This window comes from Pongo abelii, chromosome 16 (genome assembly GCF_028885655.2).
Source record: "Pongo abelii isolate AG06213 chromosome 16, NHGRI_mPonAbe1-v2.0_pri, whole genome shotgun sequence".
NCBI classification, from domain to species: Eukaryota; Metazoa; Chordata; class Mammalia; order Primates; family Hominidae; genus Pongo; species Pongo abelii.
Window position 1 is genome coordinate 82,096,426 of NC_072001.2, and position 106,704 is coordinate 82,203,129.

General features: G+C 53.0%; 3 protein-coding genes across 12 annotated transcripts; 2 read left to right on the forward strand and 1 right to left on the reverse strand.

Moving 5' to 3' along the window:
• Positions 1–956: 956 nt before the first annotated feature.
• On the forward strand, positions 957–17,783 carry LOC100445589 (golgin subfamily A member 6C-like). 6 transcript variants are annotated; one of them, XM_054531694.2, is made up of 18 exons: positions 957–1,166; positions 2,940–3,093; positions 4,777–4,893; positions 6,812–6,892; positions 7,748–7,786; positions 8,067–8,117; positions 8,218–8,299; positions 8,396–8,502; positions 9,516–9,602; positions 9,711–9,818; positions 10,011–10,098; positions 10,488–10,975; positions 12,638–12,713; positions 13,146–13,237; positions 13,795–13,897; positions 13,980–14,083; positions 14,168–14,309; positions 14,396–17,783. In XM_054531694.2, the coding sequence occupies exons 1-18, from the start codon at positions 1,123–1,125 to the stop codon at positions 14,590–14,592; spliced, it is 2,160 nt and encodes a 719-aa protein (XP_054387669.1). In that variant the 5' UTR covers positions 957–1,122; the 3' UTR covers positions 14,593–17,783. The 6 variants fall into 6 exon arrangements, with proteins under 6 accessions (XP_054387669.1, XP_054387670.1, XP_054387671.1 ...); XM_054531695.2 differs by having other exon boundaries at positions 14,174–14,309; XM_054531696.2 differs by having other exon boundaries at positions 14,240–14,309.
• Positions 17,784–23,468: 5,685 nt separating this feature from the next.
• LOC100462605 (TBC1 domain family member 2B-like) lies at positions 23,469–25,212 on the forward strand. Its single transcript, XM_002833913.5, has 2 exons — positions 23,469–23,667; positions 24,546–25,212. Exons 1-2 carry the CDS (start codon positions 23,606–23,608, stop codon positions 24,739–24,741), a joined length of 258 nt encoding a protein of 85 aa, XP_002833959.2. The 5' UTR covers positions 23,469–23,605; the 3' UTR covers positions 24,742–25,212.
• A 5,431-nt stretch (positions 25,213–30,643) lies between these two features.
• On the reverse strand, positions 30,644–83,579 carry ADAMTS7 (ADAM metallopeptidase with thrombospondin type 1 motif 7). 5 transcript variants are annotated; one of them, XM_024232756.3, is made up of 24 exons: positions 83,183–83,579; positions 72,239–72,594; positions 69,974–70,139; positions 68,618–68,814; positions 62,646–62,729; positions 62,185–62,309; positions 61,198–61,347; positions 59,749–59,892; positions 48,710–48,854; positions 48,016–48,108; positions 47,456–47,601; positions 45,896–46,065; positions 45,505–45,638; positions 44,470–44,590; positions 42,938–43,182; positions 42,515–42,656; positions 39,530–39,656; positions 38,798–39,011; positions 37,064–38,470; positions 35,974–36,126; positions 35,345–35,518; positions 35,118–35,264; positions 33,822–33,984; positions 30,644–31,016 (listed from the first exon to the last, which is right to left on the reverse strand). In XM_024232756.3, the coding sequence occupies exons 1-24, from the start codon at positions 83,280–83,282 to the stop codon at positions 30,859–30,861; spliced, it is 5,061 nt and encodes a 1,686-aa protein (XP_024088524.2). In that variant the 5' UTR covers positions 83,283–83,579; the 3' UTR covers positions 30,644–30,858. The 5 variants fall into 5 exon arrangements, 4 of the variants coding, with proteins under 4 accessions (XP_024088524.2, XP_024088523.2, XP_054387676.1 ...); XM_024232755.3 differs by having other exon boundaries at positions 72,239–72,597; XM_054531701.2 differs by having other exon boundaries at positions 42,419–42,656; positions 83,183–83,546.
• Positions 83,580–106,704: the final 23,125 nt, after the last annotated feature.

The window sequence follows — 106,704 nt, forward strand, 5'->3', positions numbered from 1 at the left end:
AAAGGTGACTGAGGTTATACTCCCGCCAATAAGGACAGAGCTCCAGGTTCCCCTTTCCATTTGTCATCTTTGCTGCCTTTATACAGAAAATCTCATTGTTTTCATCACATTTCTTTGATTTCTAGTGCTTTTAAATTTTTTTATATGCCTATTGGTCATTTTTATTCTTGTGAGAAGTGCCTGCTTCTCCATTGCCCATTTTCTGTTGAAAATCATTTGTTTTTTTTCTCAGTAATTTTAAAGATTTCTTTAAAGACTAAGGATACAAACCTTTTATCTGTCACTGAGGTTACAAAAACTTTCTCCCAGTAAGTAGTTTGTCATTTCACTTGATTTCCTTTCTTCCTTTCTTTTTTCTTTCTTTTCTTTTCTTCCTTTCCTTTTCTTTCCTTTCCTTTCCTTTCCTTTCGCTAGCCAAGCTGCAAATTCACATTTCACTTAATTTTCATCCTGCCAAATTTGAAAACATTTTAACTTAGTGATTTTAGTGTAAACAGGAGCAGGAGAGAGTGTATTTAAGTCTCGTTCTGTCACCCAGGCTGGAGTGCAGTGCCATAATCATAGCTACTACAGGCTTAAACTCCTGGGCTCAAGCAATTTTCCCACCTCAGCATGCCAGGTAGCTAGGACTACAAGTGTGTGCCACCACGCCCAGCTAATTTTTAATTTTTTTTTTGTGGAGATGTGAATTCGCTATGCTGCCCAGCCTGGTCTTGAACTCTTGACTTCAAATAATCCTCCCACCTTGGCTTGCCAAAGTTTTGGGATTACAGGCGTGAACTACTGCTCCCGGCCGAGAGTTTAGTTTTGTTTTCTAGTGGCGATCTTGGTATCTTCTCATACTTGAGGCTTTGGTGCTAGTGCTGAAGTATTACACTCACCATCCGAGGTTTGCAGGACTTTTGTTTTAATATTGAATAGATGGAACTGTTTACTTCTGCATCTTTGCAGGTATACAAAATGTGCCTAGCAGGACTCTGCTTTATATCCATTGAAAGCAAGAAGTAATACAGTAAAACTTTGCCTGGCTAGAGGCTTTGGAAGAATGGAGTATTCTGATTTAATGCTATTAACTTGGAAGTGTGAAGGTGGAAAGAATTCAAAACTTATATTTCCTGTTGAATGCAATTTGAAAATACAGCCAGTGATTCCACTTTTCTTCTCTAGTAAGTTTGGACATTCCGATCTACTTGGTGTTTTATTGTAGAACTGCTAGTGTGCCTGAGACTTACATTGTGAAGACACTTTTTAAAAAACTTGAGAGGTAAGAGGGTGTAAATGGTATTGTATGAGATCAGGCTGGATGAGAACTGACACTTGTAAATATACCTTTTAGGCTGAATCTCTGATTGCCATTTGTTTTCTTATTTAACTCATGAAAATAAAACACATTGGATGGAGGGTGGCAGCAGGAAGGAGATTTATGTCTTTTAATTGCATGTCATTTTTTCATATCAAGACAGAACATATGGTATCCCTGGCTTTGACCTACAGAAGGAAACACATTTTTCTACCTGCTGTATGCCAGAGGTTCTTAAACACCTGGAGGGATGACTGCAGCACAGATTGCTGAGCCCTACTCCAGAGTTTCTGATTCACCATGTCCAGGGTGGGGCCTGAGAATTTGCACTTATAAAAAGTTCTCAGGTTCTGCTGGTGCTGCTAGTCCAGAGACTACATTTTTGAGAACCACTCTTGTCTACTAACTGTAAATTGTAGACCTCTAGAACAAAGCTTAGTTTGGTGTAGGAAAAGAAGCTCACAGGTTATGGAGCAAATCATGAAAGATTCAACCCTTGATCCCAGCCTAGTGTGGAATTCGGGTAACAAGCAATACACAGTGACATAACACAATTCTTGGTTTTCACGATTGCAAGTCATAGCCAAGTATCAAATGAGAAATTCAGTTTCATTTGCAAGGCCTAAAGAGGCCAGGTGATTCTAGAAAAATAGGCCTTGTATATGCTTTAAACCAGTAAAGAGCTTTGAGTGCTTATTAAATGGAAAGCTTTGTGTTTTTATTCATTTTTGACTATTTTTTTTTTGAGATGGAGTCTCAGTCTGTCACCCAGGCTGGAGTGCAGTGGCGTGACCTTGCCTCACTGCAACTTCCGCCTCGTGGGTGCAAGTGATTCTCCTGCCTCAGCCTCCCGAGTAGCTGGGATTGCAGGTACCCACCACCACATCTGGCCAGTTTTTGTATTTCGAGTAGAGATGGGGTTTCACCATGTTGGCCAGGCTGGTCTTGAACTCCTGACCTAAAGTGATCCACCCACCTAGGCCTCCCAAAGTGCTGGGATTACAGGTGTGAGCCACCACACCCAGCCCAAAAGCTTTGTGTTTTTAAAGATATTAGACATGTTTCTTGTTTTTTAAAAAATCTTAATAATGTAGGAGAATAAGAGAAATGTTTTTTCCAAAACAGAGAAATCATTGTGATTATTTTACCTTATTGGAATGTTGAATAACATAGTCCACTTCATTCATTAATCATCAAACATGCTATGGATTTTCCATTTTTATAGGATTTGTGTCTTAACTGGGATAATACTGGTACTTCTTATACTCCATCTGAAGATGAAAAATATAGGCCAAAGTCACAGACCATGCATAGCAGCTGGATAATGAAGACAGCTCTGGAGGAACATGTAGACACACACACACTGACACACATATATATAAAGTATAAACACATGTATTTTTTAAAGTTTATTTTTAACATTTTAAAGCAAAAACCGGCCCTCCCCTCTCCCAGAGTAGGCAGGCCCCGCCCCTCTCCCCAAGTGGGCGGGGACAGCAGTGGCATGCGCAGCTTTCCTTGTGATGTCACAGGTTCCTCTGGACACACTGCTGTCTGGCCACGCCTCCTCTCCCTTGCATCTTTCTCATTGACCAATGGGATTGGAGCATTAAGGCCACACCCCTATTCTGCATTCCAGTGTGGTCCTGGTTACGGCTCCTCTGGCTCAGTCACACAGCAGCCTGGTAGGTGCCTGGAGGTGTTCGCTGATGTGGCCCCAACCCTACGTCCCTCCCCACCCCATGATGTTAGAAGAAACTCGACAGAACAAATTGGCAGCAGCCAAGAAAAAGGTAAAAAGCCAAGAAAAAGGTCATGGCCCCCCAACCTAGCCAGAGATCCTCTCCGATGACAAGACCACTCCCAGAGTCCATACCACTCCTGAGGCACACCGGGCTGGGCCCCCCTACCCCAGCGCCTCTGGGCTCCCCCCACCAAAGTCTTGTCAGTCAGCCCCGCCCCTTCAGCCAGCAGCCCAGCCTCTGCCCTCGCCAATCACCCTGGGGTGACTTTGGGCGGGTGACTGCTGGGGCTCCCTGCTCCATATTCAGCCCTCACGTCCTGCCGCCCCAAGCCCAACCTCCCTGGGTTCTTTGGGCTCACCTCTCCAAGGACCTGGGTCCCCCAGCCCCAACCCCCCAGCATCACCAGTCATCCCTGGGTGACTTTGGACTGGTGACTCCTGGGGTTCCCTGAGCAGACTCTGCTCTCCCCTCCTGTTGACCCAAGCCCGACCTCCCTGGGCTCTCTGGAATGGACGAATCTCCAAGGACCCGGGTGCCAGCCCTACACCTCCCTCCCCCATCGTGGAGCGGCAACTCAGCCATTGCACTGATGTGGTTCCCCCACCCCCAGGAGGAGTGGAATGTAGTGATGTCACAGTCCCCCTAGGAACCGTCATTACTGCTGCAAGACCGGACTTTGATCTAACAACCCAGTCCCCTAAGCATTCTCACCCCACTTCTGGTACCTCTGGTCACAGCACAAATTTGCAGCTAGATGGGAAATGGGGACTATGGGACCTAGGAGCAAGAGGTTTCAGGCTGCCTTACTCCCTTCACATAGACATCGACAGTGTGAAAAGCCTACACTTCCCCTGTGAGCTCAAAACGTTGACAGTATCTCTCGGTGGTAATGGGAGAATGGGTTTGGTTTTCTCCCAGGCTTCTACTCTCCAGAGAGACTTGAACATTTTTTTCTGAGTTCTCCACCTCATATTCTAATTCTCCATGGTTCTGGGACCAGACTGCCCTTCAGTCAGTGGTCTCTGAAGTGAGATTTGCTCGCCTTCTATGGAATAGATCTTCGGAAACTGAACTTGACAGCTTGACTCTTCCTCATATCATCTCAACTTGGAGTACATTGAGTGCCACAGGATGAATGTGGGAGATCTTTCTGAAGCATCAGTTTCCCTTGATTCTCTTGAGAGAGAAAAAACATTAATGTACTTAGGGATGACCCTCACTTAGGTTTCTAAGAGTATACCAGACTTCTCTCTGAAATGAGACTTGGGTTGTCCTCTTTCTGATAAATTCCCAGATTTAACAAAAAAGCTGCCTTCTGCCATGAGCACACATTGATATAAAAGTGTGAGAGATATTGGTGCACTTCCTCACACTAACAGACATGTGAGGATGTATGACTCTAAACCACACAGCGTGTAGTTCCTGCCTATGTAATGTTGACTTTTCTACATCTGCCTCTGGATTTGGTCCCTGGCAGCTGCTGATTCATGGCAAAACCCCAGAGCTTGGAGTGTGAAGACTGAGTTTAAGTTCCATTATTGCCCCCCCACTTTTTTTTTTTTAGCCATAATATCCATCCCTGTCAATCACTAAGTGATTGTGACAACACCTTGTATAGTTGTTGGTGGCATTAAATCAGATGGTGTATAAGTATTTTGCAAAAACTGCAAGGAGGGTGTGGCTGTAGGGGCTGGTAGTTCTCATGTGTATTACTACTCTTCTTTCCCACAGCTAAAAGAATATCAGCAGAGGAGCAGCCCTGGTGTTGCAAGAGGAGCGAAGATAAAGAAAAAAACTGGCAGTAGCCCTGAGACAACCACTTCTGGTGGTTGCCATTCACCTGGGGATGTGAGTCTTGCCTGGCCAGGCTCCTGGGGACAAGGGGCACAAGGGGCAGTAGAGGGTAATTGTTGAGATTGCTGGGTACTGGTTAAGAATTCTGGGTTTGAATCCTGCTTCTCCATTTGCTAGGGATCTGATTTATGGCAGTTTGCTTGAGCTCTTTGGGCCTCTCTTTTCACATCTGTAAAATAGGGGTAGTATTTGACTTCCATTTGTGAAGTTTAAATGAGATTCCTTATTATTGTTGTTTTCATGTTAACCCCTAGTACGTGGCCTGCTGTAAACACCCAGGATACCCAGGAAATGGTCATTGCTGTTTGATTTTCCTGATTCCCACTCTCAAGGGGAAGCTGGGCTAATGAGTACAGCCACTTGCCATCAGGCTGTCCCTTTAGGAGTCACTGAAGGGGGCCCAGGGTGTGGTGAGGAGAGCCCCAGGCCCTAGGAGGAAGAGAAGCTCTAACTTGCCACCAGCTTGCTGGGTGACCACAGAAAAATCACTTCTTCTGCTGGGCCTCAGTTTTCTCCTCTGTAAGATGATACTGGATAAGATCAGTGTCTTTCAAACTTGTTTTTTAGCTGGAGTCCCCTTAGTTCAGGTGAACTCTTACTCAGGAGTCTGTTTTTTTTTAATGGAGGTGGAGGTCTGGAGCTCCACCAGATTCATCACCCATGTCCTGGGCCTGAGGAGAGGGGTCCAGTGAGCATATTAAGAGCTGTGTTGGTCAGCTGACTCCACTCTGTGACTGCATCACTCAGGGGACTTTTCCATCTATTTGTTCCTGCCCCTGGCAAGGCAGCAGGTGGCCATTTGGAAGAATGGCACAGGCCATGGTTTTAATCTCCTCTGCTCTTCTTCAGCGTTTCCTTTTCCTGAACCCACATCTTCCTCCTACCCTGACTTTCTTACTTCTCTCTAAGCCACTTCTGTCTTTCTCCCCCTGCCCTTGTTTTTCCCTTGTCACCTCCTGTAGATTCAGGACATTCTGAAGGTGCCGGTGTCCAACCTTAACCACTCCAATGGGGTAGCACTCTCCCATTGGACAAGTGGAAGGTGAGGCAGTGCCAAGACCCCCCTCTGGCTTGCTGTCTCCAGCTGTGCATGGCCCTGAGGCTTCTCTGGCTTGGGGGATACTTGGCCTCTGCCTTGTTTTATGTTGCTGCCATTAACCTTCAGCCTGTTTCTGTCTGCTTCTTCACCTGCTTGATTGATGGGGTTTTTCCTTCTCCACATCTTTTATCATCTTGGAAATGGTGACACCTAAAAGTTTAAAAGTAATTTGGGAATAACGTACAGAGCAGGCATTTGGGATTTGGGCCTTTTTTTTTTTTTTTTTTTTTTTTGAGAGAGAGTCTTGCTCTGTCACCCAGACTGGAGTGGAGTGGTGTGATCTCAGCTCACTACAACCTCTGCCTCCCAGGTTCAAGCGATTCTCTTGCCTTAGCCTCCTGAGTATCTGGGATTACAGGCACCTGCCACCATGCCTGGCTAATCTTTGTATTTTTAGTAGAGATGCGGCTTCACCATGTCGGCCAGGCTGGTCTTGAACTCCTGACCTCAAGTGATCCACTCGCCTCAGCCTCCCGAACTGCTGGGATTACATGTGTGAGCCACTGTGCCTGGCTTCTTGCTGTTTTTATACTTTCTCTATATACATAACTATTTCCCATGTAAGTTCTTTTTTTTAAATTTCTCATTTTTATTACTCCTGCATCATCTGTTACCCTGAAGGATCTGGAAGTAAGAGGCCCTGGGCCGAGGTGCAGTGACTTTGCAGGCCAGCCCTCCAACCTCCTCTCACAGTGGGGTCTGGGTGACCCTCTGTCAGCTGAGACAGGCCACATACACCCCAGCCCTAATGATTGTTCTCTCTACCTCTCCCCACAATCCTCTTCCAACTCCTCCTCTCTGCATGTGCCTCAGAGCCAGTACCAAGGACTAACAGTGGCCCTGGAGTCAAGCTCCATGACTATCCATCAACTCAATGAAAACATAGAATCATTGGTAAGAGTCCAGTGGGGTCCCCTGATTCCATGCTGCCAATGCTGGGCTTTAGTTTCCCCTTGGGGCCCTGAAGAAAGGGGCTGGGGGACCCTGTTGCCAATGGCAAATGGGGAGCTGGAGCACACAGGCCTCACCGGGAGGGACCCCAGAGCAAGGAGCATGCAGCATGGCTCTTTTGTCGCTGCCCTCTTTGCCGACTCTCTCTTCTCCAGACACCCCTGCTCCAGTCCTTGCCACACATGCCCTGGGGTTGTCACCTCTCAGGGAAGCGCTAGCCTGACTGGTTGTCAGGGGCCCTGTATTTCTGCCCTGACTCAGTCCCTAATTTGCTTTGAGTCTGGACAAGCCACCTGTCCTCCTTGGGCTCGTGTTTCCGGAGGAGGTAGAGCATCAAAGGTCCCTGTTAGCTCTGAGAGTCTGAGATTTAAAGGCCCTTAGAATGGAAACCTGAGGGCCAAGGGCTCCTGTCTGTCCTTTTCCATCCTATATCTGCTGTGAAGAACTGTAGCTGGCCCATATGTGCTCAGTAAGTTTGTTGAATGAAGGCACCTTTCTAAATCACAAGCTGGCAGAAGGGTGGGCCTTCCTGAGACTCCCTCTCTAGAGGTTTATGTTACTGTCCTTTCAAGAGAATCCAGATTCAGACTTTGAGTTCTGTGGCTATGGGCAAAAACCAACAAAGACCCAAATCCTCTGTCCTTGGGAGCCTGAGGAGTGTTGGCCAGTTTGTATTGCCACTGGGTCTGAGAATGTTGCCTTTAAAATCCATTCCTGGTCCCTGCCTACCGCTTCCTGGTCTGGGGAATAGAGTTGAGGGGGCCACTCTCAGTCACCTGAATTTGACTCTCCCCACAGAAAGAGCAGAAGAAAGAAGTGGAACATCAGCTGGAAGAAGTAACGTGATTTCTTTGCTCACATGACTGCTGGGTTTGGGGGGCACTCAGATGTAGAGGCGCCAATCTCGACTTGCCCACTCCCAGCCTGGGGAAGAAGGCTCACCCCTCAGATTCCACCCCATCCCCACAGGGTCCCTGATAACCTGGTCCCATGGGTGGGCCTGTCCTGGGACATTGGTGGCCCTGTCCTGGGGCATTGGTGGCATTCTGGGGCCATGTCTCTTGCTGTGCCATCTCTGCCTCCCCGTTGTAAGAGCTCTGTCTTCCTCTTCCTATAGGCAAAGAAAGCAAACAATGAAATACACAAAGCACAAACGGAGCAGTTGGAGGTGAGTGGGGGGTGGGGAGCTTTCTCCCATCCTCTGGAGAATGTGTCTTTCCTTCTCTTTCAGCATTTGCTTGGCTTTTCTCCCAAATGTTCAATTCCAGACAATCAACATCCTCACATTGGAAAAGGCAGACTTGAAGACCACCCTATACCATACTAAACGTGCTGCCCAACACTTCGAAGGTGGGAAACTGGGCACACCGTCATCCTTCAACCTGGCACTTTGACAGGTCTTTAGGGGGAGTCCTTTGGGCCCCATCTCAACCTCTCTCATTACAGAAGAGTCCAAGGATCTGGCTGGCCGCCTGCAATACTCCTTACAGCGTATTCAAGAATTGGAGCGGGCTCTCTGTGCTGTGTCTACACAGCAGCAGGAAGAGGACAGGGTGAGTCCAACCAGCTGCCCCATCACCTGGCAGCCTGGCTTCCCAGATGGAGGAGTGAGCCTAAAGGTCCCTTCTGCAGGATGGAGTGTCCTGCCCATAAGGCAGCATGCTCATTTCTCACTGCTTTTGTGTGTGGTTGTTAGAGGCAGCCTGGGGCTGAGTCAGCTGCTGTGGGTGAGTTGGGGGGCACTGTGGGGAGTGAGCACTGGATGCAGAGCTCAGAGGCCAAGTGCCTGCCCTGCCCTTTCCTGGCTGTGGCCTTGGCCAAGTCCTAGGTGGGGTATTGGGTAGTTGTTCTGTGAAGGTACAGAAGAGTACCTTTAGTGTGTTACCATTTCTGTAGAGACAGAAACGGGGTGTGTGGTGTGTGTGTGTGTGTGTGTGTGTATGTACTATGATAATATACAAAAACATGTCTGCAAGCATTCATAAAAAACTCAGGAGAGAGTAAAGGGTGCCTGGGAGACACCTCCCTTCTATACCTTCTGAGTTTTGGACTATATGAATGTATCATCCTTTCAAAAAGTGAACAAAAGATTAATTACCCCCTTCCTATCTGTGCCCCCATCCCCAGCAAGAAAAATGGGCTTAGAGAATAGGATAGACCTGGGTGTTCAAATCCCAGCTCTGTCTAAGTGATCTTAAGCAAGCACTTAACCTGGAACACTCGATGTTTTTCATCTACACAATAGAGGTAATCCTAGTAACTGTCTCACGTGGTGTTTGTGAGGATGAAATGGGATTGTAGCATGGAACCTGGTGAAGCACTCCATGACGGCTCAAACAGTGGTAGTAATATTATCTGAACTCTCTGGGCCTCTGTTAGCCAGCTGTAAATTCGATCTCTCTCCCTGTCCCTTCCAACTTTACTGAGTTCTTTTAATAACCAGGCCATGGGCTTGGAAATGCCTTGATCTTTACTAACCAAGTTGTATATTGAGCCTAGCCCTAGCCCTTTTAAGCGGCACTGCCTGGGCTCCCCAGATCAAAACTTCTCACTCTTCACCATCCAGTCCTCGAGCTGCAGTGAAGCGGTCCTCAAGCGGCGGTTACAGCAGACCATAAAGGAGCGGGCGCTGCTGAACGCACATGTGACACAGGTGAGGCTTTGCAGAGGGAGGGATGTGGAAGGAAGATGACCCCAGGTGGCCAGGAGCAGGTGAGGACCAGTGACAGCCCTTCCTAACTTCTGTGCCCATTTCTTGCAGGTGACAGAGTCATTAAAACAAGTCCAGCTACAGAAAGACGAATACGCTGAACACATAAAAGGAGAGAGGGCCCGGTGGCAAGAGAGGATGCGGAAAATGTCGGTGGAGGTGAGACCTGACCCCTCAGCCCCCACCTTAGATAGGTCACTGGATCTTTCTGAGCATCTGTAAAATGGGAATAGTACAGCCAGAGGTGGTCTTGGGTCTGGGCTTTGTGCAGATGGGGGCAGAGAGGGAGATGGTAGCCTGTCCAGCCACCAGCCCCTCTCTCCAGGGCCCTTTCCCCTGTGCTTTGGGCAGGCTCGCACATTGAAGGAAGAGAAGAAGAGTGACATACGTCGGATACAGGAGCTGGAGAGGAGCTTGTCCAAACTCCAAAACCAGATGGGTAAGATGCGGCTGGTGTGACCTGGGAGCAGGACTGTCATCAGAGGTCTGTGGGGGTGGCTTAGAATGCCCCAGGGAGGTGGGTGGATGGAAGGGCTTTGAGGCAGAGGGAAAGAGGTCTGTGCCAGGAGACAGCAAGTTTTGTCATCTCCATAGCCTCAGGGTCCCCATCAGCAAAGAGGGAGGAGTGCCCATTGTCAGCCACCCACAGTCCTCTCTATGGGAAAGTGGCTTGGAAATTGGCTACCATTGGGTGCGAGGAATCATTAGCAGTGAGGACAAGTTTGGGAAGCCTGAGATGAGCTGCGCATCAAGAAGAGGGTTTTTTTTGGGGGGAGTGGGGTGTGGGGGGGAAATCCAGAGGCCCTTATTGTCTGCTTCATTTCTCAGCTGAGCTCCAGTCCCCGGCACCCCCAGCAGGGACCTCTGAGTTGGAGCAGCTACAAGATGAGGCCAAACAGCTGAGGAAGGAAGTGGAGAGACTGGAGGGAAAGCTCCAATCCCAGGTGGGAAACAACCAGGTCTTGAGTCTCCTGAGCAAGGAACAAAATGAGAGGCTCCGAGAGCAGGAGGAGAGGAGGCTGCGGGAACAGGAGAGACTGTGTGAGCAAAATGAGAGGCTTCAGGAGCAGCAGAAGAGGCTGGGGGAGCAGGGTGAGAGGCTGCGAAAGCAGGAGCAGAGGCTACGAAAGCAGGAGGAGAGGCTGCAAAAGGAGGAGGAGAGGCTGCGAAAGCAGGAGCAGAGACTGTGGGACCAGGAGAAGAGGCTGTGGGAGAAGGAGGAGAGGCTACGAAAGCAGGAGGAGAGGCTCACGCTCTCCCAGAACCACAAGCTCGACAAGCAGCTGGCTGAGCCACAGTGCGGCTTCAAGGATCTGGTGGGTTGCCCCACCTGGGGAGCCTGCCCTCATCCCTATCCATCCAGGCCTTTGTTTCCCCACCTGTAAAATGGGGCAGTATAGCCCTCACATGAAATGGTACTTCTAAAGGCACCTGTGAGCCAGAGCTCATCAGGCCCTCCTCTGATGGCTGTAGGGGAGAGGGGATGATTTTTCTAACCTGCCTCCACCCTTCCCGGTGACATGGGAGGCAGACACCAAGTTCAGGGGTCTCCAGCTGCAGTGGATGGCCACTGATTGCTTCTCTCTGTACAACGAGAACAAGAGTGCACTGCAATTGGAGCAGCAAGTAAAGGAGCTGCAGGAGAAGCCAGGCGAAGTGAAGAAGATTGTAACCTCTGCCCCTTCCAAGAAGGGCTGGGAGGCGAGCACCAGCCTCTGGGGAAGGGAGATGCCAGGCCAAAGGCAGCTCTGGCTGGGGGGCAGGTGACCACAGCACCCTCGGGGGCAGCCCTATGAATGTTTCTTGCTTCCTGCCCTCTGACTTTTAGACGTGGGTAGCCCTGGGCTCCTCCCAGGTCTGGATATCATCATCCCAGCTAGAGGCATGGATTCCCCCAATCATAGGGGAAGAGACAGTGTTATAAGAGGCTCCTTTTCCAGGCATGGTGGCTCACACCTGTAATCCCAACACTTTGGGAGGCTGAGGCAGGAGAATCACTTGAGGTCAAGAGTTTGAGATCAGCCTGGCCAACATGGTGAAACCTCATTTCTACTAAAATTAAAAGCAAAAAATTAGCCAGGTATGGTAGTGCATGCCTGTAATCCCAGCTACTCAGGAGGCTGAGGCACGAGAATCGCTTGAGCCCGGGAGGTGGAGGTTGCAGTGAGCTGAGATTGCACCACTGCACTCCAGCCTGGGCCACAGAGTGACACTGTCTAAAACAAAGCAAAACAAAACAAAAAAGCCTCCTTAGATTCAAACTGGATTCCAGCCTCGGTTCCAATGGTCACCGTTCAACTACTGTTCATCTGTTAGTCTCTGTTTCTGTAACTTCAAAAGGACGTTAGCATTTTCCTTGCAGAGGTGCTGAGGATTGAATGAGAGAATACATGGAAAGCGTTAGGCATGTAGCACACTTAGCAGATGGTGGTTGGCTCCCTCTGCTTTTCCACCAGTCTGTGGCCTATAGTTTAAATGGTGGGAAGAAGGACATGAGATTTGAGGCTGGGGAAGGAGGCATGGGGTTCTAGGCAAGGGAGGAAGTCTCTTAGGCCTGGAGTAAGGGGCCAGGGGCCTGGGCAGGTAACACAGCCCCACAGTGCCCTGGCTACCCTATTAATGGGCCCAGAATCTGGAAGCCAGCCACCACATAACCTCATGCCCAGGGCCTTCCTGCAGGTGAGGCTGAAGAGCCAAGAGTCTACAGCAGGAGCAAGACTAGTACCTGGGTCACCTGCAGCAGTAGGTGGCCACCTATCAGCAGCTGACCTGAGAAGGAGGCACTGCACAGGCAGTTACTGCTGCACGCCCAGCTCGTGGACCAGCTGCAGAAGCAGGAAGCTTGGGGCAATGCGGTGGCTGAGATGGCCCGCCAAAAGTTGCAGGAGACCCACGGGAGGGAGTTGCTGAGGATGGGCCCCTGAGGCGGATGACCTGGCAAGCGCCATGCCGTCTCACTCTGTTTCCTGTCCCCGTAGGAGCACCTAGAAGCTGCCAGCCAGTGGAACCAACAGCTAGAGACCCAGTTGAGCCTCATGGCTCTCCCTGGAGAAGGTACAGGAGACCACTCAGAGGAAGAGGAGAGAGCCCCAGGAGGAAGGCGGGACTGTTAGCAGCATAGGATTGAGGAGTTGGAAGAGACCTTTAGAACAGCTGGCCGTTATGCCAACCAGGTGTCTGCACTAAGTTCGGCATCAATATGGTGATCTCCTGGGAGCAGGGGGCCACCAGGTTGCCTAAGGATGAGTGAACTGGCCCAGATCAGAAAGGGAGAAGGTCAGAACTTCTGCACTGACCAGTAGTGGGACTGTGCCTGGGCAATATAGCAAGATCTTGGTTCTGAAAAGGAAAAATCAAGAACAGCAGCTCATTCCCCTTTGCAGAGGGGCTGGCTCAGGGTTACACAGTAAGGGTGGGGACAGAGGTGGGCTCACAGTACCACCCTTGTTGGGTTGCCTGAGGACCCCTATGGGCACCTCCCCACAGGAGATGGAGCACGACATCTGGACAGTGAGGAGGAGGAGGCGCCTCAGCCCATGCCAAACATCCCAGAAGACCTGGAGAGCCGGGAGGCCACGGTGAGCCTGACTTTCCCTGCTCCTACTTTGCCACCTTCCTCTGTGGTCCCTCCCAGACCCCCTCATGCTCTTGGTTTCCCGCCTTCTGATTGCTCTGGACCCTCACCCCTTCTGGGAGCCAGTGGTCAGACATCATTTCACCTGTGACCAACAGGTGCACTCTCTGAGGCCCCAAGGGAAGGGGCTGTGCTCCACCTCCCTGCCTCATTTGTTCTGTGTATGCCCCTACAAGAATACTCACCTCTTGCCTTCAAGTGGCATTTTTCAACTCCGCTGGAGCCAGTTCCCAGGAGAGGCAGGCACGGCTATGTGGGCAGCAGAAGGTGCGAAGGCTGTGCTGCCCACACCTGGCTCATCTGGTGGCCTCGGCCTGGAAGGAGCCAGAGGCAGAGGCTCCAGTCCCAGGGACTGGGGGTGAGTTTGTGTGTGGGGAGAGGTACTGGGCCCTGAAGGAGGCCATGGAGAAGGTGAAGGTAAGTCCTGGCATGGGCCAAGAAAAGTGGGGGCAGGGCAAGACAGGTCTCTCCTGAGATGTGACCCCATTATTTTGGCTCCAGAGTGGCTTTATGGACCTCCGGAAGGAGAAGGCAGACAGGAAGGAGCAGGTGGAAAAACTAGAGATTGGATTCATCCAGCTCTCTGGAGCGACAGATGGCATGAGTGAGCGGGAGGCCAGGGCATGGCAGGGGGAGCTGCAGGGCCATCGGAGGGGCCCCAGTGTCTGAGCCGTGTCCTCTCACAGGAGAGTACATCACCGTATATGAGAGCCAGGGGGCAGTGCCAAACACGCGGCACCAGGAGATGGAGGATGTCATCAGTCTGGCCCAGAACGAGGAGGAAACAAAGGTAGGATGTGCAACATCTTTGTGAGGGTGGGGGTTGGCATGGGCGCTGGTGCTGGCTCTGGAGTGGCAGCTGAATCTACTGGAGATGCAGGAGCTGATGTTGCCACTTGGGGATGACTACAACGAGGGGCATGACAAATTCCTCACCACTGCCCAGAACCCTGCTGATGAGCCTGCTCCAGGGGCCCCAGCTCCCCAGGAACTTGGGGCTGCTGGTGAGCATGATGGTGAGTACAGCCCTCAGGCGGGGTGGGCAGGCAGGAGCAGGGGAGACTAGCACTGTGCTCAGACCCCTGCCTCCCTCTCTCCAAAGATTTTTATGAGGTGAACCTGGATGACAGCGTGGAGCCTGCACCAGCAGCGACCAGGGAGGGTTCTGCACAGCAGATCGTGCAGCTGCCTCCTGTAAGGCAGGACACCCAGGAGCACCCAGGCTTGCCCAGCAAACCCTGCATGCCATTCTTTTACCGGGCAGCCGAGAACAGGGAGATAAACATCATCATCATCTAAGAGCTGGTCAAGAAATTTAAAACAACAACAAAAAGTTATGGGGTTAATCTCCTACACAATTCATATACTCCATTTGAATGTTAGAGCCACTCACATTGATTTGTGTTTCTAATTTACAGTTTAAATTTATTTGTAAAAAGTTAAGGGAGAGTGAATCTTTCCCTGATGTTCACTCTGGCATCCTTTAGCATTTTTGTTTTTTTAATTTGATAATTACAGGTCATTAGCATGCATATCAAGTTTGCCCTTAGGTGATGGGAGTTCAAACACACAAAGACCCACTATCTGCACGAAACTATTCTTGCCAGTTTGGAATAGGCTGCCATGCTTTTTTAATGTTATTGCAGCATGTATATTCATTACAGAATTCAGATAAAATGTGCTTATGTTCTGCTATTATGTTTGATCGAATCCTAATCACAGTGAGCTCTTCATTGGCTCAATATGTGGTTTGCCCTCAAGTGCGCACTGTTTATTACTTTGTAACGTGCCACTGTGAGTACTGACATTTAGAGTTGTTTAAAGGCCGAGAACTGGGAACAGCCTTTCCCCTATTTTCGTGTATTGGGAATGGGAGTAATAACATTTTGGGGAGCTTTTTAAATCTCACAGAAGAGGAAAGTGGCCTGCTCTGGCAGGTGTGTGCAGGATAGAGTGTGTTTCATTTGTTCTGGTGCCAAGAATGAGCGCTGTACTATGGTGGTTCCCTTAGGATTTGTATGTGCTCTGGGCTCATGAAGATATTGCATCATGAGCTGCAGCAGTTGTACCCTTTCTCGATGACCTAAAAAGGGATTATTTCTGAGGAATGAAAGGCTCCCATCATTGACTGTGGATGTGGAAAACATTTTCTAGCTTAGAGCATTTATATCTATAATACATTTTAAAGTCAGAGTTCATGTTACCTGTTTTAATCACATGAGTATATGTCCCAGAACACAAAAGGGCACTGGTTGGCATTCTTCTTAATGTATTTAGTAAAGATCATAAGAAATCCTTTAAGAGTTTAAATGTCCCTGGAAGAGGCATACAGGCTCTAGTCAAGAATGAATTCGAGTGAAGGAAAGCTGTGTGACACTTGGCCTTCCTCTATGTTCATGGAGCTTCTTTGAGGCTAGAAGATGGATTTTTACCATCTAGACCTCTCTGGCTAATACCTATTCTTCAACCACATTGGTTACTCTGACATAGGAATTTACTTCTTTTCTTTGAATGGAAAACACTTTAAAAATAATAACAACCATTATTATAAACCAATATATGTGACAGTACTCAGTTGAAACAAAAAGGAGTTTTAGTAGACAGTATTATACTACATATGAAAATCAAGGCAAAGTTTTTGCAACTTAAAATATTTACAAGCTGCTGTGCAATCTACTGTTTGTGAAAGTCAAAGTATTATGAGGAAAAGTGTCTATACAATCAGAGTTATATTTCCTCACAAAGTTCTTTACAAAGAGTGAAATATGTTTTTATACCTCTCAGTTTCAGTTTAGAGGCATATTTTGTGCCATATTTATGTTAATGTGCCTATACATGATGAATGAGTTATTTCAGTCATACATTGCCTAAATCATAACTTTATGATGCTTGGGAAAGAATCGACAGTTAAAACTTCATGAAGTTCTAATGTCTGTGTTCCAAAATACGTCACATTATTAGGATGTAGGGAGAGATGTATGTGTACTCCCTGGGGTGGGCATTTCTAGTTACTAGACCATCTCCATTTTTAGCATTTGGCATCCTCATGATACTTTTATAAATATGACATTAATAGGAAAGCAATAATACGATTTTACAGATGAAATAACAGATTTGCCTGCATTCACTGAAAGAGTGCAAATATTGGGTTATTGTGACTTCAACTGGCTCTTCCAAATTGTATGAATTTATCAATGTATTAGATAAACCCAGTTTCAGAATGATAAAGAAAAACTGTTAGACCAAATAATGTGGCTAATTAACAGTGGTACGATTTCTAGCCTGAGGGTTTCAAATGGACCTAAGGTCCTGTTCGTGCCTTCTATTTTGTGAACTTGCCGCTTTTGCATTATTTGAGTTCACTTGAAAGACAGTTACTTTAAGTCCATTTTAAACCCTCGGGCTAGAAATCGTACCACTGTTAATTAGCCACCTTATTTGGTCTAACAGTTTTTCTTTATCATTCTGAAACTGGGTTTACCTAATACATTGATAAATTATTTCAAAGGAATTTTTATAGTTGAAATCACTTCACTTTTACCCTGATAAAGATAAATGACTAGGAATGACCTTCAGATAGTGTTTAGCACCTGTAACCAATCTGACAATAATGTGTTCATCAGGTACCTATGGATTAAATCACATACTGGCATATTTAAGCTGAATATCAATCTGGAAAATAAATGTACTGTATTAACTGAAATACCACTCTCTGTGTAGGTATCTTGTCCTATGTTTCAAAAAAAGCTAAAAAGAATGGAAATCCTATGACAAAAACTTAAGTCTTTCTTCAAAGCTCATGCAGTCTTTTGCAATACCTCATTCAGCCAAGTATTTGTTCTCTTCCTCATTCAGTATAAGGCAGCTTTCAATTTGCTTAGAAGGCAACATTAGAAGGTTAGAGTTCATCAGAAATATAGAATTTTAAAATGTGAGTTCAACTGAATAAATTTGAATTTTTGTAGGAAGAATCAAAATACCTATTTAAATATTGCAATATATGGTCTTTATTTATCTGGTATTTATATATATGGTCTTTAAGTATCTGATTAAACCTGATAGTTTTTCCAGAAATGAAAAAAAATCAATTCTAAACCCAAAGCTGATTTTTAGAAAATGTGAAACTGTAATTCAGCCCTATCCATAATACTTTCTCTAAAACTTTATCTTACAGTCACTTTAAAATAATATAACTATTCAAAAATGTAACTGCTATGTTAATGTTTTGAAATAACTGAAAACATTTTAAAATATGAATACTGTCATTTAAATCAAAGAAACTGGAGGAAGGATAAGTAGAGAAAGAGATGCCAATTCCAGTCCAAACCTTTATTTGTCAAGTTTTCTTAGAATGACTTTTACCAATTGATGAATTCCTGTAAACAGAATGTGTAATGGAAATACTGAAACACTGTTGCCTAAAGTGGGATTATTGACTGCTACTGTGATGCTACTGTAATGTAATAAATTATTAAATTGTTGCAAAGTGCTGTTTTTGCCTTAAAATTTTATGTGTCTTGAAAACTATAGTATTAAAAGTATTGAGACTGCAAATGCTTGGCACACTTGGCATGAGATAATCGGTTTTTATTTTTATGAAATTGTAATGTAACTATGCAAGTGTGTTTACTAAAGGAACATAAACTAAAAAGAAGTTATGGGAATTTAAAAAAGTTGTGGGATGAAAAAGTTATGGGATAAAAAATGCTGTGGAATAGTTGTGGCAAAAGAAGTTGTGGAAAAAAAGTAGAAAAATGTTTTATGAAAAGTATTTTAAAAAGTTATGAAAAGGAAGTTATGGGATTTTTTTTTAAGTCATGGGATAAAAATAAAAGCAGACCTCTGTCAGCATAAGCCTGGAGAAGTGGGACTGGAGTCTTCGCCCCCACCATGTACCAACCACCCCTTCCCAGTCACCCCTTTACCATTAGGGTAGCAAGACAAGACCCCTGTCTAATGGAGGGAGAAAAACAGACCCTTTGCCACCTGACCAGGGCTGAGTCCTTAAATTTCTGGATGATGATGTTTGTTATTTAAGAGCCAGAGCCTGGTGGAGTTGGTTTGTTTGGAGGAGGCCTCATGGCCTCCCTACTCTCACCAAAGCAGCTTTTCCATCAGGGGGCTCCTATCTTATTCAGAGAGGCAGCTGGGGCAGGACAGTGGGGCTAACTGTAGAGCAGGTGAGGGCTCCGGCTGCTGGGGTGGCCCCCCTTCCCCAGTGTACATATAGTTTCTGTGTAACATTTTGTATATTCCAGGGGGTAGGGCCATCCCTTGTATTGTACGTAGCAGAGGCTGGAGCTGGCGTATGAGGAGGAAGTTCTAATCATTATTTATGGCTGGGAAACTTACTTATTGATAGCATAGGACAGAGGAAGGAGGCGGAGATGGGGTCCTGGCTGCCTTGGTGATGCAACTCCTGTTTATTTTGCTTTTCATTTTGGAATAAATGGATTTAGCCATAGTGCTCAGCCTGGTGGGTTCCCATTTCCCTCACTGGGTCCTGGAGTTTGTGCCACTGAACAAAGAGCCCCAGAGTGAGATGTCCAGCTGGGCTGTTGGGGACCTTCCAGGCCTGTTACCTGTATGCTGCCTGGTGACACCTGGTGGATTTCATGGGGACTGCCATGGCACCTGTGGGGCACAGTCCAGCCCTGACAGCCAACAGGCTCAGAAGCCTGATGTAGCGGTGGCTGGGAAGGCAGATACCAGCACCCAAGGGCACTGACTTCCATCCACCCCAGGCATCTTCCGTTCCGTCCCCTTGCCTCCCTCTCCTGTCTGCACCTAGTGGCCTGTTCTATCTGTCCCTCCATGCACCTGGTGGCCTGTTCTGTCTGTCCCTCCAGAGTGCCAGCTGTCCTGCAGGCTCCCTCCAGGCTGAGTTCATGGCCCTGCTCCCTGGTGGCCAGAGTCAGCTTCACAGGATAAGAGCCAGCTAAGCTCCAGGGGCTTTCCAGGAAAAGTGTCCCTTGGAAAGGGTGTGGCCTTTACACCGCTCCCAACAGCACCCTAGAAATGGCTTGGTCTTTTCCCTCCCCTGAGCTCCACAGAGAACACAGCCAGCAGAGGACACATTCCCCGTCATCCAGAAATGGGTTTGATTCTCAGCCAAGGGACAGCAGGACTGGTAGAGACTGTCAGGCCACACAGCTGCCTGCACAGCACCCCCATGCTTGGTGGGGAGTGGGAGGGATGGCGGGGGCTGGCTGTCCACAGGCCGGGCATGACAGAGAGGCTCACTGGAGGTGGCACTCTTTGGAGGGGCAATGTCAGGGGAGACCTTCCTCTTGTTGGGCCACAAGACAAGGATAGCACGGTGACTGATTCCCAGTGCGAGAGGCAAGGCGGTCGGCCATGTTTAGGTGCATATATAGATATATATATGGGTATTTATAGCTATTTATAGAACAGGGCAGGGGCATACCACAGAGGGGGCACAAGTTTTCAGCAATGGTCACAGCTGGATGTGTCAGCTCACCACTACAACAGACTAAGTCACAGATGAAGGGGGCTGGCTTTGGGCTGGGGAGCCACTGTCAAGTCACAGGACACCCACCCCGGCAGGCTTGGAAAGAGAGGGCTCCGAGAAGAGGAGGCTCTGTTTAGAGGTCGAAGCGGGGCCTGGGGCTCTCAGGACAGGATGGACTTGTCTGACCCATTCAGCTGGCAGTTGGAGAGAAGCAGAGAGAAAACGGGTTAAAGAAAAGCCAGAGCTTGTGAGACAAGTGCAGAGCACGGGTGCACCGCAGTGGCTGTGGGAGGGCCGGGGAGGGGAGGGCGCAGGTGCAGGTGTGGGTGTCGCAAGGTTCCTGGAAAAGAGGGGCTGGAAGGGAAAGGGGAGGAAGATGGAGGGAGGGGCTAGAGCTTCACATGTTGTGCCTGGGGGCTGCAGCAGCCCTCTCCACCCCACACACGCTGGCCTCTCCCATGGCACCCAGGCAGTGCACCCATAGTTCAGACCAATGCTCAGCCTCCTCGGGCTTCTCTCTTCTCTGGTCACCCTGTCTTCCAACCCATGGCCCAGGCCCACCTCTTGCTTGGGGAACCCCACCCCACAGCCACCTGGCCTCATAAGGAACACTGCTTGAACCAAAATGGTGAAGCTATAAGGGATGGACGGCTGCAGTGAGTGCCGGAGTTCCCTCTGGGTGGTGAGAAAGCCCACGGCCCTCTGAAGGGACCCTGGGGAAGGCAGGGAGGGGAGGTAGCCGGATGCCACTGGCCATAGACTTATAAGTCTAAGAGGGGAGCCTCAACTGGTTGGCAGGGGGCTGCATGTTGCATAGGTGAGGCTGGGCCCTTCCTGCTGGGAAAAGCAGAAGAGGGAAAGTCCGTGGCAGGAAAGGCAGATGGGCTCACTAGGCAGAGCTCAGCTGGGCCAACAGGCACTGTGGTCCCGTTGGCTGAATAGCACAGGCGACCTCTAAGAGCAACAGGCCAAGGTGCATGAGCCTGCTGGCCAGCGGTAGTGCTTCTGTTGGGGCCAGGGACCCTGCCTTCGGTCACACATAGCTAGCAGCTATGATGGTACCTGGGAGGGAGGGAAGGGGGCTGTGTGTCCCTGCCTGTCCTGTGAAGTGTGTTGTGGGATGACCGTGTGTATGGGACTCTCATCTAGATGGCCACTGGATTGCTGACAGATAGATGAGGTGGGACCCTGACTATCACCACTGCTCTGCAGTGGATTTGGCTCTTGGCACTCCCAGGCTGGGAGCTGGATACCCGGCCTTGGCAGCATGACTTAGACTGCAAGACAGGTATGGCGTACCCAGGATGATGTTCCTAGGCCTCTGCCCACCTCAGAGACCAGCCCCACACACAACCCCCTCCAAGCTCCCAGCCCCTACATCATAAACCACGAGCTCTCTGCCCTCTCTGATGGCTCCAGAGAGCACCCACATCTGCCAGCTTGGGCACAGAGCCTGTTTCAAGAGCCCCCAGGCTCAGCCATGGAGGCTGGGAGACTTTGGGGCCATGGGGGCTGGCCCTGGTACCTGCATCCAGCCGGGACGCTCTGCACCTGCAGCCAGGAGTCATCCATGGGCCCCCATGGGCATGCTGATGGTGATCGTGTTGATGTCATTGATGTTGCTGGGTGCCTCCGTCGGCACGTGGTGCTTGCACAGCATCTCGTCACCACACTGTGCCTTCTCTGCTGACTCCTCCATCAGCGTGTTCTGGTCCCCATGTGAGTATAGGTTGGACAGCAGCTCTGAGATGAATTCCTTGGCCTGAGAGTTGGCAAAGAGGGAAGGAGGGTGCAACCTGATGCCTGTGCCACCCTGGCCACCCTGCGGGGCCCTGCTAGGACTGTGCGCTGGACTTGGAGCCCCAAGTATGGCTTTTCAGATGTAGCTTCTACACTGCTTCATCTTGAAGATCTGTATCCCCACTGCCTTTTCTCACTCAGATGGGGACACTGAAGTCCAGAGGAAAAGCCACCTGTCCAAGGTCACAGATCTGGAAGGGGACCCAGGACTTATCATGCCACCAGACACCTGTCTACTCAGTTTTAAAAAAAATGTTTTGGAGGTAGGATATCGTTCTGTTGCCAGGCTTGGGTACTGTGGATGAGATCACCACTCACTGCAGCCTCAACCTCCTGGGCTCAAAGTGATGGTCCAACATCAGCCTGTTGAGTAGCTAGGACTGAAGGCACATGCCACCACCAAGCCCAGCTATTTTTAAAATTTTTGTGTAGAGACCAGGTCTCACTATGTTGCCCAGGCTTGTCTTGAACTCCCGGGCTCAACTGATCGTTGACTTGGAAGAGCCCTGGGTTTCTGGCCTGGGCGGCCAAGTATTCAGGAACCCTCCCTGGCCACATGGTCATTTGCCTGTTCTGGGCCACTGTCGTCCATATGTCTCCCGGACCGCAGCTGTTGGCTGCTCTGACCCTGAGAGCCGATTTGGACAATGGGAGCTGAGGTGCTGGCTGAGGCCATGCCAGGCTTCCTGGAGGTCGTCGCTATTTTTAGAGTCTTTTATTGGCGAGTGTGTTTGTAATAGTTTCAGGCTTACTAATAGCACCGACAACAGTGCCCTGATTTCTGCCAAATGAGGAAGGATATGGGAATCATATTTGCTGGGGGAAAGTTTGATTCTGAGTCCTGGGGTGAGCCTGGAGGGTTTCTGTTCATCTCGTGTTGGGTCAGGACTGCTGAGAGTGACAGGGAGTGAGCTCACCCATGCCGACAGCTAGGGCTGTGTTGGGAGCGCCGCTGCCCTCCGTTCTGTACTGGGTCCCAGGCGCTGCCAGGAGGAGCCGAGGCGACTGGGCGTGGCTCTGGCGAGTGCCCGCCCCTTCCCTGGCGCCGCAGGCTGACCTGGCCCCTCCCACACTGCTGGGCCTTGCATGGTCCTGCAGCGCCTCCTTGTGAGCAGCTTGCGGTACAGTCTCCCCTGCAGCTTGCTTTAGAAAGCGGGGTCGCCACACCAACAGGTGCTTTAAGGATTGCCAAGGCGCCACGGCAGGTTCCCCGCTGTTAACAAGACTGCAGGGGCCCATAACCCGCCTCTGGGCTGGAGCCTCAGTGTTTTAATGAGCTCCCCAGACTAGTGGTTGCAAGGAGGCCAGTCCTGCAGCACAGCGATTGGCCTTCAGAAACACAGGGAGGGAGCTGTGTGGTCAGCTGCATTCAGGAGACGGGGGTTACACAGGATTGAACCACGTTCTGCAGCAGGACTTCTAGGAGCCTTTTAAGGCGCTGAGCATCGTCTCCCAAATTTAGCTGACTATGGGGCACCTTCTCATCTCCCAGAGGAAACTTCCAGGCCAGAGGCAGAGGTGGGGTCTGGCTTCCTGGGTGCCAGCCTGGGCCGAGGGGCCTCTGTCAGCTCCTGACTGAGGAGCAAATGAAGAATTACACTTCAGGCTGGCGTTCTGCAACACAGGAGGGTTGGGCGCCGTAGGTTTGGGGTTTGTGGGGGCTGTGGGCTGACAGCTGTCGGGGAGAAAGGACTGGTGGTGGGGACCCTGTGCCCCGTTCACACAGAGCCTCCTCCCGCCTGGTGGGGCTGGCAGCCCGGTCTGCAGAGCCAGGCAGGAGGCAGAACCTGAGAAATCCACACGCGGGGACCCCTGCGCTTGGGCCTTCCCTGTTCTCTGGTGCTCCCATGTTCTAGAACACACGTTGGGGAATTCAGAATATAAATAAAGCTGGCCTTTCTGACCTTAAGCCTGTGGACGAGAGTTAAGCATGTCCAGGTAGCGGGTGTTTTGAAACATAAAAGATTGCACCCTCATGTGTGCTTTGTGTTGAAAGGAGCCCACGCAGCCAACAGCAGCAGAAGCAAATGGCCTGCTCTGATGGGGACAGGCAGGAAGTCCTTTGGGGCATTTCTGTTTCATCACAGCTTTTCCTGGGGCTGGTGACTCTATTGGGCCTTTGGCTGACAGGGAAGCGCGTGAGCCCCTGTTGGTGGATGCAAAGCGTCTGGGGCCTGGCAGAATCCAGAGAGGGGAAGATGGTGGCCCCAGTGTTGGAGGAACTGGCCTATTTTGTGATCCCCAGAGAGCAGTGTGGCTGACCCATTAGTGCTACAAGTCCATAGCCAGGCCTCAGGACAGCTTTTGGTTTTGTTTTTATTAAGCCACTGACCAGTGGTTAGGAGCAAGTGATCACAACCTTAACATTTTTATGGAAAATTGGAGCCTTGACCTGGGGATAATGTGAAACCCACGAGCTGCACATTTCTCTGTAGACTGCATCTGGACACCTGTCACATTGCCGACTGGGTCTGACAGTCATCGCCAGGACTGCCTGGGCCTGTGTTCATTCCCAGTCAATGAGTCCTGGGACACAGACATCCCGGACTCGTGCCCGGTGCCAGGCCTCGTGCCTGCCCGAGGATGCAGACACACCCGCCATCACCATGCAAGTGCCAGGAGCTCTTCTCAGCACTTACGTGTGGGAACTCGAGTAATCTCACACCCTAGGAGGTGGCACTACTGTCACCCCAGTGTGCAGATGAGGAATCAGAGGCCAGAAAAGGGGGTGACTTCACTCACACAGCAAGCATGTGGCAGAGCTGGAGTCCAGGCCATCATTCTGAACCTACCCCTGGCTGGGCCATTGTGCCTTGTCACCTCTCTGCAGAAGGTGGGCCTCGTCCCCTACATCAGGCCCCCAGTCTGGCCAGCGCTCTTCCCCCACTGCCCCAGGCCACCTGCTGTGCCTGTGAGGGCTGTGTGTGAGCACTCTCTGGAGCGCCGCTGATTCTCTTGTCTCTCCCCTGCGTCCTGCCAGGAAGCTGATCAGTATCTGCTTTGGGGACCTGAACCCTTTCCCCCTACGCCAGATCTGGAACCGACGCGCCTACCACTTGGAGAAGGTCCGGCTGGAGCTGACCGAGCTGGAGGCCATCCGTGAGGACTTCCTGCATGAGCGGGACACCAGCCCTGACAAGGGTGAGCTGGTCAGTGACGAGGAGGAGGATACCTGAGTGGGCTCCGGGACGCTGCTCTTCCTGCCTTCACAACCAAAGTGTGCCCAAAGGGTGAAAGCACGCTTAAAAGCCAGAATGTAACGCGTGTGGCCTCTGGGGATCTGCTGGGCAGATGTCCCAAGCCAGGCTGCACTTCCTCATTTCCCACTGTGCGGGGGCAGGGGTGGGAGGTCTAATCTGTTTACAGCCATTTCTGTGCCATGCTTTTGGTTACACGTATCTCAGTCATGCTTTCTGCCTGATGGGTGGATGCTCGGGCTTACCAGTGGCTATTTGCAAGAGCCTGTTTCCAGCCACCGTCAGCCTGTCAGTGCTCTGACCCTCTGAAACCTTGCTTTTTTGGGCATCTCCCCATGTTCTGTCTCCTGTACATAGTGGGCAGTGGTGTGTGGTTTTGAATGGCAGTGCTGTGAAGGATGCCCACTGTGCTTCAGGCACCTGTAGGCCAGAGAGTTGCTGCCTCAGGCATAAGGTCGGTATGAAAAGGGACGGCCTTAGAAAAACAGGCACATCCCTTGTTCAGAAACGGCCACTGTAGAAAGCCTGTGAACCTCCCACCGATGGCTTTAAGCTGTCAGCCATGCCCCATTTCTAGAATAGCCTTTGCTCTTCCACACGCAACCCTTCCATCAGTGTCTTCCAGCCTGCATGGGGAGGGCCTGGCTGCCCAGACACCTATCCTCACTTCTCACGGCCAGCCTGCGTTTGCAGATCACTGGGCTGCTCTGTCCCCAGCTTGCCCTGTGCCTGGCAAGGCTCCGTGAGATTCTGTGGAACGCCCTTCTTGACTTTTAGAAATCATTCACCAAGTATGATGGGATGGGATTCCAAGTAAACGGTGGACCGTCATATTGCAAAGTAGGCCCATGCCTGGGCTGGCCTTGGTTGAGGGGAGGGAGGAATGTTTTTGGGGGTGTTTTGAAGGGCAGTGGTGCAGCTGCAGCATGAACGCTCTTGGACAGCTGAAAACCATGGCCTCCTTGAGGATGGCCAGTGCTCCTGGTGTCTCCTCCACCTGCCTGGGTTGTGCAGGAGGCCAGCTGCCAGTGCCCGGGGCTGGGAAACTTTTTTGCTTGGGGCCCAGGCTTGGGTGAGCTCTCCCAGATGTGTGCCCACCCCACCACTGCCTGGAAGCATCCTTGTTCTCTGCCAGGATGCAGGGTCACTGTTGCCTCTGACATGGCAGTTTCTGGGAACTCAGATGACTGCCTTTCTGAAGGCTGGGGAGAGGCTTTGAGCAAGGAGCTTATTTTTGCTTAATCCATCTAGACCATCCCTGATGCGTAGATGTGAGAGGATGTTTTCTGGCACAGTGTTATGAAAATACAAGAGAAACGGTCTCAGTGGAATGTTTCATATCACCTGAAAAAAACTGGAAATCATCCTTTGTTGATACGAACACACTGAGACTAAGAATTGAAGCAATGCAGTTTTAAGAAGTACTTTTTTCCTATTATTTTTTGCTGTCAACTTTCTAGCAATTCCATGGCGAAGTTGGCGTTTCAGCACACGCTAGGCTGAGCTCCGGCTTCACATCTTTAGTGGAGTTGGTTAATGTTTCACTGGGTAGACGGAGCTGACCTCTATATTTAGCCAGAAGCCTTTGCCTCTTTTCTGGCATCAAAAATGGGTTTTGTCATTGTCTTTGAGAACAGCAGTTTGAGGTCTGACTCCTTCAGTTGCCCTGTGAGCTGGGCGTTGCAGTCCGCTCAAATCAAGTGTTGGAGCCCCCCACCCCTCAGCCCATCGTGAAACAACAGCTGTCAGCCTGGGGGGATGGCTGCTGAGGAGGTGCAGCAGGAATGGGGCTGGGCCCGTGAGCCAGCACCAGCTGCCCTCAGGTTTTACTTTCCAAGCCAATGGCCCCTGGAACATGCCAGCACACACTGCCATGTCCTGGGGCTAAGAGCTGCCTTTAGGGACAGGCTCGTGTCGTCCAATTTGCCCTGAGAGATGCACCTGACCAGAGGCCCATCATGGCTGCAACCCACAGTGGTATGTTAGTGTTTCCAGGCAGTTGTCAGCAGCTGCTGGGCAGTGTGTGTGCGACAGCAGGAGAGTTCCTGGAGGAAAGGGACTGGGGACACTTTCTCAGAGATTCTCCTGCCTGGAATCAAGTGATGCGTGTCCAGAAGGCAAGAGAGGGCAGCTCCGCCTGGTTCCAGTTTGGGAACAGGATGGAGCCAACTCCTCTTTCCAGGACTGTGGGCCCCACTCTTTCGTGCTAACACTTCCCCTCCCTCACGTCACTGAGGAAAGAGCTGCTCTGTCCCCTCCAGTGCCCTGAAGGTCCCTGGCCTCCATTGGCTGCCATGGCAGGGGACCCTTCTGGCAGGGGCTGCCCCACGCTGCTGTTCCTCCTCCGAACCTTCACCCCAACACCCAGCCCGTGGCCCCTGCAAGGGGAACCTTGCCAGCTGAGAAACCCAAAAGCCTGTCCAAATGCACGCACGAGGACCGAGGGGAGCTCCCTCCCCGCACCTGCTGCAAATTGCCAACTTTTAAATGGATGGGGTTTTTTATGGGTTGAACCTGTGTTAATACTTTTGTACACTTTCACTACAGTTTATATTTTTATAGGCTATTTTCTCGAAGTGTTTCTAGATTCCACATATCTATTTTATGTAACAAGTTTTTATGTTATGTGTGTGACTCCCTTGTGTGTATCTGTGCCAGCCTCAGCCTCCGAGTTGCTCTTCCCTCTGGCCCTGACTCTCACTGACTCACCGATGTGATGTGCGGGCCCACTTCTTACCCCAGGTAGCCTCAGGCACTGCCTGTAGTCATGCTGACAGCTGTACAGTAGCCGCCAAGACTGCTGATGGCTGGAGACGGTTCTGGTTTCAACTACGGTATATTGATATCGGAAGTATTCTAGACGGATCCTCGGTTGGGTTTTCTAACTACGTTTGTATTGCACAGATCCCCACCTGCCATCCTATAGTGTTGTCTTCCTGTGTGTTCCGGGGCTTCTGGGCAGCTGCGCCTGCTCAGGGAAGTCCTTGCAGGTGGGAGGCCATGCAGAGACCCAGTGTGTGCCACTGAGCGTCCCACCGCTGCTGGGCAACTGGAGGACTGCAGGGGGCGCCAGTGACTCTCTCCTTTCATATCACAGCAGCTCCTGTGCTGACCTTCAAGTTAACGTTTTGGAACTGTAATACTAAAGGAAGAAATAAACTACTAATTTGTATAATATTCTGCATTGAAATTCAGTTATAGTCACTAGTGATGGGGCTCACCCCAAGGGCTTGGAGGGTGGGGCAGGGCTTATTGGTGTTGGGGGGGCGAGGAGGGGCTCTCTGACTTTTCAGCCTGGCATTTCTGGGTGTCCCTGCCCTTGGCTCACCCTGGGGCGGGTGCGTCAGGATGCCTTTGCCAGCAGGGGCAGCCGTGGGAGGCCCCAAGGACCATGGCCAAGCTGCAGATGTGGGCTGGGGGTACCGAGGTGGGAAAGCCGGAAGCTGGAGACTCCCTGTGTCCGGATAACCCCCAGCCCAGCCACAAAGAACAGGCATGCCTCCTTCCGCCAGCTGTGCCATGCCCTGCCTGAGTCACAGGCTTGTTTGTCTCCTGCCTGGGCTGACAGCTCAGGCCCAGCTGCCACTGGGGACACCCCCAGCCATCAGTGGAAAACACCCAAGAATGATGAAGACCAAAGGGGTTCCCATAGGGGTGTTTTGGGGTGGCTCCAGCAAGGATTCCCAGACAGGGCAGGCCAAGGCCTGGCAGGCTTTTCTCTTCTGCGGACATGGTTTCAGCAAGGCTGGGGGTTCCTGAAGTCATGCAGCACAGCAGCGGCGGCAGAGCTGGGACAGGGACTGGCTCGGTGTGTGGGTCAGGAGCAAGTCGACAGGCCCTGCTCCCCACCCCTTGGAAGGGAGTGCCACCAGGGGCCGTTCTGACTAAGGCCTGGGAAGCCATGACTCAGAGCGTGGGTCCCCAGGGTCTCTTTGGGCCAGCCGGGCTGCTGCAGACGGACAGGAAGCACGCCTGACGCTCCTCCACCCTCAGGCAGCACAGCGGGGCTGGGACTCACGCTAGCTTGCCCAGCAACTTGCTTTCCTGCGTGAACTCTGGCAGGCTGCCCTCTCTTTGCAAAGCCGCCACTGGGGCCTGCTTGGGGCCCTCTCCCTCTTCCACCTGCTCAGGGTGGCCTGGAGCTTGGAGGTGGGCAGTCGGATCCTAGGATGGGCCTGTGTCACCAGGGCATGTGCCCTTGGGCCAGTTACTTCCTCTCAGAGCCTTGGGTTCCTCCTCTGAGGATGGGGCTTGTTGGTGTGAAATGAGGTGAGCATGTTGAGCTGGGGAGCAGCAGGACATGCACCTGCAGGCAGCTGCCGTGGCCATGCTCCCTCCCTCCCTTCCGAGTCCTGGGACAGATGCTCATCGCCGAGGGGTTCAGCCTCTGATACTGTTTCTTGGTCTCAGTCCCTAAGGAGTAATTTTTGTGTGTGTGTGTGTGTGTGTGTGTGTGTGTGTGTGAGATGGAGTCTTGCTCTGTCGTCCAGGCTGGTGTGTAAAGGTGCGATCTCAGCTCACTGCAACCTCCGCCTCCCGGGTTCAAGCGATTCTCCTTCCTCAGCCTCCCAAGTAGCTGGGATTACAGGTGCCCATCACCACACCCGGCTAATTTTTGTATTTTTAGCAGAGATGGGGTTTTGCCACATCGGCCAGGCTGGTTTCAAACTCCTGACCTCAGGTGATCCACCCACCTCAGCCTCCCAAAGTGCTGGGATTACAGGCGTGAGCCACGGTGCCCAGCCAGGAGTGATTTTCAGTGGTGTCCTCTCCGTCCCCAGCATACACCCAGCCCTGAGTGGCTGCAGCTGCCACATGCAGGCTCCAGGACCACACTCGCCTTTCGTCCAGGGATGTCATACGCTGGAGAGTAGAATGTGAGAGGTGACCCCTGTAGGCTGCAGGGCGAGCTCTCTGAACCTTAGTGTCCCCCACCTGGAGAAGGGGCATAACACCTTCCAGCGGGAGGGCTGAAGAGGAAATTGTCAACGGCTGAGTCTAAGGCTCACAGCCAGAGGCCAGGGTCGGATCCAGGGCTGAGCCTGGGCCTGGGAGGACAGTGTCTGTCCCTTCCCCAGCCTCCCACCCCTGGCCAGGCCAGGACCCTCTTCAAAGCACCTTCATGCCCATCTGTTCCCTGCTGTGGGCACCACTGTCTGGCTCCATGGGACTAGATTTTATGGGAGGGGAAGGGGCTGTGGGTAGGCAGGTGCCAGGTGCTGGACCATAGATCAGTGTGGTAGGAACCTGTAGCTGGGGCTGGTGGTGGGAAAGGGGCCACCCCGAGGCAGTGACAATTAGCCCAGCCCTATCTCTGGGCACAGAGATGAAGGGACACGTGGGGACGCAGTAGGGCACAACTGGCCAGCCTGCTCTTCCCCTCTCTGCCCGCTTTTTGCAGAAGAGTCAACAGATAGAACAGACAAGGCCAGGGAGGTCCCCATGGGGGCCCCAGTCCCCATCACTCCAGGGGGCGGTCCCTGCAAGTGACAAGGTGGGCTCAATCCCTGTGGAACAGGTCTCTGAGGACCACAGAGTGGGGCCCCAGGGAAGGCTGGGAGCCTGAGCAGGAGGCAGGCAGCAAGTAAGGGCCAAGCTGTGCCCCTGCCCAGAAGACCTTCCTGTCCCCAGAACCCCGCCCTCTGCAAACAGGCCTCCCTGGGCAGCAGCCCCCCAGCTTCCGAGGCTTTCCATGCCTCACCAGACGCCATGCTCTCACGGACTTGTTTTCTATGCTGCCCCCTGCAGATCTGCCCCAGAGGAGCAGGTGAAAAGCCACGCCTGCCGAGGTGCTGCGGCGGTGGAGTTTTGGGCAGAGGGGTCGGGGGAAGAGTTTCTCACTTTTAAGATTCTCCAAATCCAAGATGAAGTCACGCTGTGATTTGGAATGGTAGATGCTCATTTATGTAAAATCATAATAAATGTTACACTAACTGTTAGAATAAAAAAATACCTTTTTTGAGGGGGAGGAGGTCCCCAGCCTGCCGCTGGGTAGTGAGAGGGGGTTAGCACCATTAGGGCGCAGGAGGCGGGAGCTCCGCCACAGCCAGTGGTGGGCACTGAGGTCTGTCGGTCGGTCGGTGCATCCTGGCGCAGTCAGCGGCGGGCAACCCGCTGATGGCCTCGGGAGGGGGCGCCGTGGCTGGGCGGAGAGCACGAGCGGCAGCACTGGGTGCGGACGGTGGGCAGCTGGCAGCGGCCCAGTAGGCGCAGCGTCTCGCAGAACCCGAAGGACAGGCGGTCCCGCTCACAGCCTGGAGTTGGGGGGGCAGACGGGCATCAGAACCAGTAGTTTTGGGTATCCAGAACCTGGCTCTCCACCCCAACCACCTTAAGGAGGCTCCAGCAGCTCCCCACCAAGCAGAGAGCCCCGGTTTTTGGAGCAGCTCCTGAACCGAGTTGCAGGTCTCCAACTGTTGCTGTCTCTGTCCCACCTACTCATGGCCAACCCCAGGACATGAGAACAGGCGCTGCTGGGCTGAGGTTTCTGGAGGAAAGGTCCTGAGACCCCACCCTGACCCCCTCACATGCCTGTTAAAGAGCCTGCCCAGGGCGACGCCCTGCCACCCCATCTCCATCCTTGCTCACCCCTGGTGTTCCCTGACAGATCCTGGCACAGAACTGCGGTCCCAGGGGCCTCCTGCCGGCCTGCAGCGGCCTCTGCCCCTGACTCCCGCCACCGCCCCCTGCCCCAGTGCATCTGTCCTGCCAGACCTCCGTGACCACCTCCAGCCACAGGGGCTGTACACAGCCTCGAGTTCTGGGTCACAGGTCCCATCTCCCAGGCCAGCCTCCCACTTCTCAGGTGGGCCACGAAGCCTAGAGTGAGTGGGCCTTACAGGCCGTCAGTGGAAACCAGGGACTGAGCCCAGGCCCACTGGGGAGGGAGGCCGGCTGCAGGCTGTGCTTGTCAGGGCTGAGGCTTGGCTGGGCCCTCCTGCCCCGTGGTTATCAGAGCTATTTTGGGAAGTGGCTTGTTTCCAGCCTCCTGGCCTTACTCCTGATGCCACTGCCACTGCTGACAGCCCCCAGCTGCTGCCCAGGCCCTGCTTACTCCAGCAGACCTCCCTGGGGAGGAGGAGCAGGAAGGCAGCAGCCAGCCTTGGGCCTGGGACATCCCCCAGGCCCGGCAGAGGGCACGAGGCAGCAGGCAGGCTCCTCCACCCCAGCTCCAGGCAGAGCTCCAAAGTGCACATCTGCAGGCCTGCATCTTGGTCACCCGGGGTGACCTCAGACAAGCTGCTTCACCTCTTGGGCCTCGGTTCTCTCCTCTGTCAACCCCACCTCCGCAGCAAAGGGATGTGGCCGTGCTGTGTCACTGCAGTGAGCACACACACACGAGCTTCCCGGCTTTCCACGTGTTCCGCCAACTGTCCCACAAACCAGCAGAACATCTGGGAATTCCAGGTCTCCAAGTCCAAGACACCTTCCCAGCCCCCCTCCACTGTTCACTGGTGGCAGAAAACTCCTCACTTAGGACAGCTTCTAGTTCAGCCACCTAACCAGCCCCCATAGCCCACTCCCTGCAGCCCACTCACACCCGCCCCTGGGAGACCTTGCAAGCCCAGAGCCTCCTGGGCCATCCGTCCTTGGTTCTAGGCCCCCAGGGGCCTCAGGTCCTGTTCTCTGCCCCATCTGGTCCTCACCCCCTGGGATCATAACCACCCCGCTCTAGCGGTGGCCAGCCCTAGCCATGAAGGCGAGAGACGTGGTGCCAGCACACAGGAGTGCTCTGAGATGCTGGCTGGGTGCCTGCTGAGGACAGGCAGGACAGGGTGGGGGCACTGCCACTGGGCCTTGTGGTAATGGGGTTTGAGGCAGGAAGGCCACCCATGCCAGAAGCAGGGTAGCGAGGCATGGCAGGGGCCACTCTGAGCCTGAATGAGGGCTGCCCAGGAGCCAGCGCAGGTAGAGAAGGCTGTGTTGGACAAGGGGAGAAGGCAGACCGGGGAGATTGCAGGGGGCCCTGAATGCCAGCTTGAGGGCCCTGGCTGAGGACTCTGTCCTAGGGTCAGGGAGCAGACAGCCAACAGCACAGGGGACGCAGCTCTTCACGCCACAGCTTCTGGATTCCTTAGACTGGCAGGGGCGGCCCCAGGCCCTCTCCCTGACCTTGCAATTGGGGATGACAGTGGCTGTGGGGGAGGGGAAAAAGCCGCCGTCCCTGAGCACCACCTGGATCCCCACGCAGTGCTGCGCCCTTCATGCCCAGGCCTCATTTATGCAAGGATGAGGCTTGGCAGCCCCTTTATTTAGCACATGAAGGCCCTGAGAGGGAAATGGAGCCCAAGGCCACACAGCTGGTGAGGGGATCCCAGGTGACACTCCAGGGCCACCCCGTTTCCTGCCCTCAGCACTGCTGGGAGCAGCTGGGGCTGCAGGAAGGAAGTGTATGACTGTGTGTGTGTGTGTGTGCGCGCGCACCTGCACATGCTGGAGGCGGCGGCGGGGGTGTCCAGAACCACCTCTAGCTCAGGCCCTTCCACCAGGGCCCAGCGGGCCAGGAAACCCCCCACCACTGGGATTAGCAGGACCCTGGAAGGGGGGCCCTTCCTGCCTCAAACCCCATTACCTCATTAGCAGGACCCTGGAAGGGGGGCCCTTCCTGCGGTTCCATTGCTCACTCTAGGCAGTCCTCTAGCCAGGGAATGGACAGACCAGGGCTGGGGACAGGGACTCACCCAGGCCTAGTTTTCACACAGCCTCAGGGACATCCCTAGTCTCACTGTGGGAAGACTGAGACCTAGAGGAGAAAGAGCTTACCCAGGTTCACACAGCAAATCAGGGGCCAGGGCCACTCCCTCTACTCCCCCGAGGTCAGACAGCTGCCTATGGGATGTTGTGTGGCTGGGACTCCCCTTGACTGACTCCCAGCACAGCCCAGCCTCCAGCATGGCATCCTGTGGCAACAGGATTTTCAGTGGCCACGTGGCTCCTGAGCCCAGACTACAGATGGAGCCAGCCAGTGCCATGGGTGCAATGGTTTGATGACCCCATTTCCCCATCACCCTCCCCACCCCACCTAACTTCAGCAGGGAGCCTGGGGTCAGGGGACTCACGGGGAGGCTCGATGGGCTCACAATCCTCAGTGCCACATGGCCGGGAGCTCTCAGGCCAGGCCTCGTGGCCACACTGGTCACTGTCTTCCTCGGGCAGCCCCGTCTGGGTGTTGACACACTTGACCAGGCGCCGCTGGACGCCACCGCCACAGGGGGCTGAGCACTGCGGGGAGCAGGGGAGGAATGAGTGTCTTCAGGGCCAGCCCTAGCAGTGGGGGCAGGGACACCTCCTCTGGGAAGCCGTCCCTGTGCCCTGTGCCTGACTGGCCTGCCCTTGCTCCCAGCCGCCCCCTCAGTGCCTCCTGGAGCACTTGGTCCCATTCCTAGAGCCCACTTGGTGCTGGAACCCTACTCCCACTTGTGGGATCGGCTCCTGCAGAGGGAAGGGGCATGAGAACCGTGGGACAGCCCTCGGGGCTGCAGGGCAGTGAGCCCCTCACACGGGACATGCCTGAGAGGCCTGGGCAGGGGCCCCGGGATGGAGCCCTGATGCAGCAGTGGGCAGAGACGTGGGCGAGACACAGCTGTGCCCGAGGGACAGGGCAGAGGACCTGCCGCAGCCCATGGGCAAGAAGGGAGGAGACAGTTTCACAGCCGGGGCCCAGCCCGCCAGGCTTCATTGTTACCAGCCCTAAACATGCACTGAGTCTGTGCCAGTGTCGTGCTGTGCCCAGCCCTGTGCTTCGTTGCGTTCCTTCATTTAATCCTCCTGACCTTCTTCTCCTAAGCTGTTCCAGTTTTACAGATGAGAAAACAGTGACCCAGCAAAGCAAAGCAACCTGCCCAGAGTCACTCAGCAGCCAGTGGGACAAAGACTCAATCGCTGGCCCAGCTGACTCCAGGACCCAGCTCAGGGCCCAAATCTGAGATTTCTGAACCCCTGAGTTCCAAACAGGCCAGACAGAAGGTGTCCTGCCCATCTGAGGCCCCTCTTCCGCCCCCTTCTGCTGCTGGCCTTTGCCGGGCTCCCTGGTCCCCCCAAGCTCGTCATTCCTGCCTCAGACTTCACACCTGCTGTCCCCTTGATCCCTGTCCTTGGCATCACTGACTCCTCCCTCGGGTCTCAACCCCAGACCCCTCCTCAGAAGGCCTTCCCTGACATCACAGCACACGTGCCCTTTCCTTGTCTGTTTCTCCCTGGCAGGTGTGAGCACCAGCATGGCAAGGCCTCGTCCAGTGACAGGGCCACAAAAAGCCTGGCTCACAGCACACACTCCACAGCTCCTTCACCCAACCCAGGACTGACCAGGTGCTACCAAGCACTTGCTCCCTGCTCCCCACCGCAGCCCGGCTCACCTGGCCCCAGGGCCCCACCACCCACTGCGTGCAGGGGTGGGTGTTGCAGGACCGGGTGGTGTTGGGTCTCAGCGCCTCCTCGCAGAGGCCTGGCTCCGGGCAGGTCACCAGACGCTGCTGCTCACCACCGCCACAGGCCTCGGAGCACTGGGTGGGCAGGGAAGGAGTCAGGGCACAGCCAGGGTCTGAGGGCATCCCCTCCCCCCAACTGAACGCCCAGGCCTCACCTCCCTCCAGGAAGATGTGTACCAGCTGAGGCAGGGCTGGGCCCCACAGGGCCGATGCACAGGTGGCTTGGCAGGCCCGGGCTGACAATGGAAGGGCCGCAGCGGCCGGAGGTCCCGTGTGTCCACACACTGCACGTCCCGCACTGAGGAACCTCCGCCACAGCTGCGGGAGCACTGGGGACCAAGAGAAGTGTGTGGACACATCCCCATGTGCAGGCCCACAGGCATGACCCTGTGAGGCGTGTGGCGGGAAAGGCATCAGGCCCACGCCCCAGCCCGGGGGGAATATCTGAAGAGCCCCAGCAAGAGGCCAAGGCTGGCAGGCCCCAGGCAAAAGGTGGCATGGCCAGGGGCTGCCATGGGCTGGGACAGACAGAGAAAGGGAGGAACAAAGGCAAGCTGGTGAAAGACAAGTCCAGATGGGGTCAAAGATACAGAGGAAAGGAGACAGGCCAAGCCAGACAAAGATGAGAAGACTCCCAAGAGTTTCGGAATCCAATGCGATCGGGCACACAGACGTGCAGCCTGGAGCCCTCCCCTGTCCTGCCGCTCTCAGAACACAGACCGTGGGGAACCAGGGCTCCACCCCATGCCCTGGGAATGCCTGTCCTGGCTCCATCCTCACGCACCTTACTCCAGTTGCCTGAGTGCCAGGTGGCACAGGGCCGCAGGTGGCAGCGGCGGGCAGGCTGGGGCCGGCCAGCGGGGGCGCAGTCCTCATCCCGGCCGGAGCTACAGCGCACCGGCCTCCAGACGGCACCCAGGCCACAGGTGGTGGAGCACTGCAGGGCACAGACCCATGAAAGCCAGGCAGATCCCATCCCCGCCAGGCCTCCACAGCCAGGAAACTACCCAGCTAGGCTAGCAAGACCTCAGCAAGACAGGGGCCCTCTTCTGGGCCTCGGTTTCCTTATTTGCAAAATAGGCTCCTCCACCCACCTCCCAGGAAGACCGTGAGAATGAAAAGTCAAATCCTCTCAGCAACCAGCCGTCTCTGCTCACATGGGACAAAGGGCCTGTGTTCCAGTGTCATTGGTGCAGAGGTCGGGGGAGGGGACTCTGGGCACCCCTGACCAGCTATCCTGACCAGCCTCGTTGCTTCCCAGAGGCACCAGGGAAAGAAGGCTGGGTCCTGGTACCAGCAGCCAAATCGCTGGGTATCCCTGCGCAAAACAAGCCCTGTGGGCCTCAGCCTGCCCCTTCCTGCCCCAAAATTAGGAGTCTGAACAGAAGCTTGCTTCTCCTGCAGTGACCATCTGGGGACCCAGGGAGGGGGCACTAGCCAGCTTCTTTCATTGCAGCTCAGACGCCTGCAGGTCACTGCCAAAGGAGGGTGGAGCCACTGAGGGTGGAGCCAGGTTGCAGCAGGCTGAGCCCAGCCTGGAGGAGCCAGGTCCAGCCTCAGGGAAGCCGCTGCCTGCTGGGGAGGACTGGGCCTGGTGGCCACGCAGGGACCCTCCCCACTGCACAGCTGTCTGAGCCAGCTCCATCCTGGGGCGTGCTGTGCTACCAGAGTGTGCTTGCCCCTGCCTTCCCTGAGGCCCCCTGTGCTGCCCAGGAATGAGGACCGGGGTCCCCTCATCCCCCAATCCTGGGAACCCCTGCCCCAAGAGAGGCTAGACAGATGGCACCTGTGTCCCACTCTGCTCATTTTCAGATGAGGAAACAGTCACCAAGGTCCCGCGCAAACTCCCTGCCCGCCCAGCCCACACCACTTGCCTCGCTCCAGTTTCCCACTTGCCAGCTGGCGTTCCTGACAATCAACGGGTCCGCAGGGGGCCCCACTTCAGCCAGGCTGGGAGCCAGTGGCTGGGTCTCGGGGGCTCTGTGGCTGTTGGCGGGGCTGTCCCAAGCTGGCGTGGACAGCAGCCTAGAGCTCAGGGGCACCTCAGGGCTGAGGGACTCAGGCTGGCCCTTGGGTCCTGGGTTCAGGGCAGGCTCAGGCATGTGCCCGAGGCCAGTCAGGGTTGTGGGGAGGAAGGTCCCCCACACTGCCACAGTCTGCAGGTCCCATGAGCCTGGTCCTGGGGTTGGGAAGGTGGGAGTTACTGGCTCCAGGGGACTGTCCCTGCCCTTCATCTCTGGCAGAGGGGCTATGGGAGGAGGAGGGAGAGAAGCCACCCCAACAGTGGGCCACAGTTCACTGTCCACAGGCCCCAGGCCACCCTCCAGAGCTGGCTCCCAGGCCACTGTCCCTCCTGTCCACAGCTCCGCCACGTCAGGACTAGGAGAGGAGTGGGTGCTGCCAACAGGGGACAAAGTGGGCAGCGTGGGGCTGGGTCTCGGGGGCAGGTGGGGTGCTCTGCGGCCCTCAGGTTCCTCATCATCATTGAAAACCTCATTGGTCCTGTCCCGCCATGGAGGGGGCAGCTGGCTCTGGCTGTCCTTGCCAACTGGGAAATCATTTCGGCTCTCAGGGGCGGCAGGTGTCTGCAGGCCATCAGTGGAAACCCTGGGCCAGGACAGGCTGGGGAGCCCAAGATCTGGGGCCCCTATGGGGGTGTCTTCCTCAGGCAGGAAATTGATCAAAGGGTTCCCAGGGGTCTGCTCTGAGGGTGGGGGTGGGGAGCGGCCGGCCTGGCTGGGCCAAGGGCTAGGGGACCAAGGTCCCGGTGCCCCCTCCTCCTTGGCTGCAGGAAGCTCTGTGGCAGGCACGGGGCTACCCGTGGAGGGCGCAGCAGGACGGCTGTGTGGTGGGGGTGTCCGATCCCCTGTCCCCGCCAGGTCTAGATTGGGTTCCTCAGAGGGCCCATAGGACAGATCCTCGTGGAAGTTGATGAAATTGTAGTCGTAGTAGAAGTCGTCCACAAACACGGGCCCCGGCAGGTCCAGCTCTGGGGCCTCCTCCTCAATGGCGTTGCCCATGGTGCCTGGCTTGGGTGATGAGGCGGGTGAAGGGCGTGGGGCCAGGTGGCGCGGGATGAAGTCAGCCTCGTTGAAGAGCTCGTGGCTAGACGAGCCGCTGCCTGAGCCTTCAGGGCCCAGTGTGCCCAGGGGCCACCGACAGAGTGGCAGAGAGCAGGTGACTTCGCTGGCTGGCTGCTGGGCCTCGTCACAGGGGACACCAGTGTCATTGATGCAGAGGACATTTCGGTGCTGAGTGCCCTCCCCACACGTCACTGAGCACTGCAGGGGAAGCCAGGATGAGGGGCTTAGGCTGGGAGGCGGGCTGCCAGGGGATGCTGGGGCAAGGCTGGGTAGCCTGTCCACTGCCCGATGTCAGAGTGGCAGAGACCCCAGCCAGCCCTCTCTGGCCCTGTCCAGCTCAAGGCCATGGCTGTGGCCACGCTTGCCAGGGGATTCCTGATCCCTGAGGCTTTAGAGTCAGGGGCTGGACCCTGGAATGCCCAGACTCCCTCCCACCCACGAGGGCTCCAGGAAGGCTAGCTGCCTCCCTGTAGCCGAAGACCAAGGGTGGAGCTGAAGGTGGGCCCCTTCCCATCCCACACTCACCTGAGACCAGTTCCCCACAGCCCAGGTGGCCGGACAGGGCACATGGCGGTTGCAAGGGGTTTCAGTAGGGGGCCGGGGAAGGTGTTCACAGGCGGGTGGCTCCAGGGCGCTCTGCTCATCCAGCCCCACGCTGCGGATGCAGAGCACGGCCCGGCGGGAGAGGCCCCCAGGCCCGCAGGAGCTGGAGCACAGCTGCCACTCACCTGCCCACCACCTGGTGAGGGCACACAGGTGGCATCAGTGTGGCGTCAGACAGGTGGCCGGCAGGCTCACCAGCAGGGAGGGCCAGGCTGGGCTTCCAGGCCCTCGGGGTTTGGGTAGAGCTGGGACTGAGGCCAGTGGTTGATTCTCCAGAGCTCCAAGCTCACGTAAGTGTCCTGCCCTCAAAGCCTGGTGACATGGCACAGCCCCTCCGCTCCTACCACCCTCCCCTCAGGGAAACTGAGTGTGACCTAAGGCCTGTTTCCACATCCAGGGACCCAAAGAGGAGGACCACAGGTGTCCAGGCTGGCCTAGGCTGGGGTGAGGGGTGACCGGGGGTTGGGGCTTCAGCCTTGGGAAGAGAATAAAAGCCTGGCTCCCTCTGCTCCTCCCCGGGGCCTCCAGGGACCCAGATGTAGGGGCCTGTGGCAGACCCAGGACACCTGGGGGTGGGGAGTTTGTGGGGGATGGGGGTGGGGAGTTGGCGGGGGATGGAGGTGGGGAGTTGGCAGGGGATGGGGTAGGGCTCACCTGGCAGGGCAGGGCTGCTCGCTGCACTTCCTCTGTTGGTCATCAGGCCGGCCCAGGGGGTCACAGTGCTCCTCGTCCACGGGCCCTGCCTGCCGCTCCGAGCAGTACACACTCTGCCTCTGCACACCTAGGGGCCATGGGGCTCAGCCTGGGACTGACACCCAGGTGCCCACCGCCCAAGACCCAAAGACACCCTCTCTGCCAGAACCCTCCCAGAACAGCACCTTACTGCCCACGTCAGGATGCCTTACTGCCCATGTCAAGATGAAGGCAGACCTCCACCGTCGCCTCCTCGCTGTCCTCCTGGTTCTCACCCACCCCCTCTCCTATGTAGCCTCCCCTCTGACTGGAGGGGTGGCAGAGTGTGGATGTTTAGTGGATTGGGTGCCCAGACCCTCTGCATCCTAGCTGAGATGGCTGGGCAGCTCATTTGGCCTCTCTGAACCTCAGCGTCCTCCTCTGTGAAGTAGGAGCAACAATCCTGCCTCCTCCAAGCCCTGGAGGGAGGACTGCGTGTGTTCTTGCGTGTGCAGGCTTGGCCCGTGCCTGGCACATCCTAAGAGCTTGATCCGTGCCAGGTGCTGCTAGCATGCAAACCCAGCCGTGACTCCTGCCACCCTCCCCTCAGGGAAACTGAGCGTGACCTGAGACCTATTTCCACATCCAGGGACCCAAAGAGGAGGACCACAAGTGTCCAGGCTGGCCCAGGCTGGGGTGAGGGGTGACTGGGGGCTGGGGCTTCAGGCTTGGGAAGAGAATGAAAGCCCAACTCCTTCTGCTCCTTCCCGGGGCTGGCTTAGGTGATGAGGCGGGTGAAGGGCATGGGGCCAGGTGGCACGGGATGAAGTCAGCCTCACTGAAGAGCTCATGGCTGGAGGAGCCGCTGCCTGAGCCTTCAGGGCCCAGTGTGTCCAGGGGCCACCGACACACCGTCCCACCATCCACACCCTTCCCAATGGCTCAGAGAACGTCTGGACAAGAAATGGGGCATCAAGGGGCAGCCCCTGCTCTCCATCCCCACACCAGGCTTTGCACTGCTCCTGTCCTTCACATCCTCTGCCACTGCCCACCCTGGGGCCTTTGCACAGCCATGCTCCTCACCTTGGACACTCACTTCCATACTGCCTGTTGAGGCCCAGCTGCAGGACCCCCTCTGCTGGTGGCTCTGCCTTCTCTGCTCCACCCCCTGCCCCGTGGTCCCGAGAGTAAGTTGTCCCTCCCCTGAGCTGCCAGTCCCACATCCGTCCCCCTCTTTCCTCACCAACAGATTCTGATTTTGTTCAAGGCAGCAATGGGACCTGCTGAAAACACACCCCACTGCCACTCCCTTGCAACTAGGGGGGTCTGGGACACAGTCCTGTCTCAGGAGAAAAAGGCACAAGTCCCTCACTGGGAGTTAGCCCTTTCCCCTCTCCTTCCTCCTGCCCAGAACACTGCAAGAGTCTTGGAAGAGAGGACACCATCTGTGGCAAGCAGGAGTGGAGGGGAGGCTGCTACGGCAAGGACGGTGTGGCTGAGGGCCAGTCAGCTCCAGGTCCCGCCAGCTTGGACTGTGCACCTGGGACTCCCTGCCTGAGACAAAGAACCCCTGTCTGTTCCAGCCACCACAGGGCACTTGCCTCTGCAGATGCTCCCAAGTGGTCCACCTGCGAAGCAGCCAATTTGCTGAAAGACAATTCCCCAAATGTCTAGTGCTGCAAATGTATTTGTTGGTTTTCACGTTTGTCCAATTGAAGACACCTGTATTAGGCCAGGCGCAGTGGCTCACGCCTGTAATCCCAGCACTATGGGAGGCCAAGGCGGGCAAATCACCCGAGGTCAGGAATTCAAGACCAGCCTGGCCAACATGGTGAAACCCCATCTCTACTAATAATAAAAAATTAGCCAGGCATGGTGGCGCGTGCCTGTAAATCCCAGCTACTCGGGAGGCTGAGGAAGGAGAATCACTGGAACTTGGGAGGCAGAGGCTGCAGTGAGCCGAGATCGTGCCACTGCACTCCAGCCTGGGCGACAGAGTGAGACTCCATCTCAAATAAAATAAAATAAATAAAATAAAATAAAATAGAGACAGCTGTATTAGATAAAATGTGTTTCCTAGCTTTGGAAGGTATCTGCCCAGTTCTCCATTTTCATTTTGTCATCATAATAGCATTTGAAGGAATGCTCAAGTGTCTGTATCTCAGATTCCCGATTCTGAGACCCTGAGGACACTGAGTGTCAATGATGGGAAGACTGAGGGGGAAAGGGGAGGACTAAGAGACAAAGGGGGAAACTGAGGTGTGGGGAGATCAAGGAACGGCAGGGGAGACAGAGCAGCGGGAGGAAGACCGAGGGGCATGCGGGGGGACTGGGGGGCTGGGGGGAGACCGGGGGGCTGGGGGGAGACCAAGGAATGGTGGGGGAGACCGAGGGGCATGGTGGGGGCACTGGAGGGCCGGAGGGAGACCGAGGGATATGGGGGGGAGACTGAGGGGTATGGGGGGAGACTGAGGGGTATGGGGGGAGACTGAGGAGTATGGGAGGAGACGGACGGGCAGAGGGGAGACTGAGGAGCAGTGGGGAGGAGACAGAGAGAGGAGACTGAGGAGCATGGGGGAAGACAGGGAAATATGGGGAGGAAGAGTCAGAGTTAATGAAATTTCCCTACTTTTTATAAATAGTTCAGGGAAATAAGTCAGTGTGGTGAGGGGCCACTGGACTGGTCTATTGAGGGGGAGCTGTGTTCCCTGGAGGGAGAACGCCAAGAGCTGGAGCACACTGAGCACGCGCCACGAGCCAGCACCCACCTGCCTCATCCATTTACCCTCCCAGCGGGCCTGGGACAAGGGGCAGTCGCTAGCCTCATCTCACAGATGGGGAACTTAGACTCAGAGAAGCAAACTTCCAAACCTGTGGTGGCCCAGCAGTGAGCTGGGAGCTGAAGCCAGTGTCCCTGTCCAGAGACGAAGCCCCTGCTGGTGGGGCTGTGCCTGTCCCACTTCTCACCTCTGCCGCAGGTGACTGTGCACTTGGTCCAGGGCCCATAGTGCCAGGAGAACTCGGGCGGTGGGACCTCGCCGTGGCCACCTGCCTCCCGGTGGATGGTGTACTCATAGTGTACCCCGGGGTTGCTCTCCTGGAACAGCAGCTGGGTGGGCAGGCGGGGGCCCATGAGCACGAGGTGTCTTCTCCATCCACCCAGTCCTAAAGGAGCCGACCCCAGCCACCTCTGTGAACTGCAGCTACATGACTGGGCCATTTTAAAGATGGGGAAACTGAGGTAGAGGCCGCAGCAGGAGGGCCTGGCTCAGAGCCAGGCTCTGTGACTGACCCAGGGCTCACTCCTCCAGGACGAGACCTGCCATGGAGGGTGCTGGGCCTGGGGACTCCGCCTCTGCTCCCCCCGCCTGGGCCTCGGGAGGCAGGCACCTGGATCCAGACAGGCTCCTTGGTGGGACCCGGGGACGTGAGGTTCTCCCAGTTGCCCCTGCGTGCGTATGTGAAGGTGGTCCCTGCCACCTGGTAGTCCCCGTTCCACTGGATGGTCCAGCCACCATTGAGGAAGTACTTCTCCGGGTCCTCGCTCCGCAGTGCCAGGAAGTTGGCAGCCTCGGCCACCTCCTGGATGCGGATCTCGCGTGCGCCGGCTGGGATCAGTCCCACGTCCACATACCCTGTCAGCCACGGGTTGTGCATAGGTTGTGCCCAGGGTGAGAAGGTTGCTTATCCCAACCCGCTCCCCTCACGTCTCTCCCGACTTGCCTCCGCCTGCTGATGCCAAAGATTTCGCCATTCGCTTTAAAGTCTGAGCTCCCTAAATTGCTCGGATCTGTCTTGGGTCACCAAAACCTCACAGAGGTGCCGCAAATCCTGACCCCGTGGCCATGCCCCGTCACTCCTCTCTTGGGGACCTAAACTGGTCTCATCATAAGGATGGATCCATCCCCTACTCTAAGGGCCGGCTGGCATCTTCTTTCTAAAAAAACCAAAGTGCCCAGGCCTTTCTCCTGGGACACCCTCCTCATCCCCATGTGGCCTTTTATTCATTCACTTCCGTCACACCCATCACGTGCCGGGCACTACTCTCAGCACTTCACATGTGTAAGCTCATGGGTAACGGCCCTATAGCATAGATACTATTGTTATCCCCATTCTACAGATGAGCAAAGTGAGGCAGACAGGGAGAGTAACGTGCATGAGCGTCCTGCTGCGATATGAGCAGCCTCCAGGGCCAGTGCTTTATCCACCACACTGCACTGCATCTCTGGGATGAAATCTAAGCTTCTCAGCCTGGCACTCAAGGCCCCATAGCTGGCCCTGCCTTCCCTTCTTGCCTCCAGAGCTCTGGCATAAGCTCTTGCCTCCAGGCTCTGGCACAAGCTCTTTCCTCCATTTGGAATGCCCTTTCCATCTCTTCTGAGTTTTATGATTCGGCTCAACTTCCGCCTCCTACAGGAAACCTTCCCTGACTTCCCCAGGCCAGGACCTTCTTCCTCAGTGCTCCCACAGCCCTCTGGGCCTCCCTCCACTGCACTGGTCACACCAGAAGGTTCTGTCCCCCTGCAGGACTGAGCGCTTCACCTGCATGGCCCCATCACCTAGCACACGGTCAGTACTTGAGCAACGTGTGCAAAACAGACCAGAGGTGAGGGCACGGAGCTGGGGTCTCAGAAGCTTCAGGAGGAGACTACAATTCTTTGAAAGGCCCAGGGGCCACACACAAGCTGGGCTGGCCCTATCTGGGGTGTCTGGGACAGGAGGACTCCCCATGGGGGCAGGTCTCTGCACATGGGCCAGGGGTCCCCTGACTCCTGCAAGAATCCACCCCAGCAAGGCTTCCCTGCTTAGCCATCTCTAGGCTGGGTGGGGGCCACGAGGTCAAGGACAAGGGCCCGGGGGAGATGGGGAAGGGGCCACCAGATGAAGAGCACACCCCTCCCCACAGCGGTCCCACCCCATACCCAGGCCCTCGGCCTCCTCGAAGGTCCCGCTCACGGTGTGGCAGGTGGAGCCGTTGCCGTGGCACACGCCACAGCGGTCCTCCATAGCGCCGGAGTCAATCTCGAAGTCACAGCCCACGTTCTGCAACACACAAGGAGGGGAGGCCCCTGGTGCTGGCAGCCAGCCCTCTGTGGCCCCAGCCCCGGGGGCCAGCCAGGGTTAGGAGAAGAAAGCTGGGAGTGGGGGTCGGGAGGCCTGTCTCTGGCCCTGCCCCACCCCAGCTCTGCCTCTGGCCCAGGTGAACTTCTCTACCTCCCTAAGCCTCAGTTTCCTCAGATGTGAGACGGGGAGACCTACTCCTCCCTTAAAGGCATGTCGTGAGCATCACATGAGACAAGAGAAGGGAAGGGTTCTGCAAAGCCTGCGGGCAGGCAGGGGATCTAACACGCCACGGGCTCCCGACCAGCGCGTGCAGGGAATTTCAATGTCAAAGGCACTGGGGGTTGGCACCTCCCTCCTGGTCCTCCTCGGAGCCCAGGCCTTGATACCCCAGAGGCTTAGAGGGCAAGAAGCAGGGACAAGTAGGTGGCTGGGGACATGGGCAAAGAGGAGAGGCTATCACTGTTATTAAAAATAAGAACAGAAATTGTTACCAAACCCTAAGGGCTACTCTTCGCAGCTCAGAGCCCTTCATGTCACCTGTGTCACCTCATTTAACCCCTTCTATCAGGGAGCAAACCACTGCCTGGGGTCAGTCAGCCAGCAAGAGGTCAAGCCACTGCCTGGGCTCCGGTTTCCTGGCTGGGGCAGTGCTGGTGCAGGCATCCAAGGAGACGCAGGGGGGCGAGGCCTGACTGGGAGGGTCCCCAGTGCCAGGAGGCGTGGTAGGGGCTTTGCCTTAGAGGTCATAAAGGGTACAGGCTGGGAAGCCTGATGGTAGAGCTTGGGGAGGGTGGCCCGAGGAGGACCAGGAGGGATCCAGGAGAGAACCTGGGGCCCGCCAGTGGGGCTGGGGACAGGCAGTGCTGGGAGAGCCTCAACCTAACCAGGCACACCTTACAGATGCCGTTGATGCAGAGGTCCCGGCTGGCCCGGACCTGGTAGCAGGGGGTGCCATCGACCACGGCGTCCCGCAGCTTCTCGGCAAAGTACTCATTCGCGGGCCGGCAGTGCAGCTCGCAAGGGTTCACTGCGGGCCCAAGTAGAAGAGCCATCAGCAACAGCTGGGGCAGGAGTATGGCGGCCACCAGGAAGACCCCTCCATGACACACATCCATGGCAGGCTGGAGGCTCCCAAGCAGCACAAACATGCTGGAGACTCCAGCTGGGCTGGTAGCTATCTGCAAGGCTGCAGACTGGGCCTCCTGCTTGCATCACAGGGTAACCTTGGACCCACATACCCCCAGCCCTCTGAGCCTCAATGTCTCCACTGGAGGCAGCACTCACCGTCATTGACCACGGGCACCCATGTGTGCAGCTGGCCCTTGTAGAGCATAGCGTCAAAGTGGCTGCACTGGACGTGGCGGAAGGAGGGGTGGCCAGCAGGGCAGGCCTGCAGGTTGCAGAGGCGGAAGCGCTTCCGCTCACCCACACAGTATCTGCCTTTGTATTTGGGCCTGTGGGGAGAACCGGGGTGGGCCCCAGTGAGGGCCCAGTGAGTGGCTACTGCATGGCCACAGCCCAGAGCAAGCAGCTTCCTCCTGCACCCACACCCCGAGATCCCTGCCGCCCAGCTTTGTGCACGCTGCTCTCCTCCCTTGGGCTGCCCACCCTCTGGCCCAGACACACCCTCCCTGTTTGTAAGGACCTGCGGGGAGGTGGCAGCAGGAAGCCTGAGCTCTGCCCCCAACCTGCTGTGTGACCATGGGCAAGTCTTTGGCCACCCTCTGGACCTCAGTTTCCTCATGTATAAAGTGGGGTTGGGGCTGCCTCTGCAGAGGGCTGTTGAGAAGCTGGGACAAGCTGCAGGCATGACTGGCACTGGCTGGAGGGACTGCTCCGAGTCTCCAGCCCATGACACCAGCATCCTAACGAGCCCTTGAGTCCTCAGCCTTCCTCCTGGTGGCAGTACCCCCAGCCCGGGTCTAAAGGAAGCGCCCAGGGCCCCAGCCAGCTGAAAGGTCTGACCTAGCACAGCTCCTGAAATCCTCCGCATCTAGGCCAGGGTGGCTGGCCCCCACCCAGCTCAGACCTGGAGGCCAGGAGGCAGGGAGGGGCACAGGCCAGTCTTGGGTAAGTGCAAGGCCCTGGGTGGGGCTGGCTGTGAACCCCATGCCTGCCCCGGGTGGCCTCCTGAAGTGAAGATCAGCCGGGTAGTGCCTCGGTCTACAGTACCACTGGCCTCTGCATCTCACCAGATCTTCACACCCCCTGCGCCCCCCCGTTTAGATGGGGAAACAGAGGCCCAGAGAGGTGAAGTCACTCACCTCAGGCCACCCCTTCAGTGCTGTCCCATCCTCCCAGCTGCTCCGTCTCATCTCAGACCTTTGTTGTGCCTCTGAGGCCACCAAGCCCCTCCTGCTGAGTGCCCACTACAGATGAGCTGCAGGGCTGAGGGCCTGGCCTGCATAAACTGCATTTGCCCCTGACTACAACTTTACTGGATGGGCACTGCCATTATACAGATGGGGAAATGGAGGCCCAGAGAAGGAGTGAAGAGGGGATTCGAACCCTGAGCCATCTAAGGTCCAGGGCCCATGCTCTTCCCCACTGCCCTCTCCTGCCTCCTTCCAGCCAGCAGCTGCTTTGCCATGTGGCCTCTGATGAGTCTCTCTAGTCTCTGGGCCTCAGTGTCGCCCTCTCTGCAAAGGGGTCAGCAGTGGGGGACCCTGTCAGCCCCCAGAACACTCCTTGAAAGTGACTCAAGATGGCCTGGACACTCGGATTGACCATTATCAGGACACTTCTAAGAGCCAGGGGCTGGGACAAAGCCAAGCTCCTGCAATCGGCTGACTGCTTGGGTCCCTCTGTCCCACTGCCCAAGGGCACCCTGGGCCCCACACTCACGTAGGCTGCGTGCACTGCCGCTCGGCGCTCTGTACGCCCACGCCACAGCTCCGCGAGCAGACAGACCAGGCGCTCCAGCCGGACCAGCCACCATCCACAGCCTCGGGCCGGAAGCCCACGGGTACGCACTCCCCATTGAGACACCACTACCGAGACAGATGGAGGTAGAGCCACCCCACCCCCAAGCCTATCAGTCATCCTCACCCTAGTGAGAACAAGGTGGGTGGGAAGGCTGCGAAAGGCACAGAGGGGAAGGATGGAAGGTGAGAGAGGTCCCCTCGCAATCATCACAATCATCTGTGACCCAGGCCACATGGAGGAGCTGAGCGGGGAGTAAAACAGCCCACGTGCTGACTCAGCTGAAGACACCCTGGGAATCATGGAATCAAGCCCTGGCCCCAATGCCTCCACTTTGCAGACGGGGGCTTGGGCTGCAGAGAGCGTGGGGCTCTGCTAGGAGCACAAGCAAGACTGTGAGCCGGGGCTGACCCCAGGGCCCAGTCACAGCAGGAAGTCTGGCCTCTCACACACTCACTGCCGGGACTGGGGACATCCCCTACCTTATTCTCCCCACACCGGGTGCCGTCCACGGCTGCATCCAGCTTGGAGTGACAGGTGGTCCCCACAGAGCACCAGAGTGTGTGGCAGACATTCTGCGAGGAGGAGGGCATGGGCCATACCCTTACAACCTGCCCCGTGCTGCCACCCACCCTGCCCCCTCCCTGTCCCCAAGGGTCCCCTGGGCACCCCTCCACATGGCAGGGGCCCACAGACCCCCAGAGGTTCCTTCTTGTGTGTCTGCTCCCACCTTCCTCCCCGGACCATGTGGTGGTGTGGGGCGCCCGGGGCTGCGCTGCTCAGAGCGGTCCCCAGCTGTCCACACCTCTCCCGGCCCAGCCCCTCCTCTGGAAACACTCCCGTTAGAAGATCACTTCAGGCGATCTTCGCCAGGATAAATAGACCCTCCCCACAGGGGTTCCTTTTCCCTCTTATGAGCCAGCTCCAGAGAGGCGAAGGGACTTGTCCAAAGGGTCACAGTTGGTCCACGGTTGACCCAGAATTCAGAGCTGGGTCTGTGGCCGCCCATCCCTGGCCTCTCCCACAGGCCACTTGACGTCTCACAGTGTCACTCTGGGGCGCAGCCCAGGCCAGGCGAGGTTGCTCCCAGGCTGGCATCCACGGGCTGATGAGAGCTGTCCCCTGAGCCCTCCTGCCGTGTCCCCACACCCTCACACCCACACCGGCCCCACTCACATCCATGTCCTCGCAGAAGGCAGAGTAAGCCCCGTACTGGAGGCGGCACTGGTGGCTCACATCATAGAGGACGCCAGGCGGCACCGAGGGGAAGTCGATGATGTCCTTGGCAGGAGGGTCATCCAGGCACAGGCCCCACCCACGGCTAGAGATGGGACGGGAGGATGGAGGGGGGTGCAGCCTATGAGACCCATTGGAGAAGCCTTGGTGGGGCCGGGAGAGGAGGAGAGGTGGGAGGGGGCACAGAGCCCTACAACTGTAGGAAACTCCAGCCTCCCCGCTCGGCTCAGCTGATCCTCCACCCGCAGCCAGCAGCACAGGCCCTCCCGGCCTCTCTCATCTCACCTCCTGGGCACTCCAGCTGGCTAAACAACCCCAACCCCAATCCCAGGCCTCTGCACATGCTGCCAGGGCCCTTCCCTCAGAAGGCCTCCTGGAATGCCAAGCTGTCATGTGGCCCTGCTCTCCGACCCTCCAGCCTCTGTGTCTGAGCCCAGACCCTGGAGCCAGGCCCGACAAGGATCCGGAGAACATCACATCACAGTTGACACAACAGAGCCTCCAACAGCCCCACCCAGGCAGAGACCTCGGGTCATCTGTGGAAGGGCAAGGTCTGGAAAGCAGCCCCTCCCCTGGGGGAGAGCCCAGGGCAGCCGTGCCTGTCCCGTTTCCCCCACCCCCCACCGACAGGGCTGGCCTCCGGCCTCTGTCATACCCTATCTACTCCTGCCTTCCTCCAGCTGGCATTCCCTGGCAGCGGTGGCGGGGAAACTGGCAGACAAAAGCAGGCGCCATCTGTATCCACCACATACTCCTGCTGCTGCGGTGTGGCGAAGACAAGGCTGCCCAGACCCAACGCCACGAGGCAGAGAGCACGGAGGCGGGGACCCTGGGGAGGGCGGCCCAGGCCCGGCTGGCACCCGCTTCTGCCCCTGCCTCACTCTGTACAACCCTCAGGCATGCTATTGCTTCTGGGACCAGTGACCAGCCTGCTGCCCCTGCTGGACCTTAGGCGGGCACCACTACGGCTTAGCAGCAGGAGTGCCCTGGCATGCTGACCACCCTGCCCACAGCTCATTGCTGTCCTGGAGGAACTGGAGGAAGGTTTGGGGCCTTCTGGGGGCAGCAGTGGCTGGGGAGAATTGAGCCACACAGACTTGCAGGGCTGGGGATGACCCAGGCAGCCACAACTTGGGCAGAAACAATGGAGGGAGGCAGGACCCGCAGGACCTGGGGCCTCTAGCCAGGCAGAGGAGATAGGGAGGCACCAACCCTCCAATTCTCCAGTCTGGGTGGCCTCAGGGCAGGTGGCGCCAGGACAGAGGGCCAGGATGAGCATACAGTCCTGATGGGGACAGGCGGGGGGGTCGCACAGGGAAGAAGGGCAAAGGTGATGGATCCTGGAGTCCAGCAGGGAGAGAAAGAGACACTCCGAGATGTGGAGAGGCTGGGAGAACACGAAAGGGTCAGGAAACAGGGCCAAGACCACTGAAGGCAGGTGTGGAGAGAGGCTGGGAGGGTGGATCAGACCATGGAATCCCAAAGCCCAGATTTCAGTGGAGGGGGCCTGGCAGCTGGGAGACCCAGGGTGCAGGGGGTGTCTATGTGGTCTCCTAAGTCCCCTGGCCAGTGACAGGCCCCTGACTCTGCCCAGAGCTGCGGAGAAGAAAGCCAAGGTGACCAGACTTCTACTGAGAATCCTGGAATCCTCCTGGAATCACCCAGACTGCCCATGCTGGCTGGAAGCAGATCCTCTAATATGGGCGTTGGCAGATGGGCAGCTGCTGGATGCAATCCTAGTGCCCAAGATGACCATGTGCCAGGCTGGTCCCGGGTGCTGGGGGCATACCCTCTCATTTGCTCCTCACAACATCCCGGGCAGACTCTACCATCACCTCCCCTCACACAGTCAGGGCCCATACGTCACTTGCCCTGGGTCGCACAAGAGGGATGTGATGGCCAGGATCTGGAGCCAGGCCCAGGCTGCCTGCACCAGGCTGTGTCTACTCACTGGGCTGCCCGCAGTGCAGGGCTCCTCCCATTCAATCGCGAGCCTGGCCTCAAATACTTCACCCCAAATACAAGTTCAAAACCATGGCAGCGAGGCCTGGCGGGGAGAAAGGAGTGTCCCCAGTGCTCCTGTGGCTTGGGGCTCCTTGAGCCTCCCTGGGCCTGCACCCGGGGCAGAGTGTCAGCAGGGGGTGGTGGGGTCAGCTGGCCCTGGGCTCCCTCCTTCCTGCTAGCATTCCGTGGCTGGAGGAGGTAGACTGGGGGCTCACCCATCTCAGCCAGGGAGTCCTCTGACCCAGGGGCTGAGGGGTCCAATGCGCTTCATCCCGGCACCGACAGTCCCTGGGCTGCAGCCCAGCCCTTCTGCTTCCTGGGTGCCCCAGTGCTGACTCGCTGCTCACGTGGCTCCTGCGGGCCTGCTGTTGGGCAGCTGAAGCCACAACAATCTCTCAGCCCACCCTGGGTGTGTGGGAGAAGTTGGGAGCATGAGGCGACCCTCACAGAATCCACTGCCAGAATCAGGCCGAGGTGCTGTCTTGGGAGTTAGAAACCCAAGTTCTACTCTGCCTGGCTGTAGATGCTGTGTGGCCTTGGGCCTTCACGTCCTCATCTACAAGAGGCTGATCCCAAGCTACAGGGGTATAAATAGCAGTGTCTTCTTGGGAAAAATCACACAGGCGGCCGGCAGCCAGCCCTTCCTTCCTCTGGCAGGCTGACTGCCAGGTCCTCTGCGCTGCCGACACACCCGGATCCCCAAACCCGTCAGCCCTTCCCCTCCACACCCCTCCTTAAGCTAATTATAGCGGGGCTGGGCAGTCCCACAAGAGGTCAAAGCAGACAGTAGGTGACTCTGGTCAGAAGCCTCACTCTCATCTTGAGACTGCAAAGAGCTGCCCACCACTGACAGGAGAGACCTGTGGGCCCGCTCCCCTGGCCACCCCTGGGATCTGGTCATGGAGTCACTGAATGTGGGGTCCATGGGGTGAAGTGAAGGACCCCACATGTGACCCAGCCTGCCTCTCTCCCTGGCTTTGAGGAAAGCAGGGACCAGGGCCTCCCCTCCTCCCCACCCAGGTCCAAGTTGACACTGGTGAAATGCTGTGACCTCTCCCCAGGGTCCCTTAAAGCACCTGTCAGCCCGGAAAGGTTCTTAGAGTTCTTCAGGTCAACCGTCTTGGACAAGCTCCAGAAGCTACCCTCCAGCGCCCCCCCACCACCTCCTGAGGGTTCTTCTACCCCACCCTCCATTCGCACGGCCCCGGCCTCTGCCCAGCCTGCCCTCCACTTACAGCAGCACCCTTCTTCCTCGGGGTGGAAGTCGGCCTTTAGAAGGCAGGCTCCTTCTCCGAGTCACTGTTCCTGACCCCAGGAGGGCTTGGTGCCCCTCTCCCCATTCCTACAGACCCACGAGGACTGCGTGCCTCAGTGCCAATCATCCCCAACGGTCATCTGTCCATCTCCCCACAGTGTGAGGGCCTGGAGGACAGGCACCTGGAGGTCTGTCTCCTTTACCACGGTCCTGGCATACAGGGCCTGATGGACATGGAGGCTGTGGACACAGCAAGAATGAGTTTGGATTCAGCCCTGTGGGTCTACCTGGCTGGATAAGCATCTATATGCAGGAAGCCAAAGGGCTTCAGGACCAGCCAGGATGAGAGGGTGGTATGAGTGCCTCTGAGATGCCCCCAAGTCCTAGAAACACTGCCTGACTGTTTGGTACTTTTGGTGAATCTCACTCATTCTGTCCCCCAACCTGCTTGGGTGGGGTGGGGCCCACCCTCTCTCTCCTGTCCCACCCCCAGCAAGGAGACCAAAGACTGCAGGCTGGAAGACAGGCTGCTGCCACCCTCCCCACCTCTGCACACCCTCTTCCTTCCACCTCCTGGGCCTTGGGAGGGCCCTGCTGCCTGACTCCCAGGATACAAAGGTGAAAGTGCAAAAGGACCTTGGGAAGAAGGGGTTCTTCTTCCTCCCAAACACCCCTCCACTGGGGAGGCACGTATTGCTCTGCTTCTGTCTGGCTCTCCCTGGTGCCAAGGCTCTGGGAGGCCCCGGCTGGCTCTGACTCTCACCCTGTCCTCCCACCCTCACCCCAGGCCCTGAGCCAAGTCCCTCAAGCATTCCAGCAGCTGAATGAGGACAGAGACTTGTCTGTCTGTCTGTCTGTCCTAGAGCCAGGGTGTTGGGCAGCACCCTGGGTCGGGGCAGCTGGGAACAAGCCCTGGGGGTGCTGTGGGAGTGGCTACTATTCTGATTTTCTGAAGCCATTCTCTCATTCTCTGCCTCTCTCTGGAAGGAGACACACCCTCCTCCCCCCCTTCAGGCCACTTCCCTGGTTCAAGTCCATCCCATCTGTCAGTTGGTAACAGTGGAAGGAATAGTAACGAGCGTGTGTGAAATGCTCACTGTGTGGCAGGCACTGTGCTAAGCACTGCAGGCGTTTTCTCACTTATTCCTCATATCACATGCACAAGGCAGGCCCATCATCATGTCCACTTTTTGAGGCTTAAGGGATAATATAACTTGTCTGCCAACACAGGTAGAAGCTTGGGCCATAGTCTAGGTTCTTTTTTTTTTTTTTTTTTTTCTGCAAGATGGTCTTGCTCTGTTGCCCAAGCTGAACTGCAGTGGCGTGATCTTGGCTCACTGCAACCTCCGCCTCCCAGGTTCAAGCAATTTTCCTGCCTAGCCTCCCGAGTAGCTGGGATTATAGGTGTGCACAACCACGCCCAGCTAATTTTTGTATTTTTAGCAGAGACGGGGTTTCACCATGTTGGCCAGGCTTGTCTCAAACTCCTGACCTCAAGGGATCTGCCTGCCTCAGTCTCCCAAAGTGCTGGGATTACAGGTGTGAGCCACCGTGCCCGGCCAGTCTAGGTCCTTAACCACCAAACAAAACTCTTCTCTGCTTCCAATCCCACTGCCCACGCCAGTAATCCCTCTTCCACTGGAGGCCAGCATCCTTGCTCTTACATCCCTAATGGACCTGGTCACATCCCTGCTTAAACCCCACAGTGAGTGGACTTGTAGAAAAACACGGCACATTGAGCAGACAGATTTATCACTGCTCCCTTCCAAAACTCCACTATGATGACAGTAGAGGAAATGAACAAGGCATAAATCCATAAGGGGTGATGATGGGTAATGAAGGATGTCAACAAGATTCTGGAAGCTGGGAAGCAGATGGCCAGGCAGTAGCTGACTTGGTAGAGTGATGAAAGCTGAGAGCCAAGTGCCTGCAGGGAGGAACTACCCAGAAAGAGAAGCCTGGAAAGGCTCAGGAATTGAGTTTCCAGGGACCCCTCAGGGCCTTAGGGCCAGGAGGGCTGAAGACAGTAGGCCTGAAAGTCTGTAAGAACTGATCAGACCCTAGATCCCCTCCCCAGCCCTGAGTAGCCAAGTGACGGCCACCTGCCACCCAGCAGAGGGCCGGGGATCACTCCCTGGAGAGGGTGAACCAGGAGGCTCTGGCCCAGGAACGGTGGACATACATGAAGGCCCAAGGCAGAAGGACCTACAGAGAAAAGAGGACAGGCAAAAGTCTACACATTGAAGGGTAGGAAACATGCCAAGCCAGAATGCTGCAGCCAGACATACAGTCTCCCAGGAAAAGTCTAGAGGATTCCTCTCGGAAAACTGAATCACTCAGAAAAATGACCTCAGATACTGACATTAGAGGATCTCCCCAAAATATCCCCGTCCAAACCAGTCCTTCATCAGTGACTTGGAAAAGTCCTGCCCAAGTCCACAAACTGCACAATGAGTATCTCTGCATCTCCTTGCTTTATATGAAATACAGCCAATGCATTTTAAGAAAACTTTTTTTTGAGACAGAGTCTCTCTCTGTTGCCCAGGCTGGAGTACAGTGGCGCAATCTCGGTTCACTGCAGCCTTCGCCTCCCAGGTTCAAGCGATTCTCCTGCCTCAGCCTCCTGAGTAGCTGCGATTACAGGCACCAGCCACCATGCCTGGCTAATTTTTTGTATTTTATTTTTTTTTTAGTAGAGACAGGGTTTCACCATGTTGGCCAGGCTGGTCTCGAACTCCTGACCTCAAGAGATCTGCCTGCCTCAGCCTCCCAAAGTGCTGGGATTACAGGCATGAGCCACCACGCCTGGCCAAGGAAACTGTTAACATGAAACAAATATATTTTTTAAAATAACCCAAAGGAAAGAAAAACATTTCAGGGAACAGAAGAAAAAAGTCAAATCCATGTAAGTAATAACCTCACAGAGATAAGAGAACATACTGTACCCACGAAACAGGAATAGGATCAAAAGGTGCACAGGTTAAGCATCTCCAATCTCAAAATCCAAATGCTCCAAAATCCAAAACTTTTGAGCACTAACATGATGTTCAGAGGAAATGCTCTTTGGAGCACTTCAGATTTTGGACTTTCAGACTGGGGATTCTGAACTGCTAAGTATAATGCAAATACTCAAAAATTAAAAAAAAAATCCAAAATCTAAAACACTTCTGGTCCTAAGTATTTCAGATATGAGACACTCAATGTGTATTTAGTGAATGAGAAAGTTTAAGAAATTAAAAGTACAATAAAAAATGAAAATTTTAATAGAAGGATTGTAAAGTAAAGATAAATCAGATGCCTCCTAGAAAACAGAAAGAGGTGGCTGGGCACGCTGGCTCACAACTGTAATCCCAGAACTTTGGGAGGCTGAGGGAGGAGTCCAGAAGTTCAAGCCCAGCCTGAGCAACGTGGCAAAACTCCATCTCTAGAAAAAATTAAAAATTAAAAAATTAGCTGGGTGTGGTGGCACACACCTGTTGTCCCAGCTACTCGGGATGCTGAGGCAGGAGGATCATTTGTGCCTGGGAGCTCAAGGCTGCAGTGAGCCATGATTGTGGCACTGCACTCCAGCCTGGGCAACAAAGTGAGACTCAAAGAAAGAAAGAAAGATGGAGAGAGAAAGAGAGAGAGAGAGAGAGGAGGGAGGGAGGGAGGATAGAAAAGAAAAGAAAATAGAAAGAGATGAAAAAGTGTAAAATGTTTAAAAATAAGAAAGTGAGAGAATAGCTGAATATTCAGGGTTCCAGAAAGAAAAAATGTAAGAAAGTTATCAAATAAATAATACAACAACAGTTCAAGAATTGAAGGGCACAAGTTTCTAGATTAAAACAGTCCAGTGAGTGCTCCCTCAAATTAAAATAGACCAAGGCATATATTGTAAAATTTAAAATCACCAAAAAGAGAGAGAAAGACAGAGAGTCCTAAAAGCTTCCAGATTTTTTAAAAGGTCACATTCAAATCACAATGGTATGGGATCTCTTCAGAGCAATGTTGGAAACTAGAAGACAACAGAAAAATGCGTTCAACATTCTGAAGAAGAGTCACTTCCAACCCAGAAGTTGATATCAAATCAAAATATCAATCAGATGTGAGGGAAGAATAAAGACACTTTGAGACGGGCAAACCATTTACCTCCATGCACTCTTTCTCAGAAAGCTGCTTGAGGATGTGCTCCACCAAAACAAATTAAAAAAAAAAAAAGTACCTCCCCATAGAAAAAGTAGCATGGGATCCAAGAAACAGGAAGACCCTCCATGAATATTTTGGGGCAGGCCTAGAAAGCATCCAGTCTAAACTGGAGGACAGAGGGAAGTTGGGAGGAGGGTCCAAGAAGGAAGGGAACTGCTGGATTATCTGGTAGGGATTACCTTTGGGAAAACTGGATTAAGAGACATCTTTTAAAACTATTAAAGGATCTGGAAGGCCTGGAGAAGCAATGAAAACCAAGCAAATAAAAAACTTGTTCTTAAAAAGAAATGCCATCTAGATGGGGTGCGGTGGCTCTCACCTGTAATCCCAGCACTTTGGGAGGCCAAGGTGGCGAATCACTTGAGGTCAGGAGTTCGAGACCAGCCTGGCCAACATGGAAACCCCATCTCTACTAAAAATACAAACATTAGCTGGGTGAGGGTGGCAGATGCCTGTAATCCCAGCTACTTGGGAGGCTGAGGCATGAGAATCGCTTGAACCCGGGAGGCAGAGGCTGCAGTGAGCCTAGATTGTGCCACTGTATTCCAGCTGGGGCAACAGAGTGAGACTCTCTCTCAAAAAAAAAAAAAGAAAGAAAGAAAGAAAGAAATGCCATCTTATTACAACACTTAGTTCAGCCATCAAGATTTATAGCCATAATAATGAAAATGCAGAATATGGACTTAATCCAAATATGTTAACACTAAATTGGGATGAAAGGTGAGGGGACAAATGTATATACAGGAAGTGATGCAAGGGTGCTAAATCCCAACCTTCCAGATAATATCTAAACTGGAAAATCAATAAATGAGAGTCTAGCAATACTTTTAGGAAATAGGAAAGTAAATACAAGAAAAAGCTAACAGTGTTAAGTTTGAAGGTGGTTGCCTAGAAAAAAGCAATGGAGGGTGGGGAGAAGTGGGGCAGGTTTAGGTGTACAATGCTCTGCTGTTGCCATCTTCTATTCTTTTTTTTTTTTTTTTTTTGAGACGGAGTTTTTTTGCTCTTGTTGCCCAGGTTGGAGTGCAGTGACGAGATCTTGGCTCACTGCAGCCTCCACCTCCTGGGTTCAAGCAATTCTCCTGCCTCAGGCTCCTGAATAGCTGGGATTATAGGCGTCTGCCACCATGCCCAGCTAATTTTTTATATTTTTAGTAAAGAGGGGGTTTCACCATGTTGGCCAGGCTGGTCTTGAACTCCTGACCTCAGGTGATCCACCCACCTCGGCCTCCCAAAGAAATGGGATTACAGGCATGAGCCACTGTGTCTGGCTCGCCATCTTGAATTCTGCCTATCTTTGACCTTGTGCCTTGTAAGCGAGATCTATTTATTTTATGATTATTATTATTTTTTGAGATGGAGTCTCACTGTGGCACAGGCTGGAGTGCAGTGGCGCAATTTCGGCTCACTGCAACCTCCGCCTCCTGGGTTCAAGTGATTCTGCTGCCTCAGCCTCCGGAGTAGCTGGGATTACAGGCACCCACCACCACACCCGGCTAATTTTTGTATTTTCAGTAGAGAAGGGGTTTCACCATGTTGGCCAGGTTGGTCTCGAACTCCTGACCTCAAGTGACCCACCCGCCTCAGCCTCCCAAAGTGCTGGAATTACAGGCATAAGCCACCATGCCCAGCCAGTAAGCAAGGTCTGATGGGACAAAGGAGCCTGTATCTGAGCAGAGGAGACACGGGCAATGTCTGTGTCCACCATTCCTTGCTGCTCCACTTGCATCTCACATTTACTTTGGTCCATGAGCTCAGAATCTATAATGTGTAGGAGTTCGGTGAGACTCAAAGCAATTAGACAATAAACATGTTATGTCAACAACTGAGTAAGGGACGGGGGGCACTGACAGGCCCAGAGGCTGCATTTTCCATTTGAACCAGACTTACTTCAAATGCAGAAAGAAGACAGTGACCAAGGAGCACCATCATCCTTTCTTACCCGTGTTAACACCCCTGTATTAGCCAATCGCTATGCAGAAAATGAAGACATGGGAGGAAAGAGAACCCCACAGTTCCTTCTCCTTTCAGTCTTTCCTTCCTCATTGGTAAGAAAAGGTAGAGAGCCTGGGTAGAACATGCACATACCAAGGAGTGAGATGAAACTAGTTGAGATAGTTTTATTCTATCTCATCCTCTGGTAAATATGAGCTACAAAAGACGAATTGTATAATTTCAGTGACTCTGCATACAAGTTAATACAGCTGACCTTTGAACAACATGGATTTGAACTGCACAGGTCCACTTACATGTGGATTTTTTTCACCTCTGCCACCCCTGAGATCATCCCCTGCCTTTCTCCTCTCTCCTCAGCCTACTCAACATGAAGAGGATGAGGATCCTCTTCCACTTAATGAACATCCACTTCCACTTAATGAACAGTGAACATATTTTCTCTTCCTTATGATTTCAGTAACATTTGCTTTTCTCTAGCTTACTTTATTGTAAGAATACAGTATATATTATATACAACATACAAAATATGTATTAACTGTTTATGTTATCAATAAGGCTTCCAGTCAACAGTAGGCTATTAGTAGTTTTGGGCGAGTCGAAAGTTATATGTGGATTTTCAATTGCACGGGAGTCAGCACCCCTGACCCCGAGTTGTTCTGGGGTCAGCTATACTCTTATATTTGCATTTAAAACTGGCACTGCACAAAATAAAGATGAATGGTACAATTTATGCCAATAATTTAAATTTAAAACTTTTTCTTACTTAGAACATTAAATAGCAAATTTGAAGAAAAAAAAAAAACAAAACACCAGAACAGGCCGGGCATGGTGGCTCATGCCTGTAATTCCAGCACTCTGGGAGGCCAAGGTGGGCGGATCACCTGAGGTCACAAGTTCAAGACCAGTCTGGCCAACACGGCAAAACCTCATCTCTACTAAAAATACAAAAAGTAGCCAGCCATTGTGGCGCACGCCTGTAGTCCCAGCTACTCAGGAGGCTGAGGCAGAAGAATCGCTTGAACCCGGGAGGCGGAGGTTGCAAGTGAGCCAAGATCGCGCCACTGCACTCCAGCCTGGGCAACAGAGCGAGACTCTGCCTCAAAAAACAAACAACAACAACAAAAACACCAGAACAAATAAAGAGAACATGAAAAAAAGGAGAAAGCTTCGTATTTCAGTTCCTTTAATGGCCCCTTCTTCCTGCCTCTGACTGGACCTTGTGGCCGGCCCTCACCTCCTCCGGCTTCATTTCCTACGCAGCCTTGGCTCCCATAGCCTTGCTCAGGGTTCTGCCGTTCCCTGAAAGCTCTCCTGCTCCTTTACGGCTGCAGGCCTGTCTCAGGCTTCCTCTACCAAGAACGCCATTCTTCTCCCTTCTGCACATGTGTGAATTCTCGCTCCTCCTCCAAGTTCAAGCCTCCTTCCAGGAGGACATTTGGGACGCCAGCACCACATCTTTGCCAGGTGCCCCTCTGCTTCCCTCTACCCCGGCCCTGCAGTGTGACTGTCTGCATCTCTCCCAGCAGACCTTGACCTCATGGATCAAGGCGTAGGGGCCCAGGGCTGGGGGACTTACTCAAGGAACCTGGTGATGTACTGGCGGCTGCAGCGGGACCAGGTGAGGGGAGCAGCGTCGTACAGGAGCTGTGGAGACATGATGAAAGGCCGTTTCCCAACGGGCTCACAGTCATTGCCGCTTCCGTCATGCTGAATGCCAAAACTGTGTGAGAGCACAGGCCCCAGGGGCGGGTGAGCCGGCGGGAGGCTGCCAGCCTGCCCTCCCCTGGACACCCACAAGGTGCACAGTCCTAGTTCCCAGGGCTGATTCTGCCACCCAATGGCCGCAGAAAGTCACATTCCCTTCTCTGAGCCTCAGTTTCCTGAATGTAAAATGAGGGTACATCAGCTAGTATCCCAAGGGCTCCTGCTCCAGCCTGAAATAAGGGCCAGGGACCCAGAGCAGCCCTGCTCCAGCCCGGGGACTGGCCAGCAATGGCAAATCAGGTGGCACAGATGTGGGCCTGTGATGGCCCCTGCAAGCTCACTGGCCTCAAGAACAGTCTGACAGCGGTTCCCACTCATAGGTCCTTGTCCCAAGGCTGTGCACTTGAGTTAAGGGATCTGAGCTGCTGTATCACAGAAAGTTCTCCAGAGACCATCCTTGGGAAGGATACGAGAAAAATTATTTCCTGAGCATCTACTATGTGCCATGGGCCATGCTAAGCACTTTCAGAAACACAGTCTCACTCAGTTCTCATTATTACCCTCAGGGAGGCTCAGAGAGTCTAAGGAACTAGCCAGGGTAACACAGCCAGGAAACTGCAGTACTGCGGCAGGCTGTTCTTTCTGCAGCCATAAGCAGCTTCAAGGTCCTGCAGGCACAGCCATCACCCACGAAACCTGGATGTCTGAATGGATGATCCCAACAGCTTTGACCCACAGAACCCTCTGGGAGCCTGCCTTTGATGGCTTGCTAGACAATCTAAGATGCTGCCATATTCGCCAGCTCAACAGCCAGGGCACAGGTGGCTGGAGGCCTGTGAAGACAGGAGCCTCAGGCAGCGGTGTCAGATGGAGGGAGCCTTGGACATCACTGAATCCAAACCCCTCAATCTATGGGAAGCACACAGAGGCCCAGAGAGGGCAGGCACTGGCCCAGGCCACAGAGCAAACAGGAACACGGACAGGGATCGAGAGTAAAAAATACAGCACTGAGGGCAATGCGGAGGGACAGCCAAAGAGCTACGATGACTTTCCGGCCCATCACAACTCCCCTTTAAATAAGACTCCCTCCAGGCCAGTCCTAGAGATGCCCAGGCAGGCCTCTCTCCTGCTTTACAGGGAAGCAGCCTGGTTGTGGGGAGGGGACAGTGCAGGGGCAGCACATGGCAAGATGGTCGGGGCTTCTTCTCCAGAGAGCTTCCTTTCCCCTGGACTTTGTGACCCACAGGCTGGATACCCAGTGCCCCCAGGCTGCGAGGGTGAAGCTCGACTCTCAGTGTAGCAATGGGGGCAGGCACAGTACCTGTGCCCGAGCTCGTGGGCTACAGTGAAGGCCAGCGGCAGGCCCGTGTCCTCGTTGATGCTGCAGCTGCGGTGCGGCTGGCACATGCCCGCCACGTGGGACAGGCCCAGGGTCTCACAGGGCCGGTTCATGGCTGCACACAGGTCCTTCCTGCACAGGCAAAGAAGCGGCCTTCAGGCTAACCTGGCGAGTGCCAGGCCTACCTGAGCTAAGGCCAGGGAAGGGTCCCCCCAAGTTGATCCCAAGCGAAAAGGATGTCCCTCCCACCGTTCTGTGACGTGAGGCCAGCACGGTGGCCGCTTGGGAAGCAGGTGCTCTCATTCACACACAAGCCACTGGGCATCTCTTTGACCCTTGGGAACACAGACCCGCACAGAATAATTTTGGTTACTATCCAGCAGGGGCGCTGACAGAAGCTGCCAGAGTCCAGCAGAGGGAAAATAACTGCCTCTGCACACATCAGCAGTTGCCGGAGTTTAGGGGAGGAGAGAGGAAGGTGGCTGTGACTATAAACGGGTAGCACGAGACATCCTTCTGATGGGACAGATCTGTATCTAGACTGTAGGGGTGGGTAGGTGAACCCACAATGATGAAACTGCAAAGAACTGAATACACACACACACACAGAGGGAAGTACGTGTGGAACTGATGAGATCTGAGTAAGTCTGTGGATGGTATCAGTGTCAGTTTCCTGATTGGGATACTGTGCTCTAGTCATGCAAGATGTTACCACTGGGGGAAATGGATGAAGGCTATACAGGCCCTCTCTCTATTATTTCTGACAACAGCATGAAAATCCACAATTATTTCAAAATAAAAAGACCTCCCCAAGTGCGGACAGAATCCAGCCTTGGGCCAAAGGTGTACAAACTCTCCTCAAAACGGGGGTCCCTGAGAGCACGGCCCCCTCCTCCACCAGGGCTTCTTCCGCAGGGCCGGGAAGCACCTCCTGAGATGCAGGTTCCCACCCTCCTGCGGCTGCGGTACCTGGTGAGCAGGATGGCGGTGTCATGGTGCAGGGGGTGGGCGTCCCCCTTCATGTTGATGCTTTTCTGCCACTTGCAGAAGCTCTTCAGGGTGTTGTCTGCATGGTGCGTGATCTTTAGGTCCTCCTGGGGGCAGAGAGAGTGACTGCTCATGCCTCCCCTGAGTTCCAAGAAGGTCAAGCCCAATTCTCCCCCATACAAAGGCAGGAGACAGAGGCCCAGCAGGGCAGTGGGAGGCCCACAGGCACCAGTCCAGCTTCCGGCCTGACCATCCCTCCTGTAGGAACCTCCTGCAGGGGACCTGGGACCTGAGAGAGAGTCAGTCAGGAACCAGGGGGTGGCAGGGGACACAGTCCAGGCCAAGGAGGCCTTCACTGTGCCCTTCCAGCACAGGTCATGGGGCAGGAGGGCTCTGGCAGCCGAAGCCATTGCCGGGCAGCGTGGGACCACATGACCGCTCACCTCCTCATCTTCCAGCAGGACCAGGCGCACAATGGTGATGTGGATGGGGTTCCCAATGCTGGGGTCATGAAACAGGCCAGCCACCTGCCCAAGAGATGGGGGATTCAGGCTGTCACCAGGATGAAGGATACAAGCAGCCAATGCCCACCCCAACCCACCCACCCATCCAGGGCAATGCACACCTATGCTCACACACAGGGACGCTCACACTGGTGCATACAGGCTGCACAGCGGACAGGCGATGCACATGCACCAATGCATGTGTCCCCACACCTCACACACACTGCCCCAGTGCAGCAGCAGGAGAACCTGGAGAGAACAAGAGGCCTCTGAGGCCCCTTCCCAGAGTTGCAGCCTCTCCTGAGCATCAGTTTCCAAGTACTAACTCCATACCCACCCAGCACAGGCGATGGCAGCTCAGACCTCCAAATGCTGGTTTCTTGGCCTGTCTCAGGGCCCTAGTCCTCCAACTGCCACTGGGCTATGACAGCAGTGCCTTCTTGACCCGGGGATGCCAGGACCAGCATCCCAGGAGTACACCATCCAATGAGGCATAGACCTGGGCATGGCCCAGAGGGTAGAGTGAGGATAGGCACAGGCCTATGGAGCCTCCCCACTGCTCTGCTATTCCATCTCCCCGGGGCTGACAGCCACGGGGCCAAGGAGGCAGGTGTGCACATCTATCAGAGGCCCCATGGCTACATGGGGCTCCCTACTGAGCCCCAGGAGACGGGGCTATCCCCAAAGATGGAAGATAAGCCAAGGTGAGGGGAAGTGGGTGGGGAAAGCCATCTGCTCTTTTAAAACTCCCTCAGAACAAAAAAGAGGCCAGCCCATGACTGGGGACAGCTGGCAGGTTCCCAGAGGGCAGGGATGGCAGAACAGGCCAGTTGTGAGTTGGCTTCTAGCAATGCATCAAGAAAAAGAATATTCAGATAGGAAGGGACCAAACAAACACTGTTAAGAGGGCACCAAAGCCCCTGATTATGGGGATGAACGACACTCTCAGAACCCAAGGTCAGAAATGGGGAAGATAAACAGCGATATCATGTGCCACTGTCACCTCCACACACAGGCTGGGAGCCCGGGAGCCCTGAACCACCTTTCTCCAATACAACCAACCAATTTTGCTTCCCAAGTTTTGCCTGACTCTGTCTCTTCTCTCCATCTCCAACACCACTGCCTCGTCCAAGTTGCCATCATCATTTTGTCTGCTCAGTTGTTGAGGTCTCCTACGAGTGTCCCCATATTCTGCGGCCCCTCCAGACCACCTGCAGCCTAGTGGCTCCACCATCGATCTTTGAAATGCAAACCCCATCATGACATGCCCTTGCCTAAAGCAGTAAGTGGCTCTTCACTGTCCAGGAAAAGGACAGAAGTCCCCAGCCTAGCCAACAGGCCTCTTGGATCTGGCCCCCGCCTTCCTCTCTGACCTCCCCTTGCCTCCCTCTCACTCTCTGGCTCCAACCGCTCTGTCTTTCTCTTAGAATCCCATGATTCTTCCCAACACAGGGCCGTTGCAGATGCTGTGGCCTCAGCCTGGAACGTCTTCCCACCTGTATTCCCCAAGTTACCTCCTATCCTCTCTCCTGCCCTCAACCCCACGTCATGTCCTCTGGGGAGCTTTTATTTGATCTAACACTTCCAAAGCACTATGAACTTGTCCTTCCTAGCACCTCCCTCCATTGCTCCTTCATAGTCAACAAGGTAATGGTTTCATTAACTAATGTCTGTCTCCCTCACAGGACCACAAGCTCCATGAGGACAGGGTCCAGGTCTATGTGAACTTCCTCTTACAGCCCCAGTGACACGTCTTGTACCTGGCACATGATGGGCACTCAAGGCATATTTGCTGAATGAATGAATGTGCCTTGGGTACTTGCTCAGTATTTCCAGTGTATTATCTCATTAAAAATAAACAGTGGAGGCTGGGTGTGGTGGCTCACGCCTGTAATCCCAACACTTTGGGAGGCCAAGGTGGGTGGATCACCTGAGGTCAGGAGTTCGAGACCAGCCTGGCCAAATGGTGAAACCCGTCTCTACTAAAAATACAAAAATTAGCTCGGCATAGTGGTGCATGCCTGTAATCCCAGCCCCCTGGGAGGCTGAGGCAGGAGAATCGCTGGAACCAGGGGAGGCAGAGGCTGCAGTGAGCTGAGATTGTGCCACTGCACTCCGACCTGGGTGACAGAGCAAGACTCCATCTCCAAAAGAAAGAAAGAAAGAGAGAAAGAGAGAGAGAGAGAAAGAAGAAAGAAAATGGGGTGAAAAGGGACCTGTCTTGCTATCCTTGGGACAGACCCACCCAAGCTCTAGGACTCAGGTCTGAGTCTAGCATGGGGAGAACACTGATAAACTGGGGTCTGTAGGTAGCATTGGTAAAGAAGGATGAGGCTGTCCTGAAGGTGGCTGTGGGTCAGATACTGCAGCAGCCAAAAAAATAGCCACAGCCAACCCTGATTGAGCTTAACATGTATAGTCCCTGTACTGGGGGCTTAGCATGCATTATCTTATTTAATCTTCTTACTTCTAAGGTAGGCACAATTATCCTTGTTTTACAAATGAAGTAACTGAAGCTCAAAGAGAGGGTAAAGCTGGGCTCGGAACCCAGGTTTTGCTGCTTCAAAGCCCCTGCTTATTTCCTAAATTTGGGGAATGCTGCCTGCCTATTCTGTTGGGGAGTCTCGATGCATATTTATTTTGAAGGCTCTGAGAAGTCCTGTAGTAACGAAGTCTGTTTTACCTTTTTTTTTTCTTTTGAGACAGAGTCTTACTTTGTCACCCAAGATGGAGTACAGTTGCATGATCTCGGCTCATTGAAGCCGCTGCAGCCTCGAACTCCTGGGCTCAAGCAATCCTCCCACCTCAGCCCCTCAAGTAGCTGGGACTACAGGTGTGCACCACCATGCCTGGCCCGTTTTACTTTTTTTAACCCTGTGTGGCCAAACTTATTTAAAAGCACCATCTTTTTTTTCACAGTGCACTACTGGCATTCTCTGGAACACAGTCCCTGAAATATTCCTTGGGAAATGCTACAATGAGACAGAGTCCCCAAGTGTAGGATCGTGCTCTTCCACATCCATCACCTGATCCCAGGTAGAGCGATGGCTCTCAACAAGTCAGTCTTAAATAAACATCTGATCCTGAGGGAACATCTGTTCCCCATCCTTCTGGCCTACCCTGGCCACCATGGCTTCCCAGCTGCCCCTCTACAGGGCAGGTTAAGGGGCACAGGGGACAGAATGGGGCTTTGGAGGTGGACAGACCTGAGCTCCAGTCCCAGCTATACCACTTACTAGCTGCATGACCTTGAGCGAGCCCCTTGACCTCTCTGAATCTTTGTTCCCTCAACTTGAAAATGGGGATGAGGGCTGGGAGTGGTGGCTCACGCCTGTAATCCCAGCATTTTGGGAGGACGAGGCGGGCAGAATAGCCTGGCCAACATGGTGAAATCCCCTCTCTACTAAAAATACAAAAACTAGCAAGGCATGGTGGGGCACGCTTGTAATCCCAGCTACTCAGGAGACTGAGGCAGGAGAATCACTTGAACCCAGGAGGCAGAGGTTGCAGTGAGCCGAGATCGTGCCATTGCACTCCAGCCTGGGTGAAAAGAGTGAAACTCTACCTCTAAATAAGTAAATAAATAATAAAATGGGGGTGAGGCTTAGATGAGGTGGTGGGTGTTGAACACTGGACAAAAGGTAGACAGATATTCACAAGGCTCCAGCCCTAACCCACCAGGGCCTCAGGCCATGGCTCCACAGTCCAGCCTTCCTCAGAGGCTGGCCATATGGATTCCCATGTCCCTGCCATCCCTGCAGCCTCCTAGGGGGTCCAGCACTGTCAGGCTCATAGGTGCCCCCATCCTGTCCTGACCAATGCTGGGCTCACCGGCTCAGAAAAGCTTGATATTGTCAGAGCAGGTGAGTGTGAGAACCAGTCCCACCCTCTCCCCGAGGATGGGGCTCACCAAGTGAATGCGTGGGTCCTATGAGCCAGGGCAAGGCAGCCAGGAAGGGGCCAGGCCCTGGGGCAAAAACACCTGAATCCTGTCACCCAGGTTAAGTTATGGGGGACCTGTTGGGTTGGGCGGGTCTTTTTTTGTTTTTGTTTTTTTTGAGATGGAGTCTCGCTCTGTCACCCAGGCGGGAGTGCAGTGGCACGATCTCAGCTCACTGCAACCTTCGCCTCCCAGGCTCAAGCAATCCTCCCACCTCAGCCTCCCAAGTGGCTAGGACTACAGGTGTGCACAACCGCACCCAACTATTTTTTGTATTTTGGTAGAAATGGGGTTTCACCATGTTGGCCAGGCTGGTCTCCAACTCCTGACCTCAAGTGATCTGCCCACCTCAGCCTCTCAAAGTGCTGGGATTATAGCCATGAACAACACCACCCAGTCGGGTGCATCTTACTCTGCCCAGAATCTGGAGCATAGGGGACACTCAGAAAAGTGGGGGTGAAATGAACCCAGTTAACCATCGGTGGCTCCAGTTAGCCTCCTGGGTCTTTCAGGCTGAGCCCCCAAAGTGCTGAGAATGAGAAGGAGGGAACCTCAGGGCCTGAGAACTTGCCCTTGCCCCTTGCTCCACCCCTATAGCCCAGGGGCTGGGCCCTGCTGTCCAGCAATAGCCCTGCTGAACCCTGGCTGTTAGTGGCTCCCCTCCCTGGGCAGATGAGGCTTGATCTGGGCCTTCAAGGCCTCAAATGCCAGGCAGAAGGCTGTGACATTTATTCCATATGGAACAGGGAGCCAATGAGGGTGTCCCAGTGAGGGAAGAACTGGCCCAGAGCTGCACTCGCTGATGAGGACTCAAGTAGTGGGGACGTGGTGGCCAGCAGGTAGAGATAACAGCCCTGGACGTAGCCCCTTCCTCTCTCTGAGCCTCAGGTTTCACAGCGATAAACTAGGGGGCCAGACACTGGATGATCTCAGCGGGTACTTCCTTTAGGGTTGCAGGAGGTGAGGGGCTGGCAGGGGGAAGCAGCAGCATAGGATCCTGGCCCCAGGGCCTCTTTAGATATCATCCTGTTCGCAGCACACACACTTACCTTGCCCCCAACCACCCAGCCCAGGAGAGAAACAGGGTTATAGGGTGGCCTGCCCACCAGCTGGCTGCTAAGAAGGCCAGGGGCAGAAATCTTTCCTCCCAGGGGCTGCAGGAAGCAGCTTGGAGCCTGAGGCCTCCACCGGCACCCACAGGGCAGGAGTAGGGAGTGGCAGCTCTGCAGTAGTCGGCTCCAGGAATCACCAGCTGCAATCAGCCACAGTGCCCCTGGTGGGACTTAGGACACCTGAGCTCCCATCTGGCTCTGCCCTGCCTGGTTGTGCGACCTGGGCAAGTCACTCGCCCTCTCAAGGCCTCTGATATCTCATCCATCATGTGGGCTCAAGAGCAGTTTGCCCACCCCACAAGGTACTGTTGTCATGCCCAGTTCACAGATGAGCAGGCTGAGACTCAGACAGGGCAAGTGACTTGCCCAAGGCTACCAGCTAGTGACCACGGAACTGCTCAGATTCTTCTAACTGTAATGTGTGCTGATGTCTCAGGCAGAGTCTCAGGCAGAGTGTGGTCTGATCAGGCATTTCTGTGTTTCCAGCATCTAGCACAGGTCCTGACACAAAGGAAGGAAGTATCTGTGCAGGAAAGCATGAATGAACCAACTAGTCTACAAGTCCCCCAGGCAAGCACAGGGTTGTGGCTGCCTCAGTCTCCCACTCCCGCTCCCCCTCCTAGCGTCATGACACCCTGTGGTGTCCCCACAGCAGCCCTCTGCCCAGGCTCTCTCATAGTGACTAGCTGCCAAGACCCCCACCCCTTCCTGGCCTCAGGAGCTTGGATACCCTTCTCCCTACTCGGGGCCTGGACCTGGCTCTGGGGTCCAGCCTGACAGCCTTCCTGCCCTGCACCCACTCTTTGCACCACCCCCCCAACACCATCCCCGCCACCCGTTCCTGGCCCACACAGACTCACCATGTTCATAATGGTCAGCACATAGCTCTCAACCTGCGGCTGTCCGTGGTACTCCACCATTTTGGCATCAGCTACCACCAGGGTTTCCACCCACTTCTCTTTGCTGATGGACCGCTGGTGTAGACGCCTCAGCCGTGGCCGCCGCCACTGCTGCCGCTGCTCCCAACGCTCCCGTCGAGGCTCCAGCTCCGGGTACACTGGAGGCCCAGATGGGGTGGGGTTAGCTGCCAGCGGACAGGCCCAGGGCACATGTCTCCAGGGCCTCTCCTCAGCGAGCTCTCTCTGGGGCACTGGGAACCACACAGGGATCAGAGGCCAGGGGCCTGAATTCCCCTCCTGGCTCTGCCCCAGACCTGTGCTGTGTAGCTCTGCCTGGTCACTTTCCTTCTCTGATCTTGAGATTCCTTGACTAAAAATAGGAATAAGTTGCCTCACAGGGGGACCTCAAAGGGCAAATGAAATGGCGGATATAAACAAGGTAAAGTACTGTGTCCATGGGAGGGGAACTCCTGGGCCTGACAAAGCTGGCTGCTGAGCCCCTATCTCCCCATGTCACTTCCTCCCACCCTGGGGGGTTAGTGCATCCCAACACAGGCTGACCCCACCCTCTAAACCCCAGCCTGGGGAGGCTGGCCAAGACCCAGCCCAGCTTGCCCTACTGGGCCTGCTCCACTGACCCAGGCTGCTCCAGATCAGAAGAGGAAGCACATCTATGAAGCTGGGGAAACTGAGGCCAAGAAGCATGCCTCTGTGGATATGTGCTCCAGCAAATGGAGTACCAGAACTGTGGGCAGCCTGAGATTGGCTTGCCAGCCAAGCATTCCCCAAACCCCAGCAACCCTTAGCAGGCAGCTCCTCACCTGGACTGGCCGGCACTACTGCTGCTCTGCAGAGGAGGCACTGGGTACCACACTCCAGGTCCCAATAATAGAGGTTAGTTATTCTAGGGTGGGAGCAGGGTGGTGGGGGGAGGGAAGTTCCTGGCTAGTGGCCCTGTTGGAGCTGGGCACAGCTCACCCAGCCTGGGCACTGGAGGAAGAACGGCTGGCAGAGCCAGGTACCATTGGCTGTGGGGGGGAGGGAGCAGAGGGAGGCTGAGCCCCAACATGGGAGAAGTAGTGAGATGGAGCGAGGGAGGCCAGTCTAGGGGATTGACTGGGGCAGGCCCGAAAGGCAGAGGACACAGTCTTGTGGCACAATTAAGGGCACAGGCTATGGTGATGTATCCGTCTGTCTGTCTGTGTCCTCTGGTCTAAGGGGCACTGGGCATGGGGATGTTAAGGGTGGCTTCTAGAAAGGCCCCTTCATGTCCCCAGGCCCAGCACCCACCCGGGAACTGGGAGCAGAAGAGCATACCTTGCACTCCACAGGTGCGTGGAGCACTGGAATCACCCCGCTGTGCCAGCCTCTCCGGGGCCTGACGCTTGTACACCACATGGGGCTGGGCATGGCCAGGCCGGGCCGGGGCACTGTCCAGGGGCTCAATGAAGTAGTCCTCGTTGGAGAGCTGGAACACACCTTTCTGGGGAAGAAGCACCAGGGTCACACAGAGAGGGCTGGCCCTCAGCTGCTCTTCCTGCACGTCCCAGGGGCCCGTCCTGCTCAGCTGAGCCCCCACTGCCCACACCACCTGTGACTGCTCACGGACACACTGCACTTTCCTCCCGCTGGGCCTTTGCTCACTCTGTAGCCTCCATCTGGAAGCCCTTCTCTGCCATTTCACACACAGCCAAACCTTCAAAGCGGAGCTCAGAAGCCTCCGCCCCTGGGGATGCTGCCCCACACACCCACCCTATTAGGAGAGGGAAATGTGTCTGCTTCCAAATCTGACAAAATGGTGTCTTCCAAAGTCCCAGACAGCCGTCCTGAGTGGGGCAGCTTGTGCCCAGGCCTCCAGACTATTCTCCATCTCCTCTGCATGCCAGCCATTTCCAGCACTGTGCTCCCTCCCAGCTGGCCAGGGCTTCTGACCTTCCCTCTATCTCCCTAAGGCAATGAATCACTCCAAAAGCATCCACAGCCACACCCGAGTGGAGGAGATGCCCACGGCCACCAGGACACCCTGTTCTCTGGGCCCAGGGCTGCCCAGAGAAGGGAAGCTGGCAGGAGTGTCTTGGACATGTCCACCAGCATTCAGAGTCCAGGGAGTGGAGGGGCCCTGCGAAGCATCTTTGATGCCCACTACCTCCTGAGGAAGCTCAGGGCTCCAACAGGGAAGAAGGTTTTACGTCCCTCAGACTTCCCCTCATAGGCACCAATTCTGCCCCTTGGGTCACACAGGACCAGGGGCCTGGAGGGAGGCCTGGAGAGTGCATCAGCTCTTGGGTCTGGGGACCTGGGTATGAATGCGGAGTCACCCCCTCCCGCCCACCACTCACTGAATGACTGGGTGACCCTGGGCAAGTTCCCCTCTGAGCCTGTTTCCTCATCTCTGAAATGGGAATGATGTCCCATGTGCACAGCTGCTGCACAGGCTCAACAAGATCAATTGTACATTAAGGGACAGGCACAGGCTCCATAAATGAGAATACTGTGCAGGGCAGATGGGCCTTCAAAGGTCCAGACGTTGTGCAGCTTGTGATGTGGGCTGCCCTGTCATTAGGCCCTGTGCAGCCACAGCCCATGGTTTTTGCCTGAGCAATCTAAGCTGAGGGCCTCCTGGGAACAGTGGACGCTGAGAGTGTGCACACATCCCCTACTCCTCCCAAACCCCCACCCTCCAGAGCTGGGAGAGTCGGGCTGGTCACCTGAACACGAACAGAAAGGGGCCCTACTCTGCCTGGAGTGGAAGCTGCTCATCAGCACCCAATCAGGGAGCAATTAGGGCTGCAGGCAGTAGCCAGCACCACCCTTCAGCCAGAGGAAGCCAGGAAGCTGAAGCCTGCTTTTCCCGGAGTTCTGATTCGAGCAGAGGGGCTGAAAGGGGTTCCTCACCACACCCTGCAGAATGGCTACAGGGTGAGGGGTGGCTTTCCTGGAGAAGAGCAGCTTAAAGGGACCTGTGAAGGAACAGTCATAACCGATGCCCCAAGGAAGAGAAGTCAACTGCTTTTTCAGTTACTTAGTCCAGTCAAACGGAGGTTCTCAAAATGGGATCTCTGGACCTGCATCTTCAATATTACCTGAGATGTTTTCAGAAATCCAAGTGTTTGGGCGCTATCCCAGACCTACCCTGCAAAAATTCTGTTTAAACAGGGCCTGCAGGTGATTTGAGCTCATATTAAACTTTCCTTTTCTTTTTCTTTCTTTCTTTCTTTTTTTTTTTTTTTTTTTTTTTTTTTTTGAGAGTGCCTGGGGTCTCGCTGTGTCGCCAGCTAAGCGCAATCATCACAACCTACATCCTTGAACTCCTGGGCTCAAGTGATCCTTTCGCCTCAGCCTCCCAAATAGCTGGGACTACAGGTGCACCACCACCTGGCTTTCACATTAAACTTTGAGAACTGTTGTCCTAGAGATCGAGGCCTGCGTTGTCACTCCCACTTTACAGGCGTGAATACCGAGGCTGGCAGAGAAAAAGTGCACTGGACAAAGCCACCAGACAAGTGCGTGGCAAGGCTAGAGCCAATCTCCACAACCCACCACCCGAGACTGCCCCAAGTATACATGTCCCAGCGCACTCACCAGGCCATCGCAGGCGCTGATGGCCGCCAGGCCACCCTCGAGCTCAGGGTCCTGCACCTCGCCAAGCAGGTGGCAGGCCGGGGTGTGGGCCCGGATGTGCGCGCGGCCCAGGCCGCCGCGCCGCCGCGTCTCGCTCACAAAGCCGGGCGCCAGCAGGTGCTGATTGGCGGTCAGGTTGAAGCGCAGCTCGCGCCCGCGGTATTGTAGCTCGTAGAAGGCAGGCGCGTCTCGGCGCACAGACACATCCCGCTTGCGCAGTGCGCGGGGCCACAGCTCGTAGGACAGGAAGGAGCCCCCCGCGTCGACTCGAACCGGGTGTACGATGTCCAGTGCCGCCCGGCCCTCGGTTGCACGTCCTGCTGGGAGAGAACCACAAACGCCTAGGCCCAGGGCAGACCCGGGTCCTTGCTGGTGGCCGGGGACCAGAAGGGAGCGGCCAGGAGGGAGCTGCTGGAGTCAGAGTATCTGGATTCAAATCCTCGCTGGGCTATCTACTAACTCTATTTCATCTTTCCGTGCCTCAGTTTCTCCATCTGGATCGTTGCAGTAACTTCTTTTGTTGTTGTTGTTGTTTGTGTTTTGGGTTTTTTGTTTGTTTGTTTTGAGACAGTCTCGCTCTGTCGCCCGGGCTGGAGTGCGTGGCGCGATCTCGGCTCACTGCAACCTCCGCCTCCTGGGTTCAAGCGATTCTCCTGCCTCAGGAGTAGCTGGGACTACAGGCATACGCGACCACGCCCAGCTATTTTTTGTATTTTTATTAGACACAGGATTTCACCATGTTGGCCAGGCTGGTCTCAAACTCCTGAACTCAGGTGATACACTCGCCTCGGCCTCCGACAGTGCTGCAATTACAGGCGTCAGCCGCTGCGCCCGGCCTGGATTGCTGCGGTAACTTCTTAACAGGTCTCTCTGTTTTCACTGTTGCCTACCCCAGGGGCCCCTCCCCTCGTGTTTTCACAAAGGGAAAGCAGCCAGAAAGATTCATTCAAAACCAGCGCGATCATCGTCTTACTCTGCTCAAAATCCTGCAATGGCGCCCATCTCACTCAGAGCAAAACACAAAGTCCTGGCCTGTACCAGGCCCTAGGCAAGGCAGCCTCTCCAATCTCATGTCCAGCTACACAGCCTTAGTTCCCTCCACTCCGCCCACTGGCCTCCTTGCAGTTCCTCCACAGGCCAGACATGCTCCTGCTTCAGGATTTTGCATTGCTGTTCCCTACACCTGGAACACTCTTCTCTCTGTTTTCCACGTGGCTAAACCATTCACTTTTGGGTTGTTGCTCAAATGTCTCCTCAATGAGGCCTTCTCTAATGACTTTATTTTAAAATTGTAACTCCCTGGCTCTCCCTATCCCCCTTCCTTGCTTTATTTTTCCCCTTAGCACTCCCAACATACCATATCACTTAGCATTTTCATTATTTTTTCTATTTATTTGTTTTCTCCCTTCCCTCCCAGTGTAGTCTAGGAAGGCAAGAATCTATATTCTTTGCCCCCGCTTTTTTTTTTGAAACGGGGTCTTGCTCTGTCGCCCAGACAGGAGTGCAGGTGTGCAGTCATAGCTCACTGCAGCCTCCAACTTCTGAGCTCGAGCCATCCTCCCATCTCAGCCTCCCAAGTAGCTGGGACTACAGGTGGGTGCCACCACACTTGGCTAATTTTTTTTTATTTTTAATTTTTTTAATAGAGATGGGATCTCACTATGTTACCCAGGCTGGTCTCAAACAAACTCCTGGGCTCAAGCAATCCTTCTACCTCAGCCTCCCATAGTGCTGAGATTACAGGCATGAGGCACCGAGGCTGGCCCTGGATAATTTTTTATTTTTTATTTTTATTTTTTGTAGAGATGGGAGTTTTGCTGTGTTGCCCCGGCTGGTTTCGAACTCCAGGTCTCAAGCGATCCTCCCACCTCAGCCTCCTAAATTGTTGGGATTACAGGTGTGAGCCACCACACTTGGCCCTTTATATTCTTTGTTAAAGATTTAAGTGTCAGAGAAGTGTCCAGAACTTAGTCCTTTTTTGGTATTTGTTGAATGACTCTGTAGAATGCAGATAACCACAGCACTTACACTCTCGATGCTGTCGTGAGGATTAAACCAGGTGAGCTACTCCCTTTAGCAGTGCCTGAGCCACTGGTTGAATATGATGGCAATTATGATTGTTAAGATTATTATTAGCCTGATGGATTTTAAAATGTGCTCTCATGTGCATGAGCATTCTGCCAGTGTCTCCAGGCCTCCTGGATTGGGGAGACAGAGAAAGACCCCCCCACTGGGGCTCCCTGGCCCCTAACTGCCACTTCAACAGGGTAGCTCTGGTTTCTTTCTTTTACATGCAAGAATTCATTTAAAGAAAGGTTCCAGGGATGGAAAAAATTGGCAGACCTCTGCTCAGGCCCTTGCAGTTTAAAAACCCCTCTCTGTTGCTCTGTCCTCCTGGATTTCCTAGTAAGGCCTGGATTCTTATCCTTTTTTGCCACAAACTCCTTCTCCTCAGAACAATGTTTTGAAATGCATAAAATAAAATACACAGGAGTGGTTGGGTACGGTGGCTCACGCCTGTAATCCTAGCACTTTGGGAGGCCGAGGCAGGCGAATCACCTGAGCTCAGGAGTTTGAGACCAGCCTGGCCAACATAGTGAAACCCCACCTCTACTAAACATGCAAAAATTAGCCAGGCTTGGTGGCGCATGCCTGTAATCCCAGCTACTCAGGAGACTGAGGCAGGAGAATTGCTTGAACCCGGGAGGTGGAGGTTGTAGTGAGCCGAGATCGCATCACTGCACTCCAGCCTGGGCGACAGAGTGAGACCCTGCCACAAAAAAATAAATAAATAAAATAAAATATACAGGAGTACCAAGGAAATTGATTAGATTGAAATACAGTTATCAAAATAATTTAAGGCCAGGCATAGTCGTTCATACCTGTAATCCCAGAACTTTGGGAGAATGAGATGGGAGGATCACTTGAGCCTAGGAGTTCAAGACCAACTGGGCAACATAATGGGAACTTGTCACTACAAAAAAAAAAAATTAGCTAGGCAAGGTGGTGCACACCTATAGTCCCAGCTACTTGGAATGCTGAGGTGGGAGGCTCTCTTGAGCCCAGGAGGTCGAGGCTGCAGTGAGTCATGATGGCGCCACTGCACTCCAGCCTAGGTGATAGAGTGAGACATTATCTCAAAAACAAAACAAAAAATAATTTAAAAAGTAGGGTGTGGAATTATACTTTAAACAAGATTTTGTGGCAAATTTAACAACTATGGTCTTTTTTTTTTTTTTTTTTTTGAGACAGAGTCTCTCTCTGTCACCCAGGGTGTAGTGCAGTAGCTCAATCTTGGCTCACTGCAACCTCTGCCTCCCAAGTTCAAGCAATTCTTGTCTCTTAGCCTTTCAAGTAGCTGGGACTACAGGTGCATGCCACCACTCCCAGCGAGTTCTTGTATTTTTAGTAGAGACGGGGTTTTGCCATGTTAGCAAGGCTGGTCTTGAACTCCTGGCCTCTAGTGATCCACTCACCTCAGCCTCCAAAAGTGCTAGGATTACAGGCATGAGCCACTGTGCCCAGCAACTACGGCAATTTTGAAGTAGTGATGAACGTAAACCTTATTTCAAGATACGTGCAACAACTGTAATGAGATAGAAAAATATTTGGTTTGCTGTATTGGTAACAAAACCACAGGTGCTGTTGGGATTTGCTAATAATATTCATAATTGAGGGAAATGCTAAAGTTCGTTGAGAGATTACAAAAAGTAAATATGTAATATTTTCCCATTCAAGTTCATGGATCCCCTCAGTTCACGGTCCCTTAGGCTGTGGACCCCACGTTAGGATACCTGCAGTAAGGTGTCCAGACTGCTTCCTAGGTGAGACAGCAAAGGGAGGCTCAGAGAGGTGGAGAGACTGGCCTAGAGCCACACAGTGACAGTGAGAGTGGCAGTGCTGAGACGGGGACTCAAGTCCCCCAAATGGTTTCAGTCTCTTCAGTAACATTGCTCTATATTCTCAACAGTCCATCCCTTACTGGGCCTCAGTTTCCCAATCATTAATGTGAAAGAGTTGAATTAGATCACGTTTCTCAAATCTCTTTGGCCACGAGGTCTAGTCTCAAGAGAAATCTCATGTGCCAGGGGTTGGGGGAGCCCCGGCATCCATGCTTTCCCCCCCTTTTCCCTCTCTGCAGTTCCCAGGCTCTAAAGAGCACAGTTAGGGAACTTGGCAATCTGGAGTTTCTCGATTGGGTTTATACCCAGCTCCCAGGATCCTGGCTGTTCACGACAATAGACTCTTCAGGCTCGCATGAATGCCTGAGTGCCCTGCTGACATCCCACCAGGGTTCCTTCTGCTGCTGCCCAGCCCGAAGCTCCATCCCAACAGGCTGCGGAAACCAAACTTGCCCTCCAGTCTGTCCTCTGCCAAACTGCACGTAGAGTGCCCTGCACATGCCAGTGCTGTGCCCCCGCTGAGAGCATCTCCCTCTGCTCACAACCGCCCCAGCAATGTCGGCCTCAAAGAGCTTTCTCTGAGAGTCAAGAGACTGGGTAGGCTGGGGCAACGTGCTGTGTGGCTCTGAGCTAATCTTCCCCATCATTGAGCTTCAGTGGGCCACTAGTCCAAGGATTTTCCAGACCTCACGGATAAGTTTCTTAAAAAAAAATTCCCAGGCCCCATCCCAGACTCACTAAATCAGCATTTCCAGGAAACTAGGACTAGGGACTAGGAAGCTATGTTTTTACCAAGAGCCTCCGGGAACTGTGATCCTCAGGAAAGTTAGGAAATCCCCCACTGGGAGTGAACCTGGCTGGTCATCAGCAGTACCTGGAGAGCTCTAAAAAACTGCAGATGCCCAGGACCCAGCCCAGAGATTCTGGTTCCACAGATCCAGGGCTCTGGGGGCCCTAGAATGTGTATTTTCTGTATTTTTCTAGACTTTCCCAGGGATTCTGATCTAGCCAATTCAGAGGCTGGCATTCAGAACCCACCAGACTGGATGATTTAAGGTGACTTCTTGCTCTGACATCCTAATAAGGACATATGGGACTACAACTCCTCAACCACAGCGTGCAGATTTGCTTGTGTTGATCAGTTATTGATTTTTTGGTTTGTTTTGGCTGACACAAATATTGAAAAACGTTTTAGTCAATTGCCAATGTTTAAGAATCACATGATCTTGTACAAAAATCTCAATTTTCAGCTTTTCTTGAAAAGTCTTATCATCCATCCATGTCAGGCTTAAATTGCTCCCTGGCAGAAGTGGCTGGGGTGGAGCAGTGAGTTCCCTTTAGGAAGGGCCTATGGTCCCCGGTCCTCAGTCCCCACCACTCTCTATTCATTCCCAGTATTGTGGCTGCAAGTAGGCTCCCTTTCCCATCATGCTCATGTTTCCTTTCACTCAGTAAAGAACTGAGTCTCTAACAAAAGTGGTAAAACAAGAGATGGGCCAAGAGACCCCATGTTTCAGGAAAAATCTGTCTCCCTACCCACCTTGTTTGCTCATTTACGTTACCTGCCTAGTCCATGGCATTCGGTATGTGACCCTTGGCTACTAACTGTGAGGGGGCACTAGGTGCTCCAAAGTCCAGGAAAGTGGATAAGACACCATCCTTGCCTTCAAATGGAGAAATGGCCGGACGCAGTGGCTCACACCTATAATCGCAGCATTTTGGAAGACCGAAGAGGGCAGATTGCTTGAGTTCAGGAGTTCGAGACCAGCCTGGGCAACATGGTGAAATCCCATCTCTACAAAAATACAAAAATTAGCCAGGCATGGTGGTGTATGCCTATAGTCTCAGCTACTCCAGAGGCTGAGATGGGAGAATTACTTGAGCCTGGGAGGCAGAGGTTGCAGTGAGCAGAAATTGTACCACTGTTCTCCAGCCTGGATGACAGAGCAAGACTCTGACTCCCCCCCAAAAACACACACACACACACACAAAAAAAAAAAAAAACAGAAAAATGGGTGCAGTAGACCCAAGACCCCCACTCTGGCACAGTGCTGACAAGGTCCAAGCAAGGGGAGAGGATGACACCTTATGGATGCATTGGAATGAAGAAAAGTTTCATCAAGGAGGATGCATTTGAGATGTCCCTTAACATATGTTAATTCAACAGTGAAGACAAGGAGGGCCTCTTGGTGGTAGGGGCACTGTGTGGTAAACCCTCAGAGAAGTGGGGAAAAGCCAGAAGTAAGAATGGGCAACAAGAAGTTTAAAGTTTAATCTTGGTCCAGACATGTGTTTTGTAAAATGGGAGGCAATGGAGGGACAAAATAATGCACTATAGAGCATGGGCTTTGAAAGTAACAAGACCCAGGGCAGACCCAAGTGGGCCACTTAATAGTTCTATAATCTGAGTCACTGCATATCTCTGGGTTTGTTTCCTCATCTGCTTGGAGAATCCAGGCCAGAAAACATAAGGAGGGGAGCCCAGGTCAAGGAGACGAAAATGACAGAGATAGGGAAGAACTGCTTCCCAGGTTCACTCCCAGTGGGAGATTTCCTAACTTTTCCAAGGATCACAGTTCGTGGAGGCTACAGCTCCAAGGCTTGTTTTTGTTTTGTTTTTTGTTTTTGTTTTTTTGAGAGAGAGTTTCGTTCTTGTCCCCCAGGCTGGAGTACAATTGCACGATCTTGGCTCACTGCAACCTCCGGCTGCTGGGTTCAAGCAATTCTCCTGCCTCAGCCTCCCAAGTAGCTATAATTCAGGTGCAAGCCACCACACCCAACTAATTTTTGTATTTTTAGTAGAGATGGGGTTTCGCCATGTTGGCCAGGCTGGTCTCGAACTCCTGACCTCAGGTGATCCACCCGCCTCAGCCTCCCAAAGTACTGGGATTACAGGCATGGGCCACCATGCCCACCCTCCAAGACTTGTTTTAAGTGAGTATTAACGTTGGTTCCCAGGGCAAGGACAATCCCAGCCAAGGCAGCTAAAGATGAGCTGAAGGTCAGGGGGGCACTGATGCCAACCAGCTCTAAAATCCTCAACTGGAGGAGCTACATGACACTCTTTTAGGCAAGTGTTGTCCTCAAATGCATGTGGTTGGGGGATGGAAGCAGGTATGTAACTGAGGAATCAACCACTGGGGAGAAAAGGCCCCAAAAGCTTAAAAAAAATAAAGTATCTTTGGGGAAGGACCCATGCCCCAGGGGATGTACAGTCCTGTTGAGAATACCTGTGTAGATCCTGGGCAAATATTGCAAGACAGAAATTCCACATGAGTTACAAAGAAGCATCCTATTAAGTTCAAAAATGTGGACAGAGCTAAGTAGAGCTATGCTGCAGGTGAAAAGCACTCAGATTAGTGAGCTCTAGAGCCAGACAGGCTGTGTTTGAATCCCAGCTCTGCTACCCATATCTGTGAGACCATGGGTAAATTACTCAACCGCTCAGAATCTCAGTTTCTCCATCTGTAAAGTGGGGATGATAATAATTACAGCTGCTCTCTTTGGTTGTGTAAGAATTAAATGAGTTAGTATGTAAGTGCTTACAACAATAGCTGGCACATAGCAAATGTGAGCTAAGTTATGACTGAAAATTAGCAAGAGAACTTCTAAAGTATACTTAGCTTTTTCTTTTAAAAACTTGTTGTTTTATCTGTTTGCCTAATGGCTTAAAAACAAACAAACAAAACAAAACAAAAAACATGTTTTCCTTTCTTTCTTTCTTTTTTTTTTTTTTTTGAGAAAGGGTCTTGCCTTGTCTCCCCGGCTGGAGTGCAGTGATGCGATCGTGGTTTACTGCAGCCTTGACCTCCTGGGCTCATGCAATCCTCCCACCTCAGCCTCCCAAGTAGCGGGGACTACAGGCGTGGACTACCAGGCCTGGATAATTTTTTAATTTTTTTGTAGAGATGGGGTCTCATTATGCTGCCCAGGCTGGTCTTGAATTTCTGGGCTCAAACGATCTGCCTACCTCAGCCTCCCAAAGTGCTGGAATTACAGGTGTGAATCACTGTGTCCGGTCTAAAACATGTTTTTCAATCAACAAGAAACGAATAGACTTACAGAATGTTGCCACTTTTATTGCAATAATTTTTTTCTTGTTTTGTTCAGATTTTTTCTTTTTCTTTTTTTTTTTTTTTTGAGACAGTCTCCCTGTGTCACCCAGGCTGGAATGCAGTGGTGCGATCTCGGCTCACCGCAATCTCTGCCTCCTGGGTTCAAGCAATTCTCATGCCTCAGCCTTCTGAGGAGCTGGGATTACAGGCATGCACCACCACGCCCAGCTAATTTTTGTATTTTAATAGAGACGGAGTTTCACCATGTTGGCCAGGCTGGTTTTGAACTCCTGGCCTCAAGTGATCCGCCAGCCTCAGCTTCCCAAAGTGCTGGGATTACAGGCATGAGCCACTGCACCCCGCCAGCATTAATTTTTTTTATAATGAACTTGTATTGTTTTGCCATTAAAATATTTTTAAAGAGTGCAGGGGTAAGTTTAAAAATAAGTAACTTTCACTGTAGCCTAGTTGACCCCAGTAGAGATGTTGGTGGCTGAAACTAGCACCACCCAGTGCCAGCAAGGAGTAATTGCAGGTTCCAGTAATTGCACACCGGTTATGTGCTTGCATCAAAGCTGAGCCTGCAGAGCTCAAGTGACAGTGGGATGGCAACAGGCACCATTCAGGAGGACTGCCAGAGATTCATGGCCAAATCTATTCTGCCAAGTCAGGAGGTCTGTTCTGATTGGACCAAGCTCCTGCCACATTGGGTGTTAAATACTTTTAATATCTCCCCTGGGTGACAGAACTGTCACTTTGGAGCTTCTACCAAAGAAATGCCAAGATGGTGTTTACCCTCACCTCCCTATCAAGAACCTGAGTTACAATCCAGCCCTTCAAATGACCCACAGCTCATGCCAAGGAGGAAAAATAACTGGCAGGGTGGGGGGTGGTATGTGAACGCCCTCCTCTGTGAGTTCTAGTATGCACAGAAACACATGCACACAGGGTTCACATGTGCCATACAGCATGAGGAGGACACATGACTGGGCTCCAGCCTCAGAAACCCTAGCAGGTCCCTGGGTCAGTCACAAATGGGGAAAAGGGATATATTTTCCTAAAAGTGAGCCCAGGATGAGCCTTTTGGTCTTAAAGAAGGTAACATTCAGTAGTAGGAGGAGCCCCAGGCTTAGGTCCTGGGCTTCAAAGAAAATGACAAACAGGCCAGTAGCCTCAGAGTCACCAATCCTGAGAGAGTGCAGAACAGGAAGGACCCCATGCTCTATATCTATGGGAACACTAGAGACAGACTCCACCCTTGGAGTGTTTGTGCCCAGATTAGGTTGGGGAGAGTGCCTGGCCTGCCTCCACCCTCAAACAGCAGGTCCAGGTCATCTGGGGAGTCCTGGGTCGGCCTGGCAGATTAATAAAAATAATGACCACTACATTGTAGTCACTGTGTCCTGCCTGAGCAACTGACATATTCAGTATCTCATTTAATCCTCATAAGAATCCCACGAGGTTGACCGCACCCAACTCTTCCCACAGCTGCCAGGGGGCCAGGACCCAAGTCTTGAGGGAAGCATTTTCCTGCTTTCTCATTCCCATTGCCCGGTTCATCCTCCTCAGCCCCCAGCTCTGGACAGTGGAAAACACAAGCCTTATTCAGGAAGCTCAGGAGTCCAACCCCACAGGTCGCTCTACTCTGAGCCTGTTTGCTGGTCCATAAAAGGACTTTCCATCACTTGCTTTGCAGGGTTGTTGTGGAGATGATGAGAAATAAGAACCCGTGAGGCTGGCACACAGTAGGTGCTCATTAAATGTTCGCTCCCTCTGCGCTCTGCGCATGGCTGCTAGACCAAATCTTTCTAAAACACTGCTTTCATCAGCTGCTCCCTCAACGGCTTCCCAAACCTCTGAGATCAAGAGTCAATGTCCCCATCCTTCCCGCCCAGACTACTTTCGCGTCACAATCCCTCCAGTGTGGAGGCAGGTCGACCCCATCCCAGCAAGCAACCCTAATCCAGTCCCCCGAATGATGCTCCCCAGGTGAGGGCCCCACTCCCTCCACGCCCTTCCAGCCCATCCAGAATCCATCCATCCTTCCAGTCTCTCCAACCTCATGCCCCTCCTCTCCTACAAAGCCTGCCGATCGGCTCTATTGCAGGACTCTCCCCACTATCCACCGGCTCCCCTGACTGGGAGCTCCCTGAGCACCGGGCCTGGGGTCTCCTACATCCTCGGTTACTGAATTCCCAGGCCGGCTGCGTCGGACGCGCTAGCAGCGCGGCTGCCCGGCAGGTCGCAGCCAAACAAGAGCCTGGACGCAGGCCAGAGGCTCGTCGGAGGCCGGCCCGGCGGGGCGGGGAGAGTTCACCCACGGCCGGGAAAAGAAGCTCCTGCTCCCCGCTCCACTCCCGGCGTCTTCACACTTGGGGAAGGGAGAGGCAGGAAGTGCAAGGACCGCACAAGACCCGGCCCCCCGAGCCGCCAGGGGCCGCGCCAGCAGCCCAGTTGCGGTGGGCGGGAGCTGGGGGGGCGGCGGGGTCCCGCGAAGACCTGCGACCTGGCGCCCTCGCCGGCGGTGTCCCGGCCAGCCCGCTTTCCAGGCGAGCCCCGCTAAGGAGTGTGAGAAACCAAATCCTCAGTGGGTAAACCGCGCTCCGTCCAGCCCACTCGGACGAGAGCTCTCCTGGGAGCGAGGCGCGTTGCTGCACCCGAGGTGGGGAAACCGGAGCCCGAAGAGCGGAAGGGGCTTATTCCAGGCGACAGGCAGTGTCAGTAACTGAATCAGGGGCCGAGGAAGTTTCCCCAGAAGCGTGGCTTCGCTCCCCGGCCGGCCCGACCCCGACTACTGTCCCCTAATACCCGGGGAGCGGAAGACGCGACCAACTCCAGGCACAGCGGAGCCGGCGCGGAGTCCACAAAGGTGAGGAGAGACAAAACCGAGACTGGGGGAGCGGGAAGGGGTGGCAGGGCCGGCTGGCCGGGGAGGGGCGGACACCCACCTGGTGCGGGTCCGGGGGCGCCGGGAGCCAGAGCGCAGAGGAGCAGGAGGAGGGGGCGCAGCAACGGCGCAGGGCTGCGGGGACTGGGGCAGCCGGGCATGGCAGGGACCGGGCGGCCGCCGGGTGACCCCGCGCGCACGCTCTCGTCCGTCCCGTCCGGTCGCCGCCTGGTCCCAGGTCCGGCTCAGGACATGCCCGGCCGGCGTGCAGCTCCCGGCGACCCGGCCCCGACTCCGTTCGGCTGCGCTCGGTCCGCGGGCAACAAAGGCTGCAGGGCCCGCCCCCTTGGCCGCTGCAGAGGCAAAGAAAAGACAAGAGAGCGAGAAGGAGAGAAAGAAAGAAAGAAAGGGAGGGAGGGTGAGGGAGGGCGGTTGCCGGCCCCCGCCCCGCCCCTCGGACTCCTTCCCCCGCTCCTGGCCCCGCCCCGCCCCCGCCGGCCCCGGCCTCATCGGCCCCGCAGGCCGCGCTTGCCTCAAGGGCTGGCCGGCCCGGAGCAGGCAGCGCGCCGCAACGGATGTCCGCCCCCCTCGCCCCCCTGTCCCAAGCGCCCCCTGCCGGCGGAGTCCGGCCAGGCCTTCCCGACCCCGGCCGGTTGAGGCCCCCCGGAAAGAATCTGGAATTTCCAGAATTAATGTTGTCCCTAAACTGGGCTCCACGAGGTGCCCTTCGCTGTGTTCCCCAGGCCAAGCAGGGCAACCCCTCAAAAGGGGACACGGGAGGCCTCCCGAGGGGCACACAGAGGGTCAGCGGGCCCTGCTTCAAAGCTATCTGCAGAGATAGGCCTGGGCCCTCCCTGGACAGACAGCGGTTGCCCGCGCGAGGTGGGGCCCCGCAGTTCCTCGTCTCCTGACTCCTCTCCTAGTGCGTTTGCTTGAAGCAGAGCGCAGAGTTGAGCCCACAGGCGGGGGACCGCGGCTTCCCCCGGGCCAGCGCCGACAGACTTTCAGCAGGGGCTCCCGCGGAGCCTGGAGGCCGGCCAACCCCAGCCTCACATCCCAGGCCAGCCTCCGCCCCTAACACCGGCCGTCTGTCCTTCGTGGCCCCAGCCCTGGCTCTGGCTTCCGGCTCCCCTTCCCCCTGTGCTCCCAGGAGCTTCCTTTCTCCCTTCTGCCGACACTAAACATGGCCCTGTCCCGAGGGCGCCCGTCTTGTCCTCAGGGCGGTTGCGGTCAGCTTCCTCCCCTTGGTTAGCCTTTGTGTGCCCCCTGCCCTCTGAGGCCCGCACACCTCCTCACTGTCCAATCTTCTGGGCCCTTTCATTCAATTCCTGGAAGCTCACTTCTGGCTTCCTCTCCACCCTCAACCTGTCTGTCCTCTAGGGAATTCGTGTAGCATAGGGTCACCTACTTCCTCCATCTCATCTCCAATGACCTTCCACTCCACCTCAGCCATCAGGTCTCAGGGCCACAGCCTGGGCTGTGTCATCCCTCAGAACTGCTCCATCTTGGAAATCCGAAGCTCAGGTGTCCCCCTCTCAGACCCGACCCTGCAGTCCTTTCCACCTTCACAATGCCACTATGTATTGCTCTTCCTCCAGTCCCTTGATACCTTCCTCTTCGCCCCACCTACCAGCCCCTCCTGGCTTCACCTACTTCCCTCCCTAGCTACATCCACTGCTTGACTCCTGGCCCCTACCCAACCACCTTCCATTTCTTCCCCACTGCTTACACCAGCTGGTCTTGCTGCTCAGTGACAGGGACAATTCAGACCACCACATCCTACCATGCACACTGCATACAATGAGCCTTTGTAGCTGGCACCCCCTCACTTCTCCCTCCATCTGGACACAGTGAAACAGGTGCCCTCCGGCAGTCAGAGACAATGCTTCCACCGGGGCTCTGTGGCTCCCTCCCCTCCTGTCTCCTCAAAGGTCCTGCTCCAGGTGTCCCCCACTTTCCTCGGTCTCCTTGGGCTGGTGACTGTCAGTCTAAAAACATTCTTGTCTTCCTCCTATTAAAGATACTGATAATAGCTGGGCACAGTGGCACAGGCCTATAGTCCCAGTGATACTCAGGAGGCAGAGGAGGGAGGATTACTTGAACCCAGAAGTTCCAGGCCAGTCTGGGAGACATACTGAGACACTGTCTCTAGGGAAAAACAAACAAACAAACAAAAAACAGGCAAGGTGCCTCACACCTATAATCCCAACACTTTGGGAGGCCGAGGTGGGAGGGTCACTTGAGCCTCGAGTTTGGGACCAGCCTGGGCAACATGGTGAAACCCTGTCTCTTCAAAAAAATTAAAAATTAGCCCAGCATGGTGGCGTATGCCTGTGATCCCAGCTACTTGGGGGGCTGAGGTGGGAGGATCACTTGAGTCCAGGAGGTTGAGGCTGGGCCAGGCCTGGCCCCACCCATGAGCAGTAGCCAAGATCACACCACTGCATTCCAGCCTGTGCAACAAAGTGAGGCCCTGTCTCAAAAAAAAAAAAAAAAAAGTACTGATAATACCCCTCCATGGACTGGGTGTCCCCTCTAGTTCCCACCCCACATATCTGCTCCCTGTCTTAGTCAAACTTCTCCCTCAAGGTTGTCTAGATTCCCCCTTTTCCCATGTGTACCTCAGGCTAAGCCTCTTGTCCATCCCCATCTTGGTGTCAAAGCCAAATTCCTTCTCCACCTTGACCTGCACAGTGCATTCTAGAGATACCCTCCCCGTTCACATACCTCCACTCTGCCCTCATCACCTGGCACATCTCTTCTTCACTCCATAAGATCAAGTATGCACTGCAGACCCAGGGCACTGGGGACACAGCTGTGAACAGATGGATAAGGTCTCTGTTCCCTGGAGCTCCCACTCTGGAGAAGGCCGTGGACAGCAAGCAAATAGACAGATGGATAAACAATTCAGACCACCATATAAACAAGACCAGCCACAGAGAGATGCTTTGAAGAAAATAAAACCGGAAGTGACTAGAGAGTCTACTTTCCATGGGGTGGTCAGGAAAGGCCTTCCTAAAAAGGTGACATTTAAGCTGTGATACCAGAATGACAAAAAGGAGCCAGTCATGTGAAGGTGAAAGGGAGAAGATGTGAGCCAGGCATGGGATGCATGCCTGTTGTCCTACCTGCTCAGGAGAATGTGGAGGGAGGATCCCTTGAACCCAGGAGATCGAGGCTGCAGTGAGCTCTGATTGCACCACTGCACTCCAGCCTAGGCGAGAGAATGAGAGACCCTGTCTCTAGAAATAAAAATAAATCTTAAAAAGCTGGACACTGGTCAGGCGCAGTGGCTCACACCTGTAATCCCAGCACTTTGGGAGGCTGAGGAGGGCGGATCACTTGAGGTCAGGAGTTCAAGACCAACCTGGCCAACATGGTGAAACCCCTTCTCTAATAAAAATACAAAAAAATTAGCTGGGCGTGGTAGCAGACAGATGCCTGTAATCCCAGCTACTCAGGAGGCTGAGGCAGGAGAATTGCTTGAACCTGGGAGGCAGAGGTTGCTCTGAGCCAAGATCCTGCCACTGCACTCCAGCCAGCAAAAGAGCAAGACTCAGTCTCAAAAAATAAAAAATAAATAAAAGATGGGCATAAACTTGATGTCCCTGAGACTTGTCCTTTTAGACCTAGGCTGTATGTCACCCCTTCCAGAACGTCACCCCTTCCAGAACGTCCCCCCGGCCTCTTAGGTTCCCCGGAGCACCCTTTGCCATCCCCATTGACAGCTCGCTAGACTGCTATTGTCTGGTTATGGGTCTGTCAACCCCGACACACCGTGAGATGCTAAGGTCATATGTTGGTCTTTGTGATCCCTGCCACCAGCACAGCAAACCCTAGAGATCAGGAGGATCTGGGGAGGGGACACACAGCCCTCCCTGGCCAACTCCACAAACTGCCTCCATGCTGCCAAGGCCCAACAGTAGATTGGAGGCTTTTCTGAAATGCAGCCTTGGAGATTGTGTTTTCAAATCCCACAGCTGATGACAGTCCCTGCCTGCTTCCTACTCTGTCCCAGGTCCTGGTCTTTACTCCATCCACACCCTGCTGGATGCCTTCATTTTAAAGCTTCTCGGAAACCATAGGATACAAAAAAAGGATACAAAAAATAATAAGCCTTAGTCATGCCCTCATGATGCAAAAATAATTCAACTGGAAAAACAGGAACAGCCAACTCCAAATTTCGGGGAGTAAAGTGTACATTTTATTTTTGTTTTTTGGGTTTTATTGTTGTTGTTGTTGTTGTTGTTTGAGATGGAGTCTCGCTCTGTTGCCCAGGCTGGAGTGTAGTGGCACGATCTTGGCTCACTACAGCCTCTCCCTCCTGGGTTCAAGTAATTCTCCTGCCTTGGTCTCCTGAGTAGTTGGGACTACAGGCATTTGCCACCTCACCCAGCTAATTTTTGTATTTTTAGTAGAGACAGGGTTTCACCATATTGGCCAGGCTGGCCTCAAACTCCTGACCTCAAGTGATCCACCCACCTTGGCCTCTCAAAGTGCTGGGATTATAGGCGTGAGCCACCATGCCTACCCCAAAGTGTACATTTTGAACAAAGCAAGAGATTTGATATTTCAACACATATTTTATGTCATTGTTCAGAGTGTCAAGTATCCAGTTAGTGAGCTTCCCCCCCATATCTTGATATAAATTATTTAATTTATTGTTTAAATGATTATCATGCTATATGACCCAACATCTCCAGTAAGCTTTAACATAGCTAAAACATTACCAGAAACTGATCAAAATTTAAAAAGAAACTATATTTATTCTGCTTCCATATATCCATTTATATATTGATAGATTGCTTAAAAAGTAGGAAAGAGCTGTGTGTGGTGGCTTTTGGGAGGTTGAGGCAGGAGGATTGCTTGAGCCCAGGAGTTGGAGACTAGCCTGAGCAACATGGCAAAACCTTGTCTCTATAAAAAATTAGCCGGGTTTTGTGGCACACACCTGTAGTCCCAACTAATCGGGAGGCTAAGGTGAGAGGAATGCTTGAGCCTGGGAGGTGGAGGCTGTAGTAAGCCGTGATTGTGCCACTGCACTCCAGCCTGGGGAACAGAGTGAGACCCTGTCTCAAAATAATAAATAAATAATAATAAATAAAAAGTAGGAAAGTATAGTAAAACACTGTCCATTTAAAATTATAAATGAATAAATAACAAAGAAAATGAGGCACACAATTTTTTTTCTTTTTGAGACAGGGTTTTGCTCTGTCACCAAGCCTGGAGTACAGTGGCATGCTCAGGGCTGACTGCCTGACTGCAGTCGCGAACTCCCCAGGCTCAGGTGATCCTCCCACCTCAGCCTCTCGAATACCTGGGATTACAGGCGTGTGCCTCATGCCCAGCTAATTTTTGTATTTTTTGTAGAGAGGAGGTTTCGTTCTGTTGTCCAGGCTGGTCTCAAACTCCTGGGCTTAAGCGACCTGCCCTCCTCAGTCTCCCAAAGTGCTAGGATTACAGGCATAAGCCACGGCACCTGGCCAAGGCACACAATTCTTAAAAACAAAATAAAACCTCTTTGGGCCTCAACTTTCTTATATGTCTAGTGGAGACAGTGACCCTACACCCCTATTTCATGTGTTATCTAGAGCAGTGGTTCTCAAGTGGGGGTGATTCTGCCTCCATGGAATTTGCAATGTTTGGAGACATTTTTGGTTGTCACAACCAGGGAGAGGGTGCTACTGGCATCTAATGGGTAGAGGCCAGGGATGTGGCTAAATGACAACCCCCTGCAACAAAGAATTCTTCAGCCCCAAGTGTCAATAGTACCAAGGTTGAGAAACCCTGCTCTAGAGGACTAAAGAAAGGGTTTGAGGCATTTGGCAAAAGTGAAAGCCTTTATGTTTTATTTTGTATTTTGTGGTAAGACAGCACAGAATTAAAAATGTAAACTTTACAAACATTGAAAAGTAATTATTCCCTTCCAAACCTGACCCCTGGTCCCTCAGTGCTCCTTCCCAGGGGCCATTACTTGTTTCAGTTTCTCATGAATCCTTCCAGAAAAATGCATTGCAAACACAAAGATATATTTTACACACACGCTAGCATATATCCTCTCTATCTTTACCTGGCTTTTAAAAAAAATTTAACACTATAACTTGGAGGCTGGGTGCCCTGGTTCATACCTGTAATCCCAGCACTTTGCGAGGGTAAGACGGGAGGACTGCTCAAGCCCAGGAGTTCAAGACAAGCCTGGGCCACACAGTGAGACTACAAAAAATAAAAAAATTAGCCAGAGAGGCTGTGGTGAGCTATGATCATGCCACTATACTCCAGCCTGGGCAACAGAGCAAGACCCTGTCTAAAAAATATATATACATAGGCTGGGCGCGGTGGCTCATGCCTGTAATCCCAGCACTTTGGGAGGCCGAGGCAGGCGGATTACGAGGTCAAGAGATCGAGACCATCCTGGCTAACATGGTGAAACCCTGTCTCTACTAAAAACACAAAAAGTAGCTGGGCATGGTGGTGGGCACCCGTAGTCCCAGCTACTCGGGAGGCTGAGGCAGGAGAATGGCGTGAACCCGGGAGGCAGAGCTTGCAGTGAGTCGAGATCGCACCACTGCACTCTAGCCTGGGTGACAGAGCAAGACTCTGTCTCAAAAAAAAAAAAAAAAAATATATATATATATACACACACACACATATATATACATACATATGTATATGAACTTGAAGATGGCTTCATATCCTTGGTTGTGGAGCTTGTGGCACATAAGCCACAATATGAGATCTATGAGAGTAGGGAATCTTTATTTTGCTCTCTAATGTGTCCTAAGTACTTTGAACAGTGGCTGGCGTATACTATGTGTTCAATAGCTATCTTCAATATTTAAATAAATGTTACATGATTGATATTCCATTATGTGCATATGCCTTTATCCTCATCTCCTACCAGAGGATATTTAGATTGTTTCCAATCTCTTTCTGGCTATGTCCACAATGCACCCGTGTGAGTACATCTGTAGGATGAAGTCCTTGAACTGAGATTGCTGTCAGAAATGTGTGCATTTGTAACTTTGATAGACAGGTATTGCCAAATTAAAGACATTATTTTTGGTGGGTCCCTTCCACCCCAGTAAATTGCAAGGATTGCAAAATAATCGAAAATGCCAGTTTAGGTTGCAGATTTCTAAACAAGGATGCTCAAAAAAGCTCCCTCATAAGACAGAACTAGGCGGAGTATGAGCTGGCCTTGAAAATGTATGGGATGATTGACTTGGAAAGGGATGCTGAGCTGCCACTGTGGGCCTGATTAGTCATTGTTCTGGAAGCCCTGGAGACATGGATGTTTTCAATCTATCCCCATTCTCTAGAGCACTGTGGCCTTCACCTGCCAAAGCCATGGCCACAGCTGCCTCTGCAGCTTCGGAGTGTGTCCTGCCCCCACACTGTGGGGGAGAAATGCCACAGGAAGAGTCATGAAAATTATCCACATTGAGATTTCGGAGCCATCAGTTAGCTGATGGGAAAAAGGCTCATGATTGGCTTCTACTGCCTTTGAGCTGCCACTTGGGCAGTGAGAATGATGATTTGATGGAGGCAAATTTAGATAGTGAAGGAATGCTGTATCCTATCTTCTGGCACTGTGCCTTACACACAATGTCTCATGTAATCTTTCCAACATGAAGCAGATATTATTTTCCTCATTTTATGGATGAAGAAACTGGGGCATGGAAAGGTTAAGTAACTTGCCCAATGTCCCACATTTGGAAGTGTCGGGGCCAGGACTGGCCTAATTCCAGTGCCTGGATTTCTAATCGCTCCATATCACTGCCTCTCCAAATTACCAATTTCGACTTCTATCATTAAAAGATCTGTTTCTTCAGGACTCCTCCTTTTAGAGTTGTTTCTAAGTCGGTCAGACAGCTCGATATATGGGAGGCTGCCACATCCTCTTCACCAGAGACTCATTGATGAACACCTACTAAGTGCTAATTGCCAAGAGCCATGATGATTTCCAAAGGGACCCTTAATGATAGCTATCACGTTCTTTCCTGCAGTCAGATCTTATCTTCACTTCTAGCTCATCAACACCAAGAGGGTATGGGCCATGTCTGCTGGGCTGGTGCTTAGTAGGATCTCAGAAGACTGCTGTCTGAGAGTCTAACCAGCGCTGGAAGTGTGAGCCAGTGCACACTACCTGACCCAGCCTTGTCCTGGCACAAACCCAACCATCTTTGGGTTTCTTTACCACCTTGATGCTATAGCTTACTTATTGCCTTGGCTGTTTTCTTCTTCTTTTTTTTTTTTTTTTTTTAGACTGAGTCTCGCTCTATTGCCTAGGCTGGAGTGCAGTGGCGTGATCTCGGCTCACTGCAACCTCTGCCTCCCAGGTTCAAGCGATTCTCCTGCCTCAGCCTCTCGAGTAGCTGGGATTACAGGTGCCCGCCACCACACCCGGTTAATTTTTGTATTTTTAGTAGAGACGGGGTTTCACCATGTTGTCCAGGTTGGTCTTGAACTCTTGATCTCAAGTGATCCACCCTCCTCAGCCTCCCAAAGTGCTGGGATTACAGGTGTGAGCCACTGTGCGTGGCCTCTTCTTTTTAAAATTGTGTTTTTCTTCTTTGTTCACAACATTGTTTCAGCAATGGATGTTCCATATTTTTGTGTCTGGAAATAATTTGAAAACTTTTAATGCTTTTCTATTGTGTTTACTGAATATTTAGGAGCTCTTTCTGCTCATTATTTATCTTTTATTTTTTCATGCATTTTACTAACTTTTGTAAAGAAAATATCTGTTTTCACATTTAAAAATTAGAATCCCAGCCGGGCATTGTGGCTCACACATGTAATCCCAACACTTTGGGAGGCCGAGGCGGGTGGATCACTGGAGGTCAGGAGTTTGAGACCAGCCTGGCCAACATGGTGAAATTCCGTCTCTACTAAAAATACAAAAATTAGCTGGGTCTGGTGGCGGGTGCCTATAATCCCAGCTATTCAGGAGGCTGAGGCAGGAGAATCGCTTGAACCCAGAAGGCTGAGGTTGCAGTGAGCTAAGATCGCACCATTGCACTCCAGCCTGGGCGACAAGTGAGACTCCGTCTCAAAAATATATAATAAATAATAAATTTAAAAAATAAAAAATAAAAATCAGAATCCCTGCTGACAATAAGATGCTAGATAAAATGAATTACATGGATCATCTTTCTTTTTTTAAATCAATAAATCATTTCACTCTTTTATTTATCTAACAAATACTCACTCACTTCTGCTGCCTGCAGTAGAGCTTAGACAAGAAAAACAGCATGAGCCTTATTTTGAAACTGCTATTGCCAACATGAAAAGTGAAGTTGGTTATATAATTTTGGGGTGGGGAAGAATATTTTAAAGATGAAATCAACAGCAAAATCTGTAGGAAAACAGTTTATAGATATGCCTGTATGAAAAGTAAAAACTTGTCCATATCTTAAAACTTCATAAATCCAACATCCAAAAAATAGGAGACCTAGCAAGATCAGAGGAAACAGAGGGAAGACTATCAAATAAATAATACAAGAATTTTCTCAGAACTGAAGCACAAGAATTTCTAGATGGGTTTACTGGCTTCTAGCACACACACAAAAAGACCCACACCAAGACATGACATCTTGGCGTACCTTAACTCTTGGATATTTGAGAAAATTGTTTCCAGATTTTCCAGAGAAGGAAGAAAAATAGTCCCAAAGACTCTGTAATTGGAGTGGCAACAGAATTCTCCTCCAGCAGTGCTACAGATTAGAGGTAAACAGAGCAATGCCTTCAAAATTCTAGGGAGAATGGTTTCCAACATAGGATTCAACTCCCAGAGTCTTGATCAAGTGTAAGAAAGTGGAATAAGAACATTTTAAGACATACAAGCTCAGACTTTTTTTTTTTTTTTTTTTTTTTGAGTCAGAGTCTTGCTCTGTCACCCAGGCTGGAGTGCAGTGGTGTGATCTCAGTTCACTGCAACCTCCACCTCCCAGGTTCAAGCAATTCTCCTGCCTCAGCCTCCCGAGTAGCTGGGACTACAGGCGCCTGCCACCATGACTGTCTAATTTTTGTATTTTTAGTAGAGGCAGGTTTTTGCCACGTTGGCCAGGCTGGTCTCAAACTCCTGACCTCAGGTGATCTGCCTGTCTCAGCCTCCCAAAGTGCTGGAAGTACAGGCGTGAGCCACCGCACTGGGCTCAAAATATTTGCCTTCCATGCACCCTTTTTCCAAAAGTTACTAGAGGTTGTGCTCCACCAAAATGAAGAAGGAAGCCAAGAAAGAGAAAGGCTGAGGCCCTACGGAACAGATCCAACACAAACATAAGGTGATGGGAGCCCCCAGAATAATAGTAAAGGTAGATTCTGGGATCACAGCTGGTTAGTAGGCCAGAAGAGACACCAGTCCAGACAGAAACAGGAAGGCAGAGACCTAGGAGGGAGGCTTCACAAGAAAGGAACAAAACCCAAAGAAATAGAGATTATTGGCTCTACGTACGGGAACCCACAAAGGCTTAATTGCAAACCATCTGAATGACCAATTGTAACACCTCGTGGTAGAGACAAGACCTACAGGCCTGGCTCAGCTCAGCTGCCTCCCTCCAGGCTAGATTCAGGATCTGGATGTTCTTAAGGTGAGCTGCACATAATGATGGAATGGGTGACAGGCTCTGGAGTTAAATATAGTTGGGTTCAAGTCCCAGCTCTGCTATGTGTTTTTTGTTTGTTTTTGAGATGGAGTCTCACTCTGTCACCAGGCTGGAGTGCAGTGGCAAAATCTCAGCTCACTGCAACCTCCACCTCCTGGGTTCAAGCAATTCTATTGCCTCAGCCTCCTGAGTAGCTGGGACTACAGGCGCTTGCCACAACACCCAGCTAATTTTTGTATTTTTAGTAGAGACGGGGTTTCACCATGTTGGCCAGAATGGTCTCTATCTCCTGACCTCGTGATCCACCTGCCTCGGCCTCCCAAGGTGCTGGGATTACAGGCATGAGCACTGTGCCCGGCCTTTTTTTTTGTTTTTGTTTTTCAGACAGGGTCTTGCTCTGTTGCCCAGGCTGGAGTGCAGTGGCATGATCTCGGCTCACTGCAACCTCCACCTCCCAGGTTCAAGCAATTCTCCTGCCTCAGACCCCCTAGTAGCTGGGATTACAAGCTTGCACCACCATACCCAGCTAATTTTTGTATTTTTAGTAGAGACAGGGTTTCACCATGTTGGCCAGGTTGGTCTCAAACTCTTGGCCTCAAGTAATCCACCCGCCTTAGCCTCCCAAAGTGCTGGGATTACAGGTGTGAGCCACTGCACCCAACCAATCCTTCTGAGTCTTAAATCCTTAGTATAAAAAAAGAGCTGGTGGCTGGGTCCAGTGGCTCATGCCTGTAATCCCAGCACTTTGAGAGGCCAAGGCAGGAAGATCACTTGAGCCCAGGAGTTCGAGGCTGCAGTGAGCTATGATCACACCACTTCACTACAGCCTGGGCATAAGAGCTAGACCCCAACTCAAAAAAAAAGGGCAGGGGATTAAAATAACAACCCATGATATAATAATGATTACAGTAATACCCTATGGCATTAAAATAATGCCCCAAATGAGATGATATATGTGAAAGTACTTTGTAAACTAGTGTGAGTTACAGTGGAAGTTCCTTAGCAACCTCTGCCAACCTAGCTCACCACAACACCTCCAATCTCCCAGTAAAACACAGAGACTAATGCCCAGCCATGCTAGCCCATTGCTACTAGTAGAATATAGTTTTCTTCCCTACATTAAATGTGGCCCTTTGGACCAACAGCAGAGCATCACCTAGGAGTTTGTTAGAAATAAAGCATCTGGGCCAGGCGCGGTGGCTCACACCTGTAATCCCAGCACTTTGGGAGGCTGAGGCAGGCGGATCATGAGGTCAGGAGTTCGAGACCAGCCTGGCCAATATGGTGAAACCCATCTCTACTAAAAATACAAAAATTAGCCGGGTGTGGTGGCATGCACCTGTATTCCCAGCTGCTTGGGAGGCTGAGGCAGAAGAATCACTTGAACTCAGGAGGCAGAGGATGCAGTGAGCTGAGATCATGCCACTGCACTCCAGCCTAGGTGACAAAGTGAGAGTCCATCTCAAAAAAAAAAAAAAAAAGAAAAAGAAAAGAAAAGAAATACAGCATCTGGCTGGGTATGGTGGCTCATTCCTGTAATCCCAGCACTTTGGGAGGCTGAGGCCAGAGGATTGCTTGAGACCAGGAGTTCAAGACCAGCCTGGGCAACAGAGCAAGACCCTGTCTCTACACAAAATAAAAAATTAGCCAGGTGTGGTGGTGCATGCCTGTAGTCCCAACTACTTGAGAGGCTGAGGCACGAGGATCACTTGAACCTGGGAGCTGGAGGTTACAGTGAGCTGTGATTATGCCACTGCACTCCAGCCTATGTGACAGAGTGTGATGCTGTCTCAAAAAACAAACATACAAACAAACAAACAACAGATATACTATGTCCTTCTGAAGGGAGGAAGGAAAATTAATAGAATACAGGCCAGGCGCGGTGGCTCACGCCTGTAGTCCTAGCACTTTGGAAGGCCAAGAGGGGCGTATCGCTTGAGCTCAGGAGTTTGAGACCAACCTTGGCAACATGGCAAAATCCCATCACTTCAAAAAATACAAAAATGAGCCAGGGTGTCAGGGAGAGGCATGTAGAGATAGCTTGAGCATGGGAGGCAGAGGTTGCAGTGAGCCAAGATCGGGCCACTACACTCCAGCCTGGGTGACAAAGCAAGATCCTGTCTCAAAATAAAACAAAACACAGCATTTAAAAACATGATTTTTTTTTCAATTTTTATTTACTTATTTTTTTTGATACCAAGTTATGAGACTGGCTAATTTTTTAATTTTTGGTAGAGACAGGGTTTCACCATGTTGCATTACGTTAATTTTCTAGTTAACAGTTGAGCAACCCTATGAGGTAAACTTACTGAAGGTTGAGCATCCCTAATCCAAAAATCCAAAATCTGAAATGCTCCTTTTGAGCACTGACATCATGCCACAAGTGAAAATTCCATACCCGACACCTTTGCTTTCTAATGGTTCAATGTACCTAGACTTAGTTTCATGCACAAAATTATTTTTAAAAAATTTATTTCTGTAAACTGTTTGAGTGCAGAGATGTTCTTCACAATCTCAATACAGTACAAATTTCTTCCCCAAAACGAAATGAGCAAGGAAAAAGAGCTATATAAAATGTGCCCATGAAGAACCAAGCCGATCTCATCTTTCTTTAAAAACAAAACAAAACGATCCTTTTGAATGTGTCGTGCAGGCCTAGGATTGAGGCCGCAAGCTTTTGGGGCGCCATGAGCCCAGGGCTTTGCTCAACTCACAGCTAGTGTGGCGGGCGGAGTAGCCCCCTAGCCCCAGCCATCCTCACTGCTTGCACAGAAGCTTCCTGAACCAAGGGAATCTGTTCCCAGCTCTCCTTAAATTCCCAGTCCCCACCCTGGGCCTCTCTTCCTAACACCCTCGTCGTTTTAGGAGTCCCAGAATTGAACCCTGAAATACTCCCTCTGTCAACTCGGGGCTCAGACCTTTGTCCTTCTCTGTGTCACAAGGAAATTTCAGTCGAGAGGGCGGGAACGGGTGTTTTCAGACCGTGCAGCAAAGCCATTGCCAGGCAAGTTTTAAGGCAAATTTTATCTCTTCTTATTCAGTCTGAGCCAGACCTAACCTTCTCACCACCAAGCAATCCTGCCTCTGCTGGACTTGCAACTTAGGCAACTCTGGATGGAGGTGGGATGAGGGAGCCCAGGACAGATTTCAAGAGGTCTGGGAATGGATGTGTGCATGCACAAAATTATTTAAAATAATGTATAGACCGGGCATGGTGGGTCACGCCTGTAATCCCAGCACTTTGGGAGGCCGAGGCGGGCGGATCACCTGAGGTCAGGAGTTCGAGACCAGCCTGGCCAACATGGTGAAACCCTGTCTCTACTAAAAATACAAAAATTAGCCAGGCATGGTGGTGCCCATCTATAGTCCCAGCTACTCAGGAGGCTAAGGCAGGAGAATTGCTTGAACCCAGAAGGCGGAGGTTGCAATGTGCCGAGATCGTACCACTGTACTCCAGCCTGGGCAACAGAAGGAGACTCCATCTCAAAAGAAAAAAATAAATAAATAAAATAAAACAATGTATAAAATTACCTTCACGCTATGTGTGTAAGGCATATATAAAACATAAATGCATTCCATGTTTACAAGTAGACTCCATCCCCAAGATTTGCTTTATACATATGCAAATATTCTAAAATCCAAAAAAATCCAAAATCTAAAACACTTCTGCTCCCAAACATTTTGAATAAGGGAAACTCAACCTTTATCTCCAATGTACAGACAAGAAAAAATGGAGATTAAGTCCCTTGCCAGTAACTGGCAGAACCAGGACTTGTAGGTAGATCTGTCTGCCTCCAGGTGCCAGGCCCCACAGCCATTACCCTATTCCCTGGCGGGAAATGCCAAAAGTGTAGAGAAAATACAGATGGTGCAGAAACATTTGAGAAATGTACAGCCTTGCCAGAAATTAAAGGAATGCAAATCCAAGCAACCATGGAGCATTTACCACCTATCAAATTTGCAAATGTTTTTGTGCTTTTGGTATTTAATTTGCTTTACATCCAAGTAATATATGTTCATGGTTTAAAAGAGTCAAGTTGTATTACAGAAATACAAGCTGAAAACCAGCCCACTCTGCCCTAGCCATCAAACACACACAACACACACACACACAGACACACACACAAACACACACACACACGCACGCACTCATGCAGTGGGAGGAGGGGAAGGCCCCTGAGCCAGGCCTATCTCCCTGCCATGGCCTTGACCTACTGTCTGCTGCTTCCGGACCTCCCCACTTCCTCTGGGCTCTCCAGGGACTCCGGGAATACTGCCCTGATGTTTCTGTGATCTTCCCAGTGCAGCAAAGCAAGGGGCTGAGTGGCCTATTGTGGAGATGGGAATGGGGAATCAGAAGGATTATGCAGCAAGACGCCAAAACTTGACACAGTCACCTATAATCTCATGGTGGGAAATTTTCTCAAGGGAAAAATCAACACTGGCCACATAATTGGTACAAAACTACAGGTGGAAATGTTATATTTTCATTGCAGTAATAATATAAAGAGTTTTGTGTTTTAGGGTTTTTTTTTTTTTTTTGAGACAGAGTCTTACTTTGTCACCCAGGCTGGAACGCAGTGGCATGAACATGGCCCACTGCAGCCTCAACCTTCTCTGCTCAAGTGATCCTCCCATCTCTGCCTCCCAAAGTGTTGGGATTACAGGGGTGAGCCACTGCACCTGGCCATAAAGGGATTTTTTTTTTGAAACAGGATCTCCCCCTGTTGCCCCAGCTGAAGTGTAGTAGCACAAGAATGGCTCACTGCAGCCTCCAACTCTTGAACTCGAGCGATCCTCCTACCTCAGCCTCCTGAGTAGCTAGGACCACAGGCACATACCACCACACCCAGCTAATTTTTTTTTTTTTTTGGTAGAGAAAGGGTCTCACTATGTTGCCCAGGCTGGTCTTGACCTCCTGAGCTCAAGCGTTCCTCTTGCCTTAGCCTCCCAAGGTGCTAAAATTACAGGTGTGAGCCACTGTGCCCTACCATAAAGATACTTTTTTAAAAGAAAAATAAATGCATCCGGCCAGGCGCAGTGGCTCACACCTGTAATCCCAGCACTTTGGGAGTCCGAGGTGGGCAGATCACTGAGGTCAGGAGTTCCAGATCAGCCTGGCCAATATGGTGAAACCCTATCTCTACTAAAAATACAAAAATTAACCAGGTGTGGTGGCGAACACCTGTAGGCCCAGCTAATCGGGAGGCTGAGGCAGGAGAATCGCTTGAACCTGGGAGGTGGAGGTTGTAGTGAGCCAAGTTGGAGCCACTGCACTCCAGTCTGGGCAACAGAGCAAGCCTCTGTCTCATAAATAAATAAATAAGAGGCTGGGCACGGTGGCTCACGCCTGTAATCCCAGCACTTTGGGAGGCCGAGGCGGGCAGATCACGAGGTCAGGAGATCGAGACCATCCTGGCTAACACAGTGAAACCCCGTCTCTACTAAAAATACAAAAAATTAGCCCAGCGAGGTGGTGGGAGCCTGTAGTCCCAGCTACTCAGGAGGCTGAGGCAGGAGAATGGTGTGAACCCGGGAGGCGGAGCTTGCAGTGAGCCGAGATTGCGCCACCGCACTCCAGCCTGGGCGATAGAGCGAGACTCCGTCTCAAAATAAATAAATAAGTAAATAAATAAATAAATAAATAAATAAATAAGAAAAAGAAATATATCCCCAACTTGTGACCCTCTCTCACCAATAACTGTTTCTCTTGGGAGACTTCCCCGGTGTGCAGATTTTAGGAGTGTTGTCAGCAGAGCACCTCAGGGAAAACTGGACAGGCTCTTCAGAGGGAGGCTTCTGTTCACCTGCTGAGTGAGCCTTTGGGCAAGTCCCCTCTCTGAGCCTGCTTCCTCCTGTGTAAGTCAGGATCACATTCCCTGTCTCACAGAGCAGTGATGGGGACCGGAGGAGATGATCCTTGTAAAACGCCTGGCACTGGGCCTGGCACATAGTAAATGCTCAGCCAATGCGAAGAAGCTGCAGTGAGCTATGATCAGGCCATTGCACTCCAGCCTGGGTGACACAGCGAGACCTTGTCTCTAAAAACACTCTTAGAATTAGAAGGTGTCTCATTTTACAAATGAGAAAACAGACCAGAATGGGACAGTCACTTAATTTTACACAGAGCGTTAGGGCACAGAGACTAGAACTCAGGCCACTTGACATTCAGTGACAACTTCCACCGAAGGAAGAAAAAGTCTCAGGCATCAGGCCCTGCTGGAAGGAAACCCTGGGAAAGCATGATCGAATTTTGCAAACTTTCGATCAGATTCCCAGTTCATCCAGGCTCTGGCCTAGTCTATGTCTCGGTAAGTAGGTTAATCTCCCCTTTCCTAACCGCTGGGCAGAGAATGTCAATTACCGCAGATTCCCTGTCTCCTGGGCAAGCAAGGCAGAGGACTGGGAGTGATAGGAGGCTCTGGCAGTAGTGATTGTTTGAGGGCAAGAGACATGAGGGAGATCTGCCCTCTAGGGACCACCTCCCAGCTCCTGGTGGCATGTTGTGCCTGTGTTCTTTTTTTTTTTTTTTTTTTTTGAGACAGAGTCTCGCTCTGTTGCCCAGGATGGAGTGCAACGGCGTGATCTTGGCTCACTGCAAGCTCCGCCTCCCAGGTTCATGCCATTCTCCTGCCTCAGCCTCCCGAGTAGCTGGGACTGCAGGCGCCTTCCACCACGCCCGGCTAATTTTTTGTATTTTTTAGTAGAGACAGGGTTTCACTGTGTTAACCAGGATGGTCTCGATCTCCTGACCTTGTGATCCACCTGCCTCGGCCTCCCAAAGTGCTGGGATTACAGGCATGAGCCCGGCCTGTGCTTGTGTTCTTGATGGAGGTAGGAAAGAAGGAAAAGGCAAGTGCACGGTATGCCAGGGTTGACATACAGTGGGAGCTCCAGACTAAAGTTGGCAGAGAAGGTCCAGAGAGGGCCTTCAGCAAAACGGGAGGTCACTCTAGCCTCTCAATAATAATCACAAGAAGAAGAGTTCCATACCAGGCACAGAGCTGAAGGCTTTCTCTCATGAGGTTGGTTAATTCTCCTATGACCCTGACAAGGGGTTATCAGCATCTTCCTTTACAGATAGGCAAGATTAATTGGTTAACCCCCGGCCGGAGGTGATGGCTCATGCCTGTAATCCCAGCACTTTGGGAGGCCGAAATGGGTGGATCACCTGAGGTCAGGAGTTCAAGACTAGCCTGGCCAACATGGCGAAACCCCGTCTCTACTAAAAAATACAAAAATTAGCCAGGCGTGGTAGCTGGCATGTGTAATCCCAGCTACTTGGGAGGCTGAGGCATGAGAATTGCTTGAACCTAGGAGGCAGAGATTGCAATGAGCCGAGATCCCGCCACTGCACTCCATCCTGGGTGACAGAGCAAGACTCCATCTCAAAAATAAAATAAAATAAAATAAAAAATGAAAAATAAAAACTGGTTATCCCCAAGACACACACCTGGTAAGTGGCATAAAGGGGACCATGGTCTCCTCCTCCCCTGGGAGCCCTCCCATCCCTAAACTCATACCTCTTCCTTGAGCCTCCTGCCCTGCCCCTCAGTCTCTGTCTTGTTACCTGCTTGGTTTCATTGTCACTCTTTCTCCCATAAGTTCATCTCATTTACTTGTTTGTCTTTATCCCCCAGTACAAGACACACTCCAGGCTGCATCCTGGGTGCTTAGCAAGGTGCTTGGCACATAGTGGGCATGCAATGAATGTTTTTGGAAGTAAACAGAGTGGTGACAGAGGAAAGTCTTTTTTGAGGAAGTGATATTTGGCCTGAGGCCTGAGTGCTGAGAAGGAGTAGCCACATGGTAATCTGGGTGAAGGGCATTCTTGGCAGAGGCTACAGCAAAGGCAAAGGCCTGAGGCAGGCCAGAGTGGTGTATTTGGGGAAGGGCCAGTGTGTGTCTGGAATGAAGTGAGCAAGGCTCGGAGTGGTTGGTGACAAGGTCTAGGAGGTGAGCAGAGAGACTACAGACAGAGGACTTGTCAACCCTGGCATACAGTGGAATTGCCCAGGCACTTTAAAAAATACCAGGATTGGCTGGGCACAGTGCCTCACACCTGTAATCCCAGCACTTTGGGAGGCCGAAGTGGGTGGATCACCTGAGGTCAGGAATTCAAGACCAGTCTGGCCAACAAAATGAAACCCCATCTCTACTAAAAACACAAAAATTAGCTGGGTGTGGTGACACACACTTGTAGTCCTAGCTACTCAGGAGGCTGAGGCAGAAGGATCGCTGGAACCCAGGAGGCGGAGGTTGCAGTGAGCCGAGATCACGCCACTGCACTCCAGCCTGGGCGACAGAGTGAGACTCTGTCTCAAAAAAAAAAAAAAAAAAAGCTGTAGTTGAGTGCTTCTGTCATGAGGCCTTGTAGTCCAAAGCAGGAAATCTGGATTTTATTCTAACTATAGGAGGAAGTCACTGGAATTGGAAGCCAAGGTAGTATTGGGATCAGCTCAAAAATCACCTCCTCCAAGAAGCCTTTCAGGATTCCCCAGGCTTTAGGCCCCTCCTCTGTGCACGCTGAGCATGAGTGCTGACCCAGTCTTGGTCTCCCAACACTGGACTTTTTTTTTTTTTGAGATGGAGCTTGCTCTGTCGCCCAGGCTGGAGTGCAAAGGCCCGCCATCTAGGCTCACTGCAACCTCTGCCTCCCAGATTCAAGCGATTCTCCTGCCTCAGCCTCCCAAGTAGCTGGGATTACAGGCACATGCCACCATGCCCAGCTAATTTTTGTATTTTGGGTAGAGACGAGGTTTTACCATGTTGGCCAGGCTGGTCTCAAACTCCTGACCTCAGGTGATCTGCCAGACTCGGCCCCCCAAAGTGCTGGGATTACAGGCATGAGCCTTCGCGCCTGGCCCAGCACTGGTCTTTTAAACCCTGTTTGCATGTCTCTTCCTCTGACTGCTCCTAGATTAGTTGCTTCTCAATCTTCAGCCCAGTTGTAAGCAGCGCCGCTGACCTTGGGAAGAAAGTCACGGATACTTGCAGAGCAGACCACAGTGAAGGTGGGGATAAAGGGTACCCATGGCTAAAGCAGGGGAGGAGAAATGCCTTTATCAGGAGCAGGGGTTCAAAGAAGCAGGGTTGGCGGGCAGGGGGTGGCCAGGCCCCAGTGGTCGGACTTGGGCAACCCTCCTTGGTCTTCAGTTGGCTATCTTGGGGCCTACACGAGAGGTGGAGGGGCGCACTGCCTCCACAGGAAGAATTTGTATGACCTCCCTTCTCCGCCCCCTGAGTATCAGAGTCCCTCTGGAAGGCACTGGGAAGCTGGAGCTGCGTCCTCGGGCGGGAACCGGCAGCTGCGGCCCCACACCTTGGCTGAATCGCAGACGCTGTTTCCTCCAGTTCGGGCTTCCGGCCCCCGCGTCTCAGTTCACCCGCAAAGGATCCCCAGTTCAACGCGAATTCAAGGGTGCAGAAGCAGCTAATGGAAATACAGCTCGGAAGCCTTTGGGGTGGGGCCACGGGTGCAGCTGGCCAATCGCAGGCTAGCGGGCGATTCCCCAGTTTTAAAAGGTGCCGCCGCGAGGCACTGCAGACCCCCTGATTCTCTCCCAGCGGCTGCCGGTGTTGGAGTGGATCTGAGCGGATCCCTGCATCGCCATCTACGGCGATGGCATCCGCCAGAGGCAGGGTCGAATCGCCCGAGCTGTCTGGGCCGTGCTTCCCTTCAGCTGGCTGGAAGAGGCGTCGTCGGGGCTGCTCCCTAACAGCTCCCTGGGCAACGGATCGGAGAGCACTAGCCCGGCCCGGAGTCCCCTTAGCCTGCACGGCCTGGACGGGGTGGCGGGTGCCGTCCTGGCGCCCGGGCTGCGGGCACTGATTGAGGGCGCCTACTGGGCCCTGTGCGCTGTAGGCCTGGTGGGCAACGTGCTGGTGCTAGTCCTGGTGCGGTCCCAGCAGCGGCGCCGCCACTGACTGCTCAATTGCTTCCTCCTCAGCCTGGCAGCCACTGACCTGCAGTCTGTGCTAACGCTGCCCTTTTGGGCCGTGGACACGGTCCGCGGCTTTAGCTGGCCCTTCGGGGGTGCCATCTGCAAGGTGGTGCTGACGCTCACCATGCTCAACATGTATGCCATCATCTTCTTCCTCAGTCCCATGAGCGTGGCACGCTATTGCATTGTGACTGGCGCGCTGCCTCCGAGCCATCGGGGCGCATCACGGGCCAGCTGTGTGTGCTGCCTGCTCCGGGCTATGGCCGTCCTGGCTATGGCGCCCACCGCCCTGTTCGCCACTGCAGCTAGGGTGGGGGGAAAGCGCTCGTGCCTGCTGCGCTTCCCCGCCGGCGGCCCCAACTGGCAGGTGCTCTACCACCTGCAGAAGATCGCGGTGGCCTTCGTGCTGCCGCTGGCCACGCTGGGCACCTGCTTTCTGCTGCTGCTGCGCTTCCTAAGACTGTGGTGCTCACGCTGGCCGTCGAGGGTCAGGCGCCGACTGGGTTCTGGAGTCATCTGTGCGCTGGCCTGCGTGCTACTGGCCTTCGTGCTCTGCTGGCTGCCCAACCAAGCGTTCACACTCTGAGGGGTGCTAATCAAACTGAACGCCATGCCCTTGGACCGCGCTTACTTCCTGGCTCAGGCCTACGTCTTCCCGGTCTCCATCTGCCTGGCGCACTGCAACAACAGCCTCAACCCGCTGCTTTACTGCCTGCTGCGGCGCCACTTCCGACAGGGCCTTCGAGAGCTGTGTAGCTGAGCCCAGCGGCAAGTGCCCCTCCGAGCAATCTCCCACGGCAGCGCCCCAGCGGCTGCACACTCCCAATGAGGGCCGCTTGTCGCTGCGTCAGTACCAAGGACATGGGGTAAATTGGCTCATTTCGGGTTGGGGCGATGACGTCAAGAAGCAGGGTCTGACGTCAAGGCTGGCATTCTGGGGTCTCTCAGAAGGTCAGGGTTGGTCCATTGGTGGAGATTACTTAAGATTGAGAGTTCACCATTAACCTGTGTGTCCTAAGGTGAGTCCCATCTTCCCTGGCTTCAGTTTCCCCATTCGAAAAGTTTGGGGATGAGTTGAATCCTGGGGACTCTGCCAGGTCTAGCACTTTGATCCTCCTAGCACAGCCTCGTAAGGGACTTAACTGTCCTGGCTTCTGTTTTGTTTCCTTTTTATTTTTAGGAGGGAGCTCCCAGGGAGAGGTCTGGGCCATTTTTGGAAGCCTACAATGGAGGAACATCAGGGTCAAAGACAGCCCTCAATGGCTGAAGATTTCTGAGCTTTCATCTTTAAGACCTTCCTGTTACATGTCCTCTTAAGATCCTGGGGACTTGGCTGACCCCAAGCAGCACTGATTCATCAGTATGCTGACTCTGAGAGTGCTAGATGTTGCATGAAAAGGGGCTGCAAGACGCAGCCAGGGGGCTGGAGCTATGCAGTTTGGAGAAGGGGACAGGGTAGTCACCATCTCCCACCCCCAGGCTGGATGAAGCAGCAGTGGCCTAGGTGGCCACAGAGGGCAGAACTGGGACCAGTGGTAGAAGAGTCATAAGAAGCAGATTTCAATCCTAATTATGACAGACTTTTTCCATTTTTGAGCAACTGAGCCTCATGAGCTCCCTGTCTTTGGAGGTATTCCAGCAGAGAGTAGCTGATCACTTACCAAGAATGTTGGAGACAGAATTGGTGCATCTAGTGGGGCTGTGGAGTGACTAGATTATTTCTGCAATTCCTTTTAGCCTGGAGACCCTGCACCTGATATGGGACCAGGTAGGAGTATAACTTCAGTGTTTGCATGATGTAAGCCTTAGCAGTCAGCATCCTCTCTTCCCCTGCTCCCCAAAAGCACCTGAAGGTTAATCTAAAGACAGCCAAGTTAAATCCTTCCTCTGGTAGGCAGCACTTGAGTCTCATATTGATGCAGAGCCACCATAAAGCAACATTCTCAATACACATCACTTGAGATGAGATGGCCAGAGGTCAGAATTTATATTTGCATACTTGCAAAAAGACCTGCTCATAAATTTCATGCCTGATGCGTTGGATGGAGAAAGACTTGATGCTTAAACATAGAGGGAAAAACACATTCCACAATGCCTGCTGTCCAAGCAAGGAGCCTACACAAGACCTTGTGTCAACCCAAATGTCTACAGATGTATCATCCCAGAGCAGCCCGAATTGGGGGCGATGCCCGTAGCTAGTGCCTGATGGAATAAGAGTGCCTGAACCGATTGGTGTGGGTGATACTGTTATTCCTTCAAAGTACTCCAGATGGAAGAATCTTAGCTCTTATTATAGTGGTTGTCTTAAAAGGAAAGTTATATTTTTGGAAAGAAGAAAACACAGTGTCAGTTCTAGGAGTCAGGAAACATTTAAAAAATAAAGAAGAGAATGCAGTGGTTCACAGGTAGCTCTAAACCTTGATTATTTTTCTTGGTGTTCTTTTTTTTTGAGACAGAGTCTCACTCTGTTGCCAGGCTGGAGTGCAGCGGCGCGATCTCGGCTCACTGCAACCTCCACCTCCTGAATTCAAGCAATTCTCCTGCCTCAGCCTCCCGAGTAGCTGGGACTACACTACTGGCACGTGCCACCATGCCCAGCTAATTTTTGTATTTTTAGTAGAGACGGGTTTCACCATGTTGGCTAGGATAGTCTCGATCTCTTGATCTCGTGATCCACCCGCCTCGGCCTCCCAAAGTGCTGGGATTGCAGGTGTCTGAGCCACGGCGCCTGGCCTTTCTTGGTGTTCTTTTTAAAGTGAGTCATGGCCAGGCACAGTGGCTCACACCTATAATTCCAGCCCTTTGGGAGGCCGAGGCCAGCAGATCACCTGAGGTCAGGAGTTCAAGACCAGCCTGGCCAACATGGTGAAATCCTGTCTCTACTAAAAATACAAAAATTAGCCAGGCGTGGTAGTGCATGCCTGTAGTCCCAGCTCTTCTGGAGGCTGAGGCAGGAGAATTGCTTGAACCCAGCAGGCAGAGGTTGCAGTGAGCCAAGATCGCACCATTGCACTCCAGCCTGGGGGACAAGA

Excerpts from the sequence above, each read along its gene's own strand:
- LOC100445589 (XM_054531694.2), top strand. The coding sequence starts at position 1,123 with ATGCAATTTGAAAATACAGCCAGTGATTCCACTTTTCTTCTCTA. Across the intron at positions 6,893-7,747 it reads ATGAAAACATAGAATCATTG|AAAGAGCAGAAGAAAGAAGT; the intron begins GTAAGAGTCCAG and ends CTCTCCCCACAG. Across the intron at positions 14,084-14,167 it reads AGAACGAGGAGGAAACAAAG|ATGCAGGAGCTGATGTTGCC; the intron begins GTAGGATGTGCA and ends AATCTACTGGAG.
- LOC100462605 (XM_002833913.5), top strand. The coding sequence starts at position 23,606 with ATGGGGACAGGCAGGAAGTCCTTTGGGGCATTTCTGTTTCATCACAGC. Across the intron at positions 23,668-24,545 it reads CACAGCTTTTCCTGGGGCTG|GAAGCTGATCAGTATCTGCT; the intron begins GTGACTCTATTG and ends GCGTCCTGCCAG.
- ADAMTS7 (XM_054531700.2), bottom strand. The coding sequence starts at position 83,282 with ATGCCCGGCTGCCCCAGTCCCCGCAGCCCTGCGCCGTTGCTGCGCCCC. Across the intron at positions 61,348-62,184 it reads ACCGCCATCCTGCTCACCAG|GAAGGACCTGTGTGCAGCCA; the intron begins GTACCGCAGCCG and ends TTGCCTGTGCAG. Across the intron at positions 47,602-48,015 it reads CCCGGTGTGGGGAGAATAAG|TGGTGTCTCAATGGGGAGTG; the intron begins GTAGGGGATGTC and ends CTGTCTCGGTAG.